At 33.8% G+C, this 107,614-nt stretch overlaps 1 protein-coding gene and 1 long non-coding RNA gene across 3 annotated transcripts; one reads left to right on the top strand and one right to left on the bottom strand.

Moving 5' to 3' along the window:
- Nucleotides 1–8,991: 8,991 nt before the first annotated feature.
- LOC143237186 (uncharacterized) lies at nt 8,992–58,356 on the top strand. The gene is made up of 5 exons (XR_013019910.1): nt 8,992–9,287; nt 12,120–12,219; nt 55,777–55,913; nt 57,247–57,597; nt 57,803–58,356. It is a non-coding gene; the product is annotated as an uncharacterized LOC143237186 (long non-coding RNA).
- On the bottom strand, nt 54,905–95,265 carry LOC143237185 (uncharacterized). Of its 2 annotated transcripts, none has more exons than XM_076476164.1 (17): nt 95,138–95,265; nt 89,065–89,214; nt 88,592–88,687; nt 84,667–84,771; nt 83,699–83,936; nt 81,014–81,096; nt 79,401–79,541; nt 79,071–79,151; nt 72,959–73,058; nt 72,034–72,168; nt 70,474–70,629; nt 68,071–68,149; nt 63,492–65,263; nt 62,978–63,062; nt 59,357–60,323; nt 58,908–58,998; nt 54,905–55,276 (listed from the first exon to the last, which is right to left on the bottom strand). In XM_076476164.1, exons 2-14 carry the CDS (start codon nt 89,143–89,145, stop codon nt 63,046–63,048), a joined length of 3,084 nt encoding a protein of 1,027 aa, XP_076332279.1. In that variant the 5' UTR covers nt 89,146–89,214; nt 95,138–95,265; the 3' UTR covers nt 54,905–55,276; nt 58,908–58,998; nt 59,357–60,323; nt 62,978–63,045. The 2 variants fall into 2 exon arrangements, with proteins under 2 accessions (XP_076332279.1, XP_076332280.1); XM_076476165.1 differs by lacking the exon at nt 95,138–95,265 and adding an exon at nt 94,986–95,111.
- Nucleotides 95,266–107,614: the final 12,349 nt, after the last annotated feature.

Below are 107,614 nucleotides of genomic sequence, written 5' to 3'. Positions count from 1 at the left end.
TTTCAAAGGGCAAGTGCAAATTCAACATGGACTGCTCATGAAAAAATGGCAGCTGCTAATGGTTAATAAACCAATTCTCAGTTTACTTTGTTGCTGCACATTACCTCCAAGTTTTGTTATTCTGCCTCGATGACTTAATCGAAAATCCTGTCATTAACAGGATTATCAGGGTGAATAATTTTGGAACTTATCTCCTTCGTTCTCATGTTGAAACAGTCTATTGCTTCACAAAAGTTTCGGGTGACGGGCTATGTTTTGTCTTGGACTAGGATTGTTGTGTCTGCTTGGCTTACGGTGTAGTCGATTACATGTAATACTAGTTCACCTCAAACTTTCACCCGTGTGTTAAGCCTAAAAATATTTTCATCGTGGACTTTTTGAATTTTAATTTCTATTATTGTTTTATGTAACGCTGACTTAACGGTAAGATTGAGGACATATAACGCTGAAACTGTTGGAGCTCAGTGCTCGTAGTGAGCACAGCGCAGATAGCTCATTGTGCATCTCTGAATATAAACAACATTCAGTGACAAAGTATTTGTCCCAACAAATTAATCACTGATATTAGTCATTAATAACATTTTTTTTCTATAAGTAATGCCATATTTAGGTGTAAAAAGCTCGGCCCGGGATGGCTAGGTGGTTAAGGAATTGGGCTCGTAATTTTAGGGTCTTGGGTTCGAATCCCCACCACACCAAACAGGCTTGCCCTTTCAGCAGTGGGGGCGTTATAATGTAATGGGTTAATCTCGCCATTCGTCGGTAAAAGAGTAGCCCAAGAGTCTTACACTGCTAAAATAGGGACGGCTATATCTGATTGCCCTCGTGTAGCTTTGCGTGAAATTCAAAAACAAACTTTTTGTTGTTGTTGTCGGAAGATAAGTTAATACACAAAAATCATCCATTATTACAATAGGTATCTAAAGTTAACTTGCAGCTAAGGGTTCCTTTAGAATGCATTGTACCCGAGTTCCAGCCTATACCGTGCTGAACTTCGATATGAAAAATTTATACGCTTTATGGAGTTTGCTTATGTGCCAGAGTCGCTTTTCGTTTTTTATTACTTATCTCAGAACATACTATTCGGCTCCTTGTATTCCCACGCACTGGAAGAAAGAAGCATATAGCACAGAGTGGAGTTTCACTGCTTTCATGTTTACTTATGGTAAACATAATTGCATTACAAGTACTACTGTGAAGTTTTTCTCCATATGTTAAAATCACATCGAATCAAAATTATTGCATGAGCACGCACTGCTAAGAACATTAAAAAATCTCGTATGGCAATTTTTTACATATAAATTCTTCTTGAAACTATTTGGGTGAATACAAAATGTAGTTTAGGAGTATGGAGGTTTTAAAAACATAGCTGTGTAATGTAGTCGTACGTATTTTGAGACCTCGTTTTGAATTCGCTATCTGTTCAATTTTGTCAACAAACGTAAAACTGGTTAGGAAGCAAGTAATTTAAGAATTAACAGTTTTGTAAGATCGACTTCTTCAGATAAAAATACAAAACTGTTCGTAACAAAATATTTTTCACTGATCTCTAACCAAACCGGATCGACCTCCGCTAGTACAGCGGTATGTCTACGGATTTACAACGCTAAAATCAGCGGTTCGATTCCCCTCGGTGGGCTCAGCATATAGCCCGATATGGTTTTGCTATAGGAAAGCACACACACACAAGAACGACTCCGTGAGAAACCATAAAATATTTCCGCCCTTTAGCTTGTGGGTACGCTATAAGGGTGATGGTTTATCCTGTAGTGGTTGGGTGTGCTGGTCAATAGATAGGCTTAGCAACCTTACATTAAATACAAATCCTATGATCTAAATAGATAGATCCCCATCATGCACAACTAGTTTATCAGCTTTTCAACCGACGCCACGTCTCTAAATGACTTCATAGTGCTATGATTTTCATTTAGTCAGCTATAATAATTAATCGATTATTAATAATTTCTTATGCAAACTGAGCTAACGATAGAGGTAAAAAACACAAAAAAACAGTTTATTAGTTAGTGAAGACGACCCTACTTAATAAACACAATAATTACCTAATGTCATAAATCAAGACGCCATAAAAACTAAAACCTATAAACATTAAAATGTAATAAATTGCCAAATGAACATTGCTGTTACTAATCAAACTTGCAATCAGAATTCCAATACTTCTCAGCTTACATTAGCCCTATATACATTTGCTTAGTCAGAAATGCAATTTGATTTTAGTAAGCAAAGAAACAGAATTCAAAATAGATTGAAATTAATTTTAAACATTATAGTTAATAAGTTAATGAAACTAAATACAAAGAAAACACGTTTGTTTGGAATTTCCCTCAGAGGAAGCTAGTTAATACCACCCAACACCAGCTCTTGGGCCAATCTTTAAAAACAATTTATGGTGCAATTGGTCGAAACATTTTAACGTCCTTACGGCTGTAAGTTAGAACATGTTTGGTGATGGGGATGATTCGAACCCCCAGAATGCGAGTCGGATGCCTTAATCACTAGGCCTAAAGAGAAGTTACTAATCAGTGTACCCACAATACTCGAATATCACTTATTTGCAGTTGTGTACATTTTGATGGAAACAAAAACAAAAGGTAAATTAATAAAAAATAGACTATTTCAAAAATTATACTGGCGTTCTACTACTGATTCGTTAGATAAGTTATGTCTAGACTGGGCTATCATGGAGTAAATAAACTGTACAGCTGACACACTCACTCGTAGAGATGATAATTATAGAACAGAAATAGCGGAGAAATGTTTCACAAAGAGTTCACGAAATGTCAGTGAACGTTGTTTACTAGTTAACTTTCCACTTGTCTACTCTATCACTTCTAAATTAGAGACGGCTAGCGCACATATATCCGAAGTAGTTTTGCGAGAAATTCAACAAGCAAGCACGAAATAGTTTCTTTATTGAAACTACATGCGCGACATCTACACAAATGCACTTTGTTTGTTTGTTGTTGTTTTATCATGTTTGCATGTACTGAAGAATTTCTTCATGAAAATAATGTATTTGACTTTTCTGTGTAAGTAAATATATATTTTTGTATCCGATTTTGTAGGAACTAACACACGCATAAACACGTATATCTTCAAAGTCGTATTGAATAATTTAGAGTGGACTCTTGAGTATTATGACTTCTTGATCGACTTATAATACTGACACAAGCTGAATTGTGATTATAAACACGATATTATAAGAAATAATAAACGGAGTGAAGCCAGGCTCATTAATACAAATATTGATTTGGTAGTGTGTCACTACGCGTTGTAATAAAGTTCGCTTACGTGTGTTCCTGTTTTTATACATTCACAGTACTGGAACTGAGAAAGTGAGCAAATGTGGCCTTTTAAACTATTACCAAAGGAAGAAATGTGGTTATTCTTTGTGAAGAGGTGGTTCTATTATATATATATATATATACATAAAGTTTCAAAGTAATCCTATGCAATTTTTCCCCCTGTAAACCAAGGTATCACCATGAAGGAAGTTGCAACATATGAGGGGCAGACAAATCTGTTGCCTAAAGACTTGGTTTGACAGTTGTCAGCTTATGCTATTTTAACGGATGTGGTGTAGTACTATATGTGTTTGTACAAACCTTGGTTCTTGCTAAACAAACACCGCTCCCCCTGCCTACGTAAACAGGTCGACCGACATTCATGGAGTTCTCTGGCAGAGATGTATATAAAAGATTCACGTTGCATATTATTTGTCACAGCTCTACCTACCCCTCACCCCCTCCTTTCCCCGACTCACTCAACTGTTCTTTTTTCGTCACGCTTTTAACTGATTAAACGTACGAGGAACTACTGTATCGTGTGAAGAATACATCTACGGACGAGACAAAATAAAACGTGTACATCAATTATTAAGTTTCCTCAGATTTGTCGTTGTGCGCTTTCACACCGACACTAATTATTTTCCAAGATATGATACGTATCATAAATATTATAGTTTGTGTGTGTCCTGTTGTTTTTTTCCCAGGAGAGAATAAGCCAATAGCTGAATTATATATGCAAAAGATAAAACAAAATTTTCACTTGTGTTCAGTTGTTTTTTTTTTCGGCCTTAATTGGATGGATGCATTGTTCATTTAGAATTAATCAGTCATATTCAGAATATCCCGTAACACTCAATAACTCATCGTGACGTGTACTTGTGAGAGTTATAAAGTCTGTTGACATTTATCAAGGAAATATCATGAAACCTATTTCTTCACTTTAGTTCACAAGACATGAGAACATAAATATTTTTATGTTAACAAAAACAGGTGATAAAGCTTAAACAAGTAATTTACCTGGTTAATAAACAGCACAGTTAACACTGTATAATTTTGCTTAAATAATTAATTTATAAAAAAAACGTAGTTAATGCATAGAATAACATGTTTAAAATCTTAAACTACCAAATAAGAAAACACAGTTAACATATTAGATAATTTCGCTTGAAGAACTAATTTTTAAAGCACGAAAACGTGTCTATTTTTCTCACAAGTCGTATTTGTTGTGTCCATCGAGCAAGAAAGTACAATCATTATAAAATGGCTTCGTGACAAACATGTTTGGTTCACATTGAATCGTAGCTCTAAAAGAAACACGAAAATATTAACTATCAGGTTCCCCGCGTGGGTTTTAGGTTAATAATAAACATACAGTTAAACCTCACGCTTAAAAAACTTTTATGACTTCAACATATATTTTAAAAACTTCTAAAACATCATTATGTCGGACAATATATTATTTTGTCACTAAAAGTAGTGCCTAAAAAATTGTTGAAATAGTAGCACCCATTTCATATTAATTAAAATTACGTTGTTTTATAACACTCTTCCAGCGTATATTACTCCAGTTCTGGTAGAATGCTTTGTGCCTTTCTTTACACGTGCACTGAACGTGATATGACGTATCAAAATGATCTGTGTTATTTTAGACGTTTTTGTAGCAGCGCTATTGACTGAACCTTGTGACAATTTAAAGAGGTTGCTTGAAAGCAAAACATCTCAACCGCTTTATCAGTTATTTAATACTTGAGTGAGACTTTTTTTAATTTTATTTCGGTAGTTATTAAAAATGCATTTGGTGGAGAGGCTTGAAATTACTCCTAGTTGCTCGATTAAAATGTATATTAAATGAGAAATTCTAAGAACTTATGAGTGAAAGTAAAGAAAAATGTGTAGTAATATATCAACCACGTTACATCTGTCATATCCAGCATGGGTAACACTTTTCACCCAATACGAAGGTTCATCAGGCCGACTGGAATACGACAGGCACAGTCGTAGTTGAGACGCTATTTATATTATAAGTTGCATGAACAACAACTGCAGTGGTGAAAGATATATTTCACTCTAAATGTTTACTCTGGCGCGACAATATCTAAAGTTTGCAGACGTTTGAGTGTTTTGCCTTTGAAAATATATAAATAAATTTTCATTTTGTAGATGTACAGAGGGTGGCAAAAATGTGGCCCCCCCTTGAAAATGTTATTAATTTGTTATATCTTTTATTAGATAACAGAAACATATGTAAAAACTATATGTTTTTCAGAACGCACACGACGAGATCTGCTCAAATATGAACTCCTAAGTTCGACACCGGCTTTCGTAAATAACTGTTATTTTCATGATTTTACTTACATTTTCTCATACAAAGTGTTGTACACCCGCTGTAGTTTCTTCGATACACGAACATCTGTTAATATCGTCTTTAATAAATACTTAGTGGTAGAAGTCACAAAAAATACACACACAACAAAGCACTAAAACTCAGCTTTGTAGTTCTATAACGTTTATAAATTAATAACCAATAGTTTCCGAGAAAAAGCACATTTGATGCAAGAATGATTTCATTCTTTTGTAAAGTAAGAATGAAAAGAAATACAATATTTTTCTTCCTTAACTAAGAATATTTGTAGCATTTTTGTTTGTACATGTTTAAAGATAAAGGTGTCGCCCTTGAAAACATCTGTCTACCCCTCATTTATCTCTCTTTCGTCAGTTGTGAAAAAAGCATTCGAAACATTATTGAAGATAATCTTAAATTTTTATAAAACCTTGTTACAAAATAAAGGATTTAATGCGGTTTCTATCTAGTGAGAATTAGTATGAGTTCTGTTTTTGACGTATCTTCGTTTACAATGATAACAATTACGTTTTTAATAAGATTTCTTTGGTATGTAAATAAACAAAAAAAATCATGTTGTATTTTTATGTTTGTGTTAAATACCAGGATGTACATTTCGTGTTTTAAACAAGAATTTTATGAAATCGCACACTGTAAATAAAGAAATTAAGCGCGGAGCTAGAATAAAAATTTTGGGAGTGTCCGTGACCACACCAAGAAATACTGTATGTCTGTAATGACGTTACACCCTGGGGGATTCCTTCGTGAACGACCTCTGTCGGTAGATTAAGTATATACTGAACGTCAGATTATTTCGTAGAATATTATCGCATATTTTCTTACTCATTTAAACTATTAGAGGGAATCTCAAAAAGGATAGACTATTTCTAAGAGCACTCGAGAAATTTGTTTTTATTTTTTTTTGTGTGATTGATTATCTCTATTTCTTGACCATATGCGATTTCTTCACAAGGACGTGAGAACTTCAATATACCAGTACTTTGACTGCACCTACATTGCAGTCAGGAAATGCCAGAGACCTGAGGTGCCCCCTACATTCTGTGTATCCGCTGTTGAGTTTGTCTTTATACAAAGCCACCAGAAGCAGTTCTACTTGAATACTTTAGTTTCAAGAGTTTGAGAAACATTCATTTTAATCTGTATGTAAATATGATTGCCAAAAATGTAAAAAATGCTGAACTGTGTTTCAAGTTTTAGTTCCTACTTTGTTTAAAAGTATATGGTTAATACGAAGATATGTAGTTAAACTGTTTTGTTTTAATTTCGCGCAAAGCTACACAAGGGTTATCTGCGCTAGCCGTCCCTGATTTAGCAGTGTGAGACCAGAGGGAAGGTAGCTAGTCATCACCACCCACCGCCAATTCTTGGACTACTCTTTTACTAACGAATAGTGGGATTGATCATAACATTATAACACCCCCACAGTTGAAAGGGCGAACGTCAGATTACAAGTCAGATGCCTTAACCCCCTTTGCCATGCCATGCCGGTAGTGAGACGCTCCAAAGAACGCTAATTAAGACAGCTGTGTAGTTTTAAAATTTAAAAATTACCTTTATCTTAATTACCAGAGAGCTGGTAGAACTCAATACTTTAACAATAATGTCTACTTTCCGTTCAAGATATGTAGGAAGCAGAGTTATCACGTGTGGGTGTGTATTTTAATATAGCAAAGCCACATCAGGATATTTGCTGAGTCCACCGAAGGTTATCGAACTCCTCATTTTAGTGTTTTAAGTCCGTAGACTTACCGCTGTACCAGCTGAAGACACACGTATAGTATTGTTGAAAAAATTATAAAAGACGTTTGTTTGTTGTTAGTAAAACAACATGGGCTATCTGTCCTGTACCCACTACAGGTATCGAAACCCATTTTCTGAAATTGTAATTCTGCAGAATTTCTATTGTTATGAGAAAACTCAAGAAGTTGATAAATAAATACAAATAAAAGTAATATCCTAAATTTAAAAAGACAAACAACAAAACAACTTACAAGAAGTCTTAACCAACCGTTTACAGCCTGATTGTTTCGTTACCTACAGATAAAATATTAATGAAATTCCTTGGCTGCGTCTTTTAAGCTGAAGAACTTCTTCTTATGTGATGTTATTTCGTGGTAAAAATATTTTATTAAGAACGTATTCCATAAGGTGAAGGAAGATATGGCAAAGTTTTAATTGAACTTGCTGCCTGTCGTAATGTGCTAGCCGTTGTACTTGAACGAATATTTGCAATACTTCGTCGACTGAAGTGTATATGTATGCTATTAAATTGCCATATTTTATTAGCATAAAATTATATATGTTTTTCCGTAATAAAATGCCAGTATGATACCAAATATTCCTATTTTTGTACATAAAATACACAATAATAATAACATCAAAGAGGGGTTTTAAGAAAACTAAAACTGTTATTTTCATTTAGTTCTTTCTAAAGACTCAGTAGTTTTATTCCGAAATGTCTTTATGCACTGTTCTTTTCAACTGTATATAACCATGGTTTTATTCTTCTCTGTTTCTATTATATTTTCAGGTGAAATTAATATTTCTGTTTAGTGAATCTGTTAAAGGAAAAAAAACTTGTTTAGCTATTTGTGGTAGGAGTATACGAAAACTTTAACAACCCGAGCTTCCGAAAACGAATCGCACACACAAACACACAAAGCAAAGAAATGTATGACCAACTCTATCACTAACATCATAGATAGTTTTATAGTCTAACAGTAGAGTCAAGTGAACACGTGTAGCTAGTACAACAGAAGAGAAGAGAATTCTCAGAAAATATGAATTATTTATGTCAGGCGTGTCTGTGCGAGATGGATTAAGCCGAATGACTCGGGGTGATTTGGCGTTAACAGTAGCAATACGTTCTTGAAATTGTGCCACATAAAATATCCATATATTCAGAAACTTCTAGCACGAGGAGACTTAAAGCGTTTAAAAAAAAAGCGCTCTATTTGCTAAAAGACCATCCTTTTATAAAACCAATTGTTTTGATGATTTATATTTATATATATGTGAATAGCACTGTTTTAGTATATGTATTACACAAAAAACGGATATGCTTGATAAATGTCAAACGAATGTAGCATTTATTATTATGGAGTCTTCAATAGCTGTCGTTGCTTACAATGCAGGTTAATGGGGTCATGTATTTTACTTTACATAAAAGACGCACTGCCTTACGTTTGCGTTAATATCTAGATTTGAACTTTAAAATTGCATCAGTGGTAAATAACCTATTAAGCAACTCTATTTTGAAGACTACAGAAAACTGATAGCGGTGATAACACGGTGCTTGTTTGTGTCATTTTCATGTTTTTCTACATTACAAAGACATTAGACAGTAGATTTCAGCCACGTATAACACTTGTCGCATGCTCCCATCTTTTAAGGAGGTGGTAAAAAACCCCAAAAGGTCTTCTGTGGTAGATATGAAAGATGCTGTCATACGCGAACCATTTCGACTGACAAGTGAAGATAGTAAATTAATGAGTCCGGGCGAGTGAAAGGTCGGTTTAGATTTAAATTATACGGCGGGATGGCAGTTCTTACTTTTCTTTCTGTTTTTGTAACACAGCGAATAGATGTGGACACTTGTGTAAACTGTGGGATTAATTCAAGTACGTGTTATAACGATTCATAATTCATTTATAAATAGTAGATTATAATAATGTATTTCTCTTTCGTAAGTTTATAATCTATAGTTTTTAATTCAACCCTAAAATCGGTTAAACAAATTTCCTTAACCGCCCAGATTTCAAAATCATGCAATAAGTCAGTCAAATCAAATTAGTGCGATTATTAAACGAATAGAATCAAATATTGTGGAGGGCATACAGTAAAATCCTCTGTACAATATTTTTTCGTGCAGAAACTCAGAAGAAGCAAATCACAAATTAGACATGATATTTATAAGCTTTCCTTTTCCTGGATACTTTGTTTCAGTTAATGTTGCAAAATTAGTCGTTTTTTGACAGCTTTCAAGTAATTACTTTTGTAGTTTCGAAATCAGATAGATGCGGAATCTTAGAGGATTATTGTGTTTTATTCATGTTTCAAGAAGGTTTTTTAAAGTGAAAAAAAATCGATGAGAATTATTTTATCTTACACTCTATGAAAGAAACGAAGTGGCAGATCTGACACTGATTTTCCCTCCTCAATTCAGACTACATGTCTACTACAGATCCTACTGAAAAAGGCAGAATTTGAAGGTTATATGTTAAAATGACTTCGGATCCACTCCCCGATAAACTCGTTGGAGAGCTTTTCTATTGGACAACCCTCAGCTGTACCCTTGTTCGAACACAAAAAGGGCTTTTCACACCGTCAGCCTCCTTCTTGTTCACCCGCCGGGTTCTTTTCCTCCCTGGCTTGAAATGCACCTCAGCTGTTAAGATAACACGCACAACTAGCGTCTGGGTCCAGTGTGGGTCGCGAAAAAGTGGGAGGGAAGGAACATTATGTCCTCGTTCTGGGGTGACAGCTGTGGAAGAGAGAACTCGGCAGGGGCTCTCACTTCGAGCATAGCAACCTTTCCTTCCCTAAGGTGCTATTACTTCACGTGCAAGGTTTATTCCAGTGGGAAGGCGAGCTTCACACTGGGAGGTCCAAGTTATACTATGAATTCCCAGGAACATTCTTTACCACACTCTGTTTGACTGTTTTATATCAGGATATTAAAAGCTAATGATTTTGTTTTTGTTTTTCTGGTTTAAATTAACAGTTTTATTGAACTTGATACTGTATACAGATTGGTGCCCCACGCAACAGGAAAAAAACAACAACAACAAAATAAAAAACAATTATTAAACGTTTTATTTCAGAAGCTAATAAATTATAATGCTTAATAAAATTAATTACACGAAGGTAGTTTGACGTCAAATTATTTTAAAGTTCTTCGTTGTCACTAACACTACGAATTACACAACGCTAAAATCAGGGGTTCGATTCCCCTCGGTGGACTCCGAAGATAGCCCGATGTGGCTTTACTATGATAAAACACACACACACAAACAACAAATTAAAAAAATATATACAAGCAAACACATTATGATCGGTTATACTGTAACAAGATCCTATTGTAAATTAGCACCAATATTGTGTTATTTCACAACAATCTATGGACTTAGAACTCTAGAAACCGGGTTTTGATACCCGTGGTGAGAAGAGAAGAAATAGCCTATAGCTTTGTTTAACCTCAAACAAAATAAAATTCACAGCAACATAAAGTTTGTTAATCATAAAACGATATAAACACATGCACATATACTGATTAAGCGAATAATCTAATACAATGGACTGCAAATAATTAAAAGCATAGGCTAGAACATCATAAAGCTAAGATATATAATAATCTAGTATGGATTTAATCACCTTAAGGGTATTTTTGTCCGTTTGTCTAGTACCATAACTCGCACAGTTTATATATATTTTACGACATTTTCTTCTTTGCTTTCACTCTTAAGTTCTTAGAATTAATAAGAGTGAAAATATTTTATTGTAAACGACACTGTAGCTGGCATATCTAAACATGACGAAGCCTTTCGCAGAGTCCACCAGGATTTACACGATCTCTGTTCTTGTTTTTTTTTTTTTTGTGTATAATTTATACTAATATCAGCGTTAGTGAAGTGCAATCAAAGTTAAAGTACGAGGCCATATTTTTATTTATATTATGTTCAATAGATTACTTTATAGAGGGCGTTTATATGACGAGCGTTGAGGCAAAAACGCGCAAAGTCACAATTCAATTAAGATCAAATCAATGATTAAATTCCACATTTCAAACTCAACATAATAAACATGATAATCTGAATAACTCTAAGTATATTACACAAAATCGTCTTTATATTTCTCACTAGTTTTACATACCATTACACCAAGAACAGCAAAGAATTACATTAATTTAATTACAAAATCACTCATTAAGAACATAATATTATGGAATTTTTTACATACATGGGGGGGATTTGCTTTCTTTCAATAGCGGTCACAGGAGGACCACATATTATAGTCAAAAACGCGAAAAATGTACAAAGTTATCTAATGATAAGCGGTGTCAAATATGGCTGAATGTTCCAGCCCATGCGTGCTGAGTTTCTTCACTGGCTGATAAACAAATGACATGCGATGTTTAAAATATCACCGCATCCAAGGGCCCCAAAATATCCACCCATTCCCCCAGCTACGAGACTCTAGAACCGTCGTAGCGATAGATGTATATCAAGAGCAACAAATAATTTGGTAACTTTATGCTTTTTCATATATGTTGGATTATTTGGGGTCGTGGGTGCGCCGTAAGACTGAAGATCAAATCTCGCTATTCGATCTCGTTTATCAATACAAAATTGGTTAAGTGCAGATATCCCTAGCGTAACTACACACAAACTTGTGAAACAAAGAAACATACTTACGTAATGAGTTTTTAATATGTTTTGTGTTTTTTCTTATAGCAAAGCCACATCGGGCTATCTGCTCAGCCCACCGCGGGGAATCGAACCCCTGATTTTAGCGTTGTAAATCCAGAGACATACCGCTGTACTAGCGGGGGACGTGAGTGTTTAAGTTTTTTCAATTTGTGCTGCTTTTTGTCGTTATGTTTTTATGGGCTTCTTACATTATAATATTTTAGTTTTGTGTTATATATGAGAGTATTTGTGTGTATGTGCAAGCAAACAGATTGCCATTAGTTCTTAATTCATCACGTTGTCTCCTTTGTGTTCATAATAATAATAATAAATAATAATAATAATAACTGTTATTAACTGACCCGAGAACATATGTTATATAAAGATAAAAGTCATAATCTAGACGAATACGAATGACTTCGGCAACTAGACATCATTTGAAGTAACATTTTGATAATCTAGTGTGTATATATATATATATATATAAATCAGTGTCCATCTTTAGATGAAGCTCTTCTTTTTTTTTTTTTTTTGGTAATGCTCAACAGTATACATTATTTCGTAGTGATAAACCATTATATGATATTAAATAATTTTGCTGTTCAGGTAGATATACCAGATGAAAGGTATTCTCCAAAATGTTGTATCTACGACATTATATTATATTAGATATATATATATATCTGTAGCTAACATATTGTCTTCTGTGGTTTAACCTACAACGTACTTTTTTTATCGCTCGGCATGGCCAAGCATGTTAAGGCGTTCGACTCGTAATCCGAGAGTCGCGGGTTCGAATTCCGGTCGTGCCAAATATGCTCGCCCTTTCAGCCGTGGAGGCGTCATAATGTTACGATCAATCCCACTATTTGTTGGTAAAAGAGTAGCCCAAGAGTTGGCGGTGGGTTGTGATGACTAGCTGCCTTCCTTCTTGTCTTACACTGCTAAATAAGGGACGGCTAGCGCAGATAGCCCTCGAGTAGCTTTGCGCGAAATTCAAAACAAACAAACAAACTTTTTTATCTTTCAACGACCATCACACGTAATTTCTTACACAGTTTTATATCATCTGATATTATTAAGCTAATAACATGTTTATGTTGAATTCGTAATATACATGTTGATTAAAAATGTTCGTCTTTTATTCCTTATTTTTGACATAATATCAAAATAATTTAATTCAGAAACTGTTTAGGCCTAGAAACGAATTGAATTGAGATTTTTTTCTTTCATAAGAAATTTTATGCAGTGAGCCAATGGCAGGTTATTCCATATTACATCTTTAGTTTAGGCTTAGTTGCAAGAAATAAAAAAACAAACCTTTATTATCGCATCATAATAAAGTAAGATAAAATTTTAATTGTATTTTTGCAGTTGTTTGGTGAAGACATCTAATATTTTTTTTCACCTCGAGTTGTAGACAAAAGTATAGTTAAAAATACCAAGAATTTGAGTGAAGTAGTGTGTTAGGTAAGCCTCATGTTTATATGTTAGGCCTAATATCTAAATTATACTACAAACGGACATTCTATCACTAACATTAATATTTTATTTAATTACAAGTGTATAAGTGTAAACGCGCAGTATTTAAATTACGTTCATATTATGAATCATTTTAAATCTCAGTTGTATTATTTTTATTGAGTTTTGAGGGTATACTTCAAAATACTTTTAATTTTCTCAAAGTGTGTTAACACAGCTCGTTGACGGAAGAGCGAGTACTCCCGGTTTTGGTTTTTTAAATAAAACTCCAATCATTTTTTTGAAGGGTACGTCAGCTAAATCGAATATACCAGCAAGATGAAACATGAAAGAATATGGGGCTGTAAGTTTAAAATAAATATGCGTAATATTCCATCATAAAAGACTTAAGTTTTGATGCCATGAAGATTACTAGGGAGATGCTGGTTACAGTTTTTCAGCGTTTATGTCTTTTTTTCGCAAAGCTTATGCCAGGCATGGCCGAAGGCTGCGACTCGTAATTCGCGGGTTCGCATCCCAGCCTCTGCCCTTTCATTTTATAATGTTACTATTCGTTGGTAAAAGTAGCAAGGATGATCTGCCTATCACGAACTCACAGATAGACGTGATTGATTGGTTTGCCTCTGATTTTTCTAATGGAATCTGTATCACGAACTCATGACGTGATTGAAAGTTAACGAATCGAAAAGATTTAAGTCATGCTATATTCTGGAAACACAGAATGAAATTGCAGTTTTTCAACCTGAACGGCATTTTGGCACGTGGGCTAAAAGCCGGACCAGAGATTCCTAGAACTCAGGCATAACTGTCTTTAATTTTGAACTAATGACCATATGGAGGCAGTCGATTAACAACATCGGCCTACACAAGGGCCTTGCCAGTTTCTTTGTCCGAAAAACGAATTTTTACTGCCACTTGTATAAAGTGCTCACAGCTGAAAGTAAGAAGAACGTTCAACAATATTTTGAACTCTGGACCCTTCGATTCGTGGTCCTACATCTTAATTACTAGAGTAAAACTGGAAATATATGTTAATATCATAAACAACGTATTAGGTTTATGTCAAACCTATTCATTTGAATATATTAAGAACATCATTTTGTGTACGTAAAAATGAATCAAGATGAAACAAGATAGTGAAAAATCAAGGACCGTATTAAAAGAAAAACAAACAAACCATAATTATTTTAATTTCTTCCAAAACCTGTGAGTGCACAAATGTTATGTGTTAACATGCATATGTAAATAAATTGTTGAGATACAGCTTCTTTTGTGACGTTTCGTAATAGTACTGTCAACGTTGGCCGCTTCATGATGTTAAACGTCACGAGCATCGTGCTCAATACATCTACTATGGTAGTCATGTAGGAGTGGAGCTTATAGGTAGTAAGTAGGTACGTGATACGTTGTGTGTACAATAGTGCAGTTATCTTTAAACCTGAAAGTCACGACTGTTTCATAAAAAAAAACTTTCAAATTCGAGTTTCTACTAACCGTCATGTATAACTTATAATCTATTTTTGGCCCAATGTTACCAATACGATTTACGGTGATGCATGGTATCACATTGTTTGTACGAGAGCATTTCGAACTCGTTGTTTATCTTATCAAAAATATTAACCGTAAACATTATGGACAGTAATGTCACACAGTTTTTCACAGTTTATGAACTCTGGTCTCTGTGATAAAATCTCGAAGTGTTTTTTTTTTTTCGCCCTGGATGCAATAAGTTTAATACAACACTTGGTACTTTCAGTAAAGTAATTACTGTAAACTACTTTCAAAGATAAAATAAATAATCCCTAAGTATTTGATGAAAGTATATAAAAAAGAAGAGATACGTTAAAATAAGTTTCGACAGTAATGTGCTATAACAAGATTTTTTTTTTCAGTAGGATAATTATACTACTATCTTTTCTCTCTTACATTCCTGAAACCACACATTAAAGAAATTAGGATGTCGATTTTTAAAGCAACTGTTTACGTGTAATGATACAATTCTTGTTCATTGCCATTCTGCACACGCTTTCTTAAAAGACCGTTCTCAATTCCTACATGATGGAAAGTGATTTTTGTTTGTTTTCACTAGGCAGCATTAGACCGTCAGCTATAGCCTAGCCACTGGCAGTACTTTGTAACGATTTTTAGTAAATGTAGGCGGTAGAGACAACCTTGATTTATGAGAAAGCCAGCCGTTAGAGATGCCATCAAAGCACGGAGTGATTAAGGACCGGGCCCCTTCCCCTAAAGAGACCTCCGGCGCGTCTTATCTTCGTTAACTCTGTGTTGATAATATATATTTACTCGCACAAGCGCCAGAGCTTTTATGAGAGTTGCAAGTCTGTTTTACTTCTCTTCTTATGTATATCTTCATGCTCATAATCGAACACTCGTGAAATCACTAGCTCAGGTTACGGTTCATTTTCTTTACAAAGCCCCTAAACAAAACTCATTTCGCCTTTAATACTCTCTACCAAACCCGACAAATTTATAATATTATAACATATGAAAACTACATAAAGATTGGAAATTTATTGCAATTTTATATGAAGATAGAGGTCAACCAGCAGGCAGATATCTAAACTAGCAATGCTAATAAAGCTACAACTTTTCTTGGTATCTTATAAGGTATCTAATTATACCTTATATTATGTATGTTGTTCTCTTAGCTTCAGTCAGAATTGTAGGATTGTTTGTTTGGTTTCAGTAGTTTTCTGCTCTCTTTTCTATTTTTAAAGAAGGTTGGATGTACTAACAGAAATGTCTCTAGATTATTTGATGTACTAACACTGATGGTTCTGCATTAACTGATGAAGTAACAGGAATGTCTTTAAATTATATGATGTATTAACAAGGATGCTTCTAAATCAATTGATGTACTAACAGTAATGCCTCTATATTATCTGATGTACTAACAGTAATGCCTCTATATTATCTGATGTGTTAATAAGGGTGCTTCTAAATCATTTAGTATACAAACATGAAGATCTGAATCATTTAATGCTTTGGTGTACAAAAATAATGTCTTTAAACAATTTATTGTATTAATATTTAGTTATTCGTTGGCTCAACTAATAGCGCTAAAAATCGAGTTTCGATATTTGTGGTGAGAGTAACACAGCTTAACAAGAAACAAAACAAAGTTATTGCTTAATGATGAAGAGTTTGCGCTCAGTTAGTTTGAACCGAGTATATTTTCGCTCAGTATTTGTGATTTACGTATTTACTAGTAGTTGCTTTTCTTTAACAGATTCACGCCTGTGTGAAAATAAAGGATCAATGAACATTACCATTATTCATGCGGTTTGTTACACTTCAATTGGGTGATGTAACAACTGAACTTGATCCGACGAAAGATAACATAGCAGTTTTTTGTTTTGTTTTTTGCCCGTATCATCTAGTGTAGTTTGTTAAAAGTACAAAAACAAATCTGTTATTATCTAAACGTATTATGTATAAACTGTCAATGACATTTTGGAAAGGAGGGACACAAACAGGCCGTGACTAACTATATGTCCAATTAATAGAGGTATCTCCTGTAACGTCATTTAAGGCATTGTTCACTAAACGTGCTTCAAAGGAAATATTTATTAAACTTAAGAGATGCCTACAGTACTTTGAAAAAAAGCGCATAGAGATCCCACAAGAAGTTGGACGTGCTTGTTGAAAAAACCCATATAACTATAAGTATATACATAAGGATGAGTTTTGGCAAGTGCTGCCATTAGGTGGAGCTTTGCACCATATGTTGCTGCAACTTTTTTTTTTTTAAAGAATGCAGAATTTTATTCTTTACAGCTGAGTCTATGATTGATAAGTTCTAGAGAGGTGTATGTTCTGCGTTAATCTTGCTTATCACTAGAGAAAACTTTGGAGAGTGAATTGGATTATTTGTTTAACATTTACAGTACATTTAGGCTATATTTGTCCCATGGTATCTCTGTGCAGGACTAGTGGGACCCATGTATTCCATAAAGGTGCTTTGAACATAGTGCTGCAATAACATCTTGAAAGAGTAACTAATAATTAACGCTTTTCTTGAGAGGGGGTCACACTCTCGAGTCTTTGTGAAAGAAGAAGCAGAAGTGGTCACTCTCTCAGATCTTTTTTATGAATGAAGAAGCACATTAGTTTCAAACTTCTGATCATCAATTTCTTCGCTAAATATTAGGCTCGGCATGGCCAGGTAGTTAGGGCGCTTGACGCTTAATCTGAGAGTCCCAGGTTTGAATCTCCATCACACCAAACATGTTCATCCTTTCAGCCGTGGGGGCGTCATATATAATGGACAATCACACTATTCGTTGGTAAAGGAGTAGCCCAAGAGTCGGCGGTGGGTAGTGATAACTAGGTGCCTTTCCTTTAGTCTATTACTGCTAAATTAGCGACGATTAGCACAGGTAACCCTCGTGTAGCTTTGCGCGAAGTTACAAAAAAGGACAACAGAGAAACAAATAACTAAATATTTATTTCCAAAATACTGTTTATGAATTGCTGTTAACAGCCTTATTGGTGATTTAAATAAAGTTTTTTCCTCTTTAAAAAAATACCTGTTTTTAAGAAGTATAACTTTCGAATTATTTGATACTAGTAGCTGAATTAATGTCTTTTAGCTAAAACAAAAAATATGCTTGAAATAGATATTCAACATCTAACACATTTGATGTGAAAACGTGAAGATTCACAAGCGTTGTTTTGGTAGTGTGATCTAACATGAAACCTCTACAACAAGCAATAAAATCAGATCTCCTATGGTACAGTTAGGGTTAGTGCTATGTTTTTTATAATTGAAATGCCTTTTTATGTGCTGAAAACTCGACGGAAATGTATTTTAATTTTTACGTGAAAAATGTAAAGCTCATTAATATACAACTTGAGCTGTAAGAGCTAAAGGTTTGTTTCTAAGACATTTTAAAGTACATTGTTTTTAATTAATACACAATAAATAATAGATAGGTGTGTACATTGACACAATCCACGCGATCACAGAGCGATAAACTTTCAACGTTTGCAGTATAGTAAATACTTAAGTTGTTATTTCAACGAGCTGCATGAAACGCCTTTTGTGGATGTGTAAGATTTTTTTTGCTTGAAAACCTAGTAAAAAAAAAGTGTCTGTTCTGCTTGATTGAGAAGAGAAATGACATGTGTGAATAAAATGCACGTGGTTCAAGGTGACGCGTCACTTTCTTTTTATCGGCATTCTATCCGAAGGCAACAAATTACTTGGACGTCTGGATAACAACATTTGGAATCTTGTCTAGCCTCGCGGTTTCCCTACTCAGGGGGATGGGGAAAGGAAGTGGGGACTCATATGCATGCACACTGAAGCCAGAAGGGGGCAAGAGATGGTGAAGCTGTATAGTCAAAGACGTTAAAAAAAAAAAAATCTGTAGTAAGTACAGAGGTAATGGGAGATGGGAAAATTCAACCAAGCAGAAACGTCTGTGTCATCAATTTTCTCTTTGCTTCTGGTGTAGATAAAAGCTTCTTCATAACGACGTGGAACGAGAGCCTCTCGTAAGAGGACGTTGCGAAGAAAGAAAAAAAAGAACTGAGAGAATGGGGAATTTCTATCTAGAATTAGGTTAGGCACAGTTATATATATATTGGGTTCAACTTGGTTCTTTGCTAGATCGATACCAGTAAGTGTTCTTGGCACTTCACTCATGTTTGAAATACTTCTTCAGCTAAAACGTACCACTTATTCTGGAAATATTCCACACAAATTCAACCAAGTAAATCAAACGAACAAAAACAAACGCTATGATTATTACAAAGAATAAAAAAAAAACACACTTTACCAAAGAAAGAATTCAAAGAGCTTTTTTTTTTAAAGTAAAATTACTTAGAAATATCGATTAACTTAAAATATTTCTAAAACAGTTTTTAATGCTCTCATTTGTATTTTCCGAACCCAGGATATTTTCTATAAAATAAACGATCTTTCTTTGCAACGATGTACTCAATAAACTGTTTTTTTTTATATGTAAGTATTGAATACTTTGAGATTAGGCCTAATTGGTTATTGAATGTTTTGTAAGAATAACTTATTTTATTGTGCGCAATCCAATAAAAGTCCGTTCGCTTTTAGAAGAATATTATATTCCATTCACGTTTATTTTGTAATAAGTTTAAATACATTTTCTTGTGTGAAGAGAAAGATAAATGTTTTTGATGGTTTATATAAAATGAAAGCGATGTATATATAGTAAGTCTTTCTTGAACAATGTTTAAGCATTACTTTTGTCATTTTTCTAATAAAGGAGTGTCATCAGAAATACTACTGGTTATAGGAGCGATAACCTCATCAGATAAATCTAATAAAATTACATAAGCATTTTGTCATCGTTTCATCAGGAAATATAATATAAACAAGTGACTAAGCAAAAATATATATAATTTTAATGTCTTTTACTGAAACCTGTATACGTAACGTTACAAGAACACGAAAGAAGTTCCAAGTGGTTAGGCCTAGCCTGTTTTATATTGATATGTATATATACTAATTTATTTGTTTTCTTAGGTTTATGTTTTAATTTTTGCTATGTTCTTCACTCTTTGTTACGCTTTACTTTTAAATATTTCGTATTTATAATAGGCAATATTTTATACGTTCAACCACAGGCCCCAAGTGACTCAGCGGTAATTCTTAATTATAACGCTAACAACCAGGCTTCTATACCTGTAGAAGGCACAGCTCAGATAATATGTATAACAAAAGAGTTATACACATATAAATATAACTATTATATCATATAAATATTTATATAATAATATAAATATAACAAAAGAGTAATTCAGGAAATGCAGCTAATTCTTTAATATTACCTGTTACGATATATTTCTTCGATTTTGTTTTCTCGGTCCACATTAATTTAAATTTATTTATCAGTTCTTTTTGTAACATAATAAATAAATGAACCAGAGTAATCGTAAATTTTAGACTCGTCAGTATTTTTTGTGTATTCTTAATATTGTATTTGAAGTGAAAATATAAAGATTATTTAATTTATTAGGAACGCATGACAGTTTTTGTTTCCTTTTTTAAAATGTGAACAAACTATAATTACTTACTAGATACTGTGTGGGTCAGCAAAGAACAACACTTAACTGTGCTCTTGGTGTGTTTGAAAGCACGTGTAAGGGAAATAAAATTATTTGAAATTACTATTTGTATTCCTGGCAAATATTAGAGACTTTTTCGGATATATATATATAAACCCACATACATATATATAAAGCAAAAGATGCAAACAGCTGAAAAAATTGGTATTTTATCTATATATATAAAAATGACATAACCATAATCTTCCTTTAGAAGCACCTCCTTTCTTTTTATGAGGGAAGGGGATACTTTCTAAGCTACTTCAGTATATATAAACAGCTGTTTGAAATCGAAGATAACTGAAAGGTATGCAGTCGACCTACGACTGGATAAGAAAGTGTATTTATCTGTCTGTCCCAGCTGTAGCTTGTAATTATTGTCTTTCTGTAATTTATTGTTATTCATACAGTTTGTTAGTATGAATAGCATGTCAACCACTGCTATGTCTCTTATATCCCTAACAGTCTTTGGTGTCAGGCGAAAGGCCTCGGAGACACTAATAGACACTAATATTGTAGATGTAGTGTAGCTGCAAGTATCGATATACATTATTGTTTACTTTCGTTCGTGTGTTGTTAGTTTTACATTATTAGTTGTTCGCCGCAGTCTCTGTGTGTTCAAATCCAGTTTTAACTAACAGGGGTAGAAATATTCTAAATTTTTAGCAGGACACATGTCCTGCTGGACAGTGAAACTTGCCGGACATTTGAAATTTTAGCAGGACACCTCAAAATTGTCACCGGACATTACCGAAAACAAGAAATCAAGTAAAGACAATTATTATATAAAATAAAATGATTTTATTTATGGCACTGAAACATTATTTCAAAGCAAGAGGCAACAAGCCTTGTATCCATTAAAAATGACATATCAATCAAACTGGTAGATTTAGTCATCCAGCACTAAGACATCAGATGATGTAGACTAAGTATCTCTATTGTCTCTACGTGTGTGAGGTCCATATGGACTCACAAATCGTCTGGTTTTTTTACTGTCCTTCCACCAGGATTCTACAGACTTGCAGAGTAATTCTGTGCTTGCAAGATCACAGGTCTTATTCTTAGCTAATTTTATTGTCATCAAGTCATTAAGAGAATCATTTATTAGTTTGGACCGCCAGTCATCCTTAATAACTGCCATCTGGGAAAATCCACGTTCTGGTTCAGCAGATGACACGGAAATCACCTGCATAAAGCATACCAAGGCCAACATTGTTGATCCAGGGAAAGGTTTACCGTCCTCAACAGTAATTTGACTTAACATGTAGGCCCACAATCCACTTGCACTACTAGCCAGGGACTCATCTGATTTGTCAAATCTTGTGGCTTTGAGCAGTGTCTCGTGTAAGTCAGCTTGGCATATATCAGCTGCAATGTTGAAACCTTTAGCTTCTAAAGCTTCTAGCAGAGCACCAAAGTGGTCCAATAGTGTCTGGAGTTCATCATGGCCATAAGATGACAATGCTTCCTTGCTTTTAGGCCAGTTGCTTGGTTCAAAAATTTGAAAGGCACCAATAAAATCCTTATCAAATTCTTCAAATCTCTCATTCAAATATGTGACAATTTTACCTGTGAAGATGGCAGTTTCTTCAGCCACGGATTGAGCAACTGTCTCTTTTGTGGCACTTTTTGAGCCTCTGGCCCTTGTCTGACCACTAACAGCAATCACCTTTCCTCTAAGTAACCACTTGCCAGTTTGTTCACATGTTGTGAGCTCTTTAACAATTTTCTGGGATCTCTCAACATGATTCAGATTGCCCAGCTTCTCTTTCCAAACACCGAGTTTGTCAGAAACAATGTTCACAGTAGCAGAATTGTCTTGCATTTTGAGACTAAGAGATGTCAAAACAGGCAGAACTGCCAAGAGTATGTCCATGTACAGGATGAATTTAAGGCTTGTCAAAGTACTGTATATAATCCTGCAGCTTTCTGTCCACGTTCCCCTTTGTCATGCAGCTTTACTTGATACAAATGCTCCGCTAAAGCTGGCCAGTTATGAGAAACTGACTCCAGAGCGTGCTCTTTGTAGGCCACCCACCGGGTTCCTGTCCCTTTTGTTGGCTTTACCAGCTTCTTTGAGGCCAGCCCAGTTCTGTGGCGAATTGTCATAAAACTTCCATACGTTTTCTAAAAAGGTTTGGATACTACCAAGGTAAGGGATGTCCTTGATGGTCTTCTTAATAGCAAGTTCCAATCTGTAACTAACACAGTGGATCCCTATCAAATAAGGTTTTTGCAACTTCAATCTGTTGACAAGTCCTTTATTTGTGCCAAAATTGACAGCTGCCCCATCAGCTGTCAGGCATACAATTGATTCAAGCCAGTCGGGAAACTTGCCATATGTGGACAATGCTGCAAGTACAAAAAATTAGTACCCAATATTAGTTACTTTCTGTAAAAAAGAACAAAATGTAAGTTTGTACTTTGGAAAATTCAATTGCTCCATTATCTATTACGCTAGTTGTGCTAGGTTAAACTCCAATTCTGTCAGTGGTAAATACATGCTTCTTCTTGGTTTAAATCAATTGAAAAATGCTTGAGTTTTCACCGATGTATATTAATAATGGAATGAATATGTAATCCTGAATTAAAACACAAATGTACATGAAATATTGTCCATTTTAATTTTTCTTAATTAGGAATTCAGGATAAATCCAGAAAATTCTCATCCCAGATAATTAAGAAACCTTTACCTGAACTAAGTGCCTGTAGCAAGTGTTCAGAATCAGCCTTTTCAACTGACTGCAGACACAGGAAGTGGGTTACTGGGTAACAGTCACTGTCCAAGTATCTTACATAGACTATCTACTGCTCAATGTTGGCAGCGTCTGTTGAGCCGTCAGTCATAATGCCAAAGAATAATGAGGTGTGCAGACGAGATCTGACATTAATTCTAATTGTTTCTGCAATATACTTCGTAAAGATAACTGCTTGTTTGTCATTGGCATAATGTTCTGCTAAGTTCATACAAAAGTTGTGCTCCTGCAACAACAGAAGCTCTTGAAAATCGCTGAATGGTTTGACATTCAAAGCCATATAAAGGGCAGTCCTGAACAGCACAAGCAAATGATCTTTCTCAGTCTGGTTAAGTTTGCTCAATTCTTTCATTGTAGGAGTTAAATCAGGTGTTTCTTTAGCTGTCTTAGATTGACAACTTAGACTGTGGACATGACTGTTTTCATGCTCCTTAACATCACTTTCTCTCAGGTTGGAAGATCCTGTTATGAAGGTGTTCTTCTGCTTTCCACTACTTTGGTCATATTCCTGACAAATTGAGCAAAACATTAGTCCGGTAGCATTATTATACTCCAGCCATGGTTGGCCTCTATTCCATTCATCCCGGAAACGACGAGTGGGCTTAGCGCCAGTACTAGCAATAACAGTTTTTGCTTTAACACTTGGGCTTGGGTCAACAAGCATGGGTTTTTTCATTCGGGGTTCCGTAGTATTGTTTTCTGATTCATTAGTCTTGCTCGTGAAGCCAAACTGAAATAGATCGTGAGACATTCCTGTTTTTTCACTATTAGACGCCATGGTCAGATCGTCGTGAATGTTTGGCAGTCACGTGACTATCCGGGACGGCACGGATAAAGCGATTTAAAAAGCGCATTTTGTGAGCGTTCACGACAGTCTTTTAAAATTTGCTTTTTTTTATCTTAAATTAAATCTCAAATTTTGCAAGTTATTTTCCACTCATTATAAAATATACTTTTAAGCAAATTCTTTGGGCTGTGCATACACAGCTTTTGCCTCATTTATTTTTGAGGGGACGATGTATTTATGTCCGATATGTAAGGAATATGACCACCGGTCACGATGTCTCGTGATAAATGAGAAAGTGCCGGTTAAACTTGATTTTTTAACGGACATATCCGGCTTTAAATAGAAAATTTCGAATCCTGAATAATGTTTTATTACTGCAGTTGTGTAAAACATGTAATAAGACGCAATAATCAAGTTTTTTTTTCTAGTTCTAACGAATATTCGCTCTTGGTGGGGATGGCTTTTATTCCATATTTGTTACAAATAATAGTCCATTAAGGATTTTGAATCAGAGACAAGCAAAAATAGCATTTCAACCTATGTCTTGCCTGTTTCAATTCACTGCCCAACAAGCCTTCAGTTTAATACCAGAATCCATTACTGCCCACCCAGCAAGCCTTTTTAGTGGCGTTCTAAAGGGTGACTAACCAATGCAACTGCCTAAAGCGGTTTACTGTGTGTGTGTGCGTGCGAGAGGATAATTCGAGGCTAGGAGGGGAGGTGGAAAAATGGAAGGTAAGGATAATGTCCCTTTCCATGGAGAGAGGTACAAACATGGAATTACATAGAATTGGTACTCCCTTTGCAGAATATTAAAGAGAAAAGAACGTGGTAAAAACTCTAGAAGGTTTTCCAAAAATACTGAATACAACATTTTAAACTGATAAAATGCTGAGAGTTATGACATATAGTCAACATCCATCGAGTCCTATCCTACTAGAGTGTAAAATAGAAGGAAAAAGATAAAAAGGAAAGACCAAGAATTGAGTGGATAACAAATATTAAAGAGTGGATAACAAAATATGAAGACCTGATGCGAAAAGCACAGAAACAGAAAAGAGAAACAGAAGTGGAGGATTCTGACAGTCACTCTTCCTGATGAAGACGGCAGATGATCAGTTATGTTATGAAGTCTAGCTAAAGAAATGTATATGTATGTAATGTGGGAAGGGGGCATTTTAAATGTTTGTCAATCATCTTTTATCTGCCCTGGGCCTTTCGTTCAATATCAAAAGTCATCATTGCTAAGCAGGCCTTCGTTCAATACCAGAAGTCATCATTGCCATGCAAGCCTTTCGTTTTGTTTCACATCTCGTCAACAACTTGAGGCAGACTAATTAAAAACCTTCAATTTATTAAACATTTCCATAACGTGTATCATTTCTTACTACCAATTAGTTGTTACTGACCAATCTTAAAAAAACAAATCAACATATGATAAGGTAATGTATCCCTAGCAGTATGATACAGTTTTCTTATACACCAGATGGAGTACTCGTCCCATGGTAAATTATGTAAATTCACGATTAATGAAAGTTTATCTTAGGACATGAAAAGTTGCTTTTCATACATGTAACTGTCAAAAAGGCAAAAGCGCCCTAAGAACAATAAGAAGAAAAAGTGAAACCGCAAACTGCATTTAACTCCTCATAGGTTTAACAAACTATCATGCCGCATTTGGCGAAAAGCAATCAACAGAGGGCGAAACAATGAAAAAACAAACAACTCCCAAAAACACACACACGTACAAAAACTCCCATAAAAACCGAAAAATTGAAAAGTTCTAGGTATCTTCCCATTGACCCACTAAACCTACATACCAGATTTGGTGAAAACCATGTACAAGGGGCAAAATTTCGTAAAAATGTTGAAAACGTCTATAATTATAGCAGTTGTTACAAATCTTAGAAATGTATTGATAGTTAATCCTTTTCCATAGAATAATAAGTTCTACTTTTACAAATCTCGAAATAAATAAATATTTTTTTAAACAACAACATAATAAATGTATTTTCTCTTCCTTTCAACATTTAAATAATGGGTAAATTTCATTGGTTTTTCAATATTCTTATATGGGTGTTTATGTAATATAAAATGCGTATGCAGCATATATTATTCAACTAAGATGTTCGAAAGCCATGCTTGAAATAGCAATGACTTCAGGCAGTGATCTAAAAGTTGAAGTTGAACTAGTGTCAGAGGTCACGATTTAGTTCATCACTTTATGTTGTCATAAGATTTTATATATATATATGTATTTTTCTTCTTGTATGTGTTTTCTTATAGCAAAGCCACATCGGGCTATCTGCTGAGTCTACCCAGGGGAATCGAACCCCTGATTTTAGCGTTGTATTTTCGTCTTATAATTAGATATTATTTATATTGTGCTATTCTAAGAATAAGATAATGTTTCGGTTTATCTGGTTTATGTCTGACCAAGCTACACAAAGTTTTAAAATTATTTATTTTTCCAAAGCGTGCTCATACTGGTGGAAGGGGTTAAGCTGATTCATCATTTTGTTTTTAGCAAAATTTCAACAAAATATGTGATATTTAATATCTTAAAATAAGTTAAAAAATTAACTAGAATAATCCTAAATTAAAAACAAACAACCAAACAAAAACTATACTTAGAATAGTTAAGAGTCACAGTCGAACAAAGAGTAACACCATGTGAGGTTATCTGCGGGGATTTGAACCTTGAATTCTCATTTGTAAATATGTAGACTTACTGCTGTCTCACTGGGAAACCCAAACAATCTTTCCCGTAACTAACTGTAATTAGTACTGATTTTTTTTTCAACTAATTTATAGTCACAAGGTGTTAAATGCTATTTTTCACAGGTTCTAGGCCCAGTGGCTATCGTGTCGTACTGTGGTTTGTGCCCTGTGTCAAATTGCTTCACGGTTTGGGCTTTTGAGTGCATTATATGACTGACAGTCACATCCCACTGTGCGATTAATGTAATCCATGAATTGGCCATGGGTGTTGACTATCTGCCTAACCTCTAGCCTAACACTTCAAAATTAGGGACGGCTAGCGCAGATAGCCCTCGAGTATCGCTGTACAAAATTCAGTGAACAAACGTCACAATACCTGAAGTTCAAAATGTTTAAAATTGAAACAGATTTACTGTTATACAATTATTTTGTTACTTACGTTTGTTTCACTATAGTTTTTTTTTATGCATGAGACGTAGATTGTTAGATGTGTATTTCGCAAGTTTCACCCGTTCTCTAAAATTTGTAGAAGATTGTTCAGAGTATGAATCAACATATTTGTTTTACGAAAACGCTAGCGTGTTTCCGAACATTGTTGAACGTTCGAGAATCTCGCCTTAGACTATTATGTTAAACTATGAAAACAACGCGCCGAGAGACAGTTATTATTATTGGTCAACTGCAGTCAGGCTTTGGAAGCTATACTTGTGATAAACACTTATTAATCCGAAAACTACAGAATTTATAGATTTCGAACAAACATTACAAATATTTTAACTTCAGTGAATTAACTTCTAGACTGGATATAAGACTCAGTATTGTTTGTAAGTTTGTATGTAAATCATTATTTGTATTATCCACTATTATAAATTGTATTGTTATTTGTATATTAAAATTATTTGTGTTAAGAAAGAAAATAGTGTATATTAATTTTGTTGGCAAATATCACAAATTATATATATATATATTGAAATTCAAATAACCGGTAAATTAAAACTAATACTTCCGAATATTTGAAATCGTAATATTTTACCTGCGTAACATAATAAATCTGAGACTCCTCCGATATAAATTATAATACGTAACGAAATGAGCACTGATTTATTACAGCATTAAGTGAAGGCATTTTTTTGCGTTAAATTATTTGTTTGTCTTTTGTTTCAGAACAATTCACATTAGATTAATATACTATGTCGATCGCAGGGGAATCAAAGTACGATTTTAGTATTGAAGTCGGTAAAAACATACCATGAGACTACATAAATATTTTTAAAAATTTTTACTTGTTTCTTGGGGCCCGGCATGGCCAAGCGTGTTAAGGCGCGCGACTCGTAATCCGAGGGGCGCGGGTTCGAATCCCAGCCGCACCAAATATGCTCACCCTCCCAGCCGTGGGGGCGTTATAATGTAACGGTCAATCCCACTGTTCGTTGGTAAAAGAATAGCCCAAGAGTTGGCCGTGGGTGGTGATGACTAGCTGCCTTCCCTCTTACACCGTCTTACACTGCTAAATTAGGGACGGCTAGCGCAGATAGCTCTCGAGTAGCTTTGCGCGAAATTAAAAAACAACAACAAAAACAACTTGTTTCGTAATAAAGTATTTCATTTTTCAATTCTTAAAATTTCATAATTTCTCACTTTATTTTTTTATTTCACTGTCGACTGTAGAAACAATCGAATTCTTTAGATATATTTTCCTCTGTTTTTGTTTTATTTAATGGACTGAAGAATATCTCTTCACTGTGTCACAGGTGTCCAAACATTATAAAATTTAAAGTTGTTGATATTGTTTAATAATGTTATTGGTAAAACTGAAACTATTGTATATGTAACAAGTTGCGTATTTCCTCTCAGTAACATTGCGCATTCAGTTTATTTCTAATCTAAGTTGTTTCGTATAATTAACGCTACTTACGTATTCTTCATTCCAATACAACTTACATATTGGAAATTAGGTTTAGAATATCATGTCTTTATCTTCATGGTGACGTTACTCGTCTAATAAATGTTGCCAGGGCTCCGACACTATAAAATTAAATACTACACCTACCACTGGTATAATGTGTGGCTCTCCTGCTTATTTTGTACAAATTGATATTGTTTATAGGTCTATTATTACCTCACTTATCTACTTGGTAAACTTAATTTTTTTATAAGTTTACGTCATTTGCTCTGGTTAGAGTTTTAGGACTTACATTGCTAGATGTTTTTGACGTTACGTGCTCTTCCCTGTGACATTACCGTAATCGTCCGTTGTTGAAGGTATGCTCGCTCTACGTGCGAATTGCTACGATTAGCATCGTTTGTTTCAATGTTTGATTTGGTGAAAAGCTACAGAATAGGTTGTATGCTCTCTGTCCAATGAGATGAATCGAACCTTTGATTTTATAAGTCATTAAAATTACCGCTGGCCACCAGGAGGACGTTTGGTAATAACATCTTGAACATTTAGAATTTTTGAAATTTTAAACTAGTAAGAGTAATATATTTGAATGTGTAAACAAACAACATATATACTTTTCAAAACAAGAAACGCAAAAGGGATATTTTTGTTATTTTAAAGAGAAATATATGTAATAACCTTACAAGCTCAGAGTATGTGATGTTACACGTGTTAAGGTACTGATTGCCAGACCAAAATGACAATAAAAGTTGTGCACTTTGAAAACGGAGGAAAACATCGGATTTTTCGCCAAAACGCATTCGTGTCCAATAAATTTGTTAGAGAGATCTGCATGTTCTGCAAGTGCAACATGTACAAAATCCCTATAAAAGTGACGGGTTCTCGGTTTCCATAGCTCAGTGTTAAGCCACCGACACGAACTACAGTTACGCCAAGACTGACTGAAGCACAACGCAACAACGCCATTGGTCGTTTGGAAGCAGGCGAATCTCGATCAGATGTTGCCAGAGATGTGAATGTCCACCAAAGCACCATCACAAGGGTATGGAATCGTCACCAACAACATGGATCAACTCGTGACCGTCCACGATCTGGCAGACCTCGTGTGACCACGCCCGCACAAGATCGCTACATCCGGTTACGTTACCTTCGGGATAGGACCACCACTGCGACGTCTACTGCCTCAACCATACCATGGCTGCGTAGGATTTCCGATCAGACCGTACGCAACCGTCTACGAGATGTAGGAATCCGATCTCGACTTCCAGTCAGAGGCGTCATCCTCACCCAGCAACATCGTCAAGGACGGCTGCAGTGGACTCGGGCACATCGGGTATGGCCTCATCGATGATGGAGGCATGTTTGGTTCAGCGATGAATCACGTTTTATGCTTCGTAGGCAGGATGGAAGGACCCGTGTTTACCGTCGCAGAGGTGAACGTTTTGCAGCAAACTGTGTGCAGGAAGTTGACAGATTTGGTGGTGGCAGCGTCATGATGTGGGCTGCCATCGCCTACAATGCCAGAACAGACCTTTTGCACATTCGAGGGAATCTTACGGCTCAACGATACGTCGACGAGATTCTTAGGCCCCATGTGCAACCCATCATGGTGAACGTCAACGACGTTTTTCAACATGACAACGCCCGTTCTCATACAGCCCGACTCACCACTGTCTTCTTGAGACACCACAACATCAACGTTCTTCCCTGGCCCTCCAGATCACCAGATTTAAACCCCATCGAACATCTTTGGGACGAGTTGGACCGACGTCTGCAACGGCGACAACCGCAACCGCAGACTTTACCTCAGCTTGCAGCAGCTTTGCAGGCTGAGTGGACAGCCATTCCACAGGATGTGATTCGTCATCTCATCGCTTCCATGGGCAGGAGATGCCAAGCAGTTATTAATGTTCACGGGGGGGCACACTCGTTATTGACGTTGAATGACGTTAAACTTCACCTAGTGAGCGTGGACTTCGCCTTTGCAGACTTTGGATGTTCAGCAGTGAATGTGCAAAGTTTCACACATGTCATACAGAACTACCCGGAATAAACTTGTTAACAATTTGTCTCAAATTTTGCCTTTTGCGTTTCTTTTTTTGAAGAGTATATATATATACAGTCATGTGAAAAAGTTAGGACTTTTTCACATTTTTGGATATATAGATATTTAATCTCAATTTCAACAATACTGAGAGATTATAGGAATATAACTAAACAATTAAAACTGAAGAAAAGACTTTTCAAGATCTTCTGTAAATGTAATTCTACAAAAATGCATATTCTAACTGAGGAAAAAGTTGGGACACCCCCCACATTTATTCCCACTTAAAATGGCTCAACTCATACACAGGTGTATCACACCAGGTACACATGATTAGAAGATCATTACTCAGCATTTTGAATGAGGTTTGCCCTATTTAAACCTCAGACATTTAGTTTGGTGTGCTCCTAACTGTTGAAGCGAAAGTGAGCACCATGGTGAGAGCAAAAGAGCTGTCTGAGGTCCAAAAGAATCACGTTATTCGCCATGAAAAAGTCCTTTGTCCTGCGGGAATTGTGGATTGCAGCGTTGTCCAGCTGAAAGATCCAGTCATTTCCACACAAGTGAGAGCCTTCAGTCAATAAGGATGCTCTCTCCAACATGCCAATGAAGCCAGTCTCTGTTTGATGCCCCTGTATAACCTGAAGCTCCATTGTTCCATGGAACGAGAAAGCACCCCAGATCATGATGGAACCTCCTTCACTGTGTCGTGCAGAAAATGTCTCCGGTGTGATATCCTTATCGTGCCAGTAACGTTGCAAGCCATTTGGACCATCCAGGTTAACTTTTTCTCATCAGAGAACAAAACCTTATTCTACTTTACTTCGTACCATGTTTGGCGCTTCTCAGTAATGTTTAACCGAGTTGTTTCGTGAAGTGGAATGAGGTGTGGCCTTTGAAGACGTTTACGGTTTTTAAAGCCTTTCTCTCGTAGATGCCGCCTTATTGTTCTTGAGCTGCATTCTGTGTCCGTAAGGGCCTTAATCTGGTTCGACGATCGGCTGGTGTCTTGCCGGACAACCCGTTGAATTCTCCACCTCAACGCCGGCGAAATTTGCTGAGCCACTGGGGGGCAGTTATCAAATAATGATTTTTTACGACGTTTTGTTCTTTTATTTTCTCCATGTATTTTACAGTACAACAGAATGATTTATGTTGTTTGTACCAGAGTATTTTGTTTGTTTTTTTCTTGGGCCGACCACTTGAAATTTTCGTCCCGTATCCCTCAGGGTCTTTTAAGAAATTTTCAACAGCAGTTTTACTACGCCCAATCTCACCAGCGATAGCACGTTGAGAGAGCTCTTGCTTTTGAAGCTAGACAATTCTGCCACGTTTAAACTATGTCAACTTTTTAGCCTTTGCCATGTTGTTACCCAATGTAACACAAGAGATGTCAGTGGGAGATGTTGACAACGCTAATGCTTGAACACAAATGACTAAATTTCGTTTCGTGTTTACCGATTAACGCTTCGTTAATCGTTACAACTTACTAGCTGGAGTAACCGTCCTCTGGACTGAAGGTTTATAATGTCATTATTAATGAAAGGTTATCTTAGGACATGAAAAGTTGCTTCCTTATATGTAATTGTAAAAAATGCAAACCATAGAATGTGAAACCGTGAATTTGTATTTATCTCCGCATAGACTAAACAAACCTTCGTGTCGTACTTCGGGAAGACCCATCAACAGGGGTCAAAGCAATGGTAAAAAAAATAGCCATAAAAGCCTCAAAACTGAAAATTTGTATGTATCCCCGCATGAACCCAATGAATCCCATATCAGTTGCGGTAAAGATCCATCCAAATCTTGCGAAGTAGCTGTGTGGACATACAACAGACAGTACTATTATATTTATATAGATTCTATCAGAAAAACGGACGTTGCAATTGAACACCTATTTGATTGTAATTGTTATAACTGATTAACTGTTGTCTTGTTCATATTAGTCAATCAGTTAGCAATTTAAAAAAGTGTTCATTTTCTTTTGTTATTTTTGCTCTCTTTTCATTGGTCTAAAAAGGAAATGTTGGTAATTTCCCATTTTTCTTTATATGCCCTTATTTTCACGAGCTTTGACTCACGAATCTTATTATTTATATGTTTGGATGATCAATGCACTCAATAGACAATGCACGCTAAAAATCGACAATGACAGAGAGTTTTACTTTAAAAAGATGATTAGCACTCACTTTCATTTGGTTTTTACAAAAAATGCCCCATAACAAGGCAAGAAACTGTTGAGAAGATACCAGACCAGAAAATGACCAAATTATTCATCTTTCACTCCCCAGTGGCTCAGCGGTATGTCTGCGGACTTACAACACTAAAATCCGGGTTTCGATACCTGTAGTGGGCAGAGCACAGATAGCCCATTGTGTAGCTTTGTGCTTAATTCAATAACTTATTCTTCTTCTTGTTTCAGTCGAGATAATTACTTCTACTTCATCACTAACGTAAGTTTAAAACTAAATCTGCTCGTGTTTCTGAACAGTGTGCGATGCCATCCTAGCCTCTCTATTTTTTAGGACAAAATTTCTTAATTATTTATTTTGTTCGCGGTGAAAAGAAAAGTTCTTAAAATGCAGGCAAATAAGCCTAATATTTAAATTTTTTGAAATATTTTAACACATTTCACTCAAGAGATAACTTCTTTACTTTTTGGAGGTGCATATTTATTCATTATTAAATTATACATCTTTTTGCGTCTTGTCGTTAAATCCTACTTTCGTCAATTTTTTGAATACATCGCTTTATTTGGTTTGTTTTGTTTTGAATTTCGCGCAAAGTTACTCGAGGGCTATCTGCGCTAGCCGTCCCTAATTTAGCAGTGTAAGACTAGAGGGAAGGCAGCTTGTCATCATCACCAACCGCCATATCTTGGGCTACTCTTTTACCAACGAATAGTGGGATTGAACGTAACATTATAAGGCTCCCACGGCTGAAAGAGCGAGAATATTTGGTGTGACAAGTATGCGAACCCGCAACCCTCGGATTACGAGTCGCACGACGCTCTATTTGGAAGTTTACACAAACGCATATCGGAATTTCAGCTCATGTAGGTTACATTTTACAAATAACTTTTATGTTATCAAAAAATAATAATAATAAAAGTTATGAAAACAGCTTTCACTCGAACAAAAACTAAAAATAGAGATAATTATAGACACTTATAAATCTAAATCATATAGTTTGGTTAGGATACTTTATTTTCCGTTATAAAAAATAATTGCACACGCGAAAAAGGAAATATATGAACATAAAAAAAACGTATAAAATACTTTTAACTTTAAGATTTAAAGGTTGTGGAATTTCATCTTAAATACAAAGGAACTAAATTATTCTGTAGAATATATTATGTATTATAATTTATCCCAGTTGAGTCTCTGATTTGTGTTACGTTCGCTACATATTCCGATTTCAAATGACCGGAAATTTGAATTTGAATTTTGAAGTTAATTAAATGTTGATATGTGTTAAAATTAAGTTACTTACCAACAAGATTGATACACATAATTTTCTCTCTTAACACAAATATATTTTAATATACACACAACATTACCATTTAGAATAACGATTATTCCAAATGCTTATTAAAAATATTCGTTTATATACAAAAGTTTTAACAAACTGACAAACTACTCTGAGTCTTCTATCTGGTCTAGAACTGAATATTTCATCGACAGTCCAGGTCCACAACGAGCAAGTTAATTTTGAGTAGATATTATTACAACTAACTTATAAGCTTATAAGCTGACTTTTTACGACGAAGATATTTAATGTCCTCGTAGAAATGCAAACGTCCGAAGCTAATTCACTGAAGTTAAACGTTCGACATTTATAACGTTCTTGGTCAAATTCTGTGTGTTTTTTTCTTTTGATTAATAAACGTTAATCAAAATTATAGCTTCCGAGGTTTAAAGTATACTGACTGTAGGAACCAAACAATATAAAACTGTATCTTGGCACATCGGTTTATATACTAATTAGACGAGATTATCCAAAGTTCAACAATATTCGAAGACACGCTAGTGTTTTTGCAAAACATATTGTTGATTCTTGCTCTCGAGAATCTTCTGCAAATTTAGAGAACAGGAGGGTCTTGCGCAATACACATCAAAAATATACGTCACGTGTATCGAACTGAAACAAGAGTAGATATTAAAATGAATGTATAACAGTATATCTTTTACAAATAACATATACAAATGTTAGGAAAATTTTATCGCTAAATAAAGAAGTTATTCCTAGCAATTGAGCTTGAAAAAGAATCAAACAAGTTAGAGATGGAAGTAGACATATCACTTGATCCGGTTTATAATCACAGAAAAATACAAGGAAAAGGAGAGAGAGCTGTACCATTAACTTGTGAGGATCTGGATTCTGTGGGATATTTTTTCTTTCTTGAGTTGGTCCGTGTGACAAGCGAGGGAAGGTGGCAGTGCTCCACTCCACCAAGCCTATATGTTTGGAGAGTGTCAGGAGCGAGCTAAAGAATTCTGTTACGGATTCTACCAATACAACAAATTTTGATGATGACTACAATGATCACGTAGGAGATCAAGCCATCTCGACTTTACATGGAGAATAAAATTTGTACATTACTGTCTTCTACACTTTGTCTATCAAAAGCTTGGTATTTTAATTAAATCCCATCTTTCTTTCTCGTAGATAACTTTAGAATCCTACTTTTATGGTTCTGATTCTATTTGTTTTTGTTGTTGTGTGTGTTTTTTTTTTTTCCGGTGAAGAAGCTTGTAACGTAAGAATTTTATTTTCCACGTAAAGTCGAGACAGCTTAGCTTGCTATGTTATCACTAATTGATATGTCCATTTTCATCCTCATCTTCTTTGTTTTGTTTTTCAGTATCCAGCTAAGTGTTTTTTTATATAACTATATATTTCTTCCTTAAAACTTTTTTTTATAAGATGACGTTCATGGGCTACTAGATATAGACTGTACCCAAAAGCTTTATAGTTTTTGCATATAATAAAAATGAAATATATAGTCAAAGATCATGAATATTGTTTTGTTCTATCAAATGATCATAAAATTATAGTTACTGTTAGAACTAGGTAGGCTTATTGAAGAAAGATAATGATGAATGGAAATAAGAAAGTTCGGTTTGCCCGTTCCCCAATGTTCGGTTTTGGGACGCGCTGGATAGCTGAAAAGCGGCATAAACACAAAAGACAGAGCGACTATACCAAGTAACAGCTATACATGTCTTGTTTTTGATGACCTGTAAAGAAAAAAAAAAACGAAATGACTTTTGTATTGCTTCAGTCGTCCGTACCGTCCTTACATTAAGACTGCTAAAGTATTCTCCCATAGTCATAAAATAGTCATACATTAAAATAAGCTGATGTGTAGTCACTGTTATTTATTGTTAATTCAGTGTTGTTGGTTTTGAACAAGGCTGCACAATGGAATATGCGCACCCTATCCCCCACGGAGCTGTTACATGACATTTCGACACGTGAATAGATCCACCACTAAGAAAAGGTTAAAAAAGCTATAACATAATATTCTTTCTGCTAATATATATACACACACACGTATATATATATATATACTATATTATTTTCTAGTTACTCATATATTATCACTATAATCCTTTAGTTGTGTGATTTAACAATAGAATTTTTATTGTAATTTAATTTTAAATGTGTATCGTTGGACATGGATATTTTAAAACGTTTTTGTAACTTCACAGTTTGGTTTGTTTTGAATTTCGCACAAAGCTACACGAGGGCTATCAGCCATAGTCGTCGCTAATTTATCAGTGTAAGACTAGAGGGAAGGCAGCTAGTCATCACCACCCACCGCCAACTCTTGGGTTACTCTTTTTACCAACGAATAGTGGGATTGACCGTACATTATAACGCCCCCACGGCTGAAAGGGTGAGCATGCTTGGTACGACGGGGGATTCGAACGCCTTAATCCACCCAGCCATGTCGAGCCTTGTAACTTTTCAGGAAAGGAATTATACCAGAAGATAAAGTCGCAGAGTCATGACCACAAAGTTAATTTCCAACTCATAAGCATTTCCTTCTTTTAACAAAGTTTGTTCGTAAACTGCTTTAGTATCTCATATAACGAATGTGAAGATTGTTACAGTTTTAGTATATTAGTTGATATCTTTGAAGACTAAATGAAGCGAAAGAGTGTTAGACATTAAGATTCCTTCTCACGTAAAGAATCCATATATCAAATGTGTGCTTTAATATTTCATAAAAATGTCAATTAGAATACGTTTTTTATGTTCCCATAAATTCAATATACACTGTAAGTTAACAGGCCTACAGCTAAATTTTCGAAAATTTATCTTAACCCTGAAAAACAAAACAAAAAGTAACTTCTAGAAACGTTTGAAATTGTTAAGCTATTATTTAATGTTTAATACAATAACATGTTTTCAAACCAATATTCAGCCTAAAAATTACAACAGCATTAACTGAATTCATGCAAAGAGCAAGATGTGTTTTCTTTTCTTTTTTATGCTTCCATCATGAGTTAGTGGTAAATCCACGAACTTACAGAGCTAGAATCTGGGGTTTAATTCTATGCTTTGCGCACAGCACATAGTCCAGTATAGTTTTCTGTATTGCATGCAACAAATATGGCGGTGTTAACGAAACGTTTATATTTACGAGTGCCTGAAACTTCTTATTTTTTGTACTTCCCTAGTCAAAGCCTGATGCGCTCACCCCTACTAAGTCGAAAATGGTCTTAGCCCAATCAGAGTATTGGCTCTTGTAGTACGTCTACATTGGCGCCTCTGTTTGCTGTGACGTGTTTGTTGACAAAGTACACGGTTAACGAAATATATAGCAAACTAAGAAACTGAAAAATCCTGAACCAGAACACGAATTTATACTTCCACTGTGGGTAACATGTGCTAAACTCTGGCTGAATACGTTTTATTTTCTCTAAAAGTAGACTACGCATGTAATATTCGCTGTCGCTCAAATTTTCGAGGTCGCTTCCATTTGAAGAGCAGATATCTATAACCTTTATGAAACAGCAACAAAAGTTTTAATTTTAGGATTTTTTAGATTTCAAATTTAATCAAATACTCTGAAAAAAATCCGACTACGGAGAAGCAACTGTTTGTTCTTGTAAATGACAACTTGTTTACAACTATAATTTCTGATAGTTTCAGTTAATAAACTTGCCTTTAGGTTGGAAGTAAAAAATTATTATTTTTTTAAAACGCCCAGTAGTGCCGCTACCTCAGTGGACGAAATACAGCAGTGTTCATTCACATATCACGAAATTGATATAAAAATAGCCTACTCTAATCTAAATATAAATAGTTAATCGTCAGTGTTATATATGTTACAAATAGCCTATCCTAATCTAAATATAAGTAGTTACTCGTCACGGTTTTATATATTACAAATAGCCTATCCTAATCAAAATATAAATAGTTAACCGTGACGATTTTATATATTTCAATAGCATCAAATTATTACTGATCACTTTCTTCAACTTTCACAAATATAAATCAATTATTTTATTCAGTTAGCGAAACGTTAAGCGATACGTATCTTTTGTATTACGATGAAACTTAATATTTTGATTAAATATATTTTACATTTCTAAAGAATGTAAAAAAAATATTGGTAATTTAGCTGCAAAATTTTAAAATATAAACGTGATTTTTATTTTATATAGTAATTGTAGGATTTCTTTTCGGCGTCAGTAATTGTTTAATGATTTCGAATGTCATTTTTCGAAAAAAACTGTTTAGTCAGTTTTTGTACAAATATATCGAATTTTAAATAATATAGATACATATAACTTATAATGAAAACTTACGATGTTGAAAACAAATATTAAGAAGTTGTTTAATATATTTCTTTAAGGTTGTTGTGTAATTACGTCAGTTTTCTAACAAATGGTTTCGAAACCAAACCATAACATTTTTAAAAACTTGGGTATTATTCTTTGGTAGACGTAAGTATCCGAGTTTCTGGAAGGGAGAGTTACTGTATTTTTCTGAACTTTCCAAAAACTGTAAAATCAGATTGAAATTTATTGAGATAATCGTCTAAATTATATTAACTGTGGAACTGGTGGAAATCAAGGAGTGAAAGTTTGCACATTGAGATATTTGTTACTCATAAAAAAACAACAACAACATTTTGTGTTACTTTTAAACTACGGTTCTAACATTTGATTTTCACCTGATAATTCACTTTACGTGCTAGATTTATCTGGAAAAATAACGTTTTAAATTAGGTGGGGTAGAACGCAAAGCAATTCATCGAATTCGTTTTTCGAATGAATGTTCGCCATTGCTACGGTGCTCGGGCTGAGACAGATCAAGATGGTTAGTGTACCAGAGCTTACCAACAAGCCAATCAGATTCCGCATTTTCCCAAACTTGCTCTCTGATTGGACGTCTGTAGTACTGATCGCATGTTAACTGACGCGGAACTTCGCTTCCAGGAGGGAGAGAAATTTTCGATGGAACAATTGTTGTTGTATAAATGCGGTTAGAAAGAAGCTCACTGTATTACAAATAGTTTCCATGCTTTTTATGGCTATAACATTAAAAAAACTGACATATTTTTTTTTTCACTTAAGTACATTTTTCAATGAGATATTATAATACAGCTTACTGTATACATCTTGGTCATAACTACCGTTAGTGGGTACGTTCATGTTTTTGCTGTATTAATTTTGATTATTTCAGTATGTTAATATAGTAATATGACGCTGAGACCTTTCTGATTTTTGTTAAAATAACCAAGTAGTGAGTATTTCGACCAATGTTGTTATTTTTAGACATGCAAGTAATAATTCCTAGTACACTGACTACTTTCCTATAGCGAGTAGATTTTGTCTCATTTCGCGATATCGTATATTCAAACCAGTTTTGGCTAATATGATATGGACTTTGATTTAGTACAACTAATTTTTATAATACACATCATATAACATAAAAGTTTTAAATTTAGGATTTTGCCAAAAAAAAAAGAGAGAGATGATTGTAGCGGCATCTAGTATTACTTTTTAAAATTAAAACGAGCTCTTTTTTTTTTTTTCTCCTGCTGCTAGAGAAAGTAATCATTTTGAATAAATTATCTTTACTTATCTCTGTAAAAAATTATGAGTTGGATAAACTAATTTTGTTTATTCTTTATTAGCAATCATTTTGTAAAATATAAAATACTTATTAGTTCAGAATTGTAAAGTCTTGAAATAAAATACAAACTATTACAATTACATACCATAGTGGAAATGAAACATTTTTTTAAAGTCTAAGGTATTTTGTCTGTAGTTAAATTACGTTATACACAGTGTGTATTCTTTTGCCTACTAAGACTACAATTATGAGAGAATAGCTGAATTTTGAATGACTTATAGTGTATTATATTAATTATACAATTAAGCCTTAGCAACCTTCAAATCTTGACGTAGACTTATACGTGACCAGTCTTCTGATGACTGAATACAAAACACGTTAGCGTGTTACCTTCGTTCCTTAAGTGTGCAATCATGGTCGTTTGCTACTTCACAGTGTTTTTGACCAATTTAATTACAACATATTTTACTGAAATCTACAATAAATTTACATTGAAGTTTTTAAATAACGATCATGTCGTTTTAATTAATTTTTTGTGAGTCTGATTGACATTCTAGAGAACTCACAAAGCAATTAACTGCCATCTACACGTCTAAGCAGTTGGTCAATATTAAAGTATCGTGATATTTTTGTTTCATCTGTTTGATTATATCTTATTTTCCCGTAGAAAAATAAGTTGAAAGCCATATATAATTGATTAATTAAATTGTTAAAAAAGTCTAGAAACTTAAAATTCTTGTCTCAACGAATAAAGCATTTAATTAATTACGATAGGACATTTTCTAGTAATACTAGCTCCAATCTATGATGAATAAAAGCGCAACGACAACAAACAACTAGACCCGTAAATAGCAACATAATATAATACCTGAATTTTCGGAATATTATGAAAAAAACATCAGTCATTCACTACCACTACAAAGAATGGGTGGATATATTTAAATATATCCTGTAATTTTAATTATAAATATTTGTTTTTTTTATAGACGTTTTGGATATATTTTATGTTAAATATTAAGTATTAAAATTTCATCGCATTTTCTATTGGTTAGAATACGATGCTGGGCCCTTTTAAATACCACTAAAACTAGAATGACATTGCCGTCGGGAACTTGCAAACTATCATAGAAAATTATCACAGTTTGACACTTTACCTTCTGAAGGTAATTATGTAACTATATCTGGTGCACTGAATAGCCTAACATAACAATTCAACATAAAAGTAGTCATTCGTATTGTTCTTCTAATTATATTTCCATCAAGATTTGTTAGATCATGAGTTTTTGAGGTGAGATACTTTAGTGAAATTGCTTATGAAATATTGTCATTAACGTTAAACGCTGAGAACATTTTCATCTATTAGTATCAGTAAGTAATGTGTAGGTTAATTTAATGCTTTACTGGTTCTTACGAGACTGAACAGTGGAAACTATGGAAACGAGGCCTAGCAGTAAAATGTATAAATATGTAATATATTTATACAAGATATTTATGTTTGTGTGTTGAAATATTTGGTAATAGTCGTAAAGTATTCAGATATTGTTTATATGTTATATGATTTTGTATTTCAGTAATATTAGAACCGTGAAAAATAGAGCACTAAATTTTTCTGTGAAATCGCTATAAATATATTTCATTGAAGGTCGATTGACCTTTTAGTTTCCAAGTTTACAAAACAACAACAAAACCTACTAAGGTTCAATCTTGGAATTCAATTAAAGCTTATTGAATGTTTTAATTATTTAGTGCTAATCATATTATTACTCAATATTAATGGTCTCAGTTCAAATAATTTCGCTCTTATTTTCCGTTTAATATGGCTCCAAGCAATTAGAAATTTCATTCGGCGGCTTTAGTCTTAAGTGCCTAATCAGATGTTAAAACACTTACTTCAAACACTTCTAAAATAAAGGGATATTTAATTTAAAAAAAAAAAGAAATTTTAAGAATAGTGAAAATAGTGTACATTGATAATTTATATATGATTGTCAAATGCATATATTATGGGTGTAACCATTTTACAACATAGAAAACACAGTTATCCAAATAACGTTTTCCAAGCTGTTGTACACGTTGTCTGTTCTACGTGATCCAAATATACCCAGCTATGGGCGACAGTTAAGCCCGTTTAAAAGCTGCCACATATGGTCAAGGTTAGTGTATGTATGTATGCCTCTGCAAATGGGCAGTGCATTAATAAATAGTTATTATGTTTTTACGATGTCTGGAATACTGGGGAAATACAAAGTTATATAGATGCACCGTGGAGCTCTGTTTTCTTTCTGTTGAATAATAAGGCTAGTCTCCTCCTTTGGGTGGCATGACATTCTGGAAACTAGTGACAGAACATGAGTGTAATTCCAAGCAGAACTAGTAATTACAGCATAATTCAAAGTAATATAAAATGAACCTGTAATTGTCACGAGTACATTATCTGAATTATCATCTTTAGTTAGAATATATAGAACCCGACCACAGTGAAGAAGACCACAGACTTTGTTTTTTGTTTTCGTATTGTAACTAAGTGTGTTCTTTATCTCAAGGTAAAACGACAATACCAGTTTTCTATCCCTTGACATAATCAAAATGTTAAATCATTCACTTTAAAGCTCATATTATTATGATACTTAAGTTACTTATTGGTTAAGGTTACATTGAAATATCGGATGGTTATCGTCATTTCTAACTCTTGTTTACATAAGATACCAAAAAGGAGCTGGTATTGTCATGCGTATCACGGACATTTCGAGAACTTCAGTTGTTGATTATACCTAACCAATCCACCTTAAAGGCTATTTTAAGTGAATTTTTAGTTTGAATTTGTTTTAAGCCTTTGTAGCCACTCTATTCATACCACTAAGACGAAAAATGATGAACCAACTTTAAATTCCTCCAAGATGCGGGCTCGGCATGGCCAAGCGTGTTAAGGCGTTCGACTCGTAATCCAAGAGTCGCGGGTTCGAATCCCGGTCGCACCAAACATGCTCCTTTCAGCCGTGGGCGCGTTATAATGTGACGGTCAATCCCACTATTTGTTGATAAAAGAGTAGTCCAAGAGATGGCGGTGGGTGGTGATGACTAGCTGCCTTCCCTCTAGTCTTACACTGCTAAATTAGGGATGGCTAGTGAAGATAGCCCTCGAGTAGCTTTGCGCGAAATTCAAAACAAACAAACAAACAATCCTCCAAGATGCTTAATCTACCACACATGGCCTAATAAATTGTGAGCTTCTGATTTAGAATTACAGAGTCGAATAATCTAATCGATTTATTTACCACGGACACGAGCCCAGTTCCATCCTTCAGACAAAACGAAAGGAAAAACGTGGTAGAAAATGTCTTGCAAAAAAAAACACACAACAACAACACATATATATGTATAAATCATACCGCTTCAAAGTGACGTTTCATACAGGTCATGTTTTTCTTCTGATATAAGATTTTTGTTGGTCTCTTGCAGGTCTACTCCAAAATTAATTTAACTTAAAAATTTACGAGAGTAATATTTGTTATATAGTGTTTTTTATCCACCATACTTTGAATCTTTGCCAGACTTTAGTGCTTCCATTGATTGCTTGATTTCTACAAATTACCTTTCCTTGTTCCTTACCCAATCACTTAATACTTGGGTGGGTTAGACCTGTAATTTGACCGTGAACCTAGGAAGCTGAGTACCGATGACCACTAGGCCATCATTCCTGAACCATTTGGCTGAGTAACCTTAGTTCAGCTCTGTATCTCAGAAAGGCTGGTATTGGTATTAACACTTTTATTGATAAAGAGAAAACAACGTTAACAAGGTTAAGAAATAAGAGTCTTAACTTGAAGATGACATAGGAAGGTCGAAACGTTGTTCTCTGCTTTATTAGTAAAAGTGTTAATACCTATATCAGCCGTTCTGAGATACATTTTTATTTCAAATGGGTTTCTCGTCGTCAAGAGTTAGTTCAGCACTGTAAGCTTAGGCTGGTTATGACTAAAATCTGTGGTCTTAACCTGACTTTTAAACCTATATGTGATACAGGGTGTTATTTAGGATGAAACACCGAATACTTGTTACTAAAGTCTGCATTTTCAGAGTGTTCAATTAAGATACAATTTTCGTTATTTTTAAGACAAACCTTATTTGCATAAGAGAACGATTTTAACACAAATTCTGAAGTTTGAGAAATGTAGTTATTACTTATGATTTTATTTGTGTGTGTGTGTTACCCAAAGGTATGAAGTGAGTTATCGGATCACCGCAGGTATAGAAACCATATTTTTAGTGTTATAAACCTTCAGACTTGTCGCTGAGCCACCGGAGGTGGTACCTACTTAATTGTTAGTTTTAAGGTGTACGTTTCATAACTCAGAATAGTTTCTCAGTAACAGCTAATTGTTTTTCTTCAGCTCTCCAAGCTCATGGTTTTACTATCAGAGGAAACTTTTGTTTTCTGTTTTTACTTTACTCATGAGTCACAGTGTCCATGTTGAGATTCCTGTGGTTTTATCTACTTGACTTTTCTAGGCTTAAGATCATAAGTCCTATAGGATATCAGACAGGGATTGGTGCACCCGCTAGCAGTGATCAGGTGCGACCCTGGTGGTTTCATCATGGTCCTCGTTTAATTAAATGTTTATTTCGTGTGTGTTTAAGTGCAAAGCTACATAACGAGATATCTGCACTGTGCCCACTAGAGTTTTAGCGTATAAACCCCCACGTTTATCGTTGAACCATAGTGGAACTTTAAATAATGAACTTGCGTTTAAGGTTTGACATTACAATAAGATTTTTCGGTGATTAATTCCTTGTTATAAATGACTTACAATTTCACATTTAGTCCTGTTGTTTAATTTATAAGCTATAGAGTATATTTATTTTAACTTTTGTTATTAGTTTTTTTCACTATCATTTTAGACGGTTTGTTTTGAATTTTCGAGCAAAGCTACTCGAGGGTTATCTGCGCTAGCCGTCCTTAATTTATTAGTGTAAGACTAGAGGGAAGGCAGCTAGTCATTACCACCCGCAAACTCTTTTACCAATAAATAGTGGGATTGACCATAACATTATAATGCCCCGACGACTGAACTGGCGAGCATGTTTGGTGTGATGGGGATTCGAACCCGCGACCCTAAGATTACGAGTCGAGTGCCTAAATCCACCTGGCCAGGCCGGGCCCTGAGAAGTAGCTACAATTTATATTTAAACTGTATGACAACATTCTTGTCTTACTATTCATAATGATTAACTCTCATCAACGGTGAAAATTTATTTACAAGTTATCAACGATATGACCAAATGTTTACATTTCACCGTGGGATTGTGTATATATATATAAACAAAAAACTAAACAAAAGAATCATTTGAATCAAGACAGATTATTTTTATTAAAAAACAAAAGTTACATGACATTAAGTCACAAGTTGTAAAACTAACAATTTGTATTACAATATATATGTATACCTCTGTGAGAAATGAAAATTTGAGTCACATTTCTATGAACTCGACATCTTATAATTTTCATCAAACTGTCTTTGGTAATAAATTGATACACAAACATCCATTAACAGATAGCGGTAATTCTAAACTTATATCATGCACAGCAATTCCGCAAAACATACCAAAAATAGTTTATTATAACCTGATTACTTATTTAATAAGATACCGCAACACAACTAACCATATGACTACAATATGACTAATACAATAATCCACATCATTAACCACAACAGTAGTTCATAATAAGGATCGCAAGGGAAGGCACATAAACGTAATAGAAGTTCGGGGAAGAAGCACCCAAGGCAGTAAATATTAGTTAAAACAACACGTTAAAACCTTTACTATTGAGTGCTGAGGCTGTATACATAACACACACACATGCGTATTAGACTTACAAGGAAAAGAAAATCTACTGAATCTGGCCCATTTGTAATTAATATTCTTCCCTTGCCAGCCTACAACAAAAGTGCGTTGGTTTTTTGCACCCAAACATTTTGCAGAATACTAAATAAGGTACTGCAAAGGCTGTAGAAGTATTGAAAAGTCAATTTTTTATATTATATTTACACAAGATAAAAAAATCATAATTCTAGTGTAAATGATGTTACCATTACACCTTGAAGTTAGCTTTTTTACAAATGTCCAGTGTTCCTTTAAAAGTTTTAAGTACAGGGTGATACAGGAATTACCAGCCAACAATATATGAGCATTAGATGACTAACACGTAGAAATTCAATGCTTTGTGCATAAAACATTTGATGTTTTTAGACAGCCAGCCTTTATATTATGTACAAAGTGAAGGCTAAAAAATCTATATACATAATGTTAAATTTTATTATACACATTCATAGAATAATTACCTTAAAAAACACTAAGGTCTCTTTATGGTGATGTTTTATACATGTTTAGTGGGGGTTGTGTCTTAGCCTATGCATATACTTGCCTATTGCTATGCATTATATATAGATAATTTAGTTACAATGAAATTATAAGCACTCCCTACACTCTCAAACATATCTCCAACTGCAGCTTACATTATACATCTCAAACTAATGTGATCAAATAGTCAATAGCTACAGTAAATCATCATGAACCATATCAGCTGGCTACTACCTATGTTTATCATCATTAGAATGTATAAAGTTACTACCATATCAAATAATTCTTTGCTTACAGTTGAACATAACAAATTTGGAAGACAAAACCTCTAAATAGACTGTAAAAAAATGTAATGAAACAAGGTTGTAGACATCACTTACTCAAGCCATAAATTCTTATTTTGACTCTACCAAATGTAATTATAGGTAACAGCATGGAGCCAATATAGGGGTTTTCAATTGGAGTATCTCCAGCTTTATTTCCTTAGTTTTCTTTTTATACTCCCTATACGTATACTTTTAAATTCCAGATTTGTTATATTTACATTGTAATGACATCACATTTTACACAACAAACTGTATATGACATATCTACTTGGAGTACATAAAATGAAACTTGGTAAATCAATAATAGTGTCCCAGTAAAAATACATTTAACTTTTTAATATTTGTAACTGAGCAAGATATTACAGACACACAATTTTAACAAACTCAGTACATTATAAACAGTACATTAATGTTTTTCTGTTATTTAGATCTATGTTAAATCAATAATTCTGTGAATTTATTATAGTAGTGAATTGGGAAAAAAAAATTATGAAATCTAAATTTTTAGAGTAAACATAATATAAATGCTTACAATTTATTAATAAAACAGAACTTCTAACCAATTAAACTAGAATAAGTAGTTACATACACATCTGTATGGAATACATACATGAATATATTAAAATTTTGGGAAAGCTACAGTTTCTTAAATAACACTGGACAACAGAAATTTGCTAGTGGGGAAAACTCATGTGATTCTGGGAAATTTGGTGGTGCTGGTTCCAATAATGTAGCCAGAATTTGTTTATTTCCTCTAGAGTTTTAGTTTTGTAACATCTCAATATTTTATTAACACTATGTTAAATAATATGCAATTAACTCACAACAGATTTGTGCTGTGAAATTAAGTTTACTTGGACAGTTTAATGGGTAAAGGGCATATATTTTTGATAACTTCAAACACTGACAGTGCTGTATTGGTGTAAAAATTGAAATATATTCTTCATATATGCTCTTTGTTCTCAATATATTTGTAGTGAATTGCACCACTTCTGCTTCATTTCTATGCTCACTTGCTGTGCCTGGGAATCTTAGAATCCTCACATACTCAGTTTGCTAAAATATTAAAGAAGTTCCTTGACTTCGTATAAGAGTGGTGGAGTCAGATGCTTTTTTCTCATTTGGTCACTTTTTAGAGTCAAAACAAATTCTGATCCTCTTCCTTCCATCATATCCACAATATAATTAAATTCTGCAAAACTTTGTTTTTAAAATATTTTAAACTCTAGTTCTGTAAACATAAATTATTTTATATATTTTTTAGAAAATAATTTGAAATGCTGGCTCTCACCAGTTCAATTAAAGTGCAAAAATCACCCAAACAGTTTTTACTAAATTTGTGGAAAATATATTACAGTTTCAGGAAAGAAAAACATCATCCATTAAATAAAGGTAGTTTACTGTCACTATTTTGAGTGTAAAACTGGTGACCAAGAGAAACATGTGGCTCCACATGTGTTTTGTACAGTTTTAACATCTGGCTTGACACAATGGCCCAATAAGAAGAGAGAGCAAGTATGCCATCCACAGTTCCAACAATATGATATGAGCCCAAGGATAATCTAACTCATTGTGATTTTTGTATGAATAATGTTTCTGGATGTTCAGACAAAACTAAACAGTACATTAAATATCCAGATATTGCATCAGCAATGTACCTCATGGCTATGGGTCTTCCAGTATCACATTAATTAGCAAATCAAAAAACAGAACAGTCATCTTGCAAAGAAAACAATGCTTCAATTTCATCAAGTAATTCTATTCCTGCGACACCTAAACATAAACTGCCATATATTTGTTCACAGAAGAGCTAAGTGATCTGATTTGTGACTTGTCTCTATCAAAGCACAATGGGAGACTTCTGTTGTAGCTCAAAAACTAAAGGTAGTTTTTAATGTGATTTTTAGAATCTGCATCATCACATTACTCAAAAACAGGTTTTCCAATAGCATAGAGATTTATTTTGTTGCTTAATGTAATTACAGAATTACTAGTTATGTACACTGACCTTTTACTTGTTTTCAGTGTTTAGTGTATTTATTAACCAGTTAAAAATACAAATATGATAAAATGTTTTTAAATTTCACTATCTCTAATTCAATAATGAGGGTACATGCTTTAAAAAGTAACTTTTATTTTTGAAAAATTTAAATGCTCAATTTTGAAATATATTGAATTCAGAAGTTATTATAATCAAGTTATAACAAAAATGTTTTAAGTGAAATATACATTTTGAATTTTATTCAAGGTAGTATCAAGTATGTTCATTAATCAAAAAATAAGAAAAACAATTTTTAAAATCAAATGTATCAGATATCTTCTTGTTTATATATGAGAAAAAATATGCTTTAATATCACATAAAAATAGTTAATTGATAAACTTCTCATTATTAATTTTATCTAATAAATCATAATATATTAATTTTATATACTTATAAAAAATCTAAATCAACTCATTAAATGTTTGAAATTATTCTTTCATGAAGTCAAAGAAAATTACATGAAGTTTTCCAGTTTTAAACATTTAGTAAACACCTTTTCTTCTCCATGAAACATGGAAAAGTTTGCCTAGAGTGTAAAACTCGATAGCCATCAAAAGTTTACACTTAACACCTGTTCTGCTAACCTGATCCATATATCAACACTACCATAGCCATAGCTATGCTGAGCCATGATGGTTCAACTAAAAAAGAATCATATACCATTTTAATTTCTGTGAGATAATGTTCCAGATTAACTTTTACTTCTTAAACAAGTACACTTGGAACCTTTTATTTCTGGTGCTTTATTTACCTGCCTTGGTGTGATCTCACACATATTTCAACATAGTTAACATCACAGTAAAACTGATGACAACTCAGAGTGATCATTTAAAAGTTAAAACTTTATACCTGAAAGATATGTACATATAATAATAATAGGAACATGATAATGTACAGATAATGATACCAAAGATATAACCTGAAGACAGTTTTTTAAGATTCACCAAAACAACAACAGAGTTTGCAAATTATGATTAAAACAGCTACTTTTTATTTTACTTTTAGCACAACATTGTATATTTTGTTCACTTCTAGTGAATTACCACGTACAAGAATACAGATCCAAATTCAAAATGAATAATCTAAAATGTATTAAAAACACCACTAGACAAAGCTGTATGTCAAGTTTTAAATTTATTCTTTTATTCAAATTAAAATTAATTATTAAATTACATTTGATGTTCAAAAACAAACTACTTTAATTACATAAATACTTCTGTATGCAAATATTTTTATGGGGTCTCAACTACCAATCAGAGTGTTTTATCTAATTTTTCAATTTAGTTCATAAATAACATTTTGATTTCAACCCTGTTCAAGGGAGCACAGAATTAAGTAATGACTTACATTGTATCACTGAACATATTTTTTTTATTGCCCATGGTACATTCTGTGACAGATTAAAAGAATCTGATGTGATTTATAGAATGGTAGGTTTAACACTAGTCGACAATCACATTTTGTGCAGTAAATTTTGCAGTCAGTCTTGTAACAATTGGACAACATATGCCGTACCTTTACTCAGTAAATCTTGCTTCATGTGGTGACAGGTTTTCTATTGAATGTTGAATAAGCTAACAAAATGATTTTGAGGTGCCTGTAAGTATTAACAATAGAATTACAATAATATAAAACACTTAAGTAAAAGCTTCACATATAATGAGAAGATTTAGGACTTTATTACTAATGCACGTCAAACAAGTTACCCATGGCATTACATAACACTCAATCAGTACAAAAAATTTATTTTTTAAGTGATCAGTTTTCTTAAAGTTATTATGTATAAATACTTTTTCAGTTTATACATCTTGTAAATAATTGCCATTTAAGAAAGTGCTACTAAAAATCTGACTAATTATCTATTTAGGGTCACAAGAGAAAAGCCTACATAAAATGTTGGTAATCATTTTAACATTAATAAAAACTACAAACAATGTAAAACAAAACAAACCCCACTGCAGAGTGGAGCATCCTGAGCAGTGAACTACATTAATATGCCAACAAGCATAGAAAATAAGATACCAGTTTGAAATTGGTTTCATGAAAGTTAAAATTTCCCTACAATGAATATATATTTCTGATAGGAACTTTCGTCTTCTCACAAGATTAGCTATCCTAATTTAGTGCTGCCCTCTGTATGCAAACTTCTTTTCATGTATGCCAAGAGTCTTCTGCACTACTCCCCCTTTGCTAGAATAAAAAATAATACCAATGTTTCTCATGTAAATCATCAGGCATCACAATTCTGCCAGTAGAAGCATAGTACACTTATGTGGTGCACGTAATTCTCTCTATACACCTCTATTGGACTATTGCTTGGTAAGAGCACAGGGGAGAAACCTCTGGATAAAGAGGGTTGCCACAGGAACCATGGAAAAAAGCCATGCAAACAGTATAACAATGAAGGACATGCAGAGGACATAGTCTCTCTGGGTCCTGCACAGAGGTGAGAAATAGCAAAAAGGAGGAGTTATCGTCATGAATCACCAAAACTTTAGGGAGAAAGGAATGATTTGGATAAAAGAGACGATAGATAGGGTGAAAAAGCGTTTATGTAACATTGATGGCAACCAAGTCAGACTGCCAACGTCCACAGGCTAAAAAGAGAAGGAAATACATCTTTAGGGACAAGTGAAACAAAGAACACAAAGAAATAGGTTTGAATGGAATGTCACATCAACATCCTAATCCAGAAGAGCAGATTGTCTAAGAGGTCGAATAATCTGGAAGGAACGGATTAACATGGTAAAGAAAGGTGAAAGAAAATGCTCTTGTAATGGGAAAGATGGAAGGTATGTGATAAGATTGCCTGATAATCTGAAATTGAGGAGATTGAAGACCCCTGGTTGAAAAGCCATGTTAGAAACTCAGAGATACCAGGAACAACAGGACAAGTAGAAGGAAATCCCTGTGCCAGGGGCTATGTGTGAACCACCTTCCATTTATATGTCCTTGGAGGAAGGATGGATGGATCAAGCCATATGAAGAGCTATATGATGGAAGAAACTAAATCTCCATGCCAAGGACCAGACAAAAGACAGGAGTAAAGATGGAGGATGTGAAATACAAGATGCAGAGTTAGTGACTGAGGTTGACAAAGGAGGATGGGTAACAAGGGAAGTGGTACAGGAGGGAGTAATTAGAGTCAGAGGAAATGAGGAAACCATGATTGAGCCAACCAGTAGAGAGCGATCAGGATGGCCTAGCATGAGTGGCACAGGTAAGGGAAACTACCTGATGAAGCAGCTGGATAGGAAGGTAAATACAGAGGAATTTCTATGACCAGTACTGGTTGAAGGCATCTATAGCTGAAGCTTGAGGATGAGAAAAACCCCACATATTGCAAAGCCACCTGAAAATGAGAAAATGAAGGGACCACTCTGTCAAATAAATTGTGTAGGGATAGAATAGATGATCCACCATGAGATTGAAAGCACTCAGGACATGATACACAATCATATGAATGTGCTGTATGTTGGTCCAATGTATGAAAACGGAGGGATCTTGATGTGATGCTGTCTTGGTGATTGATATTAGTCACCACCATTTAACTATCAGAACAGAATATCACCAGACAATGCCTAGCAATGGGAAGAAAGTGATCAAAAGCTTGGCAAGCAGACAGCAGCTCTAGGACATTGATATGTAAGGACTGTTCATCCACAAACCAAAGATCTGAAGCTTCCTGTTGGTTGACCCATGCACCCCAGCCCTAAAGAGATGCATTTATAAGCAGATGTTACTCCAGATGAATAGGAAGAAGTGGGACACCCATCGACATGTGGATCTCGTCCAACCACCAAAGGAGATTATCTACAAAGAAAGGAGGAATGGTAATGTGAGTATCCAAGGGATTCTGAGCTAGGTTCCATTGACTATGCAAGTCCAATGAAGGAACATTACATGTGTACCTGGCTGAAGGGGATGAGAGGTGTCATGGAAAACTACATTCCTAATAGTGACAGAACCTTGTTCGTAAAAGTGAAAGAGCAGATAGCATGGTAAACTGATAATTTCATAGAACAAAGTTGGAGAGGAGAAGGTTGGACCTAACTGAGGAAAATGTTGAAAAAGACACATAAATGTAAAAGTTATTAGGTAGTAATTTCCCAATTTGATCAACCATCTCACCTGAGAAGCTTTGAGAAGGAGATGTAAATGTGTTTGGGCAACTTTTGTTTGAAATGGGTCAGAAGCAGTTTCTTACCCATCTAAAAATGGAATGCAGGCCTAAGGTACAAAGATTAAGAGCAAAAGCTCTCACAAGCTGACAAAAAGATAAGGAGCAGAAGCTAGGATGAGACTGTACCAAGATGGGAATATGCAGATAGGCATTGGAGATGTCCATCTTGCTCACTCACAGACCCAGAGAAAATGCTCATTGAGTGAGGTAGAACTTCATGATGAAACATAGGAGGTGAACATAACAATTGGGACAGATCGATTACAGTCCTCCAATTCCTAGTCCTCATAGGATCTACAAACAGATGAGAGTCCCAAGAGAATGGTGTGGAACAGGTTTCATATTTTGATGGGTAAGGAGATCCTGTACTGCCTTTGAGACATGTTGGAAAGTTATAGGATCTTGAAAATAAGGGAAGAAAACAGGTATCTGTGACAAGGGAGTTGGGCCAAGAAATTGAATTTTAAGTCCCTTTGACAAAATCTGAAGAACTCAAATGCTGATGATGAAAGGATGCCACTGAGGAACAAATATCATAAGTCAAATTCCCACGAGACACAAATATGCAAGGTAATCATCAGAACTATTGGCACCTTGAGAAAGAGGAATAGGTAAGGACAGGAAACTGGAATTGATAACATACTTGGCTCTGACTGAAGTAAATGGACAATCAGATGTGAAAGAGAAGACAGCTGTTTTGCAGATGCCATCTGAGACCGAGACTCCAAGTACTCTGGGACCACATAAAAGAGGAATCATCTAAAAAATGGAGTCATATGCAGATTCTGGATTATCCTGGAGTGTGATTTCTGTGAAAAGCCTCAGACAGGAGATGGATAGTGGAAAGGTACAGCAAAAACAGTCAAGAAGATTAGACAGAAGTGGGAACACTGGGCACAGGTGAGACTAAAGGGGATTTAGGATTTGCTCCTAAATAGGTAAAACCAAACCTAACAGCTGTTAGTGAAGATATGGATGGTGTGTCCTATGATATGTGAGGGCATACTGATCAGAAGCTTGCAGTGGATAATGTTTGCTACCACCATCCCTAACTGAGGCAATAAACTTGTATGTAAAGGGAATGGGGGAAGACAAATAAGTTTGGGAAATATAGTCATTTGATAATGAAGGATGGGGTCATAAGATATAGGGAGCAAGAGACAGAACATCACATACCTAAGAAATAAAATTCAAAGAAACTGTGGAAAGCTTTAACAGAATCCTGAGGAAGGGCAGAGGAAGACATGGCAAATTCAATAGGTGGAAACAGGCAATCAGAGTCCTAATGAGCCTGCCTACATTCCCCATGTTCAGGAGGAAGTGGGGGAGTTCTGGACATAAAGCTTGACCCACATAATATTCAATATCCCTCTAAATAAAAGCCAGCAAAGCTCCAGATGGGTCACCAACACCTGAAACCTGTGGTTAAGTGCATATCGAATGTGAGACACCCAAAGTGGTGACATGAACTTTAGAATTCATGTCAAGAGAAGCCTTTGAAATAAAGTAAAATGTTATTAGAATAAATGTAAGTGCACTTGACTGTTAACAGAATTCTTGAAAATATTAAATTGAAACCACTTCAATAATTAATACAATTTAAAGTACTAATCAAGATAAAGAAAGATGTTCAAATGCATCAAGTGAGTATACTATGCATCTATTGGTTGAGGTAATGTGTGATGATTTATACGAGACATGTTGAAATCATTTGATTCCAATAAGGGGGTGAAGGAGGTTTGTGGAATGCATAATAAAAAGTTTGCATATAGACAGCAACACCAAATGAAACAGCTAATCTTGTGAGAAGAGGGAAGTACCTTATTGGAAAATGGTTATTACTTGTACTAAAAATGGTTTGACCACTTGAGGTTATTAAAACACTATTATGCAAATAACTAAAGACTATTAAAGTTAAAAGTGCACTGTTTGTTGAATACTCAATAATTAATTTTTCACATCTAATTAAATGTGCAGCTGCCTAAATATTTACACAAATACAAAAAACGAAAAAGATAGTTGCCTTCTAATTGTACTGTAAACAACTTTGTTCATGTTTCTGGAATGACAACAGTGATTCAGTTAAGGATCCTTCTGTTAGTAAAGGACTACTGACTTCCACTTCCCTTTTAATTACAGAATAGGGTGACGTATTTGGCACTGATTTCATTTGCAAAACCTTTAGAGGTACAGATGATCTTTCACTATGGGAATCACAAGGAGCAGAAGTTACTTGTAGTAAAGTGAAGTGGTCCTCTGTCAAGCTGTCCTGAGTAATATCAAAATCTTTTTCACTTGTCAGGGTCCTGTGGAGGTCGTCTTGTCTTCCACATGTAATGGAACTCAGTTCGGAACCTAACAGTGTTAAATCTGGTTCTTCTATAATACCTTTTTCCTGAAAACAACAACAAAAAGCAAACAAACTGTGTGTATATTCTTAAGTGATTACAACAAAATACAAATTATTTTAATGAGTTAACTTATGGTTCTGAAAACTATCTAATTTAATCATTCTAGTAAATGTAGTTTAACTATCTAGTTAAACTAAATTGACTATAATGATTAAATTATTCAAACAAATTCTTTATTACTCTTATGTTCAATAGTTGATATTGTTTAAGCTTAGAACCATGCAGTATAAATACACATTAAAAACAACCTAACAGTACGTGAAACAGTATCTTAGCTGGAAGAACTATTTTATTTATAATTTTACCACACCTTTAAGGTTACAGTATAGTAATTCTATCACTATTTGCATTATTACAGAATGCAACATAAATTTTTATACTAGTTATAATGGTAAGGCTGGCAAGGAGAGGTAGTTAGTGTTTTATTCTCAATATGCAGCTTGTAGATTCAAATCTCCATTAATAAACATGCTTTCTCTTTCAGTAGTGGGGGTGTTATAAGGTGAAGGTCTATCCTGTTTTTTGTTGGCAAACGAGTATCCCAAGATTTGGCAGTCTTCCTTCTACTCTGTCATTGTTAAATCAGAGATTACTACCTGGACAGGAGATGGGCATCACCAGGTAAATCTGCTCAAGAAGCACAAGTGATGCATTAGCATCTGAGGTGTCACAAAAATTATATTCGATCTTTGAACTCAAGAAAAAAGTTATAACCATACAATTACACGATTTCATATGTGTAACTGTATGGTTATAGTAAACGACTCCATAAACATTCTGCAATTTTTCTGGATCAAAACTACAATTGTATGCAAGGTAACATACTAACCTCTGAAAAGTTGAAGTACATGTGTTTGGAATTTCAAATACAAATGTTTTGATTTGCAGTACTCAATTATAGGAATTTTCTGTAGTAGCTCTACCCATGAAATGTTTTTTAGAAACCATATTTTTTATAATAATAATAATATAATAAGCACATAAAACTAACTAATATTAGCTTTGACAGTGCAAATAACTATAGAAGTATCCAATGACAGTTTTCAAAGGGTTGTTATTATATTGCTTGTAACAGATCCCCATATAAAAATAATTTTTTTGTGTTTACAGTTACTCTTAACCCCTTGACAGACAGGCAGCTTGTATTCCCAGGAACCATAGAAAAACTGGGAAATTTGATAAAATATCTAAAAGTATTTGATTTATATTTAATTGGAGAATGACCCCAAAAACAATTACTGAACTCAGTGTGAAAAACTTATGAAACTATGTTCATATGGCCACTGAAAAGAAAGACAGCATACTTAGTATGGTAAAGCAAGGGGTTAATATACTCGTATCTGACATCACTAACCATTAGGAGGACAATGTAAAAATATTAATTTTAATTTAACAGGAACTTAATTTTTCTGGCATATAAAATCCAGTGCTTGGATACAAAATGTATGATATTAAAAAAAAAGGATGGGGAAAATAAGAGTAACAAAAATGTTAACAAAAGCCTATTTCTAAAGAGTTGGTTCTAAAAAGAAGTCATCCTTTATAACAAATTATTGTGGTGCCTGTAGGAGTAACTTCCTTGACCATCTTAATTCTTTTCGTAGCACTACGACTGTAAGCAATTTGAATTAAATGCTGAACAACATTTACAAACCAAACATTACCTGAATTGTATCTGAAACAACTCTATCATTTCTTTCTTTGAATTTTAAATTCACTGGAATTATCTTCAGTATACATTTAAATTATTTACTTCTAAATTAACTACTTTTTAATTTTGGCAATGATCATTAATCACACTATGTAACAAAAGTTTGACTTTTTCTTGTTCCTGGGCAGAAAGTGTTATTCCCAATTGTTTGTGCCTGAAGTAAATGGAAAAGACCTATTTTTTTCTTCAAACTTTACTTTTGTGACCTGAGTAATGAAATTTTCAAATTTATCCACTTTCCAGAACATTCCAGGTAGATTCAGTGCTGAGTAGCTGATAGAGAATTTTCTCAAACTTTCCATAGTAATATATATACAGGGGCTCACCACTTCAGTTTAGTTCTAGCTGCCAAAGTGAACACACAGACCTATCTGATTTTATCAGAGATAGCATCAATAAGCTGCAAGCATTCTCCAGACACATTCTGCTATGTATGTGGCTAATTTATTAAGACAAGAGCAAAAAAGTACTCTGTGACAGCATCTGCCAAAACGTGTGAAGCCTACAAAACATATTTCGGCATGCCTGTCGGGGATCAAGACAAACCCTGGGCACCTCATTTTACCTGCTAGCACAGCAAAAAAACTCTAGAAGGTAAGACAGAAAATATAAAATTTATATTATACAAATTTTAGTCTTTTTAAAATTTAAATATCTTTTAATTAATTATTTTTTAATTTCTAACAGTATAGAAAAAATATTACATATAAAATATTTTGCATGAACCTCTTACACACATTAATTGTGGATGAAATAAATTTATCATTCATAATAACAATTTTATTTTGCTCTTTTGTAGGATGGTACAGAGGGGAAAACAGAGCCATGAAGTTTGCTATTCCACTAGTGGACCTCCAGAACATGTTATTCCCACCATTGCACATAAAATTGGGTCTTATGAAACAGTTTGTCACAGCTCTTGATAAGGAGTCTGCAGCCTTCAAGTACCTTTGAGACTTCTTCCCTTAGCTATCCAAGCTGGTGTCTTCCTTGGAACACAAATAAAGAAGATCCTGGAGTGCACAGAATTCCTCAAGCTCAGTAGGAAGGAAAAAAAAGTTGAGGGTAGCTTTGTTGCAGTGGTTCAGGGCTTCTTGGGCAATCACAAGGCCAAAAATTATGTGGAACTGGTTAAGGCTCTGGTGAAGAACTATGGCAAAATGGGCTTGACGCTCATCTTGATAAATTCAAGAACATGGAAGCATACACAGAGGAGCAAGGCAAGCACTTCTACAAAGATATACTAGACTTTGAATGCTGCTACCAAGGAGTGTAGAACAAAAACATGATGGGAGACTATATTTGGGGGCTGATACATGAAACTGATTTACATTATAGTCCCAAATCTCGAAAAACTACTCACTTCTAAACATTTTTGTATAACTTTAGTAATAAATACATGTAAATCTTGATTCATATGTTGTCTTATTCAAACCTTATGTAAATGAAAATGTGCAAATTTGCCTGTTTTTACATATAAAATAGGTTAATTTCTAAATTTCATTATCCAGGTCACGAAAGCAAAGTTTGAAGGAAATAATGGCCATTTTCTTTACTTTTACAACATAAGCAATTAAGAAATAACACGTACTATCCAGGAACAAAATTTATGTTACATAGTGTTATTAACTCAATAATATTATACCTTCAGCAAGTAATTTTGCTTTTTGGACTATGCAAATGTCACATTTAATAGAATTTTTATTTATTTCTTAAATTTTAAGAACAAAGGTACACAACGTGTGACATGTGCTATGCCTATCATGTGTACTGAAACTCAGGTTTTACAATTATAAACTTGCAGACTTATTATTAAGCCACTGATAGATCTAGTTACAGTTACACACATGGACACAGTGCAATAAACTTACACATTTATATTTAGTACATACATTATCACATACCTGATCTAACTCTGACAAATATTTGACTGGTGTCGACTGTGAAACGATTTTTTCAGCAATTGACATGTCTTTCTTTATCCACTCTGAGCTACTGAAAATATTATGTTATACATGAACACCACTGTCACACTGAAAAAATAACAGTTCACAACAATTATCTGAGGGCTCCAAATATACAAAATTTCAATAAAGATCTGACCTGTAGCTGTTCCTTGTAAGCTCAACTCTAATAATACTTTACAAACATTTAAAATGATTCTAAACCTATGTCATCTTACAACTAATCAACAGAAAATAACACTTTTCAACATCATGTTCCCACTCCAGCTTTCCATAGCATTTCTTTGCATTCTTCTAATAACAAGGCTAGAAATGTTCTTTTAATTTTTTCCTTGAAAAATACAAATGTGCTTTTAATACTTTTGAAGGAGACTTAATATATTACTCACCCAATACTACTGATGCTGTCAACAGGACTTGACACAGTTCTTCCAGATGTAGCCTGCTGTAAAAGCTCAGCCCATGTCTTGGCAGTGGTGACAGGGTATTTTGCCTCATTGTAAACAAGTCTTTCTGTCTGACCCTGTTGCTGTGGAGGTCTTATCTTTATACTTAAATGTGAGGTATCTGAAGTAACACACAAATGAGGTGTCAGAGGTCTAAAAACTGTTGAACTCTCTCCACCCCTGCTGCTACTAAATGACTCAGCCCATGTTATGGTAGTAGTGACAGGATATTTGACCTGGTTGTAAACAAGTTTTTCTTTCTGAACTTCTTGCTGTGGAGATCTCATCTTTATACTTGAATGTGAGGTATCAGAAGTGTTACATGCCTGAGGTGTCAGAGTTCTAAAAGCCATTGAATTTTCTCCACCCTTGCTGCTACTAAATGATTTACTGGATGTTAATGGATATTGGGAAGGGGAAGACACAAATGAGCTTAAATGTTCTTCTCTTTCACTTGGAGTGTGAGTAGTTAGGGTACAGGAGGTATCAGAAGTAACAAACACCCGAGGTGTCAGAGGTCTGAAAACAACTGAACTTTCTCCACCCCTATTGTTACTAAATGACTCAGCCCATGTTATACTAGTAGTGACAGGAAATTTTGCCTGGTTGTAAACAAGTTTTTCTTTCTGACCATCTTGCTGTGGGGATCTCACACTTATGCCTGAACATGAGGTATTAGAAGTGTTACACACCTGAGGTGTCAAAGGTGCAAAAAACCTGGAACTCTCTCCATATTTGCTGCTACTAAATGATTTACTGGATGTTAATGGATATTGGGAAGGGGAGGACACAAATGAGTTTAGATGTTCTTCACTTTCACCCAGAGTATGAGCACTTGGGCTACAAGAATCCATCTTATGACCTCTTGGTAAATTGTCAGGTGAAATAGTTAGTTTCAAGTCATCCAAACCTGTTCATTAAGAATGCAATTTTATTTTAATATCATTCACAGATTGAAAACCAAGATAGTGTTAAAAATTACAAGTGTATATAGTTACTAAACTGACACTTTGAATGCAAAGTCTTTAAATTTCTGAAGACTTCCAAACAGTCAGCTTTTAAATATATTCAAGAATTTACCTCTTCCAATAGCAGGATGAGATTATAACTTTCTAGTTTTATTCAAGTTTGTTCATTTTTGTTGTTGAATTAAAATACTACAGAATGCAGATAGGGAAACCAGATTTATGTCATTACAAACTCTAAGACTTGACATTAAGACACGGAAAGATGAAGGCTGGAGGGGGATATGTCAACCACATTGTATCTGCTATATCCTGCAATGGTTATGAGACCCTTTCCAAGTAGCAGAGTACTTAAAACTGGATGGGATATGAACCATGCAAGTAGAGTCTAGATCACATGTTTGTTTCTTATTTAATTTCATACCAAATCTACTTTCCCAGGGTGATAATTGTTGCCATTTTCAAGTTTCAATTCCTTAGCTATCAGCTGTTCTGAACTTAAACTCTGGGCAACTATGAATTAACTGGTTGCTTTCTATATAAAGAATAGACTGAAACTATTGTTTGAGATGTTAAAAAAAAAAGAAAAAAAAAAAAAAAAAAGAAAATTTTGTTTCTTAAATTATATTACACAAGTTACAAGTTTCAAATTTGAACCATGCCACAAACTTATATTTATTTTTACAACAATCAGTTAATTTGTATTTACAATAATCTGATTACTTTGTTCACATAATCACATTAAATTGTCTATTCAAAGTGACCCAGCAGCTCAAAACTTGTTGAAACCCTTAACAAGCAATAACTGTTGCAGCAAGAAATATTTAAAATTATGCTTACTGTAGCTAACAACAACTGCTTCCCTATAAGATTCAGACAATAAATATGTAATCTTACAAGAGAAGCAACTGCTCATTTTCCAGTATGTATTAGTAATTTTTGTAAATGTACCATAATACTCGTAGTAATTTCTGAAAAACATACTTCCAATACTAAGGACTGAGTACATTACACCAAAAATTGTTGAATAAGCAAATGAAGATATGAAAGAACAACATCTAATACAAAGTTGTAGAAGAATGTCAAGTATGAGAACTACATTTCAACATTTATATATGCAAAAACAGCTCGTTTGGGTCACAAAGAACCTTTGTGAACATGACGATGACCAAAGAAGGTTGAAATGTTGTTTGCTCTTCTATGTAAAATATTTTCTCAACCCAAACAAGCCGTTTTTGCATATATATTTCTGTACAAGTGGGTTTTCTTGACATCACTGACTACATTTCAACATTGTTTGGTATTTCTTAAATAGTGTTATGCTACCAAGAACTGATCACATTTAAACAGGGTATGTAACAGCCATTTTTTACACAAGATATTAATAGACTTAAATCAAAGTTATGACAAGATATGGTATTCAAAATCTCCAAGACAAGGATGTCTCTTATACTTAATTGCATGGGAAAACAATGAAATATGAATCAACTTGGGGTACCTGGAGCATGCAGAAAAAGACCTGTAACAAGTCATAACCTAGCCATAGTAAACAAAGTGTATCATATTTTAAAAATGAGAATCCATGAATACAAAGGGCAAAAACAGAAACTATGTGTCTCAGGCAACAGTATGGGACACATTCAAGAGCAATGATCATCTGGAAAAACTAAACAAACAACATACACACAAGTTCTAGGAAATATTCATCCAACTGCAGGTTTGGACAATAGTTTCATGACAATGGCTTTTGCAATGGAAACTGTAATTCAGGGCTCTCAGACGGAACATGATCACAAGTGGCAATATGGAAGGCATGTGTGGTAAGACTTCAAAATTGTTTTAGTATAACATACTGAACTCCATTTGAGAAAGTTGGTAGTAGTTCAATCTGCCCATTATTTATATATTTAAAATTTCCATAAAAGGGATATCCTTTTTTTGGAAATCTTTGTTTTTTTATTCATTGCATGGTTCAGATTAAGATGTCAAATACTTTTCTCAGAAAGCTCACAGATAGTGAATATGGTGATACAACATAAATAAAAATAACCAGTTTCTTGTGAAATACTGAAAGTGTTAACTCCTTAAGGACTAGATGAATTTATGAGCAAAAACTAAAACTTTAATTTAAATAAAAATTCTAATTAATCATAATATTCCAAAACAATACTGTAATACTATCATGCAACACATTTGGCAGTTTGCAAGATATTTCATTTAACACTGCAAAATTCTAATGATAATAAATTCAGACATTTTATATTTTAAACTTATACTGATGCTCAAGCCTTCCACATAACAAAATATTAAGCATCATATTCTACAAGGATATGTCATTGGTTTATACGAGAGATTATATCATTATTAAACTCACACAATCTAAAAAAAAATTAGAATTTTTGTTTTTTATTAACTGTGATAAATGTTCGACTATCAATACTTGTTAACTTATCACAGACTACTAAAATTATTTTCAACTCGAAATCAAGAATATTATGAAATGTACAAATACTCTCCCACAAATTCAATGAAGATCTTTGAAAGTTAAAACAAGAATAGCCAACAACTGATGAATCTCAGATACATTTGGAAAAGTTACCTTCAGAATAACCAAATTCACTTTGGCTTTCTTTAGTTGTGAATAAATCAGCACTCTTTGACTTTCCTTCAACTTTGTCTGGATCCTACATGACATGAAAAAGTAACATAAACTACAGCTTATGACTGTATTTTTGATGAATCTATTCAGTGTTCTACACACATCAGTTATGCTAGATCCCTTTAATATTTACAATTCAAGCAAAATATTAAACTATAAATCTAGTTTAAATCATTTTAACATTTCAGTTCATCTGTAGAGCCAGAAATATACTACACATTATGTTTTCATACATTCTTCCAAGACTTTCTACTAACCAGTTTTAAAAGTTCTTATTGATTAAAATTTCTCTATTTTCTGCCCAGTATCATAACTAAATTTATTGTGAAAAAATACTTGAATAATATCAAGACACATTTTATGAACCATTATGACAGTCTTTGTGATCAAGCTGACTTCAGTTCTTATCACAAAGAGTAAACATATAAATTACTGAAAAACAGGGGTAACATACCAGAAAAGTTGAATCTAAAAGTCCTGTCTCGAAGGTGGAAATAGATGAGGAGTCTTGGGAACCATATGAAAAAAACAGATGAGTATTTTTCTGGACTTAATTTTATGTACGAGCTTGAGGGAGTATCAACTTCCAAAATGGTACTTAATTCATGAAGCACAAGGTTTTCCCCAAGAGGTACTCGACTAATTGTTGGTGGAGGGCGTTGTCTTTGATAAGTTGCATCCAAGAGGCTAGATCTTGCCAGGGCATCAAGACATTCCAATATTCCAATTTCATTTGATTCTGAACCTTCACGATTAGTTTGAGAATAAATTTCTATGTCTTTGGAAAGTGTTGGTGCACTTGTTACAACAACAGAGTCTGTAGTCTCTGTCTGATCATCTGGAACTGAAGAATCAGTTGAAAGTAATTCTATTTCTTGTTGAGATATTTTTTGCATTTTACCAACTGCACTTGGTTTAGATTCAGATATCAAAGGTGAAATACTTTTGTCAGAAAGCTCGCAGGCAGTGGATGTGGTGATATCAAATAAAGAAGAATAACCAGTTTCTTGCGAAACACTGAGTGTGTTAACCCTTTCTATGTTCAGGTGTTTCACTTTACTCATCTGTTTGTTGTCTTCTTTAGACACAACAGCAGCTGTATATTCATTTGAATCTGAAGTACAAAAATAAGTGTTAACTGTTTCTGGAATAGTATCCAGGTCTCCTTTTTCTTCCAATTTTCTGTCTGTATATGCTGTTGGAGATGTACTGTATTCTGTAGTATTAGTTGAACTAATGCTAATGGAAGAAGTACCGTCAGTTCTTTGTGGAGAAGGAAATCTATGGTGTGTGGGAGTTTCTTTTTCATGATCCTCACTATCCCGAGGATCACCAGTACCATCTCTAAAGTCTGTTGGAATGCTAAAATATTTTGATGCAAGCTTTCGAATATACTCTTTTTTAAGGTTAACTATAGAATCTGGATCACCCAATGAGGGAAATAAGCGTTCTTTATAAATGAATGGTTTTCCAGAATCTATTTGTATTTTCTCATGTGATTCTGAAAGTCTGTTTGAGTCAGATGTATCTTGCAAAGAACCAAATACAACTTTTTTTTCAGAGGAATCTGACTTACTCTTAATAATTGAAATTCTTTCTTCTGAGGTAGGTAACTGTTCTTTAGAATGCACTTTCTGTTCAAAGATATTATCTGGAATTTCTTTAAGGTTAAAATCTGACATTCCATAACCTTCTGGAAGAGACATATAACTGGTTTCAGAGCCAACAGGAGACTCTGTCTTTCCTGAAAATATTTTTGTTTTTTTATGTTTCATTTTCTGTGTAAGCAGTATTTCATGACTGGATTTAACTTGCAAACCACTCTCACTGCTGGTTGTTGTAGTAGTTTGAATAGGAGGTATGTTATCATAATTCATCTTTTGTTGCCCTTCTTCTGGTTTTTCACCCACACTTTGAAATGTTGGAGCAATTTTTTCAGGAAACTCAACAGATGCTATGGTAGGCTCAACACTAACAAGAGGTACTGGAATGTCGTCATGTTTTTTAAATGATTTTACCTTCCGTTTTACAGTAACAGTCTGATCTTGTAGTCCAGGAACTTCTGTTTTTGTTGTTTGTTTGTTACTTTCAATATCAACTGGAGGGAAGTGGAGAACTTTGGTTTTAAACTTTGTTGGCTGAGTTTCTTCTACTAAGTCATTGCTGTTCACAGTATGGTGGGTTGGATCAACTATAAGTTTATCATCTTTTTTTGTTTTTACGAAACTAGAAAATAAGAAACACAATTATATCTAATATGTATATATACATACACATAGAGCAAATTTTCAAAGATCAGTTTCAGAAATATCATATCTATATTTACACTATAAAGATGCAAGTTTAGCATCATCATACATCATAACAAAGTTACATAGTATGAGTAATTATGTAAAAACAAGACAAGCTTTTAGTTGTACATGAATGCAGGAAAAAGTAAAATATAACATTTTCACAGTAATATTAATTTTATTGTATGAGCTAAGACAGTTCATGATACTGCATGAAATATATGTAGTCAATTATCTAATTAAGTATGGGTGGTAAAATGAATATAAACTTCTAGACATATATTATATTGTTAGTTGTTTCCTACCATTGAAAGAGCTTGAATGATAAAAATCATAAAGATAATTACCATTCAAACACAAGAGTGCTTTCAGGACTGATGGTGTGTCTGATATAACTTTGTTTTCCTTATATACTAAATAGTCTAGTTGCAGCTTAAAAATATTAGTGTAATGTGATGTAATTTTTACTATAATTTTATTACGTTATAAAATTTCCAAACATTTGTCAGAAGACACTCTCTTTATAAAATAAATAGAAATATTTCTTTGAACTCAAAATTTCATTTGTTTTTTTTAGTGTTGATTAGAAAATTCCATTTTATATATTTAGTTAATTTCAATTTGACTTGATTTTCATTAATTTCTTTGGGTACTTAATATTACCAGTTGAAGTAATTAACATTTCTGGCTATAAATCATAAAAAGCATGGTGAAAACTGACAAAGACCACACAGTGACCTATGACCTGATCCATCATAATGGCATTACCATTATCAGGCCATATAATATTCAGGTAGAGAGTAATTTATATCTAATAAATTCACTTTCCTTTCAACAAATAATAAGTTGTTTTACTTATTTATTTTGTTTGAATAGAATAAATACAATAATATTCAATAGATAAGGAAAGAGTCATCAGAATATTTTTATGTTGCTTACTATACCTGCTGAACCTAACTAAACTTCTCTGATGTTTTATTGTTGAAGAAAATTTCCACAGCTTCCAAACAGATATAATTGAATATACAAACATTTCCAGAAGTGAAAATAACATCTAAAGAAACTATACGAAAAAAACACCAACAGATCTATAGTTTGTTTTTATGTTTTCTAAACTTCCCATTAGATTTCTTTATTTGCCTCTGCAAGAACTCAAGTAACTAATTTCTTGAGACACCATAAGTTACTGCAAAACTATTTTTTTTTGCTCTATCAAAAGATATTTAAACTTTACTCATGTTTCATTAGTGATTATTTAGTTGCAATGATTCACATCATAAAAATGAAGGGAGGAGAAGGAATTGGACAGAAACATGACGTTTGTTTTTGGCAAATTATATTAAATAAATGTCACACAATGACAAACTTATTTTCACTTAAAATTATTAAAGTAATTAGAATTACCATTTATATTTAAACTTTAAAATCTGATAAGCAATTGTTCACTCAACACCTGAAATGTGCTCAGTGGTCTTGAAATGGTTAGATATACATTATGAAAATAACCTGTATAAGACTTACAAACATACTATTAAATATTTAATCAGTAACAGGATGAGTCAATTAGTGAAGTATAACAGCAGGACAAACTTGCAGATCTTGTAATAACTTACATAAAGTCTTGCTCGCTTATTGCAAGTTCCAAAACATTGGAAGGAAATTACTACTATGCACATAAAATCATTTCTGTCCTGTTTTATAAATAAAAGATATATGATAAAGAGTAATAACAATTGGATCACCTCTTTTTGTTAACACAGTCATCAAAACTTGTGAGGCTATTGTGAACTGATTGACATATTACCATTTAGAACATAAAAGTTTCATTCCAGATATAAAAAAAAATTGAAACAAGAATAGAATAATGTATAGAATTTGGCAGCTCTTATGAAATAAATATATTATTTACTTCCTAATCTAATCATCAGGGTTGAAGCTTATTCAGATAAATAGTGACAATAATATTATATACAGTAGAATTTCATTACAAGACTTTAAAATTATGATGAAACAGTATATTGAATTATAATTAGTTACATATGCTATTATCTAAATTTCTAGCCTTAACTGACATGTTATACTAACAATACAAATTAATAACTCTAAAAGTTGTTACTAGTTGTCAAACATCTTCTTGTATTAAAGTGAAATATTACATTTTTTAAAACCTAATTTCTACATCAATGTGTTTGTGGTTATTATCTAAAACAAGCTTTGAAAACTGAAGAAGCAGACAATAAAAAAAAATAAAAATCACTGAAATACAAAAGAAATATAATACTATGCTAATATTTCTTGAAGCTATAGTTAGTAATTATAATTGATAATTTTATTCTCTCTCTTCATTTAACTGCAATATGACGTGTCAGTTAAAACATAATTTAATGATTCTCTTTTTTCTTTTACTTATTTCAAACATTTTCATAGAGAATTAAGAATAAGCAAGTACACACACCACACAAAAATAAGTAATACAAACAAAACAAGTAAAATAAAAAGAGTTGAAATAATCATGACATTTGTTTTTAGTTAAATAGATTAAGGATAAACTTTGAAATATTTAATTTTTTTTGTGCAAGAAACATTTGAATGAAATTGTTAAAATTGGAATTTACTGTAATTCTTACAAGTAATACTTCTTGAAAATTCACACAAATTATAAACAAACCAGAAAGTGGGCTATTATATCTTTCATATCAAGTGAGTTTTACAAAGTTTCCAATTGTTTAGGTTTATACTTACGGTTGTTCTGTTTTTAATGTTTTTGTTACATCAAAACCTGGTATATTAATATATTCAGTCTCAGAGACCTGGTCAGTGTCTATGTGACAAAAAAGAAAACATTATATATATATATATTAACATATTCCTAAGAGTTTAACAATTAAATTATGAAACTCAAAAAAGAATTGCAAGTCTCATAGTATATTTTTTCAACTGGTTTTTACAATACACAAAAAATATAAATACCTATAACTGTCTTTTTTATCCTTAAATAACAGTCAAATTTGTTCCTCAGGTATTTCTCTACATGTTTTATTCAAACAATTTTGACAATTTCTTCAGAATTATTCTGATGAAAACAGATCTATCTCTGGATCATAACTTCTTGGATCAAAGTAAAAACTAACAATTCTAATCAAAATATCACAAAAGTTATAAACTGAAAGCCAAAATGTATCATTAAGATATTTTACTTACAGCCTCAGGATTTATAAAACTTTTACAGAATGACAATTTTTCAATGTACTTCACCACAAGTTTCCAACTGTGTTTAGAAACAAAGTTTGATTCCATTTCTACCACATCAGAAGCTTAAACACATTTAAATACAAGTTTTAAGTGTTAACTGACTCAATTTTTCTTAAAAAATAAAACATTTCTCATTCTTTGAAGACAACTGATCATGTTTCAGTATCCAAAAATAAACCAACGTAAATTTTTGCTGAACATTAAAATTCTACTATACACAAAAACAATTTCACAGCATTTTTCTAATCAAACATATCTATAATTCATTTGAGAAAGTATAGCCACAAAAATATTAATAATATCTACTAACACAGCATTAGTTTATGAAGACTAAAGCTGAATCAAGAAAAGATTGGGGAAGTATCTTTTATAATAGTATGACAAAAGGCTTAGTAGTAGTTGCAAACAACAATTTGCTTCGATTTCAAATTGTTAGTCTTGTTTCAAATACATATAATGCATTCTCTCATGTTATCATTTATACTAGCATGTCCTGTACTTAGAGCACAGAAAACAATATGGCACAAATAACTAAGTGTAATTATAACTGAACTACCATTCAGTTATACAGTACATTTCAGAGACCTCATCCAGCCAGTAAAGTACAGAACATATTAAAATTTAATAAATTTCTACATTATTAAACTTGCATAGCATAGACAGATAACCAAAATGTACCCACCATGGGAGAGAAAACAACTTGTATATGAAAGTATACTGATAAAAACTATACAAGTAAATGTACTAATTTTTTTCTAGATGCATTTAAGAGAAAAGATTACATAACATTAAAGATATTGTACTTGGGGACTCCAAGTTTAATATTTAGATCAATTCTATTAACTAGAAGAAACAGGCATAGCCTACTGAAGCTTCCCATTATCTATATAAAACTGTTAAAAAAATCAATCAATCTTTAGACCAATTATATTAATCAGCAAAAATGCAGACTTAGGTTATTGATGTCTCCTAAATATGTAGACAGAACTGTTAGAAATTTGAGTAGTTTTGAGAGAAATATAACAGTATGTTACTGATGTTACTTTTGAATTTCAGAAATTTGACTACGTATATGTGGACTACATAACAGAGCAATCACTCTCAACTCTTTTAACATGCACAAAGTTTCATTTTTAGGAAGGTGGCAGTTTGGATAGATCTGGAACAACCAAAGATTGTTTGTATTTATACAATACATGTATTATGTGTATAAAATATGCATCTAAACCAGTAAGTCAAACATAAATAACAAAACACAAATGTTGGAATTAGCATAATTATAAAGAATGAGTTTCATGTTTCACATGACCCACAAACTATACATATGAGAGAATGACTTTCTTCAGTCAATCAGCTATAACTGTTTATGGGAATCATAAAAATATCAACTCTGATCAAATTATTCTAAATCTGTTCAAAATTCAAAATATGTATGTATAAAACACAAAATATACATAATTAACAAAGCTGGAAACTTACAACAAACAAAAAAATTAATTTTCCTGTTAATTTTGACTGAATTTGATTTTTCAAAGCATATTCTTGACAGAGCATGAGCAATTATAACCCAATGGCAACAAACTCAAAAGCCATGAAAGTGAAGATATACATACATATTGTCCTGCATTAGGTAACTAATGCTAGAAAACAATGAAGAAAAGGAACAGCTATGTATTTGTAACCTACTTATTATTTTAACTTTACACTGTTTTATTACAAATAATGACTAATATTATCACACTAACATAACCACACTTGTTTATATCAGGTAAAACTGTTACCTCTCCAAACCACTCCTTGACTGGAGAGGTCATAAAGTGACTTTTCTTTCATACAGTTTATGTTAAAAATAAATTTTCATCTACAAATTATGTTAAAAAATAAGTCCTTTACCTATTTTATCTAAAAATGGTGATGAAACCTTGAAAGGTCTAGTTTCTTCATGATCAATTCTTGGCCAGTGTTGTTTATCCAAATAATCCATGTGTTGTCTTGCAAGATCCTCTCTTTGTTGACGAATTCTAGTCAACAACTGGGTTAAACCTCCATCTAACACAACATTATGTGGAAACACCATTAAAATAAGCATGCTTTCATAGAGTTTAAAAAAAATGTTTATATGCTAATGATATACGAGATACAGGGAATGGACAAAAAAAAAGTGCCCCCCTTTGAAAATGTTGTTAATTTGTTATATTAGATAACATAGAAATATGTGAACCTATATGTTTATAAAATGCACTTGATGAAATCTGTTCAAATATGGTCTCAAACCCTAATTTTAAAACTGGCTTTTGTAAAAACCTGAACTTTTCATGATTTTAGTTACCTTTTCTTATTCCATTTAGCTACAAAATGATCAAAGAAGTTTCTTTACAACTGTGGAGTTGTTAAAAGATATCTTAGAAACAAGAGAATTGATGTTACAGAATGGCTAGGTCAACCATTATTAATTTTATTGAAAATGTATGAGCTAAGTTAAATCAATTAACAAAAGATTGCAAGCCAAACACAGATGAACTTTTTGAAGTACTCAAAGAAGGATAGCAGTCAATCACTTGGGAATATCTGTAAACTCATCAAGACATGTCAGTGTGAAACATTACTGAAATCCAAGAGAATGATGACTAAATATTAACTTGTGAATCTGGTTTGTGTTGAGTTTCATGTTTATTGCAGAGAAACTTAGTTTGATTGTTTTGTAGTCTAATTGGAATAAAATGATTCAAGAAACTACAGCAGGTGCACAACATTTTCTGTAAGAAAATGTAACTAAAATCATGAAAAGTTTAGGTTTTTACAAAAGCTAGTGTTAAAATTAGGATTTGAAAGCACATTTGAAAAAATCTCATCATGTGCATTCTAAAACATAGTTTTACACTTTTTTCTGTTATCTAATAAATGATATAATGAAGTACAAAACTTTTCATAGGGGCCACTTTTTTATCAACCCCCTGTATATTTCTGTTCTTCAGATAAAGCTAACTACAAAAGTTTAAAATAAAAATGTACTTATAGTGATATAACTAAGAGATCAGTTTTTGTACTTTAAATGCACTTAGGAACAGGGAATATTCATTTCTCTTATTCTTATATTTTATCGTTAATTAGAAAAAATATAATACATGTTTAATCAACATTTAATCAATATTTTTTTAATGTTTGAAAAAATGTATTTATCATATAGTTTTTTTTGACAGAGAGAGATAGAGAGAGAGAAAACAAAAATATTTCACCACTTAATAGAACTTTACTATGTTAAACTTGGTAGTTCTGACTGAACAGATAAAAAAGTACACTTAATGAAACTTTACTATTTTAAACTTGGTAGTTCTGACTAAACAGATAAAAAGTAACAAAAAAATTAATTTCATTTCCAAGTTTTTCTTTTGAACATAACTAACTAATATTTTTGAACTAACTAAAGGCTAATGTAAACAAAACTTGACTTACTAGATGACTTTAAGGCTCTGTTTGCACTGAATTCCTCCTGTTTTGGGGATGCCTGTGAGTTATCATCATCCAGTTGCTCTTCTTCATTTGAATGGCCCCCAACATGGACTTTCTGCACATTTCTCCCACGGTATTCTGTTATATATTTTGTTTTACCGATTAAACTGAGCTTGCTTATTTGAATAGTGGAATCTTCTGTTTGTTTTGTTGATATATTTAAGACATTTTAAATTATTTCTACAATATCTGTCACAGACAAATGTCTGTCTTTCATACTGCTGTTTGTCATGAAAATATGAAACGTTAAGAATGAAATAATTCCTCTTTGTGTGTGGTCTAATATATTATGCCATTAAATAGTAATACTTTCTAATTGTTATTAATTTAGTTCTCATTAGGAGCTGTTTCAAGTGTTTGAGAAATATAAACTTTTACACAACTTCTCACCCATAAAAATTACTCATAAAAGCATATGGCTTTTGTAGCACTGTATGGTAAGATTCTGAGTGGTTTTAACTTCATGAGTAGGCAAAATAAAAAGATATTTAGTAATCTGAACAACAGTGACCAAGACACAACTTGGTCATAACTGCCTTTTTATAAGCCTATCAAAATATTATTTTAACAACTAAGTAACTTGTTATAATTAAATTTTGATTTAAGGATTTAAATTTTATTTGTTAATTACAAAAATGTGGGTCAGAATGCAATATTTTCAACTAATTAGAACTGTATGCTTTGTATTTAACTTTTATTGAAGAAGCACTAAACAGTAGAAACGTGTTTTCAATAACAAAAATAAACAATTCTCAGAACTTTTATATTATTTTCAATATCTCACAAACATACAAATATATGCATCTGCATTATCAGAAACATTTTAAACTACAAACTGGAGTCACTTTCTTAATAAATTAAAAGTTACCTTCCATTCCATTAAATATTTTCTCCACTATGCATTCTAACTCTTCTTCTTTATTTTGGAATTCTTTCTGCTTGGAATCTTCGATCACTGGTGGTTTTTTCTTTTGTCAAAAAACACAATGCTAAATAATTTTTCTTATGTAAAAGAGAATACAAAATGTGAAAGACATGGTTTGCTAAACTGACAGTACACTAATTACAAATACTTCTATTCTTTAAGTTTGGGATTTTCTACTCAAGCCTACAATTCAATAGTTACAACAGATAGGTTGTTTGTAACTAATAGCAACTAAAATCAAACTAGTTAACATTTACAAAATTAATTTTGTAAATAGCACAAGCTATATTTTTCATTATAATATACTATATTATATTTTTATTAACTCTTTCACACTTTAATGTAATATCCTAAACTACAAGTTGGTTGGTTGTTTAGCATTTATTGGCACAAAGCAACTGGGCTGTCTGCACCAAACAACTGGTAAAAAGTAAAATCACTAAAATATGTAAAAAGGAATCATGCTGAAATGAAACATAGTCTAATTTTCAAATTAAAATCTTAAATAAAGTTAAAAAAAACAATGGCCCTTAAAAACACAACTGAGGTGGACAGTGTCACCATCGCTAATGATGCTGTCCAATGTCAAAGGTGAACCCATGGTAAAAATGTGTTTAAAATGGTGCTGTCGCTCTCACTCTTAACGATGGTATGACAGTAAAATGTGGGCTATTCTGACCTGGGTGTCACACAGACCACATATCGGTGCATAAGTATGAAATGAAAGAAAGCGATAAGTTAAAAACTGTGCCCATTGCGTAGCCTAGCCAGAACAACTTCCTCCTTCCGATCCTCATGAAAACAAGATGGCCAAAGAGGAATAGAAAGTTTTATCTGGAAAAACTTGTCATCATGTTGCTCGCTCCAAATCAAATGCCAACTGGCCCATCTATGGGACTGGTAAGGAAATATCAGTTACCAAAGCACACAGACTCAGCTGCAATATCAGAGAGCATATTTCTGTGAATACTGATGTGGCCTGGTATCCAGAAAAACTGGATAGACGTAGATGATAGAGAGACGACAACAAAACCTTGGCAGGGGTTTAGTTGAGAGAGAGAGAAGTCTAAGGAATTTTCTCCCCAACAGGGGTGTTCAGGAACATTATAGTTCCTCTTTGACCCTACTTGTGGAAATTTATTTATCTGTACATGGGAGTTTTCCTGTATTTTAATTTGGTATTGTTTGAGGCAATGAAGTGAGGTGGGGCAGAAGGAAAATGACAGGTAAGAAAGGAGAGTGAGACAAAGACCTCAAAAAGGAAGTGGACAAGTCTGGAGCCCACAAGCAGAAAAGAAGCAAGCCACAGACCAACTCCACATCAATCAGTGGAATGTCCCATGATCAAGAAACTATGCTGAGTGAGTAGGAGCTGGAGCACTCGTCTACCTCGCTGCTGTCTTGGAGTACCTGGCCACTGAAGATGGCAAAGTGAAGGCCAAAGCTATATTCCATTCAAGCAGAGCCAGGCTCCAGTTTCCAGTAGGGCATATACATAATGTGTAGTAGTCACAATACATATTCATTCCACATATAGTGGGTACTGTGTTTTGGTGTTTATTTTTCGTTATTAGTTTCAGAAAAAGAGGGAATGTCTGGGTGAGGCAAAGTGATAGAGAGAAGTGTGCCAGTTGGTTCTTGTATTGTTGAAAACGATGAGAACTAATGTGAAGCAATTTCAGGGCCAATAGAGAGCTAAGTGAGTCAGTATAAATAGTACACTTTGTGTACTGCATAGATTCAATGTGATCCAGGATAAGAGAAATGGCATACAATTTGGCAGTGAACACAGGAGCTGTAGAGGGGATTGTGTGTGCAACAACCAAATCACAAAAAACATGGTAGAGCTCACAGAATCACCTGATTTCAAACCATCTATATAAATGGAAATGGAATGACGGTTCAAAAGATGTTTGGAAATTAGAAGGTGATACTTCCAGTTGGGAGTACCTGCCTTTTTCAGATGACTCAAAGAAAGGTCACATTTGGAGATGGTAATTAGCCATGGTGGGATAGGATGATCAGTGGATACAGCTATGTTATCCAAGGATAGATCTTGGGATCTGGGTGAATATCCCCATTGGTGACAGAAGTGCATACAAATGGTTTGGAGTAAGTGAAAGTAATACTATTTGTTGTGTCCACTTCAGTAAGTAGATGAGGGCAGTCTATAGCTGCCATTCAATGAACCACATGCTTGATGACTGTCACGAAGTGAGGAAGTCGTCAACATTGAGTCCATTTCCAACTGTAGAGGGGGAATTGTAACATTGATCGTGTTAATCTTTAAAATGAAAAGTGTAACACTCAACACACAGCCGTGAGAGACTCCAAGTTTTTGTGGTAAAGTACAGGAAAGTGTTGAACCCACATGGACTTGGAATTGCCAGTTCATTTAAAAATGTTCAATAAAAAGGGTAAATGACCACACAACCCATACGAGTGGAGGTCTTGCAAGATGCTATACCTCCACGTTGTATCATAAGCTTTCTCAAGGTAAAAAAAATACAGAAACAAGATGTTGTTGCTTGATAAAGGCTTCTCTGGTTGACATTTCAAGTCAAATCAGGTGGTCCATGGTGGAGCGCTGTCGTCAGAACCCACTCTGAGTGGGTGAGAGGAGGTTGTTTGATTCAAGGAACCAAACAAGATGGGCATTAACAATTCTCTCTAAGATTTTACAGACAGCTTGTTATAGCAACTGGATGGTAGTTTGAAAGAATCTTGGGATCCTTCTCAGGCTTAGGAAAAGGGAGTACAATGGCATGGTGCTAAGCATCAGGAAAAATATTCTCCTGCCTGATCCAGTTAAATACAGCCAGAAGAATAGCAAGAGAGGCAGGAAAGAGATAGCACAGCATCTTGCAATGAATATCATCAGGTACAACTGATGTACTGTCAGAATGATGAACAGCAAGGTTGAATTCCACCAGCATAAAGGGGTGATCAGCCTAAAAGGAGAGAGTCGACTGCTCTACCCATGTCTTGATGGCTAAAAAGGTGGAGGATGAAGCAGAAGTGCTAGATGCATGAGAAAAGCTTTTGCTGAGAGTACTGGAAATGCTCTGCACATCAGAAACTTCCTGGCCATTAGAGAACAAGATCAAATGGGAGGCAGAAGTATACTGTCCACTAACCTTTTGAAACTTGCCCAATATGTCTTTGAAACTGGTGGTAGAAGAGATGCTAGAGGTGTATTTAATCAAGATTCCCTCTGACTTTGATGGCTGACTTGCCGAGCATGTGCAATGTTGTTTAAAATTGTGGAATACTTAAGAAAAGGTGCACCTAGCCTATTTTTTGCTTTTCTTGCTATGTGCCAGGCAGGATTCCACCAAGGACAAGGATACTGAGGGAAATGTGTCAATGTTTTAGGAATACGCTGAAAGCAACTGCCCAGACAATACAGTCAGTCACTGCTGCAATGCAGTCGTATACCAAAGGTTTATAGGTGATGGCAGGATCAAGTACTGAAAGAGCAGTGGAAGATGGCCAGTTGGCCTGGTCCAACTTTTATCGTGACATGCAAGTTGGGTGGCACTGACCACAGCCAGTCTCTCTCAAAATGATAGGAAAATGATCACTGCTCCATGGGTTACCGTTAACCCTCCAAGAAAAGTGAGGGGAGAAGATAGAAAGATCAATAGCAGTAAAAGACCGACTAAGTGCATGAAAATAAGTATATAAACCAGTACTGAAGAGAGATAGATAGTGATCCAAGAGCATATGCACTATGCAATAACCCCTCCCATCAATATCAGCATCACCCCTGAGGAGGTTGTGCCAATTAAAACCCCAGGATTAGAAACGGAGATGAGGAGAGACACATGGATGGTAAGAATCAATCAAATCCGTAATGTCATCTATATTTGAATGAAAACCTTGACAGTTCCACTGGATTAGAGTAGCCATTTTTAATTACATGGAGCCCTTCTGTTTTCAACCATGTGTTTATTTACTTTTATTGGACAAAGGTCTGTCAACCTCCATGGATTCTGCCTTGGGTTGAGTAGGCAGGTTTCTGTCTGTAGACAAAGATTTCAGTAATTAAGGGCATGAACAAATGATTGTTCTACTTTTTGGGGCTGCATAAGAGGATGGGCCAGAGGAAACACCCAAACCTGAAACCAAAGAAAGTGGAACAGGGCAGTCACAGGAAAGAGTGGCAGGGACAGAGATGGAAGAAGATGTAGATTCTTCAACTCTTTTAATCATGGAGGGCAAGTTATTCTTCAGATGTTTTGCAAACAACTTTGCTGGAATCATGGAGAGACCTGTCTGCACTCTCACTGTGGCAGTGGAATTGAGTGCAGCTGCATATGTCTGAGATGGAGTTGGGAACAATAACTTCTGAGTATCTGGGTAGGGGATATTTTATTTATAGTCTTCAAACATTGCACTTCTTTCTCCTCCATCCATTTAGGGCAAGAAATAGAGTAATAGGGGTATGGTTCTAGTTTGCACTTGTATGCATTGTGGTCTTTGCCACCACAACGAGCACGTTAAAAAACCACTACATGATGTTTTTGAGTGACTGAACCATAAACACTGGAAACATCTGAGAGGGAAATGTATGGCCTTATCTTACAGTTCAGATAACCTGCTCTGACTGTGGCAGGAGGACGTGGTGATGAAAGGGTCATTATGAGAACATTGAAAGATGAGACTTGAGACACTGCAGAAACGTCTTGGCGACAGAAACCAGTGAGGATCTCAGACTCAGGAATGTTCTTTAAATCTCTCTCAACTGTAACTCCTCTGGAAAAATTCAAAGTTGCAATGGGAGTAACGTGACTGGTATATCCTGAATGGCTTTTGATTTCAAGAGGAGTTTTGTATGTTGTGGTAAAAATGTTTACACCAAAATGTTTCTACTGTTCAACTTCTTTATTGACTTAGGGGACCAGCAAGCCCTTCTAATCCCTTTTGAATAAAAAAAGGGGGACATCTGCCCAAAGGATTTATCAGATAAGGAATGGATAATCAGAAATCGTGGTACAGAACCTGACTGCGATGTTGACTATACGTAGGTTTGTCCATGCATGGTCATTTCCCTATAATCTTTTTTTTCAGTTTTTCATAAATGGGGGTATACATAATAATGATGCTAGATTTCAGTGCCCACTGACCCCATCCACTATGGAGCCCTACAAGGAGAAGCACTACAATACAGGAAACTGTAGCAATGCCAGGGATAAGTGAGCACCATATCTGAGCACCAGTATCAAACACAATGTTCACAACACCCGTTGAAAACGTTCAACAATGGTATTTGGTTGATCCTAATCCAAGTGGACCAGCTGGTTGACCCAGGAAGAGGGTACCCCAAGGCCACCCATCAACAGGAATTCAATTTTAAAGTGGTTTGTTGGAGTTAGACTCCTCTACCACCAGGATCCTCTTCTCCCCTCCACTGGTTGCCATGCACAGCAAATATGTGGGTGGATGTTTTGATCCCAGAGGAGGTAAATTGAAAGTACAGTACTTTCTCTGGGAAGTCCCCTCACTAAGTACAGGAATCCACCTCAAGGGCTAGACCAACAAGAATACATGTGTATTTGTAAATGAGGCAGAGATTACATTATACCCAAAAAGGCTTACAGAGTTGAAACTGTTAGGTTACTAAAAGCTGTAGATTTTGTATGTGGAAATGGAGTATATGAAAGTTAAAACAACATAAAAGTTCTTTGATAGATTGTTTAGGCAGAATATTCATGAAGAAACTTTGTAGAAGGGACAGCAACTGCCTGTTGTGGAGACACAAGTGTAAAGGACAATGTTTCGAAAGTTTTCCGTCTTCAAGACTTTTGAAATGCCGTTCTCTACACTTCTGTCTCCACAAAAGGCAGTTGCTATCCCTTCTACAATGTTTCAACATGAAAGTTTAGAGAATTTTACATGTTCATTGTTGTACAACTTAACAAATACACACACACACATAAAAATTATGAATTTGCTTGACATTTTGGAACAAATTAAAACCACGTTTTAGTGTTACTATCCTTGCTGTCTCATTTAGCAATGGAAAATAATATTATTAATACAAACACTCTACCACTTTTCCATAGTCTTGCTTGTTTTTGGCCCATTCTTGCTTTTCTGTGAAGTCCAGATGTTCAATTATTTTAGCATATCCCTAAATCCAAACAAAGTGATTGAAAAATTATTTAGGGGAAAATAAACTTAAAATGCATCATAGAACTAGTCTTTTTATATATAAAATTTTTGTAATTAAAATATTTTGGGACACTTCTAAATATACTCGATATGTTAAATGGCGGAGAAAATTGCTTAGTTTAATTATTTTCCAATTATTCATATTGATAGTTTTAACATGGTTTTATTTAACTGTTTTCTCGGGATTTTTACTAAGTATTTCTTTCACCTTGTCAAACATTTCATCTTCAAAGGCAACATTGAAACGAGCTTTTGCTTTTTTTGCATTTTCTTCATCCACTTCTTGCCTCATCTCAGCATTCCTTTCAATTTTCATGTTTTCCTCCATTGCAGCTACTCTGGCATCTCTCTGTAATGAAATAAATTGCAACAATATGTATAAAATGATCTAACATGCCTTGTGTTTATCATCTTTGGTCTTTGAAGTTATGTTTTAATAAATGAAAAATATTTTTCTTCACCTGCAATATATATTGTATTTTTTTATTAAATTTCTAAAGAGTGTTAAAATCTTGGTTATTTCTTCTCGTAAGTTGGTACAATAGCACACAGAAGTGGACCATTAGTGTAATGTATTAAATAATTAGTTGTCAAGCTCATTAATCGATCACATTTAACTGACTGATTATTTTCACAAGACTCAATTTTCCTACTTTAACCTTTTCTTTAAATACATTTTCAAACTACTATTCACTTAGTGTGATAAACAATTTCAGATATAAAAATTTAGGAATTAGTTATTTCTTCTTAATTGTAAAGTTTTTTTGTATGAAAATGTATGAAGTACACAACTTAGTACAACTTTATTTTACTAGTAATTGCTTAAGTATGCAGTAGAATGGCTGCAGATCAACATAAGGTCAAATTTTATTTAACAATTATTTAAATAATTTAAGCAAACGACTTCATCCATTCATTGTAACTTTAAAGAGAATGGAACATAACCCAAAATTTTACAATAAAAAAAATTAGAATTTATATATATTATCACATACTTCCATTATCATTGTATTGAAAAATGATGATAGTCATATTAGGCTTAGTAAAATGAAGACAGTTTTTATTTAACCAGCAAATAAACAGAAGATAAGTAGTTGGTTCAGAATTGTATGACAACACAGCAAAGAACACTTGGATGCTTTTTAAAGTACAATTTATGCAGAAATATGTTCTTCACTGTATTAAAAATACGTATAACATCCACCATTTAAAAATTTTGTATTATTATTTGATTTACCCTTATTTAGCGTTACTGATGAGTGATGGAATTTCCCAAAATCAGTATAACCTTGTGACAAATGGTGAACCAAATGATAAAGTGGCCTTTGTGTTTACTTTTAGTACGTTAAACAATTTATCTAGTAAATAATTCAGAAAAATAAATTAGTAGGATTAGCAACTTACTTTTCTTATACAAACAAATTCACAGAGGTGGGTAACAGACAACTCAAAACACTATGCATATTTATGTTTTCTACTATAGTTGTCTTTAACACTCCTACGAAAAGTGGGGCCTAATAGGCCCCAGAGCAACTTGAAAGGTTATTAATGTTAGGCTAATAATTTTATATTTAAATGAAATTGCCATTTAAATCCATTAATGAATGGATTAACAAGATTTCCACTGTCCTTATCTACTATCTAGCGAAACCACAGCCAGGGGAACGAGCTTGGAGAAATCAGGACTAGAAATGTCTTTTCGTAGGAGTGTTAATGCATTTAGATTACACAAGAAAAATCATATGAAGAATTAAAAGGATATTAACAGTAAAACAAAAAATAAAAAGGGTAAAAAAGCAATTATGAAAATCATAGGCATACCTGAGTATCCCATTTTTCCTTTTCCACATGTGGTAGTTTTTGTTGTCCATTGTTTGGTGTGTCTTGTGTAGCTGTAATCGAATCTTTAGAATGGGACAAAAAAAATCATGAAATCAGGTCAAAAATGGTTTTTCTTTCTTTCTTTCTTTCTTCATAAAATCAAAAGAATCACAAAAACTTTGTAAGATTACATTCAAAATCAACTAATGTGTATCCACACAGCAAAAGACAAAAAAGTTGAAAAATTCACACACACAAACAAAAACAACAGAGAGAAACAGTCAACATTTTGACCTGATTTTTAAAAAAGTATGTAAAGATCTTGACCTAAATGCAGTTTTGCCATAAGTTCCAAAAATAACTATAGCATCTAATCACAAAAGGTATGCAAATTCCTGTAATATGGTATTAAATAATGAAGCTGAAAAGTTATCTTAACACGATAACCACTTTAAAAATATATCAGTCATAAATTCAGTTACCTGCAATTGATATATTATAAAATATACATCAAGAAACTGATTACAGTCAATGTACTGTCAAAAAGTTTGCTAGTATTTTATCAAGTAAATGATAATTATTGATGCAGTTTCAATCAAAAACAAATCATAGAGATCAACTGGTGTATCTTCATGTGCTCCTATATCCAAAAGTATGGAAAGCTGTGGTAAGTTTTACAGAAGAAGACGGCAGTGTTTTTGAACAGGGGAAATACTGAGATTAACTTGAATCATGAGAAATTCAAAAACAGATAAGTCATCAAGACCAGATAAGGTTTCCTGCAGGTTTCCATAAGAAGTCACAGGTCAGCTAAACTTCTCATTTTCAGTAGGTCAGTAGACAGTGTACAAGTGCCTGAGCATTTAAGATTTGCTTATGTTACTCTCATTCTTAAAAAGAGTGGTAAGATTTGCTCTGGAAATTAAAAGCCAATTAGTATTACTCTTGTGATAGGAAAGAATTCTAGTTTGATAAATGGAGCTTCATAAAGCCATTTAGTGAAATATAGTATTGTAAAAGAAAGTCAATGTGGATTCACTCAGGGAAATTCTACCTTACTAATCTTTTAACATTAGGATGTTGCTTCTTATGTGAATAATGAAGAAGGGTATGAACTTGATATACTTACGATTTTCAAATGGTGCCACCCATGAAAGATTAAGCAAGAGTGATTGTTTGATTGGATTTTAGGTTAGTTGGATGAAAGAAAACATCAAACATATCAGTATGTAATTAAGTTTTTATTATTATGTATGTTGGTTTTATCAGTTAGCAACCAGAATGCTTTAACTTCTCTCAAACTTTAACTATAAAATTCTCTCAATACTGTAACACAACTAGCAGGTTAATCTGTTGGTGCACTGTAATAAGTATTATGAATATTTCTTATGCCTTACAGAAAAATGACAAGTGTAGTTAGAGCAAGTACGATTCTAAGTGCTAAATTGCAACTAGAATCCAGTATATATTACTTATTAAAAAAGGTTTACAATATCTTTAACTTGCAGGATGTGTGTGTGCCAAAATAATGCAAAAACTTTGGTTATGTATTTTGCTTCTACTCACTAGGTGTCACTTTTTATTGAAGACAAATTTTGATTCAGTGCTCATTTGGGCAACTGGGAAAGTATGGGTTTTGTACATGTACACACAAAGCAACTTCTGGGTAAACCTCAAATCAGTCTTCTTATGTGAAAAAAAAATCATTGTTAAATTTCAACAGTTTTTAATATTTCTTATATTCCTTGCCCATTGAGTCAATCTCAGAAATTGTTTACTGTTTTTAAAAAATAATATTGCAGGGTTTAGTACAACAAATAAAAATAATTAAGAATATACAAACCACAGGTCATTTTATAACCACAGCTGATATAAAGTTGGTGTGAGATATATGATAACTATATTTTGACATTATTTAGAATTTCAAATGTTTTGTGATACCACCATAATTAGGTTGATTTTGAGAGGGATATGTAACAGCCCTTTCTAATGCAAATTATTTAGCACTCAAATTGTTAAGATGTGTTGTAAGATATTGAATAAAACAGGAATATGCATCAACTCGGGTACCCAAGACCATCTAAAGAGAAATATGCAACAAGTCGCATTTAAAGCAAAGATAATGTAATCAACCTTCTGTAACTTAAAAAAACGGTGGGAAAAATTAAATACTGTTTCACTTTTTTCAATCACTCTGTTCATCTGAATTATACATTTTGTTTTGAGTTTCAATATTAAATCAGTAACCTTGTGACATTCAGAAAACAGCAATAAAGAAGCAACTTTTAATCTATCAGAAAATTAAACAGCCTAAATGACCTCTATTATGAAACAGCAGATACTACATGCAATCACAAAAAACTACTCTAGGTTTATGGTTGGTGTAAGTACAGACCAAATTATTTATTGATACATACAAGTACTTGAAACATTTCTATGATGTTCTGTAATTTTTTAAAATTCAAATTAATGCAAAACATTGGGAATAAAATATGGTTTTGTAACAATATTCACCATGTTTTCCTCATTTAAAAATTATTTCCAAGAAATATTTGAAATGTAAATTCAGTATTCCATTTAGTAGAAGAAAACACGGTAATATGAACAAATGAAAGTAAAATGAAAGACTTTTTTGTTTTACTTTCTCACACACATGTTGACTGAACATGTAAAACAATAACAAACCTGTGTTTAACAGTACTTGATCAACTTGGTCCAATGTTGGAAGATCAAGCCTAGAAATCCAGGCAGCTCTTTGTTTCTCCACTTCTAATGCTTGCTGTCTAGCCTCCAAATGTTTCTTAGCTTCTGTGTTTTTCAGTGCTGCTTCTTTTCTCAAAGCAGAAAGAGCTTCTTTGCCTCTGGAAATAGCAACTGCTTCCTGATGTTTCTCTTTTTTTTCTTTTAGCTGTTCAATATCTGGCTAAAATGTAGTTAATTAAACTATGTAGAAAACATTATAAGTCATTGATACACTAAAAAGAAGTGCTCTTGCACTTCTGAATAATTGAAAGTGAAACAGGAAAATCCAAAAGCCCAGTTTCATCTGTGACAACTGACAGGTTTACCTTTAACATAATAACCTACCTGTTCTAAGACATTATCTTAAGAGTATTAAAAACTGAATGTAGGGTTCCTGCTATAAAAAGTAATGAAACAAAAATTAAAGCCACAATCATAAATTTATGTAATTTACTCCATACTGTGATCTAAAGATAAGTACATACAGCTTCCATAGTAGGATTAGTTAAACTGAGAGAAAGACGTAAAACAAAATGGTATGAAACTAGTTAACACAAGATGTGCAACTGCAGTGCTTCATTCCTGAGGAAAACACGAAGTGCTGAATCTCCCATTAAAATCTTAGAATAAAGATTTATTTCAGATTCAAAGAATGCACAAACAGATCAGGACTTTCAAGAATCCAGAACTTTTCTAGACTTGAGCTTTATTCAACTCATCTCTACACATAAATAAGGTGGAAGAAAATACTAGGTGGCACTATGAAATTTTTAGTTTTGATGGTAATTTGGTCTCAGGGATTCACCAATATCCACACTAGAGGTATCTTATGTTTGTGAAACAAATAAAGTATTTACAACTTTAAAATTGTGCAAGTTTGTGTTTATAAATTATTAAATATTCATACACACCTGATTTTGGGCTGCTCTATGACTTTCTCCAAATTTCTCTAACTGACTTTCATATACTGACTCCAGTATCTTTAAGTCATTCTCTTTCTCCTGTTCAGATTCCTTCTACAAAATTTCAACAAAAACCCAATTAAAAATAATGTTAACAGCTAGCAGTTTAATTAAGTACAAAATGAAGTTTTTGTTATCTACTTATTTTCTCTATTTGCAATAACAAAAGTTTTATGCAAAGAAATTTTTTTGTTGACTAAAGTACTTAAGTTTAAAAGAATGATGTTGATTTAGAGATGTTTTTATAGGGTAGCTTAAATGCTAATTTCACTTTTCATAGAAGTTTACCTGAACTGAATGTTCATTAGGGACATAAGAAAACTTAAAATATTAACATGGTCTTCCTGTTTTCATTAACTCTACTAAAGGAGATTCATTTGTCATTGGGTGAGTAACAAAATAAATAATAATAATAAAAAAAGTAATAATCTAAATTAATATATATAAATATACATTATTCCTACAATATATAAACCAAAAAGTGTGTATGAATGCAGATCTTAGGTGTATCTCACTTCACCCAAAAAATATAATCCATACTCAGCAAGATATTATTACCTTGAAAAGTTTACCACATGTCCATTGTTTTTGTAGTTACATGAGAAATTCTAGGTGGTGGAAAGCATTCAGCCCTTGAAGTTACTTCTTCAATCCATCAAAGGAAATAGTTCAAACTTTGTACACGTGCTCATAAATTAAAATATTTTAAACTAGCAGCACACATGATACTGTCAGATAGACCATTTATACAATAAAGTTTGGAGGTGGTTTAACCTGTGCTCTGCTCTATACGGGTGTTAAAGCCCATTTTTCAGCAGTGCAAGTCCATAGACAAAACTGTGTCCCTGGTGGTAAAGATGGTTTGAACAGATAATGTAAGAAACTGTAGTACAAATGCACAAAACTGCTTGCAAACAAAAACAAACATAAAGTAAGCTATACAACTGAACAAAACACTCCTACTGTAAACCAACACCCCAGGATACCAAGATAATTTACTAAGCTGTTATGTCTGGTCATGTGATCTCTGTCACTTACCCGTCTGTACTAACTGCTTGTACCTGATGATGATATTAGCTAATCTAAACATTGTAAATTTATAATAATGTTTCTTTCAGTATTCATTTAAACTGTCTTCAAATTTTATTTTCTAAAATGTGGGTTTCTTGTCATCAAACCACTGCAACAGAGAAACAGCTTTACTTAGCTCAACATCAAATTTGTAGGGACATTTCAAACTTATTACCTTTAAAATGTTTTATGTGGTCAGTGAAATTATGCAGCAGTGTAATAAACTCCTTCTGTTATGTACACCGAGACAAGGTGGTGGTGGAATATGATACCCAGAGTATGTCAGTTTTTGCATACAGGTTAAATGTTTTTTTGTAATGTACAAATAACATTGCATGAATAAAAGTTCTGCACTTTACTGAAGAATAAATAGTAGCTGTCAGTGTTTTAAGTGATAAAATGTTTTTTTTGTTCACTGTATGAATGATATTCTTTGTCATAAAATCATAATTTCAAACTTAACAGGTATTTTAAAGGTGAATATTTTTTTGCTTTATAGTAATATCAACTTTTGAAATCTCTTGAATGGAAAATGAGAGAGGAGATAACTACTTATTAGAAAAAAGTTTTTGGTTCAAGAATGTTTTATCTTCCCATACGATATCTTATCTCCTCTCACAAAACTACTAGAATCACATCTTGAAATGGTGGATGGCCATTGAAAAAAATGATCCTCCTTTAGGAAGTGCCCAAAGAAACCATGAGGTATGGAACTAAAATAGAAAATATCTTACCTCAGTAGAAACCACACCACATCTGATCCAGGTATACTCTTTGCCCTGTTATGAACAAGATCAGAGAAAGAGGGACTACAAACCTTTTCATCCAGCTCATGTGAAGAGGAGGGATACCAGCCAAAACACATGTGAACTTACTGAACTGGACCATCTCCAACCAGAACCTGACCTTTCCTGAAAAGTGCATGTGAAGGATGGTAGGTAGAAAGAACATTTCAACCTGAGGCACAAACTGCAATAAATACACACACACAATCAAGACATAGCAGAATTCTTCAACAAACACCTGGCAATATCAGGAATGGTACATCAGGTCGGCGGTAGGAAGGGCATTACATTATTAACACACAATTCTAATCATGACTGAGTCATCTCAAACCATCACCAAACTCACTGAGAATATACATTCAAAAGATGGTAGGAAAGAAGAATGCCACAGTGGGAAAATGTCTGCTATATATATAGGAATATGGCATAATGATACAACCAAAAACCTGGCAACATCAGGAATTGCACATCAGGTTCTTGGTAGGAAGTGCTATATCCTATCAAGAGCCATGAAATGCTGCTGCATGACTCTTAACTGAGTGGTATGATGCATCACTCAGGATGACAAACCTTCATGGTCTGCCACTTCAGAAGCTATGAACTGGTAAGTGGTATGACTCCCATACTCCACTAGAAAAAAGGAAGAAAATTGCATTGGAAAGTCCAGAGGACTGCACCACTGGAGACAGTGCAAGAGGTGAACCCAATAATCTATTTTGAAAAGCAGGACTACCAAGATGACAAAGTCAATCAACCAACACCTGGCAGCATCTGGAATTGTGCTTCAGGTCTACTGGGAAGAATCCCAATTTCATGCAGTATCAGAGATGGACAGCAATCCCTGCCTGCTTAACTCAGGTATGCCTACAGGTGTATGATCTGGGATGAACATACTTATGAACACAAAAATACCACTAGAGAGAGCTACTAGCAATCACACAGAACACCTCATTTCTATGGTGTGAGTAACATAATTCTACAATGTAACTGTTTTTGCAAAGATGGCAACTGAATGGAAATACACAACCAACACAAGGCAGGATTTGGAACTGTACATCAGGTCCATGGTAGGAGGAACTACAATGTAACTGACACTGAGCATAGTCATATATAGCAAGTTAGGCACAACTCACCACAGAATGGGATATTCAGTACTCCAACAAAAAAAACATTTCTGTAAAAAAAGAAAACTGAAAAATACTTTAAAAACTAAATATGTATTAGAAAGGAACATTCTGATAAAAAACAAGCACATTTATATGCCAATTGAGAAGTGAATACTGAGTACAAACATGGAGAGAAACACTGGTTATGGACGGGTTGTTTTGCACTCCTATTGGTGGAGAGCTGCTGCATAATCATTTACATGTGGATATGCATAAGCAGAAGGTGAAAGGATTGTAATGAATATTGAACAGTTGCACCTACAAAGAGAAGTACTAATTGAGAAAAGCTATTTTATGAGATGAGGTAAGATATCGTAATCGAAACAAAATTTTTATACAACAAGAACATATTTTGTTGCTGTGCATGATTTTCTGAAACCTGTGCTTAGTATTGGAAAAAGATTCTTCTAGGTTTCCCATGCTTAATTGGAAAACATCCTACTACAAAGACCTAATGAAGGTGAGAAGGAAAGGATCCATAACAGTCAGATGATCACACATATACATTTCCCTAAATCTTATATATACTTGCCTCTTCAGTGCTTTTTCATATAGTAGTTATGGCAAACCCAGCATATTCCTTCTTTTTCTCAGCTCTCAGAAGACTAGTCTTTAGTATATTCTTTTGTTTTTAATTCTACAACTTCTTTGTTGACCAGCACCTTTCATTATGTAATGCAACCCTCCTAAAACAACCAAGCCCCAAATTCTAAACAGTAACTATACACCTCTTGAAAATAAAGCTTATCACACTATTAAATGCTAATAGTAAAAAATAAACATTACATCAACTTAACAGTATCCTATACATATAATGGGAAAGAACAACAATAAAATCTTTTCACAACTTACTATAATCCTTCTTTTCAATGCATTTATCTGCTTTCTCTTCTCCTTTCTATATTTTTCTCTGGTATCTGCAGAAAAAGTTTTTGCTTGTTCTCGGACCTACATAACACATAACAAAACATTGCTTAACTAAATTTAACAACTTTGCTGTAAAAAAAAAATTTGTAACTCTCAGTTAAACTGGTTTTGTTATTTACCTTGGGATTTAACACTAATAATTATATGTTTTTATTGAAAGGCTTTCTTGTTCTATAAAAAGATTCATAAATAAAAACATTTAGGTTTTTATTTTTTTAACTGGATTTTATTAAATCACACTGGCTTTAGTTTGAGAATACCATTAACCTCAGAGCACTCAAACTGTATTTTGATCATATACATTATTCAACAGTGTTACAATTGAAGTAAATATGTTTATACATGTAAATTAACAGCCATTTTTTGTGAAAAGTATATTACTTATATCACTAACTCACCTGCAGTAGTCTTAATTTTCTTTGTTTCAAATTCTCTTGGAAACAAAGTTCATTTACTTCAGCTGGGCTTAGACGAAACATGGTTTTATTTTATGGTTAACTATTCCAATTTTCATAAGTTTTGTTTATAATGGATGATTAAAGTTCTTCCTGTAGAAAAGAGTGACAATAACAAAGTTTTAAAATTGTGAAAATAAAATAATAGTAACAGAATACTACATATAAACATACATATCAGGGATAAAAATATTACATTCATGCATTCCAGAACAATTTCATTTTTTTAGTTGGATTTCTCAATCAGGAATGCATGGTCCATCATATTATAGTTGTGACCAATGAGAGTGAACATATTGCATCGATAAATAAAAAAAATTCATAAATAAATGCAACTTTACATGAAGGAACATAATCTTCCTGATAGCTTTACCTTGAGTGAATATAATTTTATTACTTCTATTCCTGTATATTCATTAAAAATGGTTTTTATTTGCCTTTCAAATTCTCAGAAGAAATTCCTCTAAAATAATTAAGCTGCATGAGAAAGCAGTGATAGATGTTAACATGTTTACTATTAGATAATTATTCATTTCTGAATAAAAAAAACTTATTTTTTAAGCTGACATGAAAACAAGTTTTCCTGGTGTTAATGCACCTTGATTGATGATAGCTAAAATTATCTTCATAGGTCATCAATAATACTGAATTGCTGTCCGAGTTTAAGATAGATGGATGCTAACACAAGTTAATCTGTGATGACAAGAAAACCCACTTGTAGAGAAAAATATACATGTAAAAATCGGTCGTTGCTCCTCTACATAGTTTTCTCTACCCATACCAGCTGTTTTTACATATACAAGTTAATTTGTACCTACAGTGACATTCATTTTACAAAACTAAGCAATCAAATAATATTTCTTTTGCAACTGACAACAAAAATGTTATAATTTTCCTATACTGAAAATGTGTTTCCTATAGGCACTTACCTCCCTCTTCCCAGATACAGCTATTCTCATGGACCCCAAAAACATGGTTAACTGTGTCTTGCATGCAAATTATCATGCAACAACTTTCCTAATGCATGTGACTGCCATTATTTTATTCTACCAAACTATCATTGAGTTCTGGTAGAAAATAAAAGCACCAGTTTTTAATGGGAAGAAAGGAAAAGTGTGATATGATGTAAGCACTATCAGAAATACATTTGCATTATAGGAAAGTTTTAAATTTTGATTCAGTTCATTACCTCTTTTCACAAATACAATTAGAATCTCCACATTGAACAGATGGAGTGATTGGTGCAAAAAAATAAGAAGCATCCAAAAAACACCCCAAAAGGGGAGATTCTTACAGTAAAAGGATGTACATGGGAAACTGAACCACTTCTGTATCAGGTACACTCTACACCCAGTGTAGAAAGAAGTGTTGCATACATGAGCAGAAAATATGGAGGAATACACCCAAAAAGGAGAGAACAGTGTTTGGATATGGATCCAAACCACCTGATATTGGAAACTCAGTTACTTTGAACACATTAATGTGGTTGAGAGCATAAAGGATGTGCCAATGTGTAAAGTGGCTGGATCACAACAGACCATACATGGCAAGTGAACTGCAACCGTAACCCAGTCCCTGAGAACCAACATCTGTGTGGGGATAGAATGAGAATCATATCATTGGTAAGTTAACAACCATCCAAAACTCAGCTATCAGGAACCAACAACCATGTGGGAGTAGGAAAGAGGATCATACCATTGGCAAGTCAATTATAATTAAAATCCCAACCATTAGGAATTGACATCAATACGTGGGTTGGAAGGATAATGATACCATCTTCATCTCAGATTCAGCAGACTGGACTGAGATATCATTCCCAATGATCTGCAAACAGGGTACACAATAGTAAAGTGATAAAATGTTTTACCAATCCAGGAACCCAACATCTGGTCAATCAAAATATGAAATACGTCCTTTTATTTTGAAATATCACACTCAAAACCAACCAGAAAAGAATCACCTCCAGTACAGTACATCCTCTGTATATAATAATATTTGAGGTATAGTACGAAAGGAAAAACCATAGTAACCTGCATGTTCATCCATTGTGAACCACAACACTGTAGCAGTGAATACAAGTTTAATCGAGTGAGGAAACAAAAACACCTGTAATACATGTAAGGACTAATGTTGATTGGTCCAACTCTGTATTCAAAATCCATCCATTAGGAACCAACATCTATGTGGGAGTAGGATGAGGGATCTCAACTAAAGGGGTAAACTACAGTATTGATGGCTCAATCGAAAGCTACAACATCCCTTTGGACAGACCTGTTTGGAGATAGAGTACATCTTGTTTTTTACACTAGCAGAACATCACTGCCCTACTCTCAAATGAATGGATTCAGTATTGTTTGCATTGCATATATCAATCACATTCAGAAGGATGCCTCCCTGGTCTACTACCAGAGTCAGGATAAATGTCAACATCAAAGACTGGGCAATGAGTGATAACAAATACCCTATTTTGAAAAACAGATCACTCCTGATTTATTCTGTCTAAGGTATGGTAGGGATGAGCAGCTATTTCCCTCTGCTTTACCCATGAACTCCATAGGTTAGTACAGTCCAGAACAGGCATATTAATGAAGTAAATATATTACAAGAAAAACCTATGGGTGATCTCGTGGAACACCCCATTTCAACAGAACACATAAAATGGCCTGATAACCAGTGGTTTTGAAAACAAAAATCCCCCTGATCAAACAGCTAAGTGAAGAAATCTGTAAGAGGGACAATGGATCAAGTAGGTGAAAACCCAAAGAGCAATGGTGGAAAAGATTCCTCTTACACTGATAATCATTAATAAAAATAAGGATTTCCATAGAAGACCACATCCCCTAAAATGATAGCAAAAGGAATGTTCAAAAAATAAAGTGATCCTCTGTGATAATCTGAATCTTCTCATTAAGGACCATATAAAAATGAGGCATGAAAACAGAGAGTAGGAAGGATCAGATGAAATGCTGGTGACTGAGGAAATGGTAGGGGGCAGATTGTATCTGGAGCAGCTGCAGAAACCTGAGGATCAAGAGACAATTCTGTTAGATAAATTTTATTTGGTTAGAAGTGATCTGTTACAAGGCTGAATGCACCAAGAACATGCCATGAAAGAAGATTAATACTGAGAATGTTGGCCCAAAAAAGGAGATCCAAGGTTTGACCACAAAAGGAATGAGAATGGGTGTTGCCATAGTGATTGATATAAGATACCACTGTAGTATTGTTGGAATGGATCATTACCATAGAATTCCTGGCAGGATGAATAAAATTAACCAAAGAATGGTGCATGGTTATAAGCATCAGGATGTTGATATGGTAAGATCTCTTGGCCATAGACCACTGTCCTAAAGTTTCCTGCTGATTGATCCACACTCCTAGCCATGAAAGGTTGTGCCATTGACAATATGCCAAAGACAAAGGGGAGGCCTTGTCCAACCACCAATTCAACTGTTTACAAGGGAAAGAGGAAGAGAAATAAGAGCATCCAAGGTACCCTCTGCAAAGTTCCATTAATTAAGGGGATAAGGGTTTTCATTGAAACTACATCCCCAAAGGTGACAGCACCTTGCAATTACTAATAGAGGGAGTAATAAGGGCATGAAGAACTGAAAGATTCTTCCAATAAAGTCAAAGAGGAGAGGGTTAGTACTGACTGAGATGAGTGTTGAGAAACACATCCAAGTAGAAGAAATATTGAGTAAGTATAAGAAATGACTTCTCCAACTTGATTAACCAATCCACATGAACTCAATTGAAAAGAAGGAGATGAATGTGATGGGTGGACTCCTGTTTGAAATGAACAAATAGGCCAGTTATCCATGAAAATGTGTAAGTGGAACTTCCAAGCACATATAAGGAATGCTGATACACTACCCAACAATAAAAAAATTGACAGTAACTCCCTGAGTGACAATATAGGAATATTCACACAAGTATTTGAGATATTTACCTTGGTCATCCATACACCTGGAGAAAAAGTTCATTTGAAGGAAAGAAAAAGACTCCATGGTAAAGCAAGGGTGTGTTGCACTCCTACTGGTGAGGGTTGTTGTATGATATGTATATGTGAGATGCAGTTGAACCACATTGATTGTAGGGTGGCATGCCAAAACGTTTTTGTATATAAAGGGCTGCACTGAACAATAGCAGCTATATCTGTGACTAGAGGTAATATACCATATCAGAATTGCAACTTTACATTTTTTGCCCATTATGTTCAGTGAACTGTTTACATTAAATAAATGTCCCTAACACTTTTTATAAAAGTTTAACCACTAATATAATCAGTAAAATGCATTCTTATAAAACAAATACCTCAACTTTCACTTTATCAAGGTTTGGTTTGTTTTGAATTTCACGCGAAGATACTCAAGGGCTATCTGCACTAGCCATCCCTAATTTAGCAGTGTAGGACTAGGGGGGAAGACAGCTAGTCATCACCATCTATTGCCAACTCTTGGGCTACTCTTTTACCAATGAATATTGGGATTGACTGTCACATTATAACACCCTCACAGCCAAAAGGGTGAGCATGTATGGTGTGACAGGGATCACTTTATCAAGTCTGTAAATTTACTTCTAAGGTAAAAAATGGATAAAACATGTAACAGTTATTGGATGTAAAAATACAGAAATGAAAAACACTAGAACTCAATAGTGGGCCTCAAATGTATGTGTTGTGAATTACCAGTAGCAAATTATATATTAATTTGTATTTGATAAGGGTGACTGTGGAGGGATGGAATGTCATTTACAAAATATAATTTGCAGTTTTTTCCCACATGCACAGTAACACAGTTCTGCAACAAGAATAATGCTATGTTCAATGTCAATTTTTATACTCAACAACTTGTTTACCTCTTCTTAAAACCCAATAAATGTGAATTCTTGCACTGCACATTATATATCACTTTCTCATTGCCTGTGTCATTTGATGAACTTTCTTTTTATTAAAAGTGTCATGAACTGATTTTGAAATCACTATTTAGTCATTTGTCCTGCATATTATGCCAATGTGTTCAAATGACACAGACAAAGATAAACTATCAAAATACAAAACCCAAAAACTGTGTACTAGTAAAGTTCAAACAGCTTAATAAATTTGGAATCACTAGTTTCAAATGTACAGCTGGCTCAAGAAAGAGGAACAATTCATGTTTTAATTATTTTAAACTTCTATCAGAAATGTGTTTTTAACATTCCATTTCAGTTAATGCTTCATATTAGTATATTCTACCTGTTTTAATATCATTGGAATGCATTATTAAATAACTGGAGCTAGGAAACTAAGAATATTTTATTTGGTTAGTAAATTTTTAATTAGCTAACAAATGACTACATCTATGATTCAGATACCCATAATTATCTTAATTAACTTTCAGTCCTGATTATAAACTCAGAATTTTAGCAGACCCCGCAACTCCCAAAGCTAACCTTTATGCATTTTTGACTCATCTGGTTCACAATGTGAACATTAGGTTTTATCAAGAACAAATAAAACTATTCTTAAGTAAATGGCTCAGGACTACATGACATTTAATATTACAGTTACACCAAATAGTTTCAATATAAAAGTAGAGCAACTTCCTTGAAAAAAAAATCACATTCATTTTTTTTGGGTAATTACTACTTATATTTGTGCAATGAGCTACTGTCTCTAAAGTAAATGATAAATTTATTACATAATTAAATTTACAGATTTCAGTATCAGTTTAAGTTCAGCAAATTATTTTTATAATGTTAATATTATAAAAGTTATATGAAATTACTATGCTACGTTACTTCAATAATTAACGTTCAAGTCGCTTCTAGTAACATTGATAGCAGTACTATTAGTTATAAACTGGTATTTGTAAACATACTGAACTAGCACGACCAACAGCAACTCCGTAGGTAATACCACTAACACAGTAACAGTTACTTCACGTGTGGAACTAAGATTCTAAATAAAAAAGCAAGTTGCAGTTATCTGTCGTTCACTTATTCATATATTATGTTTCAGAATTACACTCACATTATCAATGATACTACCAGTAATCTTTACAGCGTACCAGTACAACCACAGTTTAATTCGTTTAAATCTTAACAAACAATTTAGTTTACTTAGACATTACCAACAATTTGAAATTTCGTTATTACTGCAGCGCCCTCTTCAAAATATAAATTAACGGTTACCAAGCAGCTGCGTAAAACCTGTAAGCTCTATGTATGGAACAAAATATTTTCTGTTTTACAAATTAAAACTTGTTTGTTTTGTTTGTTTTGGAATTTCGCACAAAGCTACTCGAGGGCTATCTGTGCTAGCCGTCCCTAATTTAGCAGTGTAAGACTAGAGGGAAGGCAGCTAGTCATCACCACCCACCGCCAACTCTTAGGCTACTCTTTTACCAACGAATAGTGGGATTGACCGTCAACATTATAACGCCCCACGGCTGTGAGGGCGAGCATGTTTGGCGCGATGAGGGCGCGAACCCGCGACCCTCGGATTACGAGTCGCACGCCTTACGCGCTAGGCCATGCCAGGCCCGCACAAATTAAAACTAAACTAAACTAAACTAACGTGGCAGGGGTTCAGTTTAGAGAGAGAGAAATCAGAAGAGTTCTCTTTCCAACTGGGGTGTTAAGGAACTTTGTAGTTCCTCTTCGTCCCCTTTCGTGGATTGTTATTAAGATTAAGTGGTGTTTTTTTTTTTAAATTATTATTTTAATAGATTAATTATCGTTATTATTCTTGACTTTTTGGGTGGAGAATATCTCACTAAAATGTTCTTTTGGGTGGAGGCAAAGGCAGCAGTGGAAAGAAAGGCCGGGACCTGTCCCGAAATGTGGAATGAATACGTATTGTGACTATTACACTAACTAAACTAAACTATACAAATTAAAACAACTGCATGCATGAATTTATATTAAAGTATCTAAGTGTACTTTAAGATAATAAAAATTAATTAGGAAGTATGTTTTGATGATTTTAAGCCATTACTGTGTACGGACAACCATGGCGAAAGTTTATGAAATATTAATCATTTTTGATAAAATGAAATATTTAGATAGTTCGTATGTGAACTTAGGGTGCGAATTGGCGCTTTGGTAGAGCTCTGGATTTTGAGGCTGCATTGTGAGTAACAAATTCGTGAAATATCACAAAATATTCCTCTGCATTTTAACCGAATTAGGGTAGTGATGTTGCGTATATTTTCGATTTTAAGAAGCATATTTACTCGAAATGTGATAAACGTAAAAGTCTGTTGTACACAAACATTCAGATGTGTTACTAAAGCTTTTGTACTAAAGACATGCTTGTAAAAAGTCAATCGGGATTTCGACAAGTTGGAATGCAAGGTCATGTGCACGCGAATAATAAAAATACTTTTGTCCATCTTACAGTTTGAAAACTGGATTCATACAAACCATGTAGTCTCCTAAATACTTATCTAAACTAGCTAGCAAAAAATCACATATAAAAGATATGTGAGCGCCATGGCACTAAAAGAACAAATAACTTAGAAACCTGAAAATTTTTACCCACACTAAGTGGACCCTGAGGGTGTGCATCTGGGCATTATTACTTATCTAATCTTCGTGCGTGTGCGCATGTGCGTCTTTTTAATGAGGCAAGCTATTGAAATTCCACATAGAAAATAAGTGGTTTCTTATATTACAAATAGAAATCACAGACAGACAGACACGCTGTTTTTATCTGATTATTAGTTATGATTATCATTTTTCGAAATTTAATATTTATACCTGTACTTAAGCCTTTCTTTATAACATTTTCTCTTAACAACATCGTTAAACGCATATATATATAATGCATTTGTTTGTTTGTTTAGAATTAAATACAAAGCTACGCAATAGGCTATCTGTGTTCTGCCCACAGACAATCGAAACACGGTTTTTAGCAGTGCGAGTCCACAGACATTCCACTGTGCCACTGGGGGGCTATAAAACGCCTATTTTATCATATATTCCATTATATTATTGCAGTTAAAATATGTTATTTTTAAAGTTTTGATTGCAAAAACTACTCATTTAATAGTTAATCCTTTTTATTTTTAGTTAGAATATTGTGGACTAACTTATGAAGTTTTAACGCTGATTTAAAGCGATTGTCAAACGTCCATAATTAAATATAATATTTTTCCAGTGTACTTCATACTTGTATCTTGCCTTATTTTTATTAACTTTCAGTGTGCTTTAGTAAACCACAAAAAATGGTTATTTTGAATACTTTAATTGTGAATTATTTTTGTCTGTTATTCTACTATACACTAGGTTTTCACTAAGTTTACAGATATCATGCTACTTGTCAAAGCCAGTTAAACAACTGCACTATTGTGGCATGTTAGTATCCCAATCTCTCTCTCGTACAGTGTATATTTTATACTTTTCAGATTAAAAAAAAATCCAGAATTATAAATTCGAGTGTGCTAAATCCAGACAAGGTCGCATGTTAATTCAAATCCTTGTATCACTTTATGTAATAGAATGCAGTTTTAAAAACTATTTACTGTAGTACTCTACATTACTTTGTGAATATAAACTTGTTCTACGTCTGACACTAATGATCCAGTATTCTAATTATTTAGCTACAAAGAGAATGTAGGATGTGATTATAACCTGGTAAAAGTTTTCTTGGTCATTATTTGTTATTTATGTTAATGACATTGATGAAACGTCTGTAGTAGGCTTTCAATATATGCAGATGAAACCGACGTCAACCATAGAATTTCAAATGTAGCTGATGCAGCTTTACTACCAGAAAACCTTTGGCATATGTTTTACTGGTCAACTGAGTGGTACGTGTTTATTTACATTTGGGTTTCAATATTAAAAACATGATTATTTTTAGGCGACATTCTAAATGCATTTTTTATTGAGAAAAAAATACCTAGAAGTGATTATCCACAAACCTTGTGGTGTTAGCGAATACAATGACAGCCACAAATCAGGTTTTGCATTTTAGAAGGATTAATAAAACCATTTAAAGTAAGGAATGCGCTGTGAGGCTCAGGCTGTTCTAATCACTCATCAAACCTCCTTTGTAATATTGTATCCAAGTATGGCATTTATCTCTTCAAAAGGACGGAAATCTATTTTAACAAATTCAGAGGATATTTTCCAAGATGGTAATAGACTATCGCAATCTCTCCTATGAAAGAATATTACAGAAATTACACTTCAATATAATCGAAACCCACCGTTTAAGTAGTAACTTAAATGAAGTCTTTGAAACCTTTAAAGGCCTTGAAGGGTTAAATGCTGCAGTGTGAAAGGTAGTAAGTCTTTCTTGTGATCTACGTGGTTGAGTGTCAGGTAATAAACTGTTTGATCTGTGAGAAGTGTAAATATCTTTCAAAAAATACTTTCAAAGGTATTTAAGACACATAGATGAAGCCTATATGAGCTAAGGTACAGTTCTCTCCCTCCCTTCGACACGTGAAAAGAGTGAATGACACAAAATAATTAAGTCAAACCAAATTATTTAGCTACAGAGAAAACGTGGAACGTGATAATTGTTTGTTGAAAGTTTTTAATTAGTTCGTTACAAAGAGAATGTAGAACGTAATAATAGTTTGGTGAAAGTTTTTCCGCAGTTAGCTACAGAGAGAACGTAGGATGTAATAATAGTTTGGTAAAAGTTTTTAATTAATTATTTACAGAGAGAATGTAGGATGTAATAATAGTTTAGTGAAAGTTTTTAATTAATTATTTACAGAGAGAATGCGGGATGTAATAATAGTTTGGTGAAAGTTAGCTACAGAGAAAACGTGAGATGTAGTAATAGCTTGCCAGTTGCACCAGACATGTTACAGAAGCCGAAAGAACGAGTTTTATCCCTCTTCTGTTCATGGTAAAGTTTTATTATAATGCAACCTCCTGATTATAAGAGGATATATTTTATTTTAATTTATGAGACAATTCAAGTTAGTTTAGTTTCATAGTCAAATTGGCTTAATTTTGCTTCTAATTAAATACTGTTTTATATATTACTTAATTGTTATTACTCAAAATCCATATTATTTTTTCTTGTTTCAGATAATCTTCACACAAAGTGAACGATTGAGCAGTTCAGGCAGACCTGGCAGCAGACTGACCAGCCTTTGTGTGTGTTTTTCGTATAGCAAAGCCACAAAGGGCTATCTGCTCAGCCCACCGAGGGGAATCGAACCCTGATTTTAGCGTTGTAAATCCGGAGACATACCGCTGTACTAGCGGGAGGCCCAGCCTTTGTTCCAATAACTGTAAAGCTTTTAAGAAACTTGTTTCTAAGTAAACTGATAGATTTATAGTTGTATGTATGGACCAGTTTAAAAGGGCATAATGACCTACAAGTGTACCTGCTTCTGCTGGCTAATAATTATAGTGAGTATAAGTGCCAGTGAGCACTTATTTTTGTAACTTATAAAAAAGTGCTTTCAAATGATTGTACTTTTAATACATTACAATAAAGTAAGCACAAAATTCAATCTGAGAGCAACTGTTTTTCGAAAATTTCCTGGGGGATATATCCCAGACCCTTCTAGCAATGGCTTGCTATGCATGCAAAAGTATGCTCTGCATACTACTCTGAGTTGCCTGACCAGTCAGAAAATGCTTCCCTGTATTTTGTGACTCTTTTCTGCTCATTCTTCGTGCAACAGGTCATTAGCTTTGCCCTTCCAAATATTAGACCAGGAACCATGTGTTGTAACAAAGATTAGGCTTGGTTTATCCTTGGAATATTATACCGTAAACACATAGCTCTAACATCACTAAATAACATCGTTTCATAGTAATAAAGACATTGAGAAAGAAAAGATCGACAGCTTTACTCGAGTGTGATTAATTATGATTTCTGATGCACTTTGTAAAGCCAGTTATTTTAATTACCATTTGATTCTCAATTACAGTCTTTTTTCTAGAGATTTTTGGATAAAGTGCACCCACATCTACAGTTTTTTAAAATTCTAAGTAGAAAAAACTCATACTTGTACGGGTCATACGATTTCAGTTCGCTAAAAATATAGAAAACATATTTTGATTAGTACATGTTGACGGCAGTGTCAAGATAAGACGAGTAAGTGAGTGATTCGTGCTTAGGGAGCCAAACTGTCTTACTTTGACTAAATGAACAGAGAATGCAACGTGAAACAATTGTAAATACTTTGTTGCTATGGTATTAAAGAAAAGTTTAAGCTTTTTTAACGTAATAAGTAACTGCATTGGTTCTGTCCAGCTGTTAAAAGTTATAAACAAATCTGCATGCAAATTTTTTATCATGAAAATAAAAGTCACCTTCTCCACGATCTGAGCTCACAACATATGAAACATTAATTTTTTTTCTAAATATTGGTAATTTTCATGCACTTTCAAATTAATTGTTAAGAAATAAAACAACAACAACAGAACAGTGGAACTCATTACTGGCTTCCAAAACAACAAAATTATATTAGAATAATAAATTCAGAAATTGGTACTGATTCTGGCGACAGTGGCGAGAATTTCACCCTGCATGAAGTGAAAGAACGAGTTTGTTAGGAAATATAAAATATTAGTGGTTGAGTTCATAGACCAAAGGTTTAAATACAATTGTTACAAGTAATAAAACATTTTGTAAAAAATTAAATAAAATACAAGAACAGCAATGCCAAAAGTTGCAGAAGAATGGTAAGGATGAATACACAAGCTTATATAAAAATCTCTACATAAAGTAGCCAGTAAGTACTGAGCCAATCTCATCAGCTTATGAGTACCAAGTTTGGATCACTCATACCTCACTTTCAGGCTTAGTCCACTTACATAATATCCAATAAGTTCTTACCCTTCGATGTACAGCATGTTTCTATTCTTTTACTCATCCGTCTTTTATCTTCTATGCTTATCTTGTGACATCTTGTGGCTGGAGCCCTCCAGTCTTTGACTGGAATGAATTCATACTTTTCTTTCTTCCTTTCTCAACAAGCTTATAGTTATTAGCCACTGTAAGACTGCATAGCACTACTCAGTTTAAATTTTTTTATTTAAGCCTAAATTCTTGTAGTTTACAGGATTTCAACATTTAGTTATGGAAGTTATTTAGTTACCTTGGAAGGATTTGTCTACTTAGTGATTTTTGTGTTTTACATATTCATATTGCTTTACTTTTTTCGTCGACATCTCTAAGTCATACCTAATTTTTGTATTACTTGTTTCCCTCTTTCAAAAAAACAAAAGTTCTTAGAAATATGTTGACAAGTGGACATTTGTTTTATTTTTATAATTAAATGATAAAATATATTGTTATTGTCTTATGAGCTTTTTATATTTTATAATATTGGATTACAACACTGGGGGCCAGTGAAGTTGGAATTGTTCCTCTAGAAAGGTACAAGTACCTCAAAGCTCACTGGACCAACATTAAAGAGATATTACAGAATTCGCACCTTCCAATTTCACTTCAACTAACTGCAGGCCTAGCATGGCCAGGTGGCTGGGGCGCTTGACTCCTTATTTGAGGGTCACGGGTTTGTACCCCCGCCACACCAAACATACTCAACCTTTGAGTCGTGGGGGCGTTATAAAGTGATGGTAAGTCCCACTATTTGTTGGTAAAATAGTAGCCTAAGAGTTGGCTGTGTGTGGTGATGACTAACTACCTTCCCTTTAGTCTTACACTGCTAAATTAGGGACGGCTAGTGCAGATAGCTCTCCTTCAGCTTTACGCAAAATTCTAAACAAACACACAACTAACTATATGTGCGTGCAATTAACTCCACCATATGCTGTGGTCATGTCAATTAACGTGGAGGACATCACACAGATCCCAGGCCATGAAGTATGATACCACACAAACAAACAAAGTTGCCAGACTTGGTTTCACTAAATATTTAAGGCAAATTAAACCGCTATATGATGTACAGTTTTGATAAATGAGAAACTGGTGTTTTCCAACTCTAACATCAATAACATGTACACAGATCTACCAGCTGCATAAACACTTTACCTTCTTGTTATCTTGAATACTAATTTTATTTTGTTTACTATATTACAATACCTTATGTACAAAAGACTTAGCCTGGAATTTACTTCGTGGTTTAAGAGTGTTCAAATACAATGCAAAAATACTTTGATAAAATACAAGTAAACGTGATATTAAGTATTGGTCAATACTCTATGTAAACGTGAAGAAACAAAGCACGAAAAATGAAAATATCTAATATGATGTTAAGCCTTTTTATAAAATAAACTTGACAGATAGTCGGAAATGGAAGTGCCAGATTCTCAAGTAAACTTTTTTCTGTTAAACGAAAATTAAACTGGTGTAAATATACAGATTCGAAAAAGCATTTACACACGAGCTGAGCACTTATGTAACCTAATTTCATTTGTATGTAATGATATCATGATAGTCGTTTCAAGTTTCACAACGTCTGTATTCACGTGTAAATTTTAGTTGCATATAACACGATTTGTTTGTCTATCATTTGTGCTCAAACGACATTCGGAAGTTTCAATAACTGTCAGAAACATCCTGTGGTAGACATGTCTAAGTCAGCTCAGAATGTGTTTTAATTCTTTTGTTTGTTTGTTGCAAACGAAAAGCTACCACAATGAACTATCGGCGCTGTGCCCACCATGTGTGTCGAAACTCGGTTTTTAACGTTGTAGGCCTGCTGACTAACTGATGAGCCACTGGGAATTTGTTTTAATAGTATACATATATATTTAATTGTGTCTAGCTTTCGTATTTTATGTATTTTAGCGGTTCTCAAAAATCGATATCATCAAGTTTCTCATCCGAATAACCGAACATTTACAGGATTAATTTGACCATAACACCGTTTTTTTTTCTATCTTGCCATGTTATGAGTTTCCAGCTTTTTCTAAGCTGTGTCATAAATCGGAAGATACGACTTTACTCGAATACTAATGACGAACGTTTGCAGTACGTGGTGACCGTTGTGTAAAACCGCGTATTATATTTGTTACGTTCAAGAACGGCTTTAAGGAAACTAGTTCATATTTGATTATAATAGATTCTATTAATTATTATTGTTTAATTCTGCTCTTTTTTCTCCTGAAAAAATTATGAACGTACTTAATAAATCATTTGCATAACATTAAAAAATATAATCTAGTGGACTTCTGTGCAATGTCTACCAAACTCCCTCCTCTACGGTATTCGAAACACCTACTGCACTACGTCGTATGTTGTACAAATTTCAAGACTTATCAGGAGAACGCTATCTCCAATTACATACTTTGCGAAAACAACTAAAGACAATACAAACATAGCTGATTGCTTGTAGCTTTGATATCAGAATAAAACTAAAACAGTTCTAAATCATAACTAAAATAAATAAATACGCACATTATAAAATCAGGTTTTTAGATAACGTTGTTGGTGGAAATATAACATCACGAAATAGGATGACAACACTTCAATGTAATAACATCGTGTTCTAAAGATTGATCTACACTTGTTTGATTCGGTTTTCCCTTTGTGTATCAGCTAAAGATTAATGTAGGCTACCAAATGTAGCCCTTTTGTAGCTTTTCGCGAAAATCCAAAACGAAAAACAACAACAAACATGTTTTTCCCGAAAATTTCAAAGCTTAGCTCAGTAACAGCTATCAAGAGTGAGTCATCTAACAGAGAATAAAGTATACCTATGTCTACAAACGTAATTTGATAAAATAAATGTTGGATCTTTTTGAAGATGAAAGACATATTGCTAAATTTGATTTTTTTTTCTAATTCATATTCAAAATATAAAATGCATTTCGGGTAGGAACTGTATACTAGATAACTCGTACATAGCATGTTATTTGGGGTATAGACAGTATAAACAAATATTTTTGCTCGGAACTATCTTGATAACATATAACAACAATTTTGTATGCGTGATGAATTAAGTCTTTTTAGTTTATTTTATCGGATTAACTTTCAGATTTTACCTTTATAAGACTAAAAAATTACAATTTACACTTGAAATTTGTTCCTAAGTAGAGATGCATCAGAAATTCAGAACTAACACAGAGTTGTTGTACACAGATGCCCAGAAAAACATTTTTAGAACTCTTTCAAAGTTTTAGAACAAATCGAATACATTCTTGTTTATTACTGAAGTGATCAAACACTATAGAATAAACCGTCAAAGTACATAAGTATACAGACTAGGTTTTTCAGTAAAACATAAGAGAGTAAGAAATTGAACGTTCTGATAAATCTGCCGTTTCATCTTAGTGAAATTAAAACAAAGAAGCTTTTAATTTTCAACGTTGTTCTGATATCTCATGCATGTGGATAAGATTGAACAATAATATATGTTTCGGATTGAAACATTCTAATTTTTCTATTCAAAACTTTTAATGTGTTATAAACTTAATTGCCTGCGATGCCGAAGAAGGCATAAACTATAATTTCATAGAAAATAGGTTTACTTCATGAAAACGTAAACATTACCTTGATCAGTTTGTGTTTTTTGTTTTCACTTTCGCGCAAAGCTACACGAGGGCTATCTGCGCTAACCGTCCCTAATTTAGTAGTGTAAGACTAGAGGGAAGGCAATTAGTCATCACCACCCACCGCTAACTCTTGGGCTACTCTATTACCAACGAATAGTGGGATTGATCGTAACATTATGAGGCTCCCACGGCTGAAAGAGCGAGAATATTTGGTGTGACAGGGATTCGAACCCACGAATTATTTTAATTTATTCTACCCAAAAGACGTATAATATCGCGCATTTACACGGGGACCTTTGATGATTGCCTGTGTCCAGTACATCCAGAACGTAAGTTGGGATGGGATGCGAAGGGGAGTTGTATATGGCGCAGCCGGAAGGGGGCGGCAGTACGAGCATTAAAACTAATATTCAATCATTTTTTGCAAAACTATACAGACAATAAACTTGCCCAGGTTGCAAAAGCGACTGGCTACAACTCTAAGTACACCTATATAACGAATAAAGCACGTTGTCCTACTATCCTTGTGAGGCCAACGAAATATTTATAATTATTAAATTGTTTGTTTTGAATTTCGCGCACAGCTACACGAAGGCTATCTGCGCTAGCCATCCCTAATTTAGCAATATACGACTAGAGAGAAGGCAACTAGTGATCACTACCCACCGCCAAGTCTTGGGCTACTCTTTTATCAACGAATAGTGGGATTAACCGTCACATTATAGCACCGACACGGAGAAAAGAGCGAGCCTGTTTGGTGTGACGGGAATCGGAACCCGCAACCAACGGATTACGAGTCGAGTGTCTTCACCACCTAGCCATGCCGGGCCCTAAATTATATGTCAGACGTATGATAAATACGCTAAAATAAAGTTCTCATTTCCAAATAGCGTATTTCATATGTTACAACAAGTATGGTCAGAGGTTGAGATTTAAGTTCATCTCAAATTTGTGGTAAATATCCAACTAGCTCAAAATAAATCGTGTTAACGACAAATAGTTATGACACTATGAAATTTATATGATGTTTTCTAAGTCATTCACATGTTTTTCAAGTGTTAAGTTGTTTTTTAAGTCACTACGTCCTACCTCTTACTACATTCAGTTAAATTATGCCACTGCTTCAAATAATCTGCGCTAGCCGTCCCTAATTTAGCAGTGTAAGACTAGAGGGAAGGCAACTAGTCATCACCACCTACCGCCGACTCTTGGGTTACTCTTTTACCAACGAATAGTGCATCCCACTCTTACGTTATAGTGTTCCGTTTGTTTGTTTCAAAATTGTTGTACTTATTGTGTGTGTAGTTAAATATAGAGTATCAGTTAACGGAGCCATTAACTCTTGCTCTCGCAGCCACGGGGGTGTTAAAATGTTTCGGTTAATCTCACTATTAATTGGCAAAAGAGTAGTCTAAGAGTTGGCAGCGGTTGGTGATGACTAACTGTCTTCCTTTTAGTCTTAAATTGTTAAATTAGGGACGGCTAGTGTAGACAGCCTTCGTGTAAAAAACAACTATGATTTTCAGTATTAAATATAGCATTTTATGAAAATAGGGACACAATAAGGCTTGAAGGTCAAGTGAAGGTCAAATTTAAGTAATTACTTTTATTTAAAAAGCCCCCCCAGTAACACAGTGGTGTGTCTGCGGACTCACACCGCTTGAAACCAGGTTTCGATACCCGTGGTGGACAGACCACATATAGCTCAATGTGTACCTTTGTGCTTAATTTCAAACACACAAACAAATTATTTAAAAAATCTGACTGACATAGTAGGTATATTTGTTTGTTTTGGAAATTCGCCCAAAGCTACACCTCCTAATTTTGAAATGACAGACTAGAAGAAAGGCAGCTTATCAACAGCAACTCGCTACTAATTCTTGGATTACTCTAATCAAATATGGATTTAATCGCGACGTTTACGACGCACTCACGACCTCAAAATACGAAAAGTGATTTTGTGATGAAGGGGCGAGAGCAAAATACACATTTGATTCTAATCACTGTGAACAAAATTGATTTCCTATTAAAACAATTAAAATCACAAGCATGGAAAAGAAACGAAATGACGTTGAAAACAACTTGTTGTTTCAAAACGATGTAATAACTTGTATAGTATAATATTGCGCTAATGTCTCAGTGGCACATCTGAGGGCTTATATCGTTGAATGTTGGGATTAGATACTCACGATGGACAGAGTACAGATAACCTATTGTATAGCTTTGTGCTTTAACTATAAAACACTGTAATATTCGGTTGTTGCGTTCGCGCAGCAGTTTCTCTACGAGTATAAATAAAATTCAACGTGATATTTAGTTCCTTCGTAAGTTTTATTTCTCATAACTGTCACATCGCGCAGATAGTCCTCGTGTAGCTTTGCGCGAAATTCAAAACAAACAAAACAAACTGTCACATCTTTATTGTTGATTGTTGGTGTTAAAACAGTTTACGAACAGTAAATGAATAAAGGAAGAGTATTTTGTTTGGTTAATCAAAATTTTGATTGTATTGTTATTCACAGAATTAATTATTTAATGATTGTATATGTTAAATATTTCGTTTTTTTGACACCAGAGGTAAAATTAAAACAAAATCTGTGACACAGGCCTAATGCATCCTTTAATTGGCTGAACTATATGTTGACGTAAAGGGACTCAGAATCCCATAGCTATTAATTATTTAATGATTTTAATGTCTATATTTATGAATATTGATATATTTAGTTGTCTGTATTTATAAATATCGATGTTGTAAATTGTCTATTTATATTAATGTTAATGTTTACGTTTACTCTGTTGTTAGTTATAGTAGTTTAAGTTTTATGTACTATCTTTTTTTTTGTGTGATAAAATTATTGGAGGACTTCACAATCCGTGAATCGAGTAGAATTATTAGTTGTTTATTTTTATGTTCAATTTAAACTATTATGTTGCTTTTTGTTGTTTTTTTCTTGCTGGAGGAAATTTAGATCTAATGTGTTGAACGTTTGTCTTAAGACCATAGCTTTCTTGAAATTGTAAGAAATGATATGAATAATACAAGACGCGAGTTAGACGAGATTAT

Source organism: Tachypleus tridentatus, chromosome 13 (genome assembly GCF_004210375.1).
Source record: "Tachypleus tridentatus isolate NWPU-2018 chromosome 13, ASM421037v1, whole genome shotgun sequence".
Classification (NCBI taxonomy): domain Eukaryota; kingdom Metazoa; phylum Arthropoda; class Merostomata; order Xiphosura; family Limulidae; genus Tachypleus; species Tachypleus tridentatus.
Note: the sequence above shows the minus strand (reverse complement) of the source record. Positions and strands in the feature narration are given on the sequence as shown.

Bases quoted from the DNA above. Each gene is read 5' to 3' on its own strand.
- LOC143237185 (XM_076476164.1), bottom strand. From the start codon at position 89,145: ATGTTTCGTCTAAGCCCAGCTGAAGTAAATGAACTTTGTTTCCAAGAG. The intron at 81,097-83,698 runs GTTTGTTATTGT...CCCATTCTAAAG, and splicing joins TCAAGTACTGTTAAACACAG to ATTCGATTACAGCTACACAA. The intron at 70,630-72,033 runs GTAAGTCAAGTT...ATGTTGTGTTAG, and splicing joins CAGAGCCTTAAAGTCATCTA to ATGGAGGTTTAACCCAGTTG.